General features: G+C 43.2%; 1 protein-coding gene and 1 long non-coding RNA gene across 3 annotated transcripts; one reads left to right on the forward strand and one right to left on the reverse strand.

Moving 5' to 3' along the window:
• Positions 1-821: 821 nt before the first annotated feature.
• On the reverse strand, positions 822-38,942 carry LOC145342932 (uncharacterized). Its single transcript, XR_013886662.1, has 4 exons — positions 38,872-38,942; positions 3,431-3,463; positions 3,265-3,324; positions 822-1,001 (listed from the first exon to the last, which is right to left on the reverse strand). It is a non-coding gene; the product is annotated as an uncharacterized LOC145342932 (long non-coding RNA).
• Positions 38,943-39,002: 60 nt separating this feature from the next.
• Positions 39,003-101,324, forward strand: psip1a (PC4 and SFRS1 interacting protein 1a). Of its 2 annotated transcripts, none has more exons than XM_080188558.1 (15): positions 39,003-39,260; positions 43,785-43,861; positions 47,017-47,155; positions 53,086-53,220; positions 60,002-60,073; positions 60,760-60,826; positions 71,523-71,601; positions 76,043-76,283; positions 77,003-77,124; positions 82,972-83,042; positions 83,133-83,203; positions 88,064-88,165; positions 97,997-98,228; positions 99,348-99,477; positions 101,168-101,324. In XM_080188558.1, exons 1-15 carry the CDS (start codon positions 39,189-39,191, stop codon positions 101,253-101,255), a joined length of 1,698 nt encoding a protein of 565 aa, XP_080044684.1. In that variant the 5' UTR covers positions 39,003-39,188; the 3' UTR covers positions 101,256-101,324. The 2 variants fall into 2 exon arrangements, with proteins under 2 accessions (XP_080044684.1, XP_080044685.1); XM_080188559.1 differs by lacking the exon at positions 39,003-39,260 and adding an exon at positions 39,518-39,643.
• The last annotated feature ends 14,860 nt before the right edge of the window (positions 101,325-116,184 follow it).

A 116,184-nucleotide genomic window follows, 5' to 3' on the forward strand; every position in this document is an offset into this window, starting at 1 on the left:
AGTTGATTTCCAGGAACGTCCTGAGGCTCTGATACTTATTTAAAACAGTCTCCTATAACCCTCCATCCCTATTTCGCTCATGTGTCTATCTAAGTAAACCTTAAACAAGTCCACCGTGCCTGCCTCCACCACCTTACTTGGCAGTGCATTCCATACCCCCACAACCCTCGGTGTGAAAAACCTCCCTCTAGCATCCAGATTATACCTCTCCCCCCTCACCTTAAGCCTGTGGCCCCTCGTGATATTTGTCTCCAATCTAGGAAACCCCTAACAAATGCTCTGAACATTCAGGTAAAAAATCTTAAGGTGAGCATTGTTAACATTTATTTTCCCTTTCCTACTAGTTTTTATTCAGTCCTTATCTGACTCTGGCCTTTGAATTCTCTGCCTATCAGTTTCCTTATTCTCTTTAATGTCTTTTCCTCTTGTTCTTAATTCCCCTCACTCCGAATCCTTGCAAAGTTTCCCATTCTCCAGCCATACTAGTTTAAACTAATATTCAATCTTGTGGCGATGGTTATCTACTACCCAATTTCAAAGATTTAAATGTTTTCTCTTGCATGTTAACTTTTTAGGTCCGAGTAATGATTAAAAACAAACACTATACTCCTGTCATCTTTTTTCTAAACTTGTGATATATCTTTGTATACATTATAGGTAGAAGATTCAATCAATCCCTCGAATTGATAAATAGAAATTCTCAACTACAGAACAAGCCCCTTAGCTCAAATTGTTCTTGTGAGAACTTCATCTTCCCTTTCACTGGGATTTGATGCAAAAGAGAAGCCTACAACTCTTCCAATTCCTTTCTTGTTCATTTATCTTAATTTAAAGTTTCCATATTAGAAGAGTCAATGTTTCAATTGAACGCAATGCTTGTGTTCATAGATTCTCTAATTTAACAAGGCAGATGCTTGTTAGAATCGTAGTTTATGGATCTTCTGCCAGCTTCGCCCGTTTCTTCATTAGCTTCGGCATTAGTTCATCAGTCTCACCTTTACCTGCAAAACATCGATGTCTTCTATTATTAATTTAAAAAACCATCTCTTTTCCTACATTATTCTATTTTGTCCCCATAAGGGTCAGGCACCTTTTGACATATTGCCCAAGTAGTCTGTCTTTATGTGATGAGCCATTCAACTGCAAAAGACAGTACATTTCGTGTCCACATATACACCTTTCCAGTATAGTCACTGAACAGATATCAGGATGCCTGTATATTCAACATGTGTCAGTAAGCTTACACATAAATGTCACAGACATGAGCATAATGGCATATTGTGCCCTGATTTGTTATATATAATCAAAACTTAAAAAGTTACAACACACTGAAGCTCCTTGGGGGGCTATGACCTGGTTTTCTGAAGCTAGGTAAGCAGTCAAGATAACACACTCGGCGGTTCTTGATGAAGAATCCTTTGCATATGAGTTATTATCAATTTGGGTCTCAAATGTACCACATGTAGACAGTTATGTTGTAATTCATTGATTTAACAAATTACAGTATTTTTCCCAGAGCTTAAATTTGTACTAGAAGAAAATGACAATATCCTATAACGTAAGGACTACAGGATAAAATAAAATATCCTATACATGCAGTGCAGCAACTCACCAAGCAACACTACCACCTATAAGATCAAGGGCATCAGATGCATGAGAGCACCATCACCTGGAACTAAATTATTGTTCCTTCACCATTACTAACAATCCAGGAACACCCTTCAAACAACACTAAGGCTGCACTTACACTACAGACTGCAATGGTTCACGAATGGGGCTCACCAATATTTTCGCATTGGCAATTAGGCATTAATCGGGCATTAAAAATGCTGGCATAGCCAGTGACACTCTCATCCCATGAAAGAATAAACAAAAAACAAAGAATCATGTTTAGATCAGTCAGTTAAGTAAAAATAAGGAATCCAAATGTGTGGATGAGGGTAGTGCAGTTGATGTAATTAACATGGATTTCAGCAAAGTCTTTGACAAAGTCCCACATGGGAAACTTATTAAGAAGGCAAATGCATATGGGGTACAGAGTGATCTGATAAGGTGGATTCATAATTGGCTTAGTGGTAGGAGAAAGAGGGATGACTGCTTTAGTGACTGGAGGCCAGTGGCTAGTGGATACCTTAGAGATCTGTGCTGAGACTCCTATTGCTCATCATTTATATAAATGACATAGGTAACTATGTCAAGGGTAGGATTAATAAGTTTTCCAATGACACAAAGATTGGCTGGATGGTTAACAGTGAGGTTGAGTGTCTTGGATTACAGAAAGATATAGACAAGATGGTTAAATGGGCGGATAAAAGGCAGATGGAATTTAACCCTGATAAGTATGAGGCGATACACTTTGGAAGGAGTAATTTGACAAGGAAGTATACTATGAATGGTTTGATGTTAGAAAGTTCTAAAGAACAAAGGGACCTTGGCATGTTGGACCATAGATCTCTGAAGATGGAAAGGCAGGTAAATAGAGTGGTGAAAAAGGCATATGTATCACTTGCCTTTATCAATCAAGATATAGATTTCAAAAGCAGAGAAGTCATGATGGAGTTGTATAGAACTTTGGTGAGCATTGTGTGCAGTTCCAGTCGACACATTTTCGGAAGGATATGAATGCAGTGGAGGGGATTCAGAGGAGATTCACTGTGATGTTGCCTGGGATGGAACAATTATGTTATAAAGAGAGGTTGGGTAGGCTTGGGTTGTTTTCTTTGGAGCAGAGAAGACTGAGCAGTGACCGGATTGAGGTCTCTACTGCAAAACATTACCAAGAAGGGAAGCCATGTATATTATGACTGGCACTGATACATTTATTGACATGTTCAGTGACACAGTTGAAATAGTGGGACTGCAGAATTTAACAACATAGAAGTACTTAATCCATGTCTGTGCTGGTTCTTTGATACAGCAGCTTAAAACTCATTCCACTGTTTATCCTCTATTTATAGCTGCTTCAGTTATCTAGCCATATTTCCTTATAAGATGCGATGAGCTCTGCTTCAATCATTTCTTGTGGGGAAATAACTCTAAGGACATCACCGCACTCCTCTCATGCCAATTTTAAATTGGCAATCTCTCTTGAAAGACTAGAGGAAAATTGCCTTTCCCAATTCATCCAAAAAACTCTCTCTTAGTTTTTCTGTCGGAAATTGTTATTATTTTTTGTATGCCTCGGATACAGGAGAAATCTACTGAATCGTGACAAAACAATTTACAAACAAAACTAAGAAATTAAATGAAAACTTGCAAGGATACCTGCAATAAAGCACTGAGGCAATCTTGGTTTTGGAGGGCTACGGCTGGGAGGCCTGTCACCTGAATTAAACCAAAGAACAAATTACATTCAGTTTTCAAACTATATCCGTTAATCCCACAAAATTTGTAAATATATTCAGAGACAGAGATAGTTTTCCCTGCTCACCCGCTATGTTGAACTGGTTGGCTTTTAAAAGAACTGAAACAGATAAGGAAAAGTCTATTATAATCCAGTAAGCAGCATTCACTGAACTCTGAGCAATTGTATTACAGGTCGCACTGATCAAATGTATGACATTTACACAATAACATCCATTACACCCCTCCTGTACATGCATAGTCCTCCCCTCCCAGCCCCCACTCAGATCCCACCCCTTGGCACTGCCCTAGCCATTGGGGTGCCCGGTGGCCACTGCCAGTATGTCCAGTGGGTACTGCCAGGGTGTCTGGTGAGCACTGCCAGGGTGACACTGCCCATTGGGCACCCATCCAGCTGGCCATGCGCCCGATCACCCAGGGGCTTCAATGGCTTCCAAGCACCCTCCTCGCCTCCCTGACATTGCCATCGCATCAGGTCTCCGCTAATGGAGACCAGTAGTGATTCTCGTCGTTCTTGCACTTCACCCAAAGGGCGGAGAATTCCATCTGCTGGGAGCTGAATAGGTTTTGCATTTTTAAATGCTATTTTACATATGCTAATCAGCCTCATGGCCTCCAGTTTGCACCATTAGAAAGGGACTGGGAGAATTGCAAATTGTTTGGTGCTGGATGCGAAATCAATTTTTAGGTCAATACTCTATTCTCCAGACTAGGCGTGATCTGTGCCAGGCAGACCACATGTCTATTTTTTGAAAAGGCACAGAGATAAAATTGTTAATTTGATAAGCAAACTGATTGCATAATTCACCAGCAAAGGCCCCTCAAGTTATATCCTGCTGACCTCTATAAGGCACGATGTTTATGAACAAAGGGACTTTGTTTCATTATCTAAAAAAAACACTCACCAGGTGCAAAAATAATTGGATTACCTCAGACCCCCTCAGTTGTGGAAGCACGTGAAGATATAACCAATGACTGACAGCGTAGTCATCGGTTATATCCAACATTAAAGAAGTGTTTTATAATTTGCTATTACGTTGTTAACATTGAAATAAAGGATTTTTGTAAACAAAACAACACACAAAAATAATGTAATTCTAAAGAAAAAAGACAGAACTATACCACAGCATCTACATTTATAATTCATGTAACTTGGTTCAGACTCTCGATTTGCTGGACCTCTGCTGCTCCTCTCTGCTACAAAAGTAAAACAGATGTTATCAAACACTGAATATGTTACAGTAGTAAAGGTGTCAATCTGTCATTTGCTACTACAGATCTTGAATATTGCAGAAGAGAGAGACATGTTGCTGAAGATTTCCATCCTGCAGTGATTAGGACAAATCCAAAAATGCCAAATTTTAAATGATCATGACAAATTATAATACTGGATGTTGATTGGTTGCAAACACTCTTTCCTCCTGTGATGTAAATTATTGTAAGAAGTCTCACAAAGCCAGGTTAAAGTCCAACAGGTTTATTTGTAATCTCGAGCTTTCACAGCACTGCTCCTTCATCAGATGTGTCACTCAAGAGCAATGTTCTGAAAGCTTGTGATTCCAAATAAACCTGTTGGACTTTAACCTGGTGTTGTGAGACTTCTCACTGTGCCCACCCCAGAGAAACGCCAGCATTGTTAGATCATAAATTATTCTGATTGTTTGAAATTTGGCCTTGATAACTGCAAGAGGCACTGCTGTCTCACAGCACCAAGGACTGGGTTCAATTCCGGCCTCGGGTCACTGTGTTGAACTTGCACATTCTCCCCTGTCTGCATGGGTTTCCTCTGGTGCTCCAGTTTTGTCCCACAATCCAAAGATGGGCAGGTTAGGTGTAATGGCCATGCTAAATTCTTCCTCGGTATACCTGAACAGGTGCCGGAGTGTGATGACTGGGAGATTTTCACAGTAACTTCATTGTAGTGTTAATGTAAGTCTACGTGTGTCTACTAAATTAACTTTAATCTTAAGATGAAAAACTTTGGCAACATTTCAACAAACTTACTCTATCACAAACATTTCTTTTTTAGTTCCAAATTCATTAGACCTAAAATCAATGCATGAGTTTGAACAAAAATACTTGTTTCTGTGCATGACCAAGACTGCAAACATTAGCTGATTCAAACTCTCCTTTGACTCCGATCCTTTATCCATCCTCTACAACGAAACCTCATCCCCAGCCCGCATCATATCTTGCACCCTACCAGTAAAGGTATGTTAGATGAACCTTACCACATCCCACTCTAGATACAATCTACAAAAATACCAAAAGGCAATACCGGACCAAGCTAGAGTCTTTGGCTAGCCACGCCTAACCCCACCGACTATGGCAAGATCTGTAACACATATCAGGCTACAAGATAAATGCATGTAAAATTGCCAGCTCCAACCCCTCCCTGATGAGCTCAATGCATTCCACCCCCGTTTGAGCAAGAGGTCAGTGAGAGCATGTCCTCCACTTTGGAAGTCCTGGATGAACCTGTACCTGCAGTGGGTCACCATTGCACATGTCAGAGCAGCTTTCTTGAAGGTCAACCCACAGAAAGCAACTGGCCCGGATGCAGTACCCCGATGTGCATTCAGATCCTGTGCGGATTTGCTGGCGGAGATATTCTCAGGACATTGTCAACCTCTCTACACAACAATCTGAGGTCTCTATCTGCTTCAAAAAAACATCATCGCGGTACCTAAGAAAAACCAAGCAGCATGCCTTAATAGAACATAGAACATAGAACATAGAACATTACAGCGCAGAACAGGCCCTTCGGCCCACGATGTTGCGCCGACCAGTTACAAAAACAATGACCCACTAGCCTATACCAATCCCTTTTCGTCCATAAACCTATCCAGAGATCTCTTAAACGCCCCCAAACTAGACGCATTTACAACTGCAGCAGGCAGGGCATTCCAATCCCTCACCACCCGCTGGGTAAAGAACCTACCCCTGACATCCGTCCTGTAGCTACCCCCCCTTAATTTAAAGCCATGCCCCCTCGTGCTAGCTTTCTCCATCCGAGGAAAAAGGCTATCACTATCCACCCTATCTAAACCTCTAATCATCTTATATGTTTCAATAAGATCCCCTCTTAGCCGCCTTCTTTCCAACGAAAACAACCCTAAATCCCTCAGTCTCTCCTCATAGGACCTCCCCACCATACCAGGCAACATCCTAGTAAACCTCCTCTGCACCCTCTCCAACGCCTCCACATCCTTCTTGTAATGCGGGGACCAGAACTGCACACAGTACTCCAAGTGCGGCCGCACCAGAGTTGTGTACAGTTGCAACATGATGCCGCGACTCCTAAATTCAATCCCCCTACCAATAAACGCCAAGACACCGTATGCCTTCTTAACAACCCGATCTACTTGATTCCCAACTTTCAGGGATCTATGTACACATACACCTAGATCCCTCTGTTCATCCACACTATTCAGAGTCCTCCCGTTAGCCCTATACTCAACACATCTGTTATTCCTACCAAAGTGAATTACCTCACACTTCTCCGCATTAAACTCCATCCGCCACCTCTCGGCCCAGCTCTGCAACCTGTCCAAGTCTTCCTGCAAACTATGACACCCTTCCTCACAATCTACCACACTTCCGACTTTGCTGTCATCAGCAAATTTACTAATCCATCCAACTATACCCTCATCCAGATCATTTATAAAAATTACAAACAGCAGTGGCCCCAAAACAGATCCCTGAGGCACACCACTCGTAACCGAACTCCATGACGAATATTTACCATCAACCACCACCCTCTGTCTCCTATCTGCTAGCCAATTCCTGATCCAATTTCCTAAATTACCCTCAATCCCATACATCTGCATTTTCTGCAGAAGCCTACCATGGTGAACCTTATCAAACGCCTGACTAAAATCCATATATACCACGTCAACTGCCTTACCCCCATCCACCTCTTTGGTCACTTTCTCAAAAAACTCAATAAGGTTAGTAAGGCACGACCTACCCGCTACAAAACCATGCTGACTATCTCCAATCAATTCATTACTCTCCAAATAACTATAAATCCTATCCCTAATAATTTTTTCTAAAACCTTGCCCACAACAGAAGTGAGACTCACCGGTCTATAATTCCCGGGGAAGTCTCTGTTCCCCTTCTTAAACAATGGGACAACATTTGCTATCCTCCAATCTTCCGGTACTATACCAGAGGCCAACGACGACCTGAAGATCAGAGCCAGAGGCTCTGCAATCACTTCTCTTGCCTCCCAGAGAATCCTAGGGTAAATCCCATCCGGACCAGGGGACTTATCTATTTTCAATCCCTCAAGAATATCCAGCACATCCTCCTTATCAACTGTAATACTGTCTATTCTACTCCCCTGCAACCCAGTGTCCTCCTCAGCTATATTCTTGTCCCCCTGCGTGAACACCGAAGAGAAATATTGGTTCAATGCCTCTCCAATCTCTTCCAGTTCCACACATAACTTCCCTCTGCTGTCTATAACTGGCCCTAATCTTGCCCTAACCAACCTTCTGTTCTTGACATACCTATAGAATGCCTTAGGATTCTCCTTAATCCTATCAGCCAAAGTCTTCTCATGTCCTCTTTTAGCCCTTCTTAACTCACTCTTCAACTCCCTCCCAGCCAATCTAAAGTTTTCTAGTGCACTACCTGAGCCCTCAAGTCTCATCCGAACATAAGCCTTCTTTTTCTTTTTAACCAATGAATCAACTTTTTTAGTGCACCACGGTTCCCTAGCCCTACCAATTCCTCCTTGCCTGACAGGGACATACCTATCACGGACTCGCAGTAGCTGCTCCTTGAAAAAACTCCACATTTCGGACGTTCCCAGTCCCTGTAATCTCCTAGTCCAACCTATGCTTCCTAATTCTCTCCTAATGGCCTCATAATTACCCTTCCCCCAGCTAAAACTACTGACCCGAGGTTCATGCCTATCCCTTTCCATCACTAAGGTGAACGTAACCGAATTGTGGTCACTATCACCAAAAGCCTTAATGACTATTGGCTGGTGTTCTGGCATCCATCATTATGAAATGCTTTGAAAGGTTAGTCATGGCACAAGTCATTTCCAGCCTCCCGGACTACCTGGATTCACTACAGTTTGCCTACTGACACAACAGGTCCACAGCAGGTGCCATTTCCCTGTCCCTGTATTCAACATGGCAACACTTAGATAACAAGGGTACCTATGTCAGAATCCTATTTATTGACTACAGCTCAGCCTTCAACACTACCACTCCCATGAAACTCATCTCCAAACTTGGTGGCCTGGGCCTCGGCATCTCTCTCTGCAACTGGATCCTAGACTTCCTAATTCACAGACCACAATCAGTAAGGATAGTCAACAACACTTCCTCCACAATCGTCCTCATCACCGGTGCCTCACAAGGTTAGGCTCTCAACCCCCTATTATACACCTATGACTGTGAGGCCAAATTCCCCTCCAATTTGATTTTCAGGTTTGCTGATGACACCACAGTATTGGATCGGATCTCAAACAATGACAAGACAGAGTACAGGAATGGGATAAGAATCTGGTGAACTGGTGCGGCAACAATAATCCTTCCCTCAATGTCAACAAAACGAAGGAGATTGTCGTTGACTTCGGGAAGTGTAAAGGAAAACATGCCCCTGTCTACATCAATGGGGACAAAGTAAAAAGGGTCAAGAGCTTCAAGTTTTTAGGTGTCCAGATCACCAGTAGCCTGTCCTGCTCCCCCCATGCTGACACTAGAGTTAAGAAACTGCCTCTGAGGAAATTTGACATGAAGGCTACAACTCTCACCAACTTTTACAGATGCACCATAGAAAGCATTCAGCTTGGTATGGCTCCTGCTCTGCCCAAGACTGCGAGGAACTACAAAAGGTCATGAATGTAGCCCAATCCAGTATGCAAACCAGCCTCCCTTCCACTGACTCTGTCTACACTTTCCACTGCCTTGTCAAAGCAGCCAGCATAATTAAGGACCCCATGCAACCCAGACATACTCTCTTCCACCTTCTGCTTTCGGGAAAAAGATACAAAAGTCTGAGGTTATGTACCAGCCAACTCAAGAAAAACTTCTTCCCTGCTGCTATCAGACTTATGAATGGACTTACCTTGCATTAAGTTGATCTTTCTCTGCACCCTAGCTATGACTGTAACACTACATTCTGCACTCTCTCCTTTCCTTCTCTATGAACAGCACATTTTGTCTGTATAGCGTGCAAGAAACAATACTTTTCCTTGTATGTTAATACATGCGACAATAATAAATCAAATCAAAATCCAGTTGGCTGAACATAAAAATTAAACCTGGGATTTAACTTGTTTTCATAGTGAATTATGATTTAAGAAATAGGAGGAGTAGGCCATCTAGCCCTTCGAGCCTGCCCTGCCATTCAATAAGATCATGGCTGATCTGTCGTGGCTCAGTTCCACATTCCCGCCCTCTCCAGGGACCTGGGTTTGATTCCCGGCTTGGGTCACTGTCAGTGTGGAATTTGCAAATTCTCCTCGTGTCTGCGTGGGTTTCCTCTGGGTGCTCCGGTTTCCTCCCATGATCCAAAGATGTGTGGGTTTGGTTAATTGGCCATGCTAAAATTGCCCCTTAAGTGTCCTGAGATGTACAGGTTAGAGGGATTAGCGAGTAAATGTGTTGGATATGGGGGTAGGGCCTGGGTGGGACTGTGGTCAGTGCAGACTCGATTGGCCAAATAGCCTCTTTCTGCACTGTAGGGTTTCTATGATTTCTATGATATTTAAGAGGCCCTACTTTCTCCCTTGTTACTCTTTTGGCCTTTATGTATTTGTACAAGCTCTTGGATTCTTCTTTGCCTTGTCTGTCGAAACAATCTCGAGTCCCCTTTTTGCCCTCCTGATGTCTCTCTTACCTCTATGCCTACACCCCCTATACTCTTCAACGGATTCACTTGATCCCAGCTGCCTATGCATGGCTGTGCCTCCTTCTTCTCCTTGACCAGGGTCTCAATAACTCTAGTCATCCCAGGTTCCCTACTTCTATCAACCCTGCCCTTCACTCTAAGAGGAATGTGCTTACCCTGAACCCTGGTTAACACACTTTTGAAAGCCTCCCACTTGCCAGACGTCCCTTTGCCTTCTCACAGGCTCCCCAAGAAGGGCCAAAAGGCCTGTTTCTATGCTGTAGTGTACTATGGTTCTAACTTTTGAAATGGCCTGATACCATCAAAATTGGCCTTGCCAGAAGTTAGAATTTTAACTTTTGGGCCAGAACTATCATTCTCCATAGCTATCTTAAAACTAACAGAATAATGGTCACTGGTCTCAAAGTGATCTCTCACTAATACTTCTGTCACCTGCGCTTGCTTATTTCCCAACAGGAGGTCAAGTTTTGCCCCCTCTTTAGTCAGGCCATCCACATAATGAATGAGAAATTCCTCCTGAATACAGGCAACAACCTTCTCTCCATCCAACCCTCTGATTCTATAACGGTCCCAGGCAATGTTGGGAAAGTTAAAATTCCCTGCTATTACCACCCTATTTTTCTTGGAGCTATCTGTAATCTCCTTTCACATTTGCTCTTCAATTTCCCGCTAACTATTTGGGGGCCTATTGTACAACCATATTAAAGTGATTTTCCCCTTCTTATTTCTCAGTTCTACCCATATAGACTCATAGAACATAGAACATAGAACATTACAGCGCAGAACAGGCCCTTCGGCCCACGATGTTGCGCCGACCAGTTACAAAAACAATGACCCACTAGCCTATACCAATCCCTTTTCGTCCATAAACCTATCCAGAGATCTCTTAAACGCCCCCAAACTAGACGCATCTACAACTGCAGCAGGCAGGGCATTCCAATCCCTCACCACCCGCTGGGTAAAGAACCTACCCCTGACATCCGTCCTGTAGCTACCCCCCCTTAATTTAAAGTCATGCCCCCTCGTGCTAGCTTTCTCCATCCGAGGAAAAAGGCTATCACTATCCACCCTATCTAAACCCCTAATCATCTTATATGTTTCAATAAGATCCCCTCTTAGCCGCCTTCTTCCCAACGAAAACAACCCTAGATCCCTCAGTCTCTCCTCATAGGACCTCCCCACCATACCAGGCAACATCCTAGTAAACCTCCTCTGCACCCTCTCCAACGCCTCCACATCCTTCTTGTAATGCGGGGACCAGAACTGCACACAGTACTCCAAGTGCGGCCGCACTAGAGTAGTGTACAGTTGCAACATTACACTGCGACTCCTAAATTCAATCCCCCTACCAATAAGCGCCAAGACACCGTACGCCTTCTTGACAACCTTATCTACTTGATTCCCAACTTTCAGGGATCTATGTACACACACACCTAGATCCCTCTGTTCATCCACACTATTCAAAGTCCTCCCGTTAGCCCTATACTCGACACATCTGTTGCTCCTACCAAAGTGAATTACCTCACACTTCTCCGCATTAAATTCCATCCGCCACCTCTCGGCCCAGCTCTGCAACCTATCTAAGTCTCCCTGCAGACTATGACACCCTTCCTCACAATCTACCACACCTCCAACTTTGGTGTCATCAGCAAATTTACTAATCCACCCAACTATACCCTCATCCAGATCATTAATAAAAATTACAAACAACAGTGGCCCCAAAACAGATCCCTGAGGCACACCACTCGTAACTGCACTCCATGATGAATATTTACCATCCACCACCACCCTCTGTCTCCTATCTGATAGCCAATTCCTGATCCAACTTCCTAGATTACCCACAATCCCATACATCTGCATTTTCTGCAGAAGCCTACCATGGTGAACCTTATCAGTGGCTGGATCATCAGGTATATCCCCTCCAAGTACTGTTGTGATATTTTTCCCAATCAAAACTGCAACTCCCCCGCCTCTCTTACCTCCTGTTTTATCTTTCCTAAAGCATCTAGAACATAGAACATAGAAAAACTACAGCACAAACAGGCCTTTCGGCCCACAAGTTGCACTGAACATGTCCCTACCTACTAGGTTTACCTATAACCCTCTTTCTTACTAAGTTCCACGTACTTATCCAAAAGTCTGTTAAAAGACCCTATTGAATCCACCTCCACCATCATTGCTGACAGCCGATTCCACACACCCACCACCCTCTAAGTGAGAAACTTACCCCTGACATCTCTGTACCTACTCCCCAGCACCCTAAACTTATGTCCACTTGTGGCAGCCCCTTCAGCCCTGGGAAAAAGCCTCTGAGAATCCACTTGATCAATACCTCTCAACATCTTACACACCTCTATCAGGTCATCTCTCATCCTTCGTCTCTCTAAGGAGAAAAGACCAAGCTCTCTCAACCTATCCTCACAAGGCATGTCACCCAATCTAGGCAACATCCTTATAAATCTCCTCTACACCCGTTCAATGGCTTCCACATCCTTCCTGTAATGAGGCGACCAGAACTGAGTACAGTACTCCAAGTGGGGTCTGACCAGGGTCTTATACAGTTGCAGCATTATCTCCCGACTCATAAACTCAATTCCTCGATTGATGAAGGCCAGTACACCATACGCCTTCTTAACCACATCCTCTACCTGCAAAGCTGATTTCAGCGTCCTGTGAACCCGGACCCCAAGATCCTTCTGATCTTCCACCCTGCCAAGAGTCTTACCATTAACATTATATTCCTTCACCCTATTTCACCTGCCAAAATGAATCACCACACACTTATCTGGGTTGAAGTCCATCTGCCACTTCTCCGCCCAGTCTTGCATCCTATCTATGTCTCGTTGCAATTTCTGACATCCGTCCACACTATCCACAACATCTCCAACCTTTGTGTCATCGGCAAACTTACTAACCCATCCCTCCACTCCCTCATCCAGGTCATTTATAAAAATCACAAAGAGTAAGGGTCCAGAACAGATCCCTGGGGCACTCCACTGGTGACCAACGTCCATGCAGAATATGACCCATCTATAACCACTCTTTGCCTTCTGTGGGCAAGCCAGTTCTGGATCCACAAAGCAATGTCTCCTTGGGTCCAATGCCCCCTCACTTTCTCAATAAGCCTTGCATGGGGCACCTTATCGCAATGTGTTTAGTCACATCTTCAAAAAATTCAACCACACTCGTAAGACATGATCTGCCATTGACAAAGCCATGCTGACTATTTTTGATCATATTATACTTCTTCAAATGTTCATAAATACTGCCTCTCAGGATCTTCTCCAGCAACTTAACAACCACTGAGGTTAGACTCACTGGTCGATAATTTCCTGGGCTATCTTTTCTCCCTTTCTTGAATATAAGAACCACATCTGCAATCCTCCAAACCTCCGGAACCTCTCCTGTCTCCATTGATGATGCAAAGGTCATTGCCAGAGGCTCTGCAATCTCTTCCCTTGCCTCCCACAGTAACCTGGAGTACATCCCATCCGGCCCCGGCGACTTATCTAACTTGATGCTTTTCAAAAGCTCCAACACATCCTCTTTCTTAATGTCAACATACTCAAGCTTTTCAGTCCACTGCAAGCCTGCACTACCAGCACCAAGATCCTTTTCCACTGTGAATACTGAAGTAAAGTATTCATTGAGCATCTCTCTATTTCTACCGGTTCTATACAAACTTTCCCACCGTCACGCTTGATAGGTCCTATTCCTTCACATCTCATCGTTTTGCTCTTCACATACTTGTAGAATGCCTTGGGGTTTTCCTTAATCTTATCTGTCAAGGCCTTCTCATGGCCCCTTCTGGCTCTCCTAATTTCATAAGAACATAATAAATAGGAGCAGGAGTAGGCCATCTCGCCCTTTGAGCCTGCTCCGCCATTCAATAAAATCATGGCTGATCTGAAGTGAATCAGTTCCACTTTCCCGCTTTCTCCCCATAACCCTTAATTCCCTTGTCTATCAGAAACCTATCTACCCGTGACTTAAATATATTCAACGAGGTAGCCTCCACCACTTCAATGGGCAGAGAATTCCAGAGATTCACCATCCTTTGAGTGAAGAAGTTCCTCCTCAACTCCGTTCTAAACTGACCCCCCCCCCACTTATTTTGAGACTGTGCCCTCTAGTTCTGCTATCCTTTCTAAGTGGGAAGAATCTCTACCTCTACCCTTTCTAGCCCCTTCATTATCTTGTGAGTCTCTATCAGATCCCCCCTCAGCCTTCTAAACTCTACTGAGTACAGACCTAGTCTATTCAATCTCTCTTCATAAGCTAACCCCCTCATCTCTGGTATCAGCCTAGTGAACCTTCTCTGTACTCCCTCCAAGGCTAATATATCCTTTCGCAAATACAGGGGCCAAAACTGCACACTGTATTCCAGTTGCAGCCTCACCAGTGCCCTGTACAGTTGCAGCAAGACCTCCCTGCTTTTATATTCTATCCCCCATTGCTATAAAGGCCAACATTCCATTTGCCTTCTTGATCACCTGCAGACTGGGTTTTTGCGATTCGTGCACAAGGACCCCTAGGTCCCTCTGCAATGTAGCATGCTGCAGCTTTTCACCCTTTAAATAATAATCCCTCCTACTATTATTTCTACCAAAGTGGATAACCTCACATTTGCTAATGTTATACTCCAACATTACATTTCCTTCTCAAGTTCCTTCTTATCGTCGTATACGCCTCTAGATCCCTAACATTACCTAGCTCCCTGAACCTTTTGTAAGCTTTTCTTTTCTTCTTGACTAAATTCATTACAGCTTTCGTGCACCACGGTTCCTGTAACCTACCAAATCTTCCCTGTCTCATCGGAACGTTGCCGTGCAGAACTCCAGACAAATACTCCTTGAAAATCCACATTACTTCTGTACGTTTCCCCGAGAAAACACCCTTCCAATTTATGCCTCTAATTTCCTGTCGGATGGCTTCATAATCCTCCTTATTCCAAATAAACACTTTCCTAGCTTGTCTGATCCTACCTCTCCCCAGTGCAAGTGTAAAGGAGATAAGAGTTTTGATCACTATCCCCAAAATGCTCTCCCACTGAGAGATCTGACACCTGTCCAGGTTCATTACCCAATGCCAAATCACGTAAGCCTTTCCTCTTGTAGGCTTATCCACATACTGTGTCAGGAAACCCTCCTGAACACACCTAACAATCTCCTCTCCATCTAAACCCTTACCCTAGAGAGATTCCAATCGATATTTGGGAAATTAAAGTCTCCCATCACGACAATTCTGTTATTATTACATCTCTCCAGGATCTGTTTCCCAATCTGCTCCTCAACATCCCTATTACTATTGGGCGGCCTATAGGAAACACCCAGTAAAGTTACTGACCCTTTCCTGTTCCGAACCTCCCCCCACAGAAACTCCGTAGACAATCCCTCCATGGCATCCACCTTTTCTACAGCCGTGACACTATCTCTGATCAACAGTGCCACGCCCCCGCCTCTTCTGTCTCCCTCCCTGTCCCTCCTGAAACATCTGAAACCCGGCACCTGAAGTCCTGTCCCTGAGTCATCCAAGTCTCTGTAATGGCCACCACATCACATTTCCAAGTAGCGATCCACGCTCTAAGCTCATCCACTTCGTTAACAACACTCCTTGCGTTAAAACAGACGTATCTCAAACCTTTGGCCTCCCCTTCTCCATCAACTACCTTTCCTCCCTCTCACACTGTTGACAAGCTCTCTCTATTTGCGAGCTAACCTCCTCTCTCCTAGTCACTTCATTTTGATTCCCATCCCCCCAACCATTCTAGTTTAAACTCTCCCCAGTAGCCTTAGCAAACCTCCCAGCCAGGATATTAGTCCCCCTGGGATTCAAGTGCAACCCGTCCCTTTTGTACAGGTCACACCTGCCCTAAAGAGGTCCCAATGATCCAGGAACCTGAATCCCTACCCCCCTGCTCCAATCCCTCAGCCACGCATTTGTCCTCCACCTCATTCCATTCCTACTCTCACTGTCTCGTGGCACAGGCAGCAATCCCGAGATGATTACCTTTGCAGTCCTCCTTCTCAACTCTCTATCTAACCCCTTATATTCTTTTTTCATGACCCTTTCCCTTCCTATGTCAGTGGTACCAATATGTACCACGACCTCTGGCTCCTCTCCCTCCCACTTCAGGATTTCTTGGATGCGATCAGAAACATCCCGGATCCCAGCACCAGGGAGGCAAACTACCATCCGAGTTGCTCATCTGCCTCCACAAAATCGTCTGTCCGACCCCCTCACTGTAGAGTCCCCTATCACGACTGCCTTCCTCTTCCTTTCCTTACTCTTCTGAGTTACAGGGCCGGACTCTGCGCCGGAGGCACGGCCATTGCTGCTTCCACCAGTTAGGCTGTCCGCTCCCCCCCCCCGCGACAGTACTCAAACAGGAGTACTTATTTTTAAGGGGCACATCCACTGGAGTGCTCTCTAGCACCTGACCTTTCCCCTTCCTAACCATGACACACTTACCTGCCTCCCGAGGCCCCGGTGTGACCACCTGCCTGTAACTCCTACCTATCACCTCCTTGTTCTCCTGACCAGACGAAGGTCCCTTAGGAGCCGCAGTTCGACACACCTGGTGCAAATATGGATGTCCGGGAAGCCAGGAGACTCCAGGACCTCCGACATCTGACACTGAGAACAACAAACTGCCTCACACTCATAGCACATAGAACATAGAACATTACAGCGCAGAACAGGCCCTTCGGCCCACGATGTTGCACCGACCAGTTAAAAAACAATGACCCTCTAACCTAAACCAATCCCTTTTCATCCATAAACCTATCCACAGATCTCTTAAACGCCCCCAAACTAGGCGCATTTACAGCAGGCAGGGCATTCCAATCCCTCACCACCCTCTGGGTAAAGAACCTACCCCTGACATCTGTCCTATAACTACCCCCCCTTAATTTAAAGCCATGCCCCCTCGTGCTAGCTTTCTCCATCCGAGGAAAAAGGCTATCACTATCCACCCTATCTAAACCTCTAATCATCTTATATGTTTCAATAAGATCCCCTCTTAGCCGCCTTCTTTCTAGCGAAAACAACCCCAAATCCCTCAGTCTCTCCTCATAGGACCTCCCCTCCATACCAGGCAACATCCTGGTAAACCTCCTCTGCACCCTCTCCAAAGCCTCCACATCCTTCCTATAATGTGGGGACCAGAACTGCACACAATACTCCAAGTGCGGCCGCACCAGAGTTGTGTACAGTTGCAACATGACGCTGCGACTCCTAAATTCAATCCCCCTACCAATAAACGCCAAGACACCGTATGCCTTCTTAACAACCTTATCTACTTGATTCCCAACTTTCAGGGATCTATGTACACATACACCTAGATCCCTCTGTTCATCCACACTATTCAGAGTCCTCCCGTTAGCCCTATACTCGACACATCTGTTATTCCTACCAAAGTGAATTACCTCACACTTCTCCGCATTAAACTCCATCCGCCACCTCTCGGCCCAGCTCTGCAACCTGTCCAAGTCTCCCTGCAAACTATGACACCCTTCCTCACAATCTACCACACCTCCGACTTTGGTGTCATCAGCAAATTTACTAATCCACCCAACTATACCCTCATCCAGATCATTTATAAAAATTACAAACAGCAGTGGCCCCAAAACAGATCCCTGAGGCACACCACTCGTAACTAAACTCCATGACAAATATTTACCATCAACCACCACCCTCTGTCTCCTATCTGCTAGCCAATTCCTGATCCAATTTCCTAGATTACCCTCAATCCCATACGTCTGCATTTTCTGCAGAAGCCTACCATGGTGAACCTTATCAAATGCCTGACTAAAATCCATATATACCACGTCAACTGCCTTACCCCCATCCACCTCTTTGGTCACTTTCTCAAAAAACTCAATAAGGTTAGTAAGGCACGACCTACCTGCTACAAAACCATGCTGACTATCTCCAATCAATTCATTACTCTCCAAATAACTATAAATCCTATCCCTAATAATTTTTTCTAAAACCTTGCCCACAACGGAAGTAAGACTCACCGGTCTATAATTCCCAGGGAAGTCTCTGTTCCCCTTCTTAAACAATGGGACAACATTCGCTATCCTCCAATCTTCCGGTACTATACCTGAGACCAACGACGACCTGAAGATCAGAGCCAGAGGCTCTGCAATCACCTCTCTTGCCTCCCAGAGAATCCTAGGGTAAATCCCGTCCGGACCAGGGGATTTATTTATTTTCAAACCCTCAAGAATATCCAGCACATCCCCCTTATCAACTGCAATACTGTCTAGTTTACACCCCTGCAACCCAGTGTTCTCCTCAGCTACATTCATGTCCCCCTGCGTGAACACCGAAGAGAAATATTGGTTCAATGCCTCTCCAATCTCTTCCGGTTCCACACACAACTTCCCTCTGCTGTCTATAACTGGCCCTAATCTTGCCCTAACCAACCTTCTGTTCTTAACATACCTATAGAACGCCTTAGGATTCTCCTTGATCCTATCAGCCAAAGTCTTCTCATGTCCTCTTTTAGCCCTTCTTAACTCACTCTTCAACTCCCTCCTAGCCAATCTAAAGCTTTCTAGTGCACTACCTGAGCCCTCAAGTCTCATCCGAACATAAGCCTCCTTTTTCTTTTTAACCAACGAATCAACTTTTTTAGTGCACCACGGTTCCCTAGCTCTACCAATTCCTCCTTGCCGGACAGGGACATACCTATCAAGGACTCGCAGTAGCTGCTCCTTGAAAAAACTCCACATTTCGGTCGTTCCCAGTCCCTGTAGTCTCCTAGTCCAACCTATGCTTCCTAATTCTCTCCTAATAGCCTCATAATTACCTTTCCCCCAGCTAAAACTACTGACCCGAGGTTCCTCTTATCTTCAAATTTCACAGAAAAAGAAACTAAGAATTAAACCTACCTTGCCTCACCCGTTTCTGCCTAAGCCCATTGAGCCAAAGCTCTCACTCTGCTATCTGCTCACCCCACTGCCCGCTACTGACGCTGCCCGCTGGTTAGTACGGCCTGCTTTTCAAAGCTCACGTGATAACAAACCCTTCCCAGGTCACCCCGCAGCCTACTTCCGCTTTACTGTTAAAGAAACTTGTTAAAAAAGAGAAACCTGCAAAAAACTAAAAAATAGACAATCGTTTACCTTCACACTCCTGCCACAAATCACTCCTCCTCTCTGCTTGCTCCGACATACCCTGGAACATTGAGCTGCCAGTTCTGTCCCTCCCTTAGTCCTGCACTTTAGCCTTCTGCCTAACTCTCTATATTCACTCTTCAGAACCTCATCCCTGTTCCTATCTTTGTCATTGGTACCAAAATCTGCAACGAGTTCTGATTCCTAAGGGGGGAGGGTGAGCAATGTCCTGCTCAAAGATGTCCTTGGCATCAGGAAGGCAACACACTATTCTGGAGTCTTGATTGCAGCCACAGAAACATCTGTCTGTGCCTCTAACTAGCAGGTCCCCTTTTACTACTGCTCACTTGCTCCTTGCCCGACCCTGCTCAACAGCAGAACCAGATGTGATGCCACAGGCCTGGCTGCTGCTGGTATCCTCCACTGACAGGCTATCCTCCTCAACAGTATCTAAAACAGTATACCTGTTTGAAAGGGGAATAAATACAGGAGACTCCTGCACTACCTGCCTGCCTCTCCTGGCAGTCACCCATCTACTTGACTGACCTGTGGTGTAACAACTTCCCTGTAACTAGTGTCTATCACAATCTCTGCCTCCTGTATGCTCCACAGTGTGTCCATCTGCTGTTCCAACTGAATAATGCGGTCTGTGAGGAGTTGCAGCTGGACACACTCCTTGCAGACAAAGTTATCAGGGAGATCAGATTGCTCCCTAATTTCCCATATCAGACAGGAGGAGCATACCATTGCCCAGACTGCCATACTGCCCTTGTACAGGTAAAAGGATAAAATATTCTTGTCACCATTCCTTTGCCTGTGGTCCTCCGTGACTTTGGTGAGTCACCTGATGAAGGAGCAGCACTCTGAAAGCTCATTATTCCAAATAAACCTGTTGGACTTTAATCTGGTGTTGTGAGACTTCTTACTGGGGTCATTCCAGAATGGCTTGGATATAATCTTATGATTGTGCTTCTACATTCTAGATTCAACCATCAGAGGAAATAGCTCCATAGTAAAGACCCAGTTAAATTCTCTCATCATCTTAAGCATCTCAATCGGATCACGTCTCAACCTTCTAACCAAAAACAAGCTAAGTTTATGAAACCTGCCTATAAAAATTAAACTTTTAAACCTCAGCATCACTCAGATGTATCAATTCCACACACTCTGGCATTGTGGTCAATACATCATCATACACCTGTGGATCGGGCTTCTCCACCAAAGAATTCTGTGACTCTGGTCCCACAGCAGCAGTTGCCTGACGCTCTTTTTTTTGTTTGGCCACCTCTCCCTGTCGGAGCATCTGCCCTTGTAGCAGTGACAAGTTACTGGGAACCGCCAGCTCGTAAAATCGTACAAAGAGAACCTTATAAATCAGATTATTAACATAACAGACTAAACAGCTGGCTTTTGTGCTATAAACTTCATTGGTTCTACTAAATCTCACATTAAGTATTGTCTGTTTAATGAGGATGAAGAATTATTCTGTACTCATTCCTCAAATTAGAGCTTAAAAATCTCACAGGAGTGATCTTACGAAAAAATTTGTGAAAAAGGGAGTTTCATGTCCTTTTTTTTCGGTGAGGCCATAAGTCAAATCTCATGCAGTCTGTGTAGTAAAAAAAACATCTTTCAATCCGTTTCTCGCCAGTAGTGAGGGTGGGCCTAAATCACCTTGATAGTTCGGCTCAGAGGGCCCAAATATGCATGCACACAGAAAAGACCAAAACGGCACCTCTCCAGCAGCTAGCATCCTCTCCCCCCACCATTGCAGACACTGGGGGTGACCTTCTAAGTAAACGGTGAATGTGAAAATGTATCAATTTCTGAGCAGGTACAAATCTGCCACCTTATCCACTTAACACTAAAAAACCCTCAAAAACAGTTTCCCGCCTATAGGGGAAGGATTGGGACTTAAGCTGCCCAAACGCTGGCTGAGAGCACAATCCCTTTGCACTTCCAATTTTGAATTCTCTCCCCATTTAAGAAATAGTCCATGCCTCTATTTTTCTTACCAAAGTGCATAATCTGTTATATTCCATCTGCCACTTCTTTGCCCACTCTCCTAACCTGCCCAAAAGTGCTTCTGCAGCCTTCCTGCCTCCTCAATGCTATCTGTCCCTCTAATCTCTGCCTTCTATCAGTTAGCCAATCTTTTATCCATACTAGTACCTTGCCTCTAACACCATGGGTTCTCATCTTACTCAGCAACCCCCTGTACGGCGCCTTGTCAAAGGTCTTCTTGAAATCGAAGTAGATAATATTCATGGCTCTCCTTTGTCTAACCTCCTTGTTATCTCCTCAAGGAATTCTAACATATTTGTCAGGCATGACTTTCCCTTGTTGAAACCAAGCTGCCTTCACCCTATTTTATATGCATTTCCAAGTATTCCGAAATCTCATTCTTAATAATGGACTCTAAAATCTTATCAATGACCGAGGTCAGGCTAACTGGCCTGTAATTTTCCACCTTTTGCCTCCTTCCCTTCTTAAACAGGAGTGTTACATTAGTGATTTTCCAGTCTTCTGGGACCCTTCCTGACTCCAGTGATTCCTGAAAGATCACCACCAATGCCTCCACTATCTCTTCAGATACCTCCTTTAGAATTCTGTGGGGTAGTTCATCTGGTTCAAGCGATTTATCCACCTTCAGACCTTATAGCTTCCCTAGCACCTTCTCCTTAGTGATGGCCACTACATTCACCTCCGCCCCTTGACTCTCTTGAAGTCTGGGCATGTTACTAGTGTCTTCCACCATGAAGACTGGCACAAACTACCTATTCAGTTGCTCCACCATTTCTTTGTTTTCCACTACTACTTCTCCAGCATAATCTTCCACTGGTCCAATATCCACTCTTACTCTTTACATATCTGAAGAAATTCTTGCAATCTTTTATATGACTGGCTAGCTTACCTCATATTTCATCATCTTCCCCATTATTTCCTTTTTAGTTGTCCTCTGTTGGTCTTTAAAGGCTTCCCACTAATCTTTGCCACATAGTATGCATTTTCTTTTGCTTTCTGCTGTCCCTGACTTGCCGCATCAGCCATGGTTGCCTCATCCTCCCCTTCGTGTCCTTCTCTTTGCTTGGGATGAAATTTTGCTGTGTCTCCCGAATTACTCCCAGAAACCCCTTCCATCGTTGTTCCACCGTCTTTCCGACTAGTCTCCTCTCCCAATCTGGCCATCATGCCTCTGAAGTTGACTTTACTCAATTGTAATACCATTACATCAGTTCCAGTTTCTCCTCCTCGAACTGCACGGTGAATTTTATCATATTATGGTCACTGCCTCCTTAAGTTCCCTTATCAAGTCTGCCTCATTACACATTACCAAATCTCCAATAGCTGATGAGTTTTCATCTTTTTGTCTGCAAGCTATGAAAATGTAACTTGTTACTATATTAGCTAACTAAATTGACAATTGACTAATTAAATAAATAAGCTTAACCAGACATCGCAAGAATGGTGATGTGCCATGACTGCAATATGTGGGAATCTGTGGAATGCACTGTTGTCATGGACAACCATATTCACCATATGTGCAGCTTGAGCAACTTCAGCTCAGAGTTGCTGAGCTGGAATCTGTGCTTCAGACATTATGAGACATCAAAGTGGAAGAGAGTTGCAAGGACACTTTGTTCCAGGAGGCAGTGGGTATGGTTTTACGATCTTATCGTGCACGTCATTTGGTGAGTTAAGGTTGTAAAATAAGGAGTTAGCCAAATAGACAGAATGGTGCCTGCTTCCATGTCCATTCCCATCATACCAGCAAACAAAAAAATGGGCGTGATTGCGGGCTTACCCAAAACGGGTGAGACGTCAATTTGCATTTTTTGCTTTCATCTAATCTCATTAACCAGCTTCACTCACAATCATCCCACCTCACGTGACTTAATGACCTCGTTCGTAGCAGCTATAACCAGCAACTAAAATAACTGCTTCAAACACAGCAGTATCAAAGATGAGTGACGAGGTAGGGCTCCGTGCTGGAGAGAGAGGGGGGGGGCTTGAGTAGGGGAAGCGGGGGGCTTGAGTAGGGGAAGGGGGGGGCTTGAGTCAGGGGAGGGGCTTGAGTCGGGGGAGGGGGCTTGAGTCGGGGGAGGGGGCTTGAGTCGGGGGAGGGGGCTTGAGTCGGGGGAGGGGGCTTGAGTCAGGGGAGGGGGCTTGAGTCAGAGAGTGGGGGGGGTGAGTCGGGGAGTGGGGGGTTGAGTTGGGGAGTGGGGGGAGTCACACGGTCAGACCTCAGGGTTTCAGTGCTGACCCAGGTCTGAGCGCTGGCAGCAGCAAGCAATGTTGGTGATGGGGGAAATAGGTGAAAGCCTCATAACCGGCAGCGCTGCATCCTCGGGCCTTGTAAAACAGCGCTGGCTTGGGCCTGTACACACACTGTGTGTGTGTGAACATATATGTCAGTCTAGTCTGGGGGGTTGGGATGGGGGGGTTGGGATGGGGAATTTGGGATGGGGGATGGGCAGAGTTTTGCTACCCTCCCGATCCCCTCCCCCACCTCCCATGTGATGGTGTATATCATGTAACCTGTTGATCTTGCTGATGGAGGAGGCGGAAGAATTGCAGGCACAGCAGGGCTAGCCCATATCACTGGCTACTGCAGGAGAGGAAGGTGCCCACTGGAGGCAGGAAGTGGCTGATAATCATTTGGGAGTTGGGAGATGCACACTCCCTGGCGCGGTCTCGCGCCCCCCTCCGGCGCTCACGCTGTCCCTCGCTCCCTCCCCACGAGCGCGCGCGCTCAGCCTCGCCCTCACGCTCCCCTCGCTCGCCCTCGCACTCGCCAGCGCGCTCCTCCCCACGCACGCACTTGCCCACCCCACGCCCGCCCTCTCCCTCGTGTGCTCGCATGCGCTCACCCTCGCACTCCCCCTCACCGTCCCTCACCATCCCCCACGAGCGCACTCGCCCTTGCTGTCCCCCGCCCTCACCTGCGCATGCCCTCGTCCGCCCGCGCGCGTGCTCGCCCTCCCCCGTGCTCTCGCCCTCCCTCCACTCGCCATCCCCCATCCCCGCCCTCTCCCACACTCACTCTCGCCCTCCCCTGCACGCGCACTCGCCCTTGCCCTCCCGCCTGCACCCTCGCCTCTGCGCCACCGCCCGCTTGCCCACCCGCGTGCACGCCCTCGCCCGCTCACCCTCCCCTGCGCGCGCACTCGCCCTCGCGCTCCCCCTCGCATGTGCCAATGCACCATGTGATGCATCAGGGCACTATGTGATGCTGCCCTGGTGCAATCAAGTCTGACTACTACTTGAGCTCTGCATGCATGCTGGCATCTGGGCCCACATCTGAGTGGTGGTAAGGGAGCAGTAAACACCAATGCAGGGTCTTGGTGTGGGCGGGGAGGGGTGAATTTCTCCTTCATTCTGGCGTTGCCATGGTAGATGTTGTAACTCAGTGCCTCTTTTCATGCCACCTGCTGTACCCAGTGAATGATTTGAGGGCCTTGATTTCCACAGTAGCGATGTGCTAAGGACCTTTCCCCATGGACATCAATGTGCAGAGCCCCTCTGATGAAGTTTGGGGTACTGTCATCCCTGTTGGAGGCTAATCAGAGACAATTTACTCACAGCTGTGGAGTGCAATAACATTTATTGATGTCAATAACTGTGTCATCAAACTAAGTGCTCATATATAATAATTGGAAGGGAAACTTAACGGTGCTTAACTGCTCAATCTAACTGGTCTGCTTCTTCACCCATGCCATCTTGGTGATGCTACAACTTCTTAACTCTACACGGCCTAGCGTTGCATTTCAGTATCTCCCAGATGTACATCAGAGGTGAAGGTGGCCAGCTGCCTACCATGCCCCTTGGCCTGCAATTACCTTGGCGATCATCCTCTGGAGGGCCTAGATCTTGAGGGACCTGGCTGGCTTTCAGGTGTCACAGACTTACTGATGCCACCCTGTTTATCCTGCTGCCACTCAGATGTCCTGGTATCAGGATGGGGGGAATAAGAAAGGTGTAGCCATAGCTGCAGTCTCCTGGGTGGAAGGCCCCAGGATGGTTCTTGTCGGCTCCTGAGTCACTCCATGGGACAGTGGTGCTTGTGTACTGAGATTCAGAAGTCCTGGAGGCCCACCAGTGTTCAGCCCATGGTGTGCGAGCCCTCAGCTACGGCCCCCCGAGTCTGGGGCCATCTGTCAATGGCAGCAGCAAGTTCCCACTGAAACTGGGCAACACTCTGCAGCCTCTCAGCCATGACTCTCTGATTGGCCACGTTCTCAAGTGCTGCTGCCATAGCCCATTGAGTCTTGGCGTTGTCAGGCTGGTTCTCCTGCAAGATCTCGAGCCTCTGAATCATGGGCCGCAGAATCTCAATAAGCTTGTGAGGCCTTCAGCTGTGGCCTGCTGTGATGCAGCTGTGGCCCTCTGGACTCTGCCATGGCCTATTGCGACTCGGCCATCACTTGGACCCTGCCACTCATGGTGATAATTTCCTGACACCGAATTAAAGTCAAATAAGTTTATTTGGTAGCACAAGCCAGAAGCTTTTGGAGCACCGCCCCTTCATCAGGTGAGTGGGATTTCAATTCACAAACAGGGTATCTTGCCTGGGAGGAAAGAGTGTTCTCTTCCTATTGGGGAACAGTTCAGCAGTCACAGGCATTCGGCCTCTGATCTTTGGTAAGTATTCTCCAAGGCGGCCTTCACGACACACGACAACGCAGAGTTGCTGAGCAGAGGCTGATAGCCAAGTTCCGCACATGAGGACGGCCTCAACCAGGATCTTGGGTTCATGTCATACTATCTGTAACCCCCACAACTTTCTTGCGCTTGCAAAATCTCACTAACTGTCCTGGCTGATAACAAGACACATCTCTTTAATCTGTGCTTAACGCTCTCTCCACTCACATTGTCTGTACCTTTAAGACTTGATTACCTGTAAAGACTCATATTCCAACCATTATTTTGTAAATTGAGTTTGTGTCTTTATATGCCCTGTTTGTGAACTGAAATCCCACTCACCTGATGAAGGGGCAGCGCTCTGAAAACTAGTGGCTTTTGCTACCAAATAAACCTATTGGACTTTAACTTGGCGTTGTGAGGCTTTTTAATGTGTTTATCCCAGCCCAATGCTGTCATCTCCACATGACAATTTCCTGCCCCAGGCTTTCCACCTTGGACCCCAACCTTTTGCAATGTTGGCTTAGGAATCACGCAAGACTGGTGATAGCTGCTCCACCTGAAAGCTTTGGAACTCCTCCCAACAGCTTCACAGTTGGTCCAGACTTACTGACAGCCCCTCCAGCAGTCCCCAGCTCTGTAGCTGCATCTCCAGCAGCTGAGGGAGAACTGTTCGCAGAGGTCCAGCATGTAGCCTGGGGCCAGCTGAGTCCTTGCCTCTGGCAGGCCTCCATCTGCCAGAGGCCTCTAACGTTCCCTCCTCCACCCGATGTACATTGTGTGGTGCACATCAGAGAGTGTCCCAGTTGCCTCGCCACTAACCTGACCCACCGATGTGATCGTCTCTAGGATAGTGAACTGCGAGATGGAAGGTTATGTGACTGGTGCCAGCTTCAGAGGTCTCATTATCACTTTCCTCCAAATAGTCTTCTGAGCTATCATTGGGAGGATGTTTGTGTACGTGGGGGGCAGGGGGGAGGGGGGGGGGAGCAGCTGCAAAGGCAGAGGGGCTGGGTGCATCTGGGTGCTTTCCTGCAACACAGGGCAGATTGAGTGCTAGGGAGGGACAAGAACGAGGGCTGCACGCAACTCACTTGAGATATCTCCAACGAGTGGAGGATTGGTAGGTGCTCATTTCTGTGCTCTAGCTGCCCATGCTGTCACTGATTGTGCGGGCTCCCTCTTCTCCCGCAGGCTCCAGGCCCCTTTCCTCAAATTGGGTGAGGACACAGATTTTGGGCACACCAGCCCCTGTCTTAGGCCAAGGGTTGTTAGCTGCTTGGCGGCGGGTGGGGGGGGAAGGAAGGGAGGGAGGGAGGAACGAATGTAGGGAGGTGCTGGGGGGGGTCAGGGTGCTGGAAGCATGCAGGATTCTGGGGATGAGGAGACTTGGGGGTCATGTGGGGAAGATGCTAGGTCAGGTTTAACACTCATCTTTGCTGCCTGAATTAGATTGTTGAGTTTTTTCTGGCGCTGGTTTCCAGTTCGCCTTACCAGTGCCCTTGCACCGACAGTCACTATCACCATCTCCCAGACTGGTCTGCCATCCCTTCCCCTGGGGCAGCATCCCTCCGGGGGGGAATAGGGTGTCCCTCTTCTCCACCTCATCCAGCAATCTGCCTAGCTCCACATCAGTGAAACGGGGTTCCTTGCAGCCATCTTCCTGCACTGCCTGCCTGTCTGTCCATCCTTGGGGCTTTTATGGAGCTCTCCCTTGTTAAGACAGATCGGCTGCAGGCAGTTTGAATGCATCACACACCTGTCGGAGCATTCCAGTGAGGTTAATTCATCAGTAACGTGGAGGTGGGTCCCCGATGTCCATGGGGGGTAGGCTGTATCCTCACCTAGTGGTGGTGGGGGGGGGAGTGGATAGTCTGTCAGGAGAGCTGGCAGTTTAGTTCTTTTTTTCAAATTTTTATTCTAATTCAATCAAATCAAGTCCAATTCAGTCTCAACAAGTTGAGACATTCCCGATCCAAGCTGACAAGACAGGGCTCTCACCTCCTGTCTTGGGCTTGGTCTACATGATCCAAGCTGATTGGAATAGGTTTAGCTACTCCTCCAAGGCTTGATCTCATTTGCATCTTAGTCAAAAGGCCGAGATGCCACTTTTAAAAATTGTTTCAAATGAAGCTGAAATGTCACCTAATGACTTCAACCAAACACAGCATGTCGATACTACTGCTTTGATCTGAGCTACATACTTGCTGGCAAGTTAAACTCCACCCACTCCATCTAGTTGCTCACAACAGTCTAGCCCAATTTTTACTTGTCTAAGTGCATAAAATTCTGATTTTAGATTCAACCAAAAAACCAGATCTGAAACTCTCCCATTTTCACTCGCTTGACACTGAGAATTTTTCTCCTAAAATTCTGCCATCACTGTATGTTAGACAGAACTCAATAAGAAGTCTCACAACACCAGGTTAAAATCCAACAGGTTTATTTGGTAGCAAAAGCCACTAGCTTTCGGAGCGCTGCCCGTTCGGCAGGTGAGCCACTTACCTGACGAATGGCAGCATTCCGAAAGCTAGTGACTTTTGCTACGAAATAAACCTGTTGGATTTTAACCTGGTGCTGTGAAACTTCTCCAGTCCAATGCCGGCACCTCCACATCAGACAGAACTGCAGGTATGGAGAACTAGCATGTGGTGATGGAAGAATCTCAGCTCTTGACTTTAACCAACAAGTACAAGGTACCTTTTACCTGTGTTGTTGAGAACAAGATGGACGAGCAAACCAACCATGGCACCATAGGGTCAGCAAGCTGGGGGAGGGGAGTAAGGAATGTTGTTGTGATAGGAGACAGTATATTCAGATCCTGTTCTCTACAGCTAAGACCAAGAACTCTGTAGGTTGTATTGCCAGCTAGATGCCAGAGTTATGGACATCTCCTCATGGTTGGTGACAGACTTGGAGTGGGAGAGGGAGGACATAGTTCACATAGGGACCAATGGTGTAGGTAGAACTAGGAATGATATTCTACTGAGATAGTTTGAGCAGTTAAAGTTCAAATTAAAATATAGAACCTCAAAGGTAATTAACTGTCTCTGGATTATTACCTGAGCCATGCAGCAGTTGGCATAATGTCAAAAAGATTCGAAAATTAAACAAATGGCTCAAGAAGTGATGTGCGAAGAAAGGGTTTCAATTAATAAGGCACTGGCACCTATACTCGGAAAAAAGTTCTGTGGGAATAGGCTCCACTTAAAATGGGTTGGGGCCAGTGGCCAGGTGAATTGTATAACTGCGGCAGTCGATGTGGCTTTAAACTAACAGAATGGAGGGAGAATTTGGATGAAGAAAGATTTAGAAATCCAAAGAGCAAAGTCATGGCAATTGAGTCATACAACAATGTGGGAAAAGACAAGCGGAGTGTGGCAGGAAGGGTCAGAGATGTGAATGTGCGTCAATGAGTAAGGTTTATGCTGAGAATAATATTGTAATGGGGGATTCTTTGATGCTGGCCTGATTTCTTAAAAACTTAAAAATTACTTAAAAATAAACTTGCAAAGATAAGGTCTCTGTCAAGACATAACTAAAATTTCTTTAAAACATAAAAAACATACAAGACAAACAAAACATTAATCTACAGCTGTCAGATCATTGAACATCTCTGGCTCAGCGCTACAAGAGCCCTCCAAAGATCTAAGGCACTGAGCCAAAATACAGTATAGTTATGCCTTCTGCTATCTTAGATACTCCTTCTAATTAGCTTACCTTCAATTTCATTTCATGTTGACATGTCAGTCCAAAACATGAACGATTACCTCAGCTAATTGTGATGCACTACTAGATATAACAATATTCTATTTGTCCTTATTAATACCGGATTTTTTCCCTTTGGCAAGGCTCATTTCCTTGTTGTTATGTTGCTAAAGATGCTTCTATCCTAAATCCATTCCCATAGGCATATTGCCAAAACAATCTGATAGTGTCTCTTCTGGGACTATGAAAAAGACTCTTTTCACATCTGCACAATAGACACATTATTTGACACATTATGGGCCTGATTTTACCATCGTGTTGTGCCCGTTTTCAGGTGCGAAAACTTTGTAAAGTTGGGTGTGACGTGCTTAGCATGATCCATGCCCGCCTCTGTGCTGGTTCCCCTTTTACCAAGGCCAAGAATGTCCGCAATCGGGACCGCACCTGAAACAGGCCTACAGCCATTTAAATACATCCGCTCATGTTTAAGTTGACTTAATGGGCTGCACGGCCAACTTTACCGGCGCTTTCCCCCCTTACCACCGCATTCACCCATCTGGAATCAGCTCGAAACAAACATGCTCCATATGAGTCCAATTGAGGTGCTCCATCAGTGAGGGTTAATGAGGAGATAAGTGCTGAGTCTCTGATGGCTTTCTGCTTGAGTTTGGGTGGGGGGGGGGCGGGTCCGACAGCCCTCTGCTTGAGATTGGTGGGGTGGGGGGCGGTGTGGGGGCAGTGGTGGGAGGGAGGTGGGTCCATTTCCACTCTGCTTGAGATCAATGTGGGGGGGGAGCAGGAGATTCACTGCCACTCTGCCTGTCATCAGCTGGGGGGTGGGGTCCGATGTCTCTCTGTTTGTGATCAGTTGGGAGGATGGGGAGAGAGGCCCACGATCAGTCTGGGTGACAGGGGGATAAGGCGGTCAGTAACGTGGGGGTAGGGCAATGTCTATGGAAGCCAGGGGCACCATTATCTGGCCCAGGAAGGATGTGGCAAGACAGCACCATTCTATCATTATCTTTTTCTGTGCATGCACAGTCAGAGCTGCAAATTTCAGGTGCATTAAGCCCCACCCACATGTTTGGAATCACTGATATTTTCTTCTCTGAGGTACTGGCAACTGGAAAAATTCCATCTATCTGGAGGGAGTCTAAAATAACAATCTTCCTGAAGGAGGGAAAGAAGACTTGAAGCCCCCAGCCCCATCTCCGTACTTTACACCTGTTATAAAGAGTTTGAGAGTATTCAATAGACTGATCCCAAATCATTGAGCCAACCATCGTTAAGGGGCAACTAGACTTCCATAGCACCCATAATGACAGCAAACAAATGCATCAAATGCAGGGTTTCAGCACCAAGTCAGGATCACTGTGGCACTCAAGGATTTGTCACAGTATGAAAATATGGACTGTTTTTCAAACTCTCCACCATTCTACCTTACAGAACAATGATCCATCTTCTCAACTCCATTCTTAGCAACTGGATCATCTGTATGTAAACCAGAACTGAGAACAGGAAAAAAAGGGCACCAACCAATGGTATGCCATAGGATTCTGTTCTGACATTCTTAACTGCTATTTAACATTTACACCACCTGTTTTGTTCCATTCTCCTACCCAATGTTGGCCTGAACCAAACTAGTCATAACCTCTAATCCTAATTAGCTCTGGGGGGGGGGCTAATTAGACTAATAAACATATAACCATAGATTTAGGAACACTAACACGATACTAACTTTAGAATGAATGATCTTGGACTATGGGAATGTAAGCCAATCAGGGTTGTTGCCACAGAAGACAGCTCTGTATAGTTAATAAATATTTCTCATTTAAAACATGTATTTTGAATTTACAAGATGAATGCATTTGGCTTTTGGTTACATTTTGTGAAACTTCAGTTAGTGACAAATTACAGCGAGAGGGAAGAAACAATAGATTCACTGAAAGCAGTAATGCTATCAGCAGTGGTCGGGAACAAGATGGCTACCAACGTTAACCTTATGAATAGGATCATACAACTCCGAGAGATAATGCAGGTGGCAAGCAGACATAAAGAATTTCTCAGGGTCGGATGAAATTCACGTGGGTTCAATTTGGTGGGAATTTTTATCCCATTTCACTGTCCAGCATCCCATATTGCTGGGCAACAGAAGGGAGGCAACATCCATAATTTAATAACAAATTAAATCCCATTAGGTCATGATGTGTGTTGTTATTGGCTGGAGTTAATGGCAGAATAATTATTGACTGATTTCTATTAATGTTTACTGGATAATGCCCTCCGGAAAGTAAGCAATATGATTTTGGGAATGTATAATTGCCTTAATAGGGGCAGTGTTCTTTAGATAGATATCAGGCTGCTCGCATTCTGTATCTTGAGTGCAGGGTTTCAAAGAACAAAGAAAATTACAGCACAGGAATAGGCCTTTTGGCCCTTCGGCCCTCCAAGCCTGCACTGACCATGCTGCCCGACTGAACTAAAACACCCTACCCTTCTGGGGACCATTTCCCTTTATTCCCATCCTATGTATGTATTTGTCAATATGCCCCTTAAAAGTTGCTACTGTATTCCTACCTCCCCTGACAATGAGTTCCAGGCACCCACAACTCTCTATGTAAAAAATCTGCAGTAAGAAGTCTCTCAACACCAGGTTGTGAGACTTCTTACTGTGTTTACCCTAGTCCAACGCTGGCATCTCTACATCATAAAAATTCTGCCTCATACATCTTCTATAAACCTTGCCTCTAGCACCTTATACTGGTGCCCCCTAGTAATTGACTCTTCCACCTGGGAGAAAGCTTCTGACTATCCACTCTGTCCATGCCTCTCATGATCTTGTAGACTTCCATCAGGTCGTCCCTCAATCTTCGTCATTCCAGTGAGAACAAACCAAGTTTCTCCAATTTGTCCTCATAGCTAATGCCCTCTATACCAGGCAACATCCTGGTAAATCTTTTCTGTACCCTCTCCAAAGCCCCCACATCCTAGAAGTTGCTGAGGGATTTCACTGGTGCATTCTGGGAGAAGTCAGACCAGCAACATTTATCATGAAGTAGGAAGGAAAAGATCTGGTGTCAAGAAGTGGTAAGCCCAAAACATTACATTAGTGTTTTCCTCCCTCACCCTCTAACCAAACAAAAGGTCAGGGATGAGGGCATCGCCAAAGCCAGGCAGAAACTGGGCTTGTGGGAGCAACACTCCCTCTCCATGACAGGGAAAAACCTGGTGATCCAGTGTGAGGTGCTGTCCGTGTTGTTGTACGTGGCGCAGGTGTGGCCTATCCCCAAATCCTGCGCTGCAGCAGTGACGCAGGCCATCTTCAAGTTTATCTGGAGATCAAAGATGGATCGCGTCCAGAGGGAAGCGATGCACAAATTTCCAGAGAACGGAGGGAAAAACGTTCCCAACGCCGCCCTCATCCTGATGGCTACCTTTGTGCGCGGCTGCATCAAGCTGTGCGTAGATCCTCGGTACACTAACAGCAAGTGTCACTACTTTTTGAGGTTCTACCTGTCCCGCGTGTTGCAAAGGATGGGTCTGGCTACACTGCCACGGAACGCTCCGAGTAGTTGGACCGTACCGCAGCACCTGTCCTTCGTGGAGAAATTTTTCCGCAAACACACCTTTGACCACATGGCGATTAAGCAGTGGTCAGCGCATATCGTCCTTGGAGCCCTGAGAGAAAAGGAGACGGCGGATCCTGTCAGATGGTTCCCTGAGCAGACTGTCAGTATCATCTGGCAGAACGCCTCATCACCAGAACTGACAAACAAGCACCAAGATCTGGCTTGGCTGGTGGTGAAAAGGGCACTCCCCGTCAGATCCTTCATGCACGCTCGAGGTCTCAACATTACCGCACGCTGCCCTCGAAGTGGCTGCGGGGCTGATGAGACGGTCGCACACCTCCTTCTGGAATGTGCCTTTGCAAAGAAGGTCTGGAGTGAGATGCAGTGGTATTTGTCGAGGTTCGTCCTGAGCAGCTCGGTGACGCAGGACTCTGTGCTCTATGGGCTGTTTCTGGGGACGCACACCGAGACAAATATCAACTGCTGCTGGAAGGTCATCAACTCGGTGAAGGACGCACCTGAAACTTGCTGATCTTCCAGTTGAAAGAACTGTCCTCGACTGAGTGTTGCAGACTGGCACATTCCAAGGTCCAGGACTACGTGCTGAGGGACGCGCTGAAGCTTGAGGCAGCCGCCGCAAAGGCACAATGGGGAAAGGCCACACCATAAGGCCTTTTAACAGAGGCAGACCGAGGGCCCGGGAACTGCAGAATACCCTCGATCTGCGTAACTGTGTGCCAATCTGAGCAATAACGGCACACAGTAATTTATTGAGGCATGAATATAGTTTTAAGTATTGAAATGTAATGAGTGTAATTTGTATAAATCTGTGAAAATGTTTTGATTCTGCATTGTTTGCAATTGAAAGCCATGTAGATTTGCAATAGTTTATTTGAGATTTTTATGAATGAAGTATATTTTTGGAATAAAAAAAACTGTGCTTTAGTATGGAAATGTAATGACTGTAATTTGTATAAAAGTGTAAAAATGTTTTGATTCTGCATTGTTTGCAATTCAAAGCCATGTAGATTTGCAACAGTTTGAGATTTTTATGAATAAAATATATTTTTGGAAAAAAAAAGGTCACTTATGAGAAGGTAAAAGTGAAGGTAAGAATTTTATAAATTTTCTCAAATAATTTAATTGGTGCTCAAAATGTTGGTCAGTGGGATTAAGTGTTGCACTTACGAGATGTGAGAGACCCATGATGCTTCCAGCGTTTCAGACGACTATGTCTGTAGGAATGCAACCAATTGCAGCTCCTTACAGAATGCATGGATAGGTTGGAGCAGCAGTTGAATGCACTTAGGAGCATGAAGGAGGCAGAAAGCGTCATAGCATTAGAGACATGGTCACACCCAAGGTGCAGGCAGATGGATGGGTGACCACCAGAAGGGGCAGGTAGCCAGTGCAGGAATCCCCTATGATCATCCCCCTGTCCGACAAGTATACTGTTTTGGTTACTACTGAGCGACATGGACTATCTTGGGATAACAGCAGCAGCAGCAGCAGCAGCCAGAGCAGTGGCACCATGGCTGGCTCTGTTAAACAGGGAGGGACAAAGAGGACTAGAGCAATAATTATAGGGGACTCTATAGTTAGGGGTGCAGGTAGGTGTTCCTGTGGATGTGAAAGAGACTCCAGGATGGTATGTTGCCAGGGACCAGGATGTCTCTGAACAGACAGAAAGCATTCTGAAGGGAGAAGGTGAACAGCCAGAGGTCATGGTATACCTTGGTACTAACGACATAGGTAGGAGGAGTGATGAGGTTCTGTGTCAGCAGTTTAGGGGGTTAGATAGAAAGTTAAAAAGCAGGACGTCTAGAGTTGTAATCTCAGGATTACTTCCTGTGCCATGTGCTAGTGAGGCTAGGAATAGGAAGCTAATGCAGCTCAACACGTGGCTAAACAGCTGGTGTAGGAAGGAGGGTTTCAGATACCTGGACCATTGGGATCTCTTCTGGGGCAGATGGGACCTGGAAAGAAGGAAAGGCTGCATCTAAACTGGAAGGGCATACATATTCTGGCTGGGAGGTTTGCTAGTGTCACATGGGAGAATTTAAATTAATTTGACAGGGGGGTGGGAACCAAAGCAAAGGTGGATTAGCTGAAGGGAAACCAGAGAGCAGAGCCTGTAAGACACAGAGAAACAGCAGACAGGGTGAGATTGCTAATCAAAGAGGGTCTGGTGGACTGAAGTGCACCTGTCTCAATGCGAGAAGTGTAACAGGTAAGGTAGATTAACTTAGAGCTTGGATTAGTACTAGGAATTACGATGTTGTTGCCATTACGGAGACTTCATTATGGGAAGAACAGGATTGGCAGCTTAACATTCCAGGATACAGATGTTTCAGGCAGGATAGAGGAAAATGTAAAAGGGATAGGGGAGTTGTACTATTGGTTAAGGAAAAATCACAGCTGTATTCAGGGAGGACACCTCGGAGGGCTTTTACAGAGAGGCAATATGGATAGAGCTCAGGAATAGGAAAGATGTAGTCACATTGTTGGAGGTTTATTATTGGCCGCCTAACTGCCAGCGGGAGATAGAGGAACAGATTTGTAGGCTACAAGGGAGGTCATGATGTGGAGATGCCAGCGTTGGACTGGGGTAAACACAATAAGGAGTCTCACAACACCAGGTTAAAGTCCAACAGGATTATTTGGTAGCAAATGCCACTGGCTTTCATTGGCCCGAAAGCTAGTGGCATTTGGTACCATATAAACCTGTTGGGCTTTAACCTGGTGTTGTGAGGCTTCTTACAAGGGAGGTCCCAGAGGGCTGGAGAATAGCCAATGTTGTTCCTTTGTTTAAGAAGGGTAGCAAGAATAATCTAGATTATTACAGGCCGGTGAGCCTTACATCAGTGGTAGCAAAATTATTGGAGGGGATTCTTTGAGACAGGATTTATTCCCACTTGGAAATAAGTGGACATATTATTGAGAGACAACATGGTTTTGTGAAGGGGACGTCATGTCTCACGAACTTGATTGAGTTTTTCGAGGAAGCGATGAAGATAATTGATGAGGATAGAGCAGAGGCTGGACTTCAGTAAGGTCTTTGACAAGGTCCCTTATGGCAGACTGGTACAGAAGGTGAAATCGCATGGGATCAGAGGTGAGCTGGCAAAGTGGATACAAAACTGGTTCAGTCAAGGAAGACAGAGGGTAGGAGTGGAAAGGTGCTTTTCTGAATACAGGGCTGTGACAAGTGGCGTTCCTTGGGGATCAGTGCTGGGACCTTTGCTGTTTATAATATACGTATATATATAAATGATTTGGAGGAAAATGTAACTGGTTTGATTAGGAAGCTTGCGGACAACACAAAGGTTGGTGGATTTGCGGGTAGCAATGAGGACCATCAGAGAGGATACTGCAGGGTATAGATCAGTTGAAGACATCGGCGGAGAGATGGCAGATGGAGCTTAATCCAGACAAATGTGACGTAATGCATTTTGGAAGGTCTAATACAGATAGGAAATGTACCATAAATGGCAGAACCCTTAGAGCATTGATAGGCAGAGGAATCTGGGTGTATAGGTACACAGGTCACTGAAAGTGGCAATGTAGGTGGAGAAGGTAGTCAAGAAGGCATGCTGCATGCTTGCCTTCATTAGCTGGGACATTGAGCTTAAAAATTAGCAAGTCATGTTACAGCTTTATAGAACCTTAGTTAGGCCTCAATTGGAATATAGTATTTCCTGACATCATTCTCCCATTCGTTCATTTGGTTAAATAAAGTCACATCTTCAACATCAGTACACTGCATTTTTAGTCTTTGTAATCGCTTTAATAGTTATACATAGCTTCGAGAGAAGCCCCCATATACACTAACCTTAACTCTGAATTTCAGAGTTGGAATTCAGACTCCATATCCTTGCCATCAGAAAAAACACTCATTTCCACGTCACCCATCTGGGTTCCTATTTCAGTCCAACTCCTGCTCAAATCCTATCTGTGTTTTTATATCGAGCTGGCCAGCCTGCCATTTTACACCTTCTAAAAATAAGTTTATCCAAAACTCTGCTCAACGTATCCTACACACATCATGTTCCATTCATCCATCACCTAGTATTTGCAGATCTATCTTGACTCCTGTTTAATAAATGATTCAATCTTAAAATTCCCATTATTATATCCAAATTCCTTTATAGCTTAAGCCACCCCCCATATTTCTGTAATCTCCAATCCTGAAGACCTCTGAATTCCTTTAACTTTGGTCTTTTGTGCATCCCCTTTCCCTTAGCCCACTATTGACAGTCATGCCTTCAACTGTTTAGGTCCTAAGATCTGGAATTCTGTTCCCAAAACCTCTTCACCTTTTTTCTTTAAGGCAATACTTAAAAACTGTCTCCTTTACCAACCTTAAAGACAATTTTATATTGTGCTTTTCACAAATTTAGAGCATCCCAATTAAGTATTACAGAAGTGCAGTCAATGTTGTATTGTAAAAAATTCAGTCAATTACCTCAAAGCAAGGTCTTACAAACATCACTTTGATAGTGGCCAGATATTTTGTTTGTGGTGTTGGTTTATGGATAAATACTTCTTTCCAGTATTGCTAAGGGATTTTGTTTTTTACCTAGAGGGCAGGCTGAACATTGACTTAACATCTCTGAAGTGTCAGCAAGATTTATTCACCCTCAATATTTATTTTGACTCAATTTTAACTTTTCTCTTATTACATTCCAAAAAAAAGCACCTGGACATTTCACTATGTTGAAGATTCTATATAAATTGTTGCAGATTGTTGTTGTTTCCAACTTGCAAAGAATTTTATAAAGGTTGCAAGTCAATAAATGTTATATAAAATGTAAATCCAGAATGTTATTTTAAGCTGAAGACAGAAGATAAAAATAGTTAAAGGTAATAAGATTAATGTCAGTATTTTTTCTTGAAGTGGAAGGTGAACATAACTTAGAATGTACTTTTCAAATTAGTATTGGGATTGGGACATAACTTTCCTGCAATTAGATGAAAAATAAATGCTGCAAAAGAGTCTTAATATGGGCCAAATTATTTTCATAATTGGTCATTATCTTGAGAAACTTAGACCATTAATGCAAAATTCCAAACCAGGGGCACCTGTAATGGACGCAAAAACAAAGGCGGCATGGTGGCACAATAGATAGCACTACTGCCTCATAGCGCCAGAGACCAGGATTTGATTGCCAGCTTGGGTAACTGTGTGGAGCTTGCACATTCTCCCCGTGTCTGTATGGGTTTGCTCCGGTTTCCTCCCATACGCCAAAGATGTGCGGGTTAGGTGGATTGGCTATGCTAAATTGTCCCTTAGTGTCAGGAGGACTAACTAGAATGAATGTATGGGGATAGGGCCTGGGTGAGATTGTGGTCAGTGTAGACTCGATGGGCCAAATGGCCTCCTTCTGCACTGTAGGATCTTACGAATCTGTGCATACTTTAAAATTTTATATGATGGGAACACTATGTCAGGATAGGGTGAGAGGCAGATGTTTTTTTAAAAAATCGTCATGGTACAAAATCTTTCCTCAGCTCTTGACACTTTTTTTTAAAAAATATGCACATTCTTAACCCTATTTGATAATGTCTTTCCTCAGAGAAGTCCACTAACCTGCAATGATGCGTGGCCACTAAGTATTACCCCCTGTTTTGCGTGGTGCAGTCGCCATGAGGACAGCGCGGGAGAAAGAGCGAGAGCCGCAGCTACGTGCGCGCACTCCGGTTCGCAGGCTGGTTGGAACGTTCCCCGGGCAGAGCGCGCGCGAGAATAGAACGTTCCCCGGGCAGAGCGCGCGCGCTTTATTCTCTCCTGCAGCCGCGAGCAAAAAGCAAAGGCGGCAGCAGTGCTAAGAAGTGAGTGAGGCCTCTCGCTGAATTTGTGAAGGTTGGCGGCGCGTCTCCATTCTCTTGTCCCGTCTCAAAGAGGCCATGACTCGCGAATATAAAGCCGGGGAGTTGATTTTCGCCAAGATGAAGGGTTACCCTCACTGGCCAGCTAGGGTGAGTGATGCATGCGGTGGAGGGAAGACAAGAAAGCCAAATGCAACTCCAGGCTGGCGGCCTCTGTCATTGTGGTGTTGCACCGTTCAAAAACATTTTTGCTGAATTGCTGGGTTTCTAAATAGTCTTTTATTCGAGCCTCAAAATGCATGCTGAGAAAACCCTTCTAAAAAAAAACGAGTTTTTATTTGTGGGAGTTACTGACTTTTTAAAGGCAGTTTTACAATGCATGTTCACGCTTACAGAATGTCACGGTGTCGTTGAAGAAGGAGGCGGGGTGCTGAAATAAATGGATACCTCGATTTGCACGTGGAGTCTTGTTAACTTGCTATACTACGGATTAAAATTGACTTTTGTAGCTGCTGTTCGCATTTTACAGAATGGTCAGTTGTGTATTTCGGGTAGGAACCATACTGCCAAAGCAATCTTTCTTATTAATATAATATATCCTTCTTTGCTTAGCGTTCCTTTTGTATGCTTCCTGTAGCTTGTGTTGTAAAGCATCGAGGCCCTCTGTCATTTGATCCACCTATTCTTATCTCAGTAGCGTCCAATTAATCGAAACTCTACCTGTCGTATTAACACTTATTGTACCACAACTGATGTGCAATACTAAGAAATGTTGGTTTGATTCCATATTTAAATATTTGAAAACCTTTGGAAGTTAGCATCTCAAACAACACTGACAAACGGTCCTATTGAAGGACATTTGCTGGATCAGTGAATACTGATCAGTAGGTACATCCCAGTAAAACAGTTGAGGATTGAAAGGACAATGAAAAATCAAATATTATGGATTGAACTTGTTTTGTGATGTGGATTAAAGAGTGAGTAAGTAACCTACACTCGAGGCTAATTCTCTTCCAGTGGGGCAGGTCTGAGAATTCCCTGTTTAGCTGCCTAACCTCCAAAACAACAGGTCTCCATTCTCACAAAGCATTTATTTTACTTTGTACTATCTACTGTGTAATCTTACTGTCCCAAAGTTTTTTCGACCAGGGCCGGTTTGATCTTTTCTAGAGTTTTTATGTAAGGACTCAATGTACTAAACTTGGAACAAAACCATGCTGGTGTTTATGCTCCACTTGAGCCCACCCATCTTTTCTTATCTAAACATTACCTTCATAACCATACCACCCCCCCATTCACGCTTGTCTGGATTACATGGTTTAGGTACACCTGTACAATTCACTTCAATCACTCACTGTGGTGTTGCTTTTGACGTTCTTATAGCAATGTTTGGATAAAGAAGTTTCCCCTGAATTGCATATCGTATTTCTTAGTCACTATCTTATATTGATGGCCTCAAGTTATGCTCTTTTCCAGAAGAGTGAAGCAGTCTCTCTGCATCCACTCTATTGTTAAAGACCTCTCTATAAGATCACTGCTCAACCTCCTTTTTCAAGAGACCCACACATTTAAGACATTATATTTGTAAATCTTCTTTGCAGTGTATCCAGTACCCTATATCCTTCTATAACATGCTGACCAGACATGCATAAGGTTCAATACACAATTAGTATAACTTCCTTATTTTGTAAAATCCCCATAGCTTAGTGCTTGGTTTTCAACAAAAAAAAGTCCTTACTAACTGATGCAACTTTCAGCCATTAATGCACCTGTATTCTCAGGTTCCTCTGTTCTCCAACCCTACCCAGACTTGTACCCTGCAAGTAATAAGTGACTTCCCAATATACCACCTCACACTGACCAGTGTAGAACATTACCTGCTAATTAATTGCACGTTCTACAAAGCTCCCTCTTTCTTGCTCTAGTATCACCAATTTATAAATCCAGCAGCTGTTCTGAATGAGATTGAGGTTTATTGCTAAATTTGGAGGCATTTTCTATTATATGTCTACAAAAGAATTAAACTGCAATTTCTCAAATTCATCTCTCATTATGCCCCTTGCAGCCAATAGAAGAAATGTTCATTGTTATTCTGGATTGGATTCGGAGCTTGGTCTCAAGAGGTGTAGTATCTAACCTATGGGAGAACTCATTTTGACAGCTCCTCCTAAAGCTGTGATATCCACCAACCTCTAAGTTGCACATCATCCTGACTTTGACATGCATCACCAGTCCTTTTTTTATTCATTTATGATGTAGATGCTGCTGGTTAAACCAGCATTTACTGCTCACCTAGTTGCCTTTCAGAATCATAGAACCCTAGGCCAGTCAAGCCTGTGCCGGCAACAGTCCTACCCTAGCCCTATTCCCATAACCGCATGTATTTACCCTACTGGTCCCCCTTGACTCTAAGAGGCCAGTCAGCATAACCCGCACATCTTTGAGGAGGCCGGTAAGTAGAGCTGGGTCCATGAAAAGATCAGCCATGATCTTACTGAATGGCAGAGCAGGCTCAAGGGGCTAAATGGCTCCTGCTACTCCTAATTCTTATGTTCCCATTAAACCCACACAGACGCGTCCATATGGATAGTAACCTGTCTGTTTTATCCGAAAAAAACGTGGGTCCCTGGCGCTGTGAGGCAGCAATGCTAACCACTACCTGTGGTGGTGAGCCACTGTGGTGGTGAACTACCTTCTTGAACTGCTGCAGTCTATGTGATGTAGCTACACCCACCGTGCTGTTCAGGAGGATGTTCCAGGATCTTGACCCAGCAGCACTGAAGAATCAGAAATATGTTTCCAAGTCAGGATGGTGGGTGGCTTAGTGGGGAACTTCCAGATAGTGACATTCCCAGGTATCTCGCTGTTGGCCTTCTATATGGTAATGGTCATGGATTTGGAAGCTGCTACTTAAGGAACCTTAGTGGATCTTGTAGATAGTATACAAGGCTACCACTTTGTTAGTGATGAAGGAATTGAATGTGGAAGGGTGCTTTGTCCTGGATTGTGTCGAGCTTATTGAGTGTTGTTGGAGCTGCACTCACCCAGGCAAGTGGAGAATATTCCACCACACTACTGACTTGTGTCTTGTAGATGATGGACAGACCTTGAGGAGACAGGAGATGAGTTACTCGCTTCAGGATTCCTAACCTTTGATCTGCTCTGGTAGTGGCTGGTCCGGTTAAGTTACCCCAATGGTAACCCCCAGGATGTTGATAGTGGGAGGGATTCGGTGATGGTAATGCCATTGAATGTCGGGGCAATGGTTAGATTCTCCCTTGTTGGAGGTGGTCATTCCCTGGTGCAAATGTTAGTTCTCACGTCAGCCTAAGCCTGGAGACTGTTCAGATTTTGCTGCATTTGGATGTGGACTGCTTTAGTATCTAAGGAGTCGTGAATGGTACTGAACACTATAGTCATCAGCAACAACCCCATTTCTGACCTTATGGTGGAAGGAAGGTCATTGAAGCAGCTGAAGATGGTTGGACCTCAGACAGTACTCTGACGAACTCTTACAGTGATGTCCTGGAGCTGAGATGATTGACCTCAAGCCATCACAACCATCTTTTTTGCCAGGTATGATTCCAACCAGTGGTGGACCTTGATTCCCATTGACTCCAGTTTGCTAGGGCTCCTTGATGATACACTCAATCAAATGCTGCCTGATGTCAAGGGCAATCATGCTCACATCATCTTTATGGTTATTAAGTAAAAATCTTAATTCTATTCAACAGGAGAGAGGGGTGATGGCCTAGTGGTATTATCGCCAGACCATTAATCCAGAAACTCAGCTAAAGTTCTGGGGATATGAGTTTGAATCCTGCCACTGTAGCTTGAATTTGAATTCAATAAAAAAAATCTGGAATTAAGATTCTACTGATGACCATGAAAACATTGTTGGAAAAACCCATCTGGTTTACTAATGTCCTTTAGGGAAGGAAATCTGCCATCCTTAGCCAGTCTGGCTTACATGAGACTCCAGACCTACAACAATGTGGTTGACTGCCAACTGCTCTCGGGCAACTAGGGATGGGCAATAAATGTTGGCCAGCCAGTGACATCCATGTCCTATGAATGAATTTTAAAAAAAATTATGAGCGCAGCTCCCCGAGGATTGTACCAGTTCAAGAATTATGCCCCATCAACACCAGAATTGCAGCTAGGATTGACAGTAAATGTTGATCTAGTTGGTGATGTCTATACCCCAGAAATGATTCTTTTTAAGTTCATAAAATGTTTTAATATTTCCACATACATTCTTCTGTCTGCTGGGTTGTACCACCTGTTCTGGATATAGAGTTGACAAAGGAATTTCCTCTGGGTGCAGTCGAAGACTGGAAATCTAAAGTTAACCTTTTGTTCTACCTTGTTTCAGGAACAGGAAATCAATTCCTTGTAGACTGAACAGAGTTGTGCTGGAAAGCTTTGAGAATTAATAATGGCAAAGGTCAACTCCATACTATATTCAGTTAGAATCAGGTCTAAACAGAGCTAATGTTTTGAATCCATTAGAAGTACAGATCTGCCAGATCTGTTGAGTTTTTCCAGAATTCTCTCTTCGTGTTAGATAAGTTACATCAATCTTTCAAGCAATGCTTTGTAACAAAGTACTGTTATCACTGGTGTTTTACAGCTTGTGACCTGATGACTAAAGGAAATGTCTTTTTGTTTCAGATTGATGATTTTGCTGATGGAGCAGTAAAATCTTCGACAAATAAATACCCCATTTTCTTCTTTGGAACTCATGAGACGTAAGTAGTGACTTCTGGCACTCCATTACAGAAATGGTTTTGAGATCTTAACTGTCTGTCAGGCCAGAATTCACATTTGTCTACAAGATTATGAAAGGCATGGACAGAGTGGATAGTCAGAAGCTTTTTCCCAGGGTGGAAGAGTCAATTACTCGGGAGTACAGATGTGAGGTGCGAGGGACAAGGTCTAATGGAGATGTACGAAGCAGATATTTTATACAGAGAGTGATGGGTGCCTGGAACTTGTTGCTGGGGGAGGTAGTGGAAGCGGATACGGTAGTGACTTTTAAGGGGCATCTTGACAAATACATGATTAGGGTGGGAATAGAGGGATATTGTCCCTGGAAGGGCAGGAGGTTTTAGTTAAGTCGGGCAGCATGGTCAGTGCAGTCTTGGAGGGCCGAAGGGCTTGTTCCTGTGCTATAATTTTCTTTATTCTTTGTGTATCCATTTTAAAGGAAAATAACTAATATCACACCTGGATTGTTAGGCTGCTGACTTCCATAAAACTAAATGCTTTATATGTCAGCTGTCACTCTGATAACATTCTGGCCTTTGAGTCAGAAGGTTGTGGATTCAAGTCCCAAACCAGAGATTTGAGTACACAATCAAGGCTGATGCTTTGCACCTGTTGATGCTGCCTTTCAGATGAAGCATCAAACTGAGGGCCCTCGAGTGAAACTCTTCTCACAAAAGACACTATATTAATGAAGGTCCTCTTTCATAGAATCCCTACAATACAGAAGGATGCCATTCAGCCCATCGAGCCTGCACAAACCCACCCAGGCCCTATCTCCATAATCCCATGTATTTACCGTGCTAATCTTGCTGCCAGTAAGGGGCAATTTAGCATGGCCAATCAACCTAACCCGCACATGTTTGAACTGTGGGAGGAAACCGGAGCACTTGGAGGAAACCCACGCAGACACAGGGAGAATGTGTAAGCCGGGAATTGAACTTGGGTTCCTGGTGCTGTGAGGCAGCAGTGCTTACCACTGTGACACCCATTCTGTGCCTTTCTTCCAAAATGGATTAAAAATTCTTTACGCACCCCTGAGTAGGGTTAGTTGTTTAGTTTGTTATTGCCTTGGTGCAGTAAAGTTAGTATGAATCACATGCTAAATCACATTTTGGCAGCTTGCTTTAGAAGCATTTAATAAATGGTAGCCACTGCTCTGAAATGAAGAGATTTGCAGAGTTCCAATGAGCTGGTAAATAAATACATTTCATTAATATAGTGTCTTTCAGGATACTCAATGCTTTACAGTCAATGAAGTATTGTTAAAGTGTAGTTACTGTTGTAATATTGGGAAAAGTGGCAGTAATTCAATAATGATTAGCTCATTGTTGGTTGAAAGGGTAGAACAAAGAAAATTACAGTATAGGAACAGGTCCTTTGCCCCTCCAAGCCTGCATCAACCATGCTGCCCAACTTAACTAAAATCCCCCACCCTTCTGGGAGACCATATCCCTTTATTCCCATCCCATTCATGCACTTGTCAAGATGCCCCTTGAAAGTCATTATCATATCTGCTTCCACTACCACCTGCAGCAACGAGTTCCAGGCACACACCACTGTCTGTGTAAAAAAAAAATCTGCCTCATACATCTCCTTTAAACCTTGCCCCTTGCACCTTAAACCTGTGCTCCCTAGTAATTGACTCTTCCACTGTGGGAAGAAGCTTCTGAATATCCATTCTGTCCATGCCCCTCATAATCTTGTAAACTTCTGTCAGATGTCCCCTCAACCTCCGTCGCTCCATTGAGAACAAACCAAGTTTCTCCAACCTCTCCTCATAGCTAATGCCCTCCATACCAGGCAACATCCTGGTAAATCTTTTCTGTACCCTCTCCAAAGCCTCCACATCCTTCTGGTACTGTGGCGACCAGAATTGAACACTATACTCCAAGTGCGGTCTAACTAAGGTTCTGTAAAGCTGCAACATGACTTGCCAATTTTTAAATTCAGTACCCTGGCCAATGAAGGCAAGCATGCCAAATGCCTTCTTGACTAACTTCTCCACCATCATTGCACTATTAGTGACCTGTGTACCTGTACACCCAGATTTCTTTGCCTATCAATTCCCTTAAGGGTTCTGCCATTTACTGTCTATTTCCTATCTGTATTAGACCTACAAAATGCATTACCTCACATTTGTCCAAATTAAGCTCCATTTGCCATCTCTCCACCCAAGTCTCCAACTGATCTATATCCTGCTGTATCCTCTGATGGTCCTCATCGTTATCCGCAAATCCACCAACCTTTGTGTTGTCTGCAAACCTATTAATCAATTCATTACATTTTAATTACAAACAGTGAAGATCCCAGCATTGATTCTTGAGGAACACCACTTGTCACGGCCCTCCATTCAGAAACACACCCTTCCATTGCTGCCCTCTGTCTTCTTTGAGCCAGTTTTGTACCCACCTTGCCAGCTCACTTCTGGTCCCATGCAACTTCACCTTTTGCGCCAGTCTGCCATGAGGGACCTTATCAAAGGCCTAACTGAAGTCCATGTAGACAATGTCCACTGCCCTACCTTCATCAATTATCTTCATCACTTCCTCGAAAAACTCAATCAAGTTCTTAAAACGCAACCTCCCCTTCACAAAACCATGTTGCCTCTCAGTAATACGTCCACTTATTTCCAAATGGGAATAAACCCTGTCTCAAAGAATCCTCTCCAATGATTTCCCTACCACTGATGTAAGGCTTACCGGGTGTGCTCTTTAAATAGCACTATTTGATCTTATGCCCACTTGAGAGGGCAGATCCAACCTAAAGTTAATGTCCTGTCTGAAAGACCATAGCTTTGATAGGTATGAAATGTCAGCCAGTTTCTCGTGTGATAAAGGCTGGAGTGGGTTACTACCTTCTGACCCCAAGGTAAATGTGCTACTGATGAGCCATAGCTGACATCTTGTATTTTTTAAATAAAATTAGAAAAAAGATGTGTGAGTGGAAATGTAATAGTTATCTGCAGTTGCCTTCCTATTTACGAATTCTGTGTTGTACCATTTTCTGTAACATAGGCTAGTTGTGCCAGTTACATAAGTGCTTGAACCCTCTCCCTTGAAATTTGTACTGAAAGATATAGCTGTGACCTAGGAAATATCAAAACTGAGCGTATTTTAATTTTTCATTAACTTTGCAGTGCCTATTTGGGTCCACGAGACATTTATCCATATGAAGAAAACAAAGAGAAATATGGGAAACCCAACAAACGAAAGGGTTTCAACGAAGGACTGTGGGAAGTTGAAAATAATCCTACTGTCAAATTTCTAGGACAGCAGGTGAGTTCAGCAACTAATTGGTGCAAAACATAAAAGCAAGTAACAGAAAGTAGGCGTGAGGCTCGCTGTATTCAAAATACACCATTGAGTTGCTGCATAAGAAAATGGAGTGGGATTTGTCCTCCATTTCCAAATGTAATAAGGTTGGCTGAGCATTAATTATAGTGGTGTAACTGATGAGGCAAAACAAAATTCTTGTCGGTTTTACAAATGACTTTAAAATTTCAGCTCTTAAAATTTTAAATTTAAAATCTTAAAATTTCATCCTTTTTATAGAGATCTACAGCACTAGCTTATAGGAGCATAGAATGGTTACATCACAGGAAGAAGCTATTGGGCTCACCGATTCCCTTACCCCTGCAAATATTTACTTTTAGGTGTTTATGTTCTCTCTTGAAAGCCGCGAATGGAGTGCACAGCTTTTACCATACACACAGGCACAGTTTTCTAAATCCTAGTTGCCCCCTTATGTCTTTCGTTATTTTTTTCAATCAAATCCATGTCCTTTCTTGACATTTTGGAAACAGTTTATCTTTGTTTAGACACCTCAAGGTTTTGAACACCTCTATCTAATCTGCTTTCGGCCTTCTGTAAGGAGAACAACCTCAGTTCTCCAGACTCCACGTAACTGAAGTCCCATATCTGTGAAATCATTCATGTAGTTCTTCAATGCATCTTTTCTAAAGCCTCTGCATCCTTTTAAGGTTTCCAGAATTGCACAAAACGCCAGCTAAACCAGTATATTTCACGGGTTTATCATAACTTCCTTTGATGCCTCTGTTTGTAAAGTACAGGATTTCATATGTCTTTTTAACCATTTGAACTGCTGTCTTCAAAGGTTAATGTGCGCATGCCTCATGTGCTCTGTTCCTGCACCCTCTTCAGAATTCTTCCCTTCAGTTTATTTTGCCTCATTCTTCATTTATGTTCTCTGCATTAACTTTCATCTGCCCCGTGTCCACTCATTCCACAAGCCTATTTGTGTTCTCTTGAAATCGTTAGTAAAGGTGCATGTAAAGTACTCATTTAGCATTTTCTCCATGGGTGGATCTGCTTGGTTACACATTTGTTCCATCCCTCTCTTATTGCCCTTTTACAATTTATTTATCCATAGAAGACTTTTGGGTTCTCTTTGTTCACTGCTATACTTTTTCCTTGCCACTCTCATTTCCTTTTTCATTTCTCCTTTGAATGTTTTGTGTTCAGCTTGATCTTCACTTGTACAGTCAACCTGACATCTGTCACCTGTAGTCTTTTCTCAACTTCATCTTGTCCTCTACTTTTCATCATCAAGAGAGCTTCAGCTTTACTTGATGTGTCTTTCCACCTTGTAAGAATGTACCTTGGACTGTATCCAGACCAACTCCTCTTTCAAAGCCCGTTGTTCTGTCAAAGGGTTTCTAGACAATTAGGATGGTATTTTACCAATTTTTGTCTTAAGTGCTGGCAGACTTGAAACTAGGAGAGTTTCAGATCATTCTTCTTGAGTGTGTTTTTAGGCCCACTCATATGCACTCTGCCTGCAAAATTTTGAGCAAGTCTGTTGTTTGCTGCAGAAGCCTGTGGGTGGGGCTTAACACTCCCAGAAGCCTGCAGAGGGGAGTGGCCTGTGAAGTTGCACATGCGCATTAGTGGTAGCAGGGGCGGCACAGTGGTTAGCATTGCTGTCTCATAGCGCCAGCGACCTGGGTTTGATTCCTGGCTTGGGTGATGGTCTGCGTGGAATTTGCACGTTCTCCCTGGGTCTGCGTGGGTTTCCTCTGGGTGTTTCGGTTTCCTTCCATAATCTGAAAGACATGCAGGTTGGGGTATTGACCCTCAAGTGCTGGAGTGTGGTGACTAGAGGAATTTCCAAGCAAATTCATTGCAGTGTTGATGTAAGCTTTATTTGTTACTAATAAATAAACTTTAAACTTTTTTATTTAGGGACAAACAAAGAGAGAGTTGTGAGGCTACTGCAGGCAGCCTGAAGCAGCTCCCCCACCTTCCCCTCCTGCAATGGTGGAGGCCCATGGCTGGAGTGCAGTCCCTGCTGACTCCTCACTGCCCAGACCGACTGCTGCAGAGTGGCAGCAGGCCCCTGTCCCACATAAACCCAGCCCCTACTAGCCCCTGTTCCCCCCCCCTCCCCCATTAGCCCCACCTCCTGGCGTTATTCAGGTGCCAGGTTGGCACAGCCAGTGCAAGATAAAGACATGGGGAGCATGTCTTTATCTTGTCAGCGAGAACCTTTCCCAGCAACATCATAAACAGGGAGCGAGCCCAGATAACTGAGTGCCGGGCTTGCTAAGCAAATGTTAAACAGCATTTAAATAAATTTCAGTAGATTAAACTGCCTCTCGCCCATTTCCGACGAGAGGCTGCGCTGGAAATCGGCGCTCGTAAAATGACACCGTTCGTGAAAACAGGCACTAATCGCTTTACACCCCACTTCACGACTGTCATGCAATGATTAAAGCACCCCCTTGATTACAGTTTATTCAAGACAAGTCATTCTCAGTCTGTGAAATTGACTGGCCTACAATTAAGAACTCTGGATTGTTTCTAGTCCTTTTCCATAGTCAACCTCAAATTTATAATCGTTCCCCAAATGCCCCTCTACCGGAACCAGCAATGCCTCCTTCCTCTTTGGGCTGAAAATGTACTTGTCATGAATCTTTTTCTTAACATGCTTCAGAACCCCCTCTCCCTTGCTTCCTTTTGCACTAATTATGCTAACATAGACTGGCATAATTGGAATCCCCACTATCACTACACTTCAGTCTTTGCATCTGCAATGGACAGGAGGTGCTTTAATTTAAACACTGATTTCTTGGTTTACCACCCATTCATAAACAGAAAGATATTTTGATTTTCCCCTTTACCCAGTCCCTCAGTTTTGGCATAAACCAATTTCTATTAATAATCCTATAGCAAACTTGTGATAGGGTGAATTCAGAGTCATAGGGTTAGTTTAATCTCAAACACTCAAAATGCAAGAAGGAATCTTGCTATGTGGCTGCCTGTATATCCAGACAATAAACAAGGGATAGAAAGGAAGATTTACAGGGCAATGACCAGAGTTTCACATGATTCCAGAGCCTAGAATCAAATGGCTGAACTGATGCTGGATAATTCATTTTTCCAGTAGAGTTGATTTTCCCAATGAGACAGGAGCATGCAGATGAATTAGCCTCTCTTCCTTACCCCACCCCCTCCTCCACCTTCCCCATCAGGAGTGTTTCACTTCAGCTCCACTTGAGGGGAGCTGGCAGCCTGACCCCACTGGAATGAAGCGGGGGCCGTCGAGGATCCCTGGAGGGTTCAGGGTGTGGGGGGCGGGGGTGGGGTGGTTGCCTGGTTAGCATTGCCAGCCTGGCTGTCTGGCACTGCCCAAGGGGCAATGAGCAGTGCCCAGGAGGCACATCGGCACTGCCCACTGGGCAGCTGGGGTATCTTGCTGCCACTCGAGTCGGGGGGAGGGAGAGCAGGAGACAGATTGAGGCTGGTCTGGACACGTTGGGGGGAGCAGCGATCAGGGGGCCGGCAGCGCGGAGCTACGTATGTGGGCCGATCTTGCTGCTGACAGATTGGTGCATGCGCAGTGGCCTGCTCAGCGTTATGCTGCGGCCTCTTCAGCAGGAATATGCCCCACCCACAGATTTTTCGCGGGAATCATGCATTCTGCAGTGTGGGAGATTCATTTTGAAACTCCCGCTGAAAAAAACAGCAGAATTTACTCCAGTTTTTAAGCCAATTCAGCATTTAGAATTCTTTTGGAGAATTGCCCCCATAGTTTAGTCATTTTAAAAGGCTCTTGTCCAGTTTTTAAAATATTAGGAATGTAAATTTAAAAATAGTGTGTGAGGTCTTAGACCTGTCACACCTCCCTCCTCTGAATCTCCTGAAAATCTGCTGTATTATCAGCCAAATTAGTGGGAATACACCAGTAATGTACCTCTACTGTTTCTTAAATATTACTAAATATGCTCTGTCAATCACCTTTTCGGACATCTCTCTCCAGCACTAAAATAGTTCTGTCGCACTTTTCCTCTTTCCTGAAAACCTTGTATCCATAAAATGGTTACAGCAGAGACGGAGACTATTTGGCCTGTTGTGTCCATTCAGCTCTCTACAAGAGCAGCTTACCTAGTTGCACTCTCTCACCTTTTCCCCTACCCCAGATAATTATCTAATTCCCATTTTGAAGGTCGTGATTGAATCTGCCTCCCCGTGCTGCCAGGCATTGCACTCCAGATTTTTACTACTTGCTGCACAATGTTTTTCCTCCCATTAGCAATCACCTTAAATTGGTCTTCTCTGATCCTTGATCTTTTTGCCATTGAAAACAGTTTGTCTCTTTCTTCTCTGTAGAGATCCCTCATGATTTTGAACATCTCTAATCTTCTCTTTTCCAAAGAGAATGGTTTCTCCAGTATATTCATGTAACTGCAGTTCACTGTCGTTGGAACTATTCTCGCAAATCTTTTGTGCACCCTCTAATGTCATTATCCCTAAAATGTGGTGTCCAGAACAGGACACAATATTTCAATTGAGGCTAAACCAATGTTTTATACAGTTTAGCATAACTTTATTGCTTTGCTTCTCTGAACCTATTTATTTATAAAACTTGCGATCTCGTATGGTTTATTAACAAACCTGTTGTGTCACCTTAAATGATTTGTGCACATATACCCCAGGTCCCTTTACTCCTGTACTCTATATTGCCTCTTTTCCTTTCTACCAAAATGAATCGCTTCACACTCCTCTGTATGAAATTTCATCTGCCATTGTCTGCATGCGTCCTCTGAATTCTCTTATTATCCTCCATTTACAATCAATTTTGTCATCTTAAAATTGAGAAATTATGCACTGTACTCCCAGGTTTGGTTCATTAATGTATAATCAAGAAAAGCAAGGGTCCCAACACAATGTTGGGAAATGCTAATACATACCTTCGCCCAATTCAAGAAACCAAATTTCAGCAGTTCTCTGTTTCCTGTCACTTGGCCAATTTCGTATCCATGCTGCTACTGTCACTTTTGTTTCATAAAGTTTAAAATTTGTTTAAAGTAGGCTTACGTTAACAATGCAATTGTACTTTTGATGATGGGCCTGTTATCTGGCACTTTATCAAATGCTTTCTGGAAGTCCACATACACTACAACTGCACATCCAGGAATAATTAGAACACAGCCTGTTTGCAACTGCCACACTGCAACCTATTCGCCACACTGTGTGCTTTTCTGTATATGCGCTGTAAACTTTAATTCAGTCTTGCACCACATAATGCATTGTTATTTATGCAAATTGCTGTTCAGATTTATTGAGGCAATGATTCTAACTTGCCTACTGTAGCTGAAATCTGTTTTGTTATTGTGATGGAACAACAGGTGTCTGTCTACTTGTGCATCAATAAAATTAGTTTCTGACTGGTGCAGGAATAGTGGACTTGAAAGTCTGCATTCCTTTGTAGTATGGGAAGTACTGTTTATTCAGACACATTTGATGGATATATTCTGAACAATAGTCTAGTGTTTTGGGCACTAAACCTATGTTTACTTCCATAGGGACATTCTTTATGCAGATTATCAAAATTTGTCTCTTCATTGCATTCCTGCTGTTTCGAGCATGATTTCTCTTGCAAAATGCTAACTGCGTTTTAGTGCCTTCTGTGAAATGGCTGTTATTCATGTGCTCTTGGAAAATGAATGCTGACTGGTTACAGGGATAGTCTCCTGTGCTCCACTACTTTTTTTCTTGCTTCAGTTAACTCGACGGATGGTATTTAAAACTTTTTTGACTTTCCACAACAAGGCCCAGTGGTCACTAACTATCAGAGAAGTTCAACATTGGAACACTACTCCATGATTAGAAATGCATTACATCTGATGGGTTGGTGATTGAATCTGTTCCTGTGATGCGTGTTACAATATTTGGGTACTTTTTAGGGTTCTAATAAACGAGCTCGCAAGTTGTCAACGGACAAAGATGCTGAAGAGGGGAAGGAAACAGGTGGTTCAAATCTGGGAAAAGAGGAATCTGATGCTGCCAGTTCACCAGAGTTCGACAAGCATAGTGATGAAGTAAGTAATATATATCATCAAATGATCATTGTGCATGACACCCTGCACTTAACAAATATAAACTAAAGAACACAGTGTTTGGTGTTTTTACTGTTTTTTGCCTGGTTTATCATCTTTTTTAGCTGTGTTTTAGGTTACTCGTGCAGGTAAGACCTAGCTCATGGTTGTCTGGATGTTTTCACTTGCAATATCCATCAGAATAACTTGATTTATCAAGTGGCAGTAACAAGCCAAATAAGGTTCTTAAAGGTAGGGAAGTGACAACAGGAAAGAGTTAATGGAAGCACTTTCAGTGGACAAGACCAAAATGGCTGAACACTGACAGGAAGAAACATGAAACCATAGAATAATACAGCACAAAAGGAGGACATTGGTCCATCTAGCCTAGGGCGTGCTCTTTGACTGAGCTAACCATTATGAGATGCTCTATCCTCATAGCCCTGAAATTTCTTCCCATTCAACTATGTATTTAGTTTCCCTTTGAAAGTTGTTCAACTAGTCTTACAACAGTGTATTCCAGATCGTAACAACTTGTATGTAATGTGCATGCGTACATACATATATAGAAAACTAACTCCCCTTTTGCCAATAACTGTAGACCGCTGTGCTATTAAAAACGATTTCTCCTTAAGCTTCAGGTACTGGAGGGAACCCCCAGTTTCTTTAAGTTCACCCAATAACTTGCTTGGTGAATCTTTCATATCATTCCAATAAATTTCTGCATTATCTCTGAGCCTTAACACCTTCCTAAACTGTGGTGCCCAGAATTGGACAGAGTCCTCCACACAGAGCAATCAGTCACTTATGAACCTAGAACATTACAGCGCAGTACAGGCCCTTCAGCCCTCGATGTTGCGCTGACCAATGGAACCAATCTATTGACGGTCTAATCTGAACTATTCCAATGTTATCCATATGCCTATCCACTGACCATTTGAACGCCCTTAAAGTTGGCGAGTCCACAACTGCTGCAGGCAGGGCATTCCACGACCTTACTACCCTCTGAGTAAAGAACCTACCTCTGATGTCCGTTCTATAGTTACCACCCCTTAATTTAAAGCTATGTCCCCTTGTGTTAGCCACCACCATCCGAGGTAAAAGGCTCTCACTGTCCACCCTATCCAATCCTCTGATCATCTTGTATGCCTCATTTAGGTCACCTCGTAACCACCTTCTCTCCAATGAAAATAACCTCAAGTCCCTCAGCCTTTCCTCATAAGACCTTCCCACCATACCAGGCAACATAAAAAGCAGTCAAGGATTCTTGGCTTTATAATAGAGGCTTAAGGGTCACAGAAGTTGTACTAAACAAAGGTCTGCTTTTTATAGCCTTCTCAACCTGTCCTTCTCAGCCAAACATTTGTGTCCTTCTCAGCCAAACCTTTACATGTCTGTTCCTGCATTATTCCGTTTATATTGCTGTCCCTCATTTTTCAACCAAAAGGCTATGCCTCAATTTTGTTTCATCTGTGATATATGTGTGTACGTTTCACCAGTTTATGTCCTTTCGTCTGTTGGTATCCACTGTTATTTGCCACATTTCCAAGTTTTATGTTATCTACAGACTTTTAAATTATGCCTTGTATATCCAAGTTTGGATCATCAGTAATATCAAATAGACCAGCAGCTCTAACACTGACCACTGGATATATTTTCCTGCTCTCTGGAAAAGCAACCATTCACCACTACTCACTACTTTCTGATCCTTAACCAATTGCGTATCCACCCTGCTATTGACGCTTTCAATCCATGGGCTTCATTTTTGCTAATGGGTCATTTTATCAAGTGCCTTTTTGAAAATCCAACACACATTTTCAAAAATGTTTCAAGTTAGGCAAACCTAGTTTGCCTTGAACAAATCCATATAATCTGTTAATTATTAACCTGCAGTTTTCCCAAGTAATAGCGTTATCATGGATTCTTGTCTCCGCAAGTTCCCATTTACCAGGCTTTATCCTCTCCCCTTTTTGAATAAGGGTCCAACATTTGCAGTCTTGTAATATGAAAAATATAGCTAGAGCTACTGCTACGTGTTGGAAGCCAGTGAAGTTATGATGGAAGAAGAATTTGAACGTAAGTTGGCATGGAGCTGTGGAATGGTTCCAACAAAGCCAGGACTTTGAATTTAGTGTGAGACCAGGACTCAGAAGAGGCTACAGGTGCAATTTGGTGAAAAAAAAATCTGAAACAGGAAGTGGGCAATGAAAATTTTGACATGTTAGAGTTTGTAAGGGAGGAATTCGGGCTGTTGAGAGAAAGCTGTACGGCAGTTGGGTCTTGAAATAATCTTGATAGTTTATTATGTAATTAACGTGATCTCTGACCATCACACCGGATTAGAATGAAATCCATTGGTCCTATGGTATTATAATCTTTACTGCAAACTAGTGATTTCTCTGGTATATTTTAAAACTGTTACAGATTAACAAACAGTATCCAAGTTCCAGTTGTCTGTCCCCTGAATAATCCAGCAGATAAAGAACAAAGAGAATTACAGCACAGGAACAGGTCTTTTGACCCTTGAAGCCTGCACCAACCATGCTGACCATCTTAACTAAAACCCTCTACCCTTCCAGGGACCATATCTCTCTATTCCCATCCTATTCATGTACTTGTCAAGACGCCCCTTAAAAATCACTACTGTATCTGCTTCCATTATCTCCCCCGGCAACGAGTCCCAGGCACCCAGTACTCTCTGTGTAAAAAATTCTGCCTTGTACATCTTCTTTAAACTTGCCCCTTTCACCTTAAACCTATGCCCTAAGTAATTGACTCTTCCACCCTGGGGGAAAAAGCTTCTGATTATCCACTCTGTCCATGCCTCTCATAATCTCGTAGACTTCTATCAGTTCTCCCCCAACCGCCGTCACTCCATTGAGAACAAATTTCTCCAATCTCTCCTCATAGCTAATGCCCTCCAAACCAGGCAACATCCTGTTAAATCTTTTCTGTACTGTCTCCAGAGCCTCCACATCATTCTGGTAGTGCGGCGACCAGAATTGAACACTAAGTGCAGCCTAACTAAGATTCTATAAAGCTGCAACATGATTTGCCAATTTTTAAACTCAATACCCCGGCCAATGAAGGCAAACATGCCATATGCTGCCTTGACTCCTCTTCCACCTGCATTGCCACTTTCAATGACCTGTGTACCTGTACACCCAGATCCCTTTGCCTATCAATACTCTTAAGGGTTCTGCCATTTACTGTATATTTCTTATCTGTATTTAGGCCTTCCAAAATACATTATCTCTCATTTGTTTGGATTAAACTCCATCTGTCATCTCTTCACCCAAGTTTCCAACTGATCTGTATCCCGCTGTATCTTCTGATGGTCCTCATCATTATCCACAAATCCACCAACCTTTATGTCGTCCGACACTTTGGGAAAGTTTAAATGCAGCTTCCATTGCTGAACTGCGCAGATTTAGACTAAAATATCGTACCTACCAGAGATCTCTTTTAGTTTATTAGTTCATTGGATGTTGGTGTCACAAGCTTGGCTGGCATATATTGTTTAACTTGGTTACCCTGAAAGAGCGATGGTGACTCTTTTTTGAGTTATTTTTTTTTGCAGTTTGATATAACTATGAAAGATGACTTCATAGTAGAACAGAAATTGAGAAGGGAATCATTGCCAGTCTAACTATGCGAGACCCCTTAGGGTCGAGCAGCCATAACATGATAGAACTTTTTTTATCAAAATGGAGAGTGAAGTAGTTGATTCAGAGACTAGGGTGTTGAATCTTAATAAAGGAAACCATGAAGATATGAGGAGTGATTTGGCCTTGATAGATTGGGGAGGGTTACCTCAATGGATGACAGTGGATAGACAATGGCAAACATTCAAGAAATGCACGGGGAAACAGCAGCAATTGTTTATTCCTGTCTGGCGTAAAAGCAAAATGGGTGAGAGGGCCAATCCATGGTTTGCAAAGGAATTTAGTAGGAAGGAGTATCTGATCCAAGGAAGGAGCATGCAGATTATCCAAGAAAGATAATAGGTCTAAGGATTGGGAGCAGTTTAGGATTCAACAAAGAAGAACCAAGGGATTGATTAAGAAGAGGAAAATATAGTACAAATGTAAGCTTGCAAGGACCATAAAGACCGATGTTGAGTTTCTATAGATATGTAAAGAGAAAGAGATTGAAAACAAGTGTAGGTCTCTTACAGACAAAAATGGCGGAATATATAATAGGGGACAAAGAAATAGTGAGCAACGGAGTACATATTTTGGTTCTGTCTTCACAAAAGAGGACACAAATCAGATACCAGAAATGCTGGAGAATGCAAGATTTAGTGAGAGGGAAGAATTTAGGGAGATGAGTAGAGAAATGGCGCTGGGAAAATTGATGGGATTGAAGGCAGATAAATCCCCAGGGCCTGATAATCTACATCTCAAAGTATTTAAGGAAGTGGCTCTAGAAATACTGGGATGCATTGATGGTCATTTTCCAGGATTTTGTAGACTCTGGAACAGTCCCTGCAGATAGGTAGCTAATGTCACTCCAATATTCAAAAGGGAGGTAGAGAGAAAACGGAATTATAGACCAGTAAGCCTAACATTGGTAATGGGGGAAATTCTCAAATCCGTTATCAAGGACTTTATAGCGGAGCATTTAGCAAGAGTGGCAAGATCAGACAGCATGGATTTGTGAAGGGGAAATCGTGCTTGACCGTGATTAAAGCGCATGGGATTGGAGGAAGTGTATTGAGATGGATAGAAAACTGGTTGGCAGAGAAGAAATAGAGTAGGAATTAATGGGTGCTTTTCAAATTGGTAGGCAGTAACTAGTGGGATGCCACAGGGATTGGTGCTGGGACCCCAGCTATTCACGATATATATTAATGATTTGGATGAGGGAACAAAATGTAACATCTCAACATTTGCAGGTGACACCAAGTTAGGTGGGACAAGGATACAGAGATCCTTCAGCATGATCTGGACAAGTTGGGTGAATGGGCAAATCAGTAGCAGATGCAGCATTTGGATAAATGTGAGGTTATTCACTTTGGAGGTAAAAACAAAAAGGCAGATTACCACCTGAACAACTAAATTGGGAGAGGGAAGTGAGCAGCATCACCTGGGTGTCCTTGTGCACCAGTTGCTGAAATTAAGCATGCAGGTGCAGCAGGAGGTAAAGAAGGCAAATGGTATGTTGGCCTTCATTGCAAGAAGTTTTGAGTACCGGAATATGAAGTGTTTTTGTAATTATACAGGGCCTTCATGAGGCCACATCTAGAGTATTGTGTGCAGTTTTGATTTCCTTTTCTAAGGATGTTGTTGCTCTTGTTGGAGTGCAGCGAAAGTTTACCAGGCTGATTCCGGGGATGATGGGATTGATGTACGAGGAGAGATTGACTAGGTTATGATAGTTTTTGCTGAAGTTCAGGTGATTGACAGGGGGGGACCTCATAGAAACTTACAAAACTCTTAACAGGACTAAACGGGACAGATGCAGAAAGGATGTTCCCGATGGTTCCAGGCACCGCTACCAGAGGTCACAGTTAGGACAGAGATGGGGAGATGTTTCTTTACCCAATAGTGAGCCTGTGGAATTCATTATTGCAGGAAGGAGTTAATGCCAAAACATTGAACATATTCAAGAGGTGACTAGATGTAGCACTTGGGGCGAATGGAATCAAAGGATATGGGGAGAAAGCAGAATTAGGCTATTGAGTTGGACAATCAGCCATAATCGTGCTGAATGGTGGAGCAGGCTTGAAGGGCCAAATGGCCTCTTCCTGCTCGTATCTTCTATGTTTCTATGTACACATCATCCAGATTGGTTAAGAGCAGCAGGTCTTTTTAAAAGACATGAATGAGTTCGCTGCATTTTTATGATAATCCAACTGTTTAAAGGTCAAAATATCAGAAATTTATTTCTAGGTTTTTGAACTAAATTCAAATTCTAAGATTGCCACAGTAGGATGTAAATCTGCATTCTCTCAATTTATTCACCAAGATCTCTGGATTACCAACACTATGATATGGAGATGCTGACGTTGGACTAGGGTAAACATGGTAAGAAGCCTCACAGCACTAGGTTAAAGTCCAACAGGTTTATTTGGTAGCAAAAGCCACCTTTGAAAGCTAGTGGCTTTTGCTACCAAATAAACTTGTTGGACTTTAACCTGGTGTTGTGGGACTTCTTACCATGTTTACCAACACTATAACATTGCTCTGTTTTTTCATATGATAGTCTCCAGTGATTATGTTTCATTCCTGTGTAACTTTAATGTCTTGGTAGTTCCATAGGAAATAGATTAATATGCCAAACTAACCTCTGATTTGTTCACTCAGTTACAAAATAAAGTTGGGCCTCTGTGTCCCTGCAGTGAGGCTTGTAGCATTTAAGTGAGCCATCCCTGGTTACCTTCCTAAGTGGCCTTGAGCCTAATCATTGAGACTAGGATTCTGCTGCATAATATTTCTCAGTGCTAATTCAGGTCTCGTGCGTAACCCTTCTCTTATTTCTCAGGTTGTGACTCTTCCCCATTTATACACACCACAAACCTGCTGATTGCCAATCTATTGCATTTGAACAGGCTTAATCCTCTGCTGGGGACCTTCAATTTATATCTGATTTGTAGAATTTAAAGTGGGTTATGTGATGCCACACCATAATCTTTTTTTGAAGTAATTACCTTGTTCTTCCCTTGGTCTAGGTTTATTTTTACCCCCAACAAAATGCACTTAAACCTTGTTCTATATTTAAATTGCGTCATATATAAGCTTATGGTTAGTTGGTCCATTTTGATGCCTTATTGTTTTAATAGGAAACAGCTGCGAAGAAAGCTGCGATAGTACAAGCTCCAAAGAAAGGTGCCAAGAGGGGAAGAAAGAGAAAGGTAGAGAACATCTTGTTGGTTTGTACAAATGCTTAAAGAAATTTGCAAGTTTCTGTGCTATTTTTGGGTCTTAATCTGTTAACAGTGAACATTAATCTGGTTCTGATGCACCTAAGCACCTAAATCTAAACTTGTTAAATTAAATCCATGTGAGTGGGTTAAAATACATATACATACCTAATGTAACAATTTCTTTTGAAATATTGCATTATTGTTATACACAGAATTGATTAGATGTTGTTGTTTTGCTGTCTGTTGAGATTGAACTGAATTGTTTCTAGGCCCAGCATGAAATCTGCTTCCAGTTTAGTTTGTCACTAGCCCAGTCGATTTCATAGAATTCACACTGGCCATCAGTTACCCTCCTCTGATGACACGTGTAACCCTTTTTTTTTGCTTCTCAAGAGAGATTTAGCCTCTGCCCTGCACTTACCATGGAGTTCTGAAATTCAAAGAACATGGGTTCTTATTTAGTCCCAATTTTCTGTGAAATAACATGCATAGCTTATCTGTGCGTGATTGCAATCTGTATTGGGCATGCAATGAGAGATCATCTTCCTATAGATATCTGAATGTACAGCATAAAGGAAAATTAAAATACAGTTCCATCACGTATCCTGTTCCTAGGTTTATTCAAGACTGAGTTCACTTTTGATCTGAAATGTATGAACTCTTTTTAAATTTAGATTGAACAAGTAGAGGTTGGTTCAGAATCTGAACCTGAAAAGCAGAGCGCCAAGCGGAAGAAACAAGGTGCGTGTAATCTCTTCCAAACCTTCAGTAGAATTTGGTTGAATTAAGGCAAATTGGTTGAGTGTATCAAACTTACTGATCAAAGAAGAAATGTAATTGACAAGGCAAAATATTGCAGAAATCTTAAATATAAACAAAAAATGTTGGAAATAGGCTTCAAAGTGCTGTGGAGAAAGAAAACGATGAACATTTTAGATTTGATGGACGGAATTCTCCCCAAAACAATTCTAAGTGTCAAATTTGCAGGAAAACTGGAGTAATTCAGCAAGCTTTAAGGTACTGATGGATAAAGATAAATGTAGTCCTCAAGTTAAGGAGGTAAACTGGGGAAAGACTAATTACAACCATGTTAGGCAGGAACTGAAGAATGTAGTTTGGGGGCAGATGTTTGAGGGCAAATCAACAGTTGGCATGTGAGAGGCTTTCAAGTGCAAGTTGATAGAGATTCAGGACTGGCACAGTCCTGTAAGGATGAAGGATAAGTCTGGCAAGTTTTGGGAATCGTGGATAATGAGAGATATCGTAAGCCTAGTCAAAGAGAAAAGGGAAGCATTTGTCAAAGCTAGGAGGCTGGGAACACGCAAAGCAAGTGTGGAATACAAGGAAAGTAGAAAGAAACGTAATCAAGGAGTAAGAAGGGCTAAAAGGGATCATGAAAAAGCATTGGCCAGCAGGATTAAGAAAAATCCCAAGGCTTTTTGTACAGATATAAAGAGCAAGAGGGTAGCCAGGGAGAGGGTTGGCCCACTCAAGGACAAGGGAGAGAATCTGTGCGTGGAGCCAGAGGAAATGGGTGAAGTATTAACTGAGTACTTTGCGTCAACATTCACCAAAGAGAAGGACTTGATAGATGATGAGTTTGGAAAAGGATGTGTAGATAGTTTGAGTCATGTTGAGATCAAAAAGGAGGAGGTATTGGGGTTCTTGAGAAACATTAAGGTAGACAAGTCCCCAGGGCCTGATGGGATATACCCCTGAATACTGAGAGAGGCAAGGGAGGAAATTGCTGGGCCCTTGAGAAAAATCTTTTGTATCCTCACTGGCTACAGGGGAGGTCCCAGAGGATTGGAGAATAGCCAATGTTGTTCCTTTGTTTAAGAAGGATAGCAAAAATAAGCCAGGTAATGATAGGCCGGTGAGCCTTACATCAGTGGTAGGAAATTATTGGAGAGGACTCTTCAAGACAGAATTTATTTCCACTTGGAAATAAGTGAACGCATTAGTGAGAGGCTTCATGGTTTTGTGAAGGGGAGATCGTGTCTCACGAACTTGATTGAGCTTTTTGAGGAAGTAACAAAGATGATTGATGAGGGTGTGACAGTGGATGTCATCTACATGGATGTCAGTAAGGCCTGTGCCAGGGTCCCTCATGGCAGACCAGTGCAGACAGTGAAGTTGCATGGGATCAGAGGTGAGCTGGCAAGGTAGATATAAAACTGCCTCCGTCAAAGAAGACGGAAGGTAGCAGCTGAAGGGTGCATTTCTGAATGGAGAGCTGTGATAAGTGGTGTTCCTCAGGGATCAGTGCTGGGACCTTGGCTGTTTGTAATATATATAAATGATTTGGAGGAAAATGTAACTGAATTGATTAGTAAGTTTGCAGACGACACAAAGGTTGGTGGATTTGCGGATAGAGATCAGGACCATCAGAGGATACAGCAGGCTATAGACCGGTTGGAGACATGGGTGGAGAGATGGCAGATGGAGTTTAATTTGGACAAATGTGAGGTAATGCATTTTGGAAGGTCTAATATAGATAGAAAACATACAGTAAATGACAGAACCCTTAAGAGTATTGATAGGCAAAGGGACCTGGGTGTACAGGTACACGGGTCACTGAAAGTGCCAGTACAGGTGGAGAAGGTAGTCAAGAAGGCATACAGCATGCTTGCCTTCATTGGCCGGGGCATTGAGTTTAAAAATTGGCAAATCATGTTGCAGTTTTATAGAACTTTAGTTCGGCCTCACTTTTAATATAGTGTTCAATCCTGTCCGCCATATCACCAGAAGGATGTGAAGGCTTTGGAGAGGGTACAGAAAAGATTGACCAGAATGTTGCCTGGTATAGAGGGCATTAGCTACGAAGAGAGGTTGGAGAAAATTAGTTTGTTCTCACTGGAACGACGGAGGTTGAGGGGCAATTTGATAGAAGTCTACAAGATTATGAGAGGCATGGACAGAGTGGATGGACAGAAGCTTTTTCCCATGGTGGAAGAGTCAGTTACTAGGGGATACAGGTTTAAGATGCGAGGGACAAGGTTGAAAGGAGATGTACGAGGCAACACCTTCACACAAAGATTAGTGAGTGTCTAGAACTCGTTGCTGGGGGAGGTAGTGGAAGCGGATACGGTAGTGACTTTTAAGAGGCTCCTCGACAATCAGATGAATAGGATGGGAATAGAGGGTAGGGGGTTTTAGTTAAGTTGGGCAGTATGATTGGTGCAGGCTTGAAGGGCCGAAGGGCTTGTTCCTGTGCTGTGATTTTCTTTGTTCTAATTCGCGCTGGTTTTTTCAGTATGAGTTCAGACTAGAATTTCCCACACTCTCCAGTGCAGAGGCCACCAGCATGAATATCATTAGATTTCAGGGGACGGGGCCTATTCTCACCCAGGAGGCTGAAAGCAGCAGACCTCTGCGCATGCGGAGTGGCTCCATGCTGTCAACCTCCCTCTTTTCTGCCCAGCTTGGGACGCCCACAATGCTTTTCCTCTTCCCTTCAAGGCCCGATTATGACCACCCCCTCCCCCCCCATCCCAGAGTGCCACCTCCTGCCGGACCCACCCCCGATCTTTGGCTTGCCTCCGTCAATCTCAGTGGCAGCACGAACCCCACTGCCCTGTCCTCTTGGCACTGCCTGATGGGCAGTGCCAAGGTGTCCCCTGGGCATTGGCATTTTGTCCCTTGGGCAGTGGTGGGGGCACAGGTTGGCACTGCCGGGGCACCAAACCTCAAGCCTGATCCCCTGGGGGGCCAGATTCCTCCCCCTTTCGCTCCATCAGGGTCGCCCCAATAGTTGCCCGAAAGTGGGGGCTACTATAAACCCCGTTAGGGTGAAATGCTCTGGGGTGGGAGAGGCTAGCGGGCCCGGAGAACATAGTCTCAGGCCCATTGATTACATTTAAATAAAGATTCAAATAACTAACATCTTCCTGCCAGCTTCCAGCGCAGATCTGATAGCACCAGAAATCTGGTGTTGGGATATGCCCGACCGTGAGATTCTCTTACCCTGCTGTGCTAGAAAATTAGTGCACCAGGGTGGAAGAATGGCCCCCAATATCTTTGGGATGACTAGAAAATATTACAAATGTAATAGATTTTAAGGACGTATAGTTCCTGGGAAAGTGGGATTGGGGAGAGAGGCATGCACACGGTGGGTCATGCGTGGGCTGCTCTTGAAAGTTTGAGAGTAGCCTAGTACTTGGCGTCGTTTGTGTATGCTTAAAACTGGACCAGCAGGTGGGCACCACGACAGCTCAGTGACTATCACTGTTTGCTGTGCAGATACATGGATTTGAGCCTGTGTCTGTGGGAGTTTGCGCATTCTCCCTGTGGTTGCGTGGGTTTCCTCCAGGTGCACCGGTTTCCTCCCACACCCCAAAGATGTGCTCTTAGGCTGATTGGTGTAACAAATTGTCCCTAAATTATTCTCCCCTTAATCTGGTTTCCATTGGGGGTACCATAAGCATAGACATGGGTCAAGGGTGGAGGACGAAAAACACATTGTTAATATGGCGGTGCGGGCTCGTTGAGCCAAAGGGCCTGTTTCCAGTGCTGTGTTGTTCTTTGTTCTTTGTCCTTTGAAAGAATAGAAAGAAACTGAATGCTAGAGTGGAAGGCAGGCTTGATTTAATGAACAAAATCCATACAACACCTTCTGTCAAGGGTAAAATGGTTTTCAGTGGTATGAAAATGATGAACTCCATGTTGCGTCTGGATGGCTATGAAGTGTCTAATATAGCTTTTTTTGAACTTAATTGGGATGGTTAAAGTAGCTGAGTGAGACTGTGAATTAAATTGGCAAGTGATCAAAAGCATGGTCATACTTGTGGCCTGAAGAGAGGGGTTTGGCAGAAAGATCACTTGGTCTCCCTGATTTAAAGAGGACTGCATCGTGAGCAACAGATACAACACCGAGGTGTTCACCTCGGAGTATTTAGTACTTAGAACGGTGGGAACAGAAGTTAAAAGGGCAGATAGTTGACAGAACTCTAAGCCATGTGCTCTACTTCTAAAGAGGATGTGTTGTAGGAGGTAATGGAAATGGATGAATTGTTGCAAAGGGAATGTTTCTTTAAGATTGGTGAAAGGAAGCAGTGGATGAGGGGGAAACATGTTGGGTGAAGGCATCACACTAGAGATGGTAGATGATAATCCATTGAATGTGCAGTTGGTGATATAGAAAGTGAGTTTAAGGAGAATCATATCATGACTCTGGAAAGGCGGAACCAAGAGAAATGAGAGTGGCAAGTGCAGCACGTGGCTTAGGATTCTGTCAACTACCATGAATAGGAATTCTTAATTGAAGAATCAAAATTTTGCAGCATAGAAGGAGGCTATTTGGCCCATTGTGTCTTCACCAGCTCCTGAAAGAGCTACCCAGCTGGTCCCATTCTCCAGTCCTATCTTGGTAACTCTTTAAAATGATCACTTTCAAATATCTATCCATCTCTCTTTTAAAACCTATGGACTTGACCACTCTCCCTGGCAGCTCATTCCAAATCCAAAACATCTGAATAAAGCAGTTTCTCCCCATTTCATTCCTAGCTCTCTTGCTGATTGTCTTGCAATTGTGACCCCGAGTCAGTCACATACCAACTAGTGATAATAGAATATCCGTCTTTATCCTGTCAAAATTGTTATAATGTTGAAAACCTGAATAAGGTTACCTTTTCATCTTCTTTCCTCCAAGGAGAAGAAATCCAGTTTCTCTAATCTTTCCTTGTATCTAAAATTCCTCTTTCTGGTATCATTCTAGTAAACTTTCTTTGCACTTTCTCCAGGATTTTAACATCTTTCCTTAAAAAAGGTGCGCAGAATTGAACACACTACTCCAGATGTGGCCTGACCAATGATTTGTAAAGGTGTAACATCACTTCCTTGTTTTTACACCCTATGCCTGTAGAAACCCAAGGATCGTATAAACATCCTTAACAATTTCAACTTGCCTGACCACCTTCAGAGAATTATGCACATGAACCCTGAGGTCACTCTGCTCCTGTACTCTCCTCAAAAGTTGTACTATTGAGAATGTACTGTCTCTCCACATTTCTGCTGCATTGAAATTCATTTGCCAGATTTCTGCCCATTTGGTCAATTTCTTAAGTCGCTCAGCACCATCCTCACAATTCACTATTCTCCCAAGCTTTTTCTGATTGATATAAACTACTTAGAAATAGGTGTTGAGGGCAAAATCTCAAGCTTGTTATCATCTGCAAATTTAGAGATTTTGCCCTCAACACCTATTTCTAAGTAGTTTATATCAATCAGAAAAAGCAAGGGTCTCAACACTGATCTCTGGGGAACATTTTCAATCTGACTCCAATCTGAGAAATACCCATTTATCTCTACCCTCTATTTCCTATCTTCTGGCTAACTTCTAATGCATACTGCTAAGGACTCAACAATCCAAACATTGCTAATTTGCTAACGAACCTGCATGTGGCACCATATCAAATGCTGTCTGAAAGCCCAAATATACAACATCCACAGCACCACCCTCATCCGCTACCTGTGTTACCTCGTGAAAGAACTCAAATCAAGTTTGTCAGACATGACCTGCCTTTGACAAAGCCATGTGTCAAGAAAAATGTGTCAGCGCATATCTGATGCGTTGCTGTGGACAGTGGCATTGTGAGAACAGATGTGATGAGATAGAAAACCTAGAAATATGGAATGGAGTCACGCTTCCCTTCTGTGGGAGTCAAGAAGCTCAGAGAGAGCATTGGTTTGACAGCCTATCCCTAAAAATGAAGATGAAGAAATTAAGGAAGGGTTAAATCAGTGGTTATTGGAGGTCAATTATCTCGGATAATTGATATCTCAGGATATTGTTGCAGGAGTTCCTCAGGTTTGGACCAACCATCTTCAGCCATTTTGTCAATGATCTTCCTTTTATCAGAAGGCCAGAAGCAGAAATATTTGCCGGTGAATTACTGTATGATTGATTGTACCAATCTTCTGATACTCCATCTACAGCAAGATCAGGACAACATTCAGGCTTGGGCTGAAAAGTGGCAAGTTATGTTCATGTCATGTAAGTGCCAGGCCATTACCTTCCCCAACAAGAGAGAACCTAACCACTTTCTTTTGATTTTCAGAGGCTTCATAATTACTGAATTCCCCACTGCCAAAATTTTAGGAGTTACCATTGATTAGAATGTGAAGTGGCGGCCCAGCCATATAAATACTATGGCTACGTTGCAGGTCATAAGTTAGGAATTCTGCAGGTACTAACATGACTCCTGACTCCCCAAAGTCTGTCTGCCATCTACAAGGCAGGTGTGTGATGGAATGCTTTACTTGCCTGGATGAACTAACAGTGCAGAAGAGATCTTTTGGCCCATCACATATGCACAGACATGCCGACACACCTCACATCTCAACTGATTCCATTTATCAGCACTTAGCTTTGAATGTTGTGATATGCCAAATCCTAATGCAGCTCCAACAACACTCAGGAAGCCTAACATCATCCAGGATAAAGTAATGCACTTGATTCAAAACCCATTCACCACCTTGAATATTCACTCTCTCCACCACTAATGCACACTGGCAGCAGTGTGTGACATCTACAGGATGCATTGTAGCAACTCTTCAAATCACTGCCAACAGAAACTCTCAACTCTATCCACCTTAAAGGACAAGGGCAGAAGACACACAACATCCTGACTTGAACTATGTTGAACTTCATGTCATTGGATCAAAATTCTTGAAGACCTTAGCAGATCTGTAGGTATACCCCACATGGACTGCAGTGGTTCAGGAAGGAAACCTAATCATCTTCACAAGAGCAATTAAGGATGTGCAACAAATGCTGGTCTAGCCAGTGAAGCTGGCATGCTGTGAATGAATTAAAAACACAATTTCAGCCTGCAGTTCAGAAGGAACTAACATTTTAGGTTTGTTTATAAATCTATTTATCTGAAGTTAAATATCTCAAGATTATTTTTCCAGTCGCATTCAGAATTTTCTTTGAGTGAAGAAAGGCAAATATCATGGGAGAGACAACTGAGTGAAAGGGAGCCCTTGACCGAGACTGAGCTGAAGTCCAAAGCCCTCTTAACATCCAATTATCTAAACAATAAACTTTGGAACATTGTAAATGTTATATGGAGAAAGACCATAGCTCATCTATTTCATTCATTCTACAACAGACCTGGAGATGAAGGAAAGCCCTATGGTGTAGAGCATGTGGCAATTCCATGAAATAGGCACCCTGTAGTGACTGTGGTTCAGTACTGATTCATTCAAGCGTAAACTAAATTGAATTCATTCTGAAAATAATATTTTGTGAGATAGTATATGAGCGATTTGAGATATGACATATAAGTGCAGTGGAGAGCTTTAGGAATCATCGATCCAAATTCACTTGTTCTTTTGAAATGCGCTGTATTTGCTAGACAGATAATTAATATCTCAAAGCCTGCTCCTCATGCACCGTACACAGAACCCATGATCACAATCAAAGGGCAGAAACTACAGGCAGTGGACCAGTATACTTACCTTGGCAGCACCCTCTCCCAAGCAGTGACTATTGATACAGAAGGTAATTGCAGAATAGCAACAGCAAGTTCTGTTTTTGATAGACTGCGCTCCACTGTATGGGAAAGTCAAGGAATCAGCCTAGCAACAAAACTGAAGGTCTACAGTGTTGTGGTACTCACTACCCTCCTGTATGCCTGTGAATTGTGCATGTGTATCAAAGGCATGCAAGACAGCTCAATCATTTCCACATGACTTGTCTTCGCAGAATATTATGCATGAAATGACAAGACAAAAAGTACCAGACATTAACGGTCTCTCTAGAGCAAATCTGACGTCAGTCCACACGCTGCTGATGAGAGCACAGAACCAGTGGGCAGGTCATGTCATCCGTATGCTGGCCGAGCGCATACCCAAGCAGCTCCTTTTTGGGGAACTCTCTGCTGGAAGACGCTCGCATGGAGGGCAGAAGAAACAAGTCAAAGACACACTCAAGGCCTCTCTGAAGTTGATTGACATAAACACGACCACCTGGGAAACGCTGGTACAAAACCGCCCACCTGGCGCTGCTTCATCCACAAAGGCTGTCTAGCATGTGAAGCAAGGTGCAATGCTGAAGTGCAACTTGAGTGCAAGCTGCGCAAGTCCAGAGCCACCAGCGCAACTACAGTGCCTACAGAAGCCTGTCCAATATGTGACAAGACATTCCGTGCCCGAATTGGCCTGATCAGTCATCTTCGGGCACACCGCATCCAGCCTCAAAATGACTAATGAAGTCGAGGTTGTCATCAATGATGATGGATGAAAAACAACAAAATCTCAAATTGCTCATATTTGGTATCCCAAAATGTTATTTTCTGAATTAAATCATTTTCATTTGTGCATGACTGAATCAACATTACTTAATTCTACCTTCACTCTAGGGAACCTGACATGTAAATGAACTGCTTTAATTTATGTTTAGGCAGATTAGTTTTGAATTTTACCCGCTTCAAAAAGCCATGTTTTTCTACCCTGTTGTCCTGAAATAGATGAATGAGCTTGTCATAGCCTGAATTTCCTAATCTCATTTTAGAACAATTGTATCACCGCTCAACCTTCTAGTTTTCCAGTGAGAATGTACCAATTTGCATAATCGGTCTTCTAATTTAGTTTCTCAATTCATTCTGCTTAGCCTCTGCTATATTCCTTCTGTAGCTGCAGTACACTTGTTTACTATGGCAATCAGAACTGATGGCACACAATTTATAGAGAGGCAGGATTACCTCACTATTTGATTTTATAATATATCCAACATCTAGTTTGCTTTACTTCCTGCCATCCAGCAAAGAGCTTCAATTTATTGTCAGTTGGCCCACATCTTTTTAATAAAATTTTAAGTAATAGTCCCAACTAGAGTTTTTTCTCCCATCTGATCCGTCAATTATCTTGTCCATTTCCCAAGCTTATTAAAATACCTGTTTGTCATCTTTGCTTTTACAATCTAACATTTTCATCAGTTTAGTATCTGTAGAGTTAATTACTGCTTGTGATGCTAGCATCAGTTATGAAGTGGGTCGTCATTAATAACATTCTGCCAGCCTACATAGGAGGAGCATCAATTCTTGATATCATTGTTCCATGATTGTATCTTTAATAACTTAATTTTGCCCACAATGGACATTTGAATTTACGAGTCTAGTTTCCTGGGCCACTTTTGCTATCATTTATTTAAAAAAAAAACTTTCTGCAGTCCCAAAAAACATCTCCAATGTTCAATAATTTATTGTAGATTTGTGCCAAAGATCCTTCAATTTCCTCCCTTGGTTTCTTGGAGATTTTCAGATACACCTTATCTGATCTAGATTTATTTGCCATGCATTTGGATAGCAATTTGGCAGTCACCGGAAGAGTATGAATAGTGTCACAAATTGCTGATACCCCTTCATTAGGTAAAGATATAAAAAGGTAGGATAAGTGGAACTGAATGGTCTAACTCTATGTAGCTAGCTCACTGCAATACCTGTTAGTTTCCTATCAGATTGCCTCCTTTGTAAAACTAAACCAAAAAAATTGTTACCTTTGAGGCCATATAGCATCTTCTAGGTCTTGTTTGCTTGAGGGGTAACAATTAGATAAAGGCCTTGCTTATATCCAGAAGATCAGATTTTTTTTGGAGCAATTTATCAGGTTACTGGCTAATTTGGGGCATTAGTGAAGGCTGGTTCAGTATTATGCCTGAGATTAGCTTGAAGAATTTGCTTCAAGTAGTTTGGCTCTCTTCGTTTTGAGTCGAGTTTTTTGCCAGCAATTTCTGAATGAACTTAAAACCTAAAATGTGGAAACAAATGGCTATTATGAAATTGCATGCAGTCTTTGGTCATAAGTCAGTTGTGTTGTGTTTTGGAAGCACTAGCAATTGTTTGTACTTATTAAAAAAAACTTTGTTTGCCAAGTTTAGAATAAGGTTACAACTATAGTGGTGTGGTATCCTCAGTAGGACTCAGAAATGCTTCGAGAAGATGGAGAAAGAGCAGTCTGGTGGATTCCTATAGTTCATTTTGGGTAAACAATTCTCAAGTATTAGTAAGATTCATAATAGTATGATGTTCAACTTGCATATTTTTGTGTAGGTGTTTGAGGTGTCTTAAAATTTTCAATTTACGTTAGCAAAAGAGAAATGTAAATTTTAAGTTGGTCTGAAACTGAAGGCTGTGGCATTACTTTGGAAAACTCGAGATCTGTTTGATAGATTTAACTTGGCTGTACTCAAGGTGTCACTTAGTGACCAACATTACAACAAAGTAAATTGATGTTTTTAAAAAAATTCATGTGCTCTTCTCCCTTCATTCCCTTCCGCCAACCCCAACAAAAGCATTGCGTCTAATTTCAGGTCCTTGAGCCTGCTTTTGCAATTCTGAATAATGCACTTTTAAGTATTTGCTGTGACAGTGTTTGAGTATTGCATTTCTTGAGGCTTTTAGTTTAAGGATCTCGCTATGCTTTATGCATACAGCCGTTGAAGTGAAGACACCAAAGCCCCGAGGAAGACGGCCCAAAGTCATGGTGATACCTGCACGTTCAGATGATGAAAGGTGAGTGGATAGTTCAGCTGCAAATAATTCACCAATCAAGACTTTAAAGGTTGGAACATAGAACATTACAGCGCAGTACAGGCCCTTCGGCCCTCGGTGTTGCGCTGACCAGTGGAACCAATCTAATGACCCTCTAACCTAAACTATTCCAATGTTATCCATATGCCTATCCACTGACTATTTGAACGCCCTTAAAGTTGGCGAGTCCACAACTGCTGCAGGCAGGGCATTCCACGCCCTTACTACCCTCTGAGTAAAGAACCTACCTCTGACATCTGTCCTATAGTTACCACCCCTTAATTTAAAGCTATGTCCCCTTGTGTTAGCTGTCACCATCCGAGGAAAAGGGCTCTCACTGTCCACCCTATCTAACCCTCTGATCATCTTGTATGCCTCAATTAGGTCACTTCGTAACCTTCTCTCTAATGAAAATAACCTCAAGTCCCTCAGTCTTTCCTCATAAGACCTTCCCACCATACCAGGCAACATCCTGGTAAACCTCCTCTGCACCCTTTCCAATGCCTCCACATCTTTCTTATAATGCGGCGACCAGAACTGTACGCAATACTCCAAGTGCGGCTGCACCAGAGTTTTGTACAGTTGCAACGTGACCTCACGGCTCTGAAATTCAATCCCTCTACCAATAAAAGCTAACACACCGTATGCCTTTTTAACAACCTTATCAACCTGGGTGCCAACTTTCAGGGAGCTATGCGCATGTACACGGAGATCTCTCTGCTCGTCAACACTCCTAAGAGTCCTTCCATTAGCCCTGTATTCTGTATTCCTGTTCTTCACTCTCCACTATGCCACCAATCCTGGTGTCATCTGCAAACTTACTGACCATGCCTCCTATATTCTTATCCAAATCATTAGTATCAATGACAAATAACAGTGGACCTAGCACCGATCCCTGAGGCACACCGCTGGTCACAGGTCTCCAGTTTGAAAAACAACCTCTACAACCACCCTCTGGTTTCTGTCATCATTGTGAGACTGCTTACTATGTTTACCCCAGTCCAACGCCGGCATCTCTACGTCATCTGTCATGAGGCCAATTTTGTATCTATTTAGCTATCCCACCCAGGATCCCGTGAAATTTAATCTTATGCAACAACCTGTTACATGGTATCTTGTCAAAGGCCTTGCTAACGTCAGTGTAGATAACACCACCTGTACTGTTCTCATCTATCTTCGTTACCCCTTCAAAAAACTCAGTCAAATTTGTGGGACATGATTTTTCACCCACAAAGCCATGCTGACTGTTGCTAATGAGTCCTTGGATCTCTAAATGCCTGTAGATCCTGTCTCTCAAAATACCTTACAACAACTTACCCACCACAGATATGAGGCTCACCAGTCTCCAGTTCCCAGGCTTTTCCCTGCAGCCCTTTTTAAACAAAGGCAGAACATTTGCCACCCTCCAATCTTCAGGCACCTCACTTGTGGCTGTCAGTTATTCAAATATCTCTGCTAGGGGACCCGCAATTTCCTTCTTAACCTCCCATAATGTCCTGGGGTACACTTCTTCAGGTTCCAGGGATTTATCTACCTTGATGTGTTTTAAGGCTTCCAGCATCACCACCTCTGTAATATGTCAAACCATCACTATTTATTTTCCTGAGTTCCCTAACATCCATGCTTTTCTCAACAGTAAATACTGATGAGAAATACTCATTTAGGATCTTACCCATCTCTTGTGGATCCACACATAGGTGACCATTGTCAATCCATAAGAGGCTCTACCCACTCCCTAGTTACTCTTTTGGCCTTTATGTATTTGTAAAAGTTCTTTGGATTCTCTTTTGCCTTATCTGCCAGAACAATCTTGTATCCAGTTTCTGTCCTCCTGATTTCTCTCTTAACTCTACTCCTACACCTCCTATATTCTTCATTTGATCTCAGCTGCCTATGCATGTCATGTGCCTCCTCCTTCTTGACCAGGGCCTCAATATCTCGAGTCATCCAGGGTTTCCTATTTTTACCAGTCTTGCCCTTCACTCTAAGAATAATGTGCTTACCCTGAACCCTGGTTAACACACTTTTGAAAGCTTCACACATAACAGACATCCCTTTGCCTTCCCACAGACTCCCCCAATTAACTTTTGTAAGTTCCTGAATGATACCATCAAAGTTGGCCTTGCCCCAATTTAGAATTTTAACTTTTGGGCCAGATCTATCATTCTCCACAGCTATCTTAAAACTAATAGAATTATGGTCACTGGTCTCAAAGTGATCCCTCACTAACACTTCTGTCACCTGCCCTCCCTTACTTCCCAAGAGGAGGTCAAGTTTTGCTCCCTCTTTAGTTGGGCCATCCACATACTGAATGAGAAATTCCTCCTGAATACACTCAACATCTCTCCATCCAACCCTCTAATACTATGAGTGTCCCAGTCAATGTTGGGAAGTTAAAATCCTGTACTATCCCTTACCACCCTATTTTTCTTCTTACATATTTGCTCTTCAGTTTCCCGCTGACTGTTTGGAGGCCTAAAGGCCCCCCCCTCCTTTCTCAGTTCTTCCGATATAGACTCTGTGGCCAAACCCTCGGATATATCCCTTCTCGATATTACTGTGATGTTTTCCCTAATCAAAAGTGCAACTACCCCTCTCTTACCTCCTGTCCTATCTTTCCTATAGCATCTGTACCCTAGAACATTGAGCTGCAAGTCCTGTCCCTCCCTTAGCCATGTTTCAGCAATTGCTGTAATATCCCAGTCCCGCATACCCATCCATGCCCTGAACTTATCTGTCTTGCCCGACAGGCCTCTTGCATTGAAATAAATGCAGTTTAATCTGGACTTCCCTTGCTCTCTGCTCTGCTTTTATATGATCTGTCTGGTACTAGGAATACTGACACTGCCTTTACTATTTAATGTGCTCTCTTTAACTTCTGTGCTGTCCTCAACCTTCTGTTCTGTCTCCGTACTGCTTTGGGTCCCACCCCTCTGCCAAACTAATTTGAACCCTCCGGAGCAGCTCAAGCAAATCTCCTAGCCAGGATATTAGTCCCCCTCCAGTTCAGGTGTAACCTGTCCCTCTTGGACAGGTCACTCATTTATCCAGAAGAGATCTTAATGATCCAAAAATATAAATTTTTGCCCCCTGCACCAGCTCTCAAGCCACACATTCATCTGCCTGATGTGTTTATCATAAGATCCAGCAAACAGCAGTGTGATCAGTAATTTACTGACATTGGTTGATAGACAATCTGCTTCATATTGTACAAATAAGTTCATTGTTGTTGAAAGGTTGGTGGTAGTAGGGGTGTAATTATAATACCCATTCTGCCATCAAACAAATGAACAATAAACAAGATTTTTTTAATGATGTTGGTTGAGGAATAGTTTTCCTTGCAAAGTAGCGCTGTGGGATTTGTTTCCTGTGCACTTGAGAGGTCATTTAGGGCTTTGGTTTAACATCTCATCTGAAAGATAAAGAAACCCTATGTTGTAGAATAGAGGAATTAGTTGTTTCAAGGCCTTATCAATTCCCTTAATCTTGTGAATGATGTTTTGAGAGGCGAATGCTGGAAACGTAAAACAGAAGTGGAACAAAGCAGTTCCTTGTGTTGTTCTGCCATTTAATTAGTTTATAGTTGATCTATTCCTCAACTTCATTTACCCATCTGACCTCTAAATCCCTGATACCCTTACCTAGAAAAGCCTTATCATCACTGCTTTTAAAATTTTACTTGACCCAACATTCACAGCCTTTAGGAGGAACAAAGCATTTCCAATGGCTGACTAATTTCCTTCATGAATGGCTAACTAATTCTTCTATTATACAACTTAAGTTTTCATTAGTACGTCTTGGAATATTAGTACACTTTCGTACATCTTTAGTATCTAGATGAGATCATAGAATCATGGAATCATAGAACCCTACAGTGCAGAAAGAGGCCCTTCGGCCCATCGAGTCTGCACTGAACACAATCCCACCCAGGCCCATATATTGTACCCACTAATCCCTTTAACCTATGCATCCCTGGACACTAAAGTGCAATTTCTTAGCATGGCCAATCAACCTAACCCGCACATCTTTGGACTGTGGGAAGAAATAGTAGAACCCGGAGGAAACCCACGCAGACACGAGGAGAATGTGCAAACTCCACACAGACAGTTACCCGAGCCGGGAATCAAACCCAGGACCCTGGAGCTGTGAAGCAGCAGTGCTAACCACTGTGCCGTCCCGTTAGATGTTGAAACAAAGCCCAAATGACCACGTAAGTGGACAGGAAATTTGCGATGGGAAGCTATTCCTCAACCAATTCAATTTCCATTTTAAATCGTGTGGAGAAAGTGATAGGAAATACACTTCAGACTAGAAATCTGAATAAATGCCTTTTTTGTCTACTAAAACCTCTTGTTTTAAGTTCTGCTGATATTTAATTTCTAGTTTGAATATTATGTAACTGCTGTGTTGTTTGTACTGCCAGTGAGAATGATGTTATGAACAAAGCTGAGGAAAAGAAGGCAGTCACAGAGGAAAAACGAAAGAAGCAACAAGAGCACAAGAAAGTAAAAGAGGAGGAAGAGAAGAAAGAGGAAAAAAAGAGTGACAAACCAAAAAAAGTTGTTAAAAAGGAAGGAAAAAAGGACCTTGCAGAACCCAAGCGAAGGAGGAATACCAAGACTAAGTCAATGTCAGAGTCAGAAGAGGAGGAACCAGAAGATGAAGTATGTACAGTCTATCTAAAAGCATGGATTTGAGCTTTATTTAACCTGATTCATGTTTGTTCATCTTCCTCTGGTCAAACTACTGACAGTGTCTATATATCTTTAATGGTCTGCCAGAAGCAGGTTTGAAAATCAGTAATTTGATTTGACTCTTCCTGACAAGTAAAATATTGGATTAGAAATGCATTCTTGATGTGTGTTTTGGGAGTTGACTCTTGTACTAATTCTACATTTTTGAGTGACTACCAAATGCATGTGGTTAAATTCCATGTTCTGTGGTTGCCCTTGAAAGACATGATGCCTGACTTATTGTCGGAATGAGCAGTTTTCTTCACACGCCATAACCCCCCTCCCCCATTTCCAAGTTTTCCAGGATCGTTCTAATTATTATTGAATTGTCCACTAGCTTTCATTGTACAATCAAGATCTGCTATTACTACTGAATGTGATTGTTTATCTTTGTGGGGTTATTCAGTTTGGTTATTCAGTGGGAAAAATTGTGGCATTTTCTGAGATAATGGAATCCTGCAACATGTCTCTCACACTTGCAGGTTAATATCTTGAGACTATGCTCACAGGTCAGCTTGTGCTAAAATGCTTTCAATTATAACCTTCTGTCAAAGAACAGATCTGTTTATTTCACGACTAAACCTTTATCTAGTGTTCTCTTTACCTTTTGTCATTTACAACACTTTTTCGTTGATTTTTTATATTGCAAGGAAGAGAAAAGCAAGAAAACGAAGTGGGATGCTGCTAATAGACGAAATCTATTGAAAAAGCAAAATGAAAAAGACCAAGAGGAAAAGCTCCGCAAAATGGAGGAGAGCAAAAAGGATGAGCTGTAAGTACCAGTTTATGTTGATATTATTGTGTACTGAACTAGAGAAAATGTTGATTATTTAAATATTTTGCATCAAAGGTCAGTACTTGCTGCCCTAATGATGGGTCACAGCTGGGCCATGATTATTCCAGGATACTTTCTTTATGTGGAGCTAGAAGATTGTTGCACAGAAGGAAACTAATTGCCTGTTTCTGTGCCAGTTGGTCAGAAAGAAAATTCAAAACTTTATCCCAGAGTCTTGCTCCTGCCATACCCTTTTATCTACCTCTGATTCACATATTTAGCCACTTTTACCCCTGATCTGCTCCTTGTAGCAAATTATTCTATGTTTCATTTACTTTAGCTACAAGCTGGTCGTTGAGGCCTAATTATTGTTTAGGCAAGCAATTTTGTTTAATGTTCTCTCCCTTTCTTCACTATCCACCTCCCAACTAATAAATTTGGGAATACAGTTACAAAAGCTTGGGGAATCACTGCTTGCTATTGAGAGCTAAAGATGGAAGTATTTGCAGCATACCAGTATTTGTAGGGTTTCTGATGGTCATTGCTTTGGAGTTTGTATGTTCTATCTAAGCTGGCATGAGTTTCCTCCGGGTGCTCAGGTTTCCCCTCTTGGTACAAAAATGTGCAGGGTTAGGTAAGATGACGCTCTTTGGAGAGTTGTTGCAGACTCAATACGCTGAATGGCCTACTATATTTTAGGGATTCGGACTTGTTTGCCTTTTAACTTGGTATCATTTACCTCCTGATCTGATGCAATGATCCTAGATCTAGGTACTGGACCCTCCCTCATAAAGTGATCCACTTCATAGGACTGCTTCATAATGAAGTTCAGAAGCACCAAGTCAGGAGCAGGAATAAAAGGTCAATTCAAGTATTTTTCCTAGTATCAGAAGCATGAACATAAGTATGAAGCAGCCATTATTAAATGAATGGGTGTGGTGTGTCTTTTACTAGCCTCTGCTTTTGCTATGGTTTTTGTGCTATAGGTCTTTCATTGGCTTCGGCCATCTCAGCAATTCTTCTGGGTAATGGATGAAGTTAGGGGATGATGATTGTGACTCTGTCTTGGTATTATCATAGTCATCTTCAGTTTGCTCTAAATCTTGTGGGTTTTGATTTGTTATACTGGCCAATATTTTATCATCTGGCATTGTCTTGTTGGTAGCTTCTTGGACATGATACTCAGTGCAAGTTTTAATATTTATGGTATCTAATTTAGCTTCAGGTACTGACCCGACATTGTTTAGATTGTGGGCATTGAATCCATCATAGTTCACAACTCTTCTGGCTTTCAAGCATCTTTTCTTCAGTGAAAGCTTCTTGTAGATTCTCTCTTTCATATTGGTCTCTTCAGATTAGTTGTCCTGTCATCCTTATTGCCCATCATTTTCTTGATCAGTTCTCTACTGCCATTAATGTTGAGGAAACAGCAATGATGTCAGAGACCCAGACTAATGCTCTTACTCAGATCGCACCAGAGCAGTTGGTGGAATTTGAATTCCATTAATAAATCTGGAATATAATTAGCTTGATTAATGTGACATAACACAAGCATCTTTTGTCATGAAAATCCATCTGGTTCACTAATATCCTTAACCAGGTGACTCCTAACGCAGCTATCTACCAAAAGTAGTGATATGGTAGTCATGGTAGTGATTTTAGGCATATATGATAATAGCAGTGTCCTTTGGCAAATCCGATGATAATGAGTGGCATGCGCAGACCAGTTTTGTTGCAACAAATGAGAACTGTCAGCTTTGTTGTTATCTATTTAAATGCGGTTGTTTTGTTAGTGTTATTTCTTCTCCCATTATTTTTTTGAAGCGCAAAACTGTCCCGTCATGTTTGTAGACTTGGTTTATCCTTTGGTAAGGCTATCTTTTAACTCGGCAGGAAATTGTGTTGTGACTACCTCCTCTGCAGGCCATTGTTTTCTTATATTAATTTGCAAAATGCTGCTCTGGCTCCAAACTCATTTATTGGTAAAACTTCTTAGCCTGAGCTTGAAGGTCTGGATATGGGTTCATCCTTGGCTCTCTTGCTGTCTTGTCAAGAAGTATATTGTCGATATTTCGGGCTTTCCCTCTTGATTGACAACCTTCATCCATCTCTGTTGGTACTCATTGCAACGTCTCTTGATCTTTAAGCCATCTGTAAACCATTCTTTGCAAATTGGATGTTTGCACAGTATCTTCTTTGATTTGGGCAATGATTTTCAGTTTTATGATTCAGTATGCAATTTTGCACTGATCATTTTCGGTCTTAGTACAAGGTTTACCAGTATTTATACAGAGAAAACTGGCATCTTAATTAGTCATGGGGTTATCAGATGTTGGCTGGTTCAAGTCATTTGTAAAGCATTTATAGTTCCACAGCGTGCCAGAATGATAAACTTGCTTGAAACTTTTGTATTCCATGTCCTATTACGTGCAAAGTTCTGAGCTTTATACAAACAGTAAATCAACATCCGATTTGGGAGTCTTTCAAATGATAGTTAATCGGAATTCAGGACCGGCATGTACCAGTGAGAATGAAGGATAAGTGTGGCAAGTATCAGGAACCCTGGATAATAAGAGATATTATGAGCCTTGCCAAAAAGAAAAAGGAAGCATTCCGTAACTTCTAAAAGGCTTAGGACAAATGAAGCTCTTGAAGAATATAAAGAATGTAGGAAGGAACTTAAGGCAGGAGTTTGGAGGGTTAAAAGGGGTCATGAAAAGCCCTTGGAGAACAGAATTAGGAAAATCCTACGGCATTTTATAAGTATGTAAACAGTAAGAGGTTAGCCAGGGAAAGGGTTGGTCCACTCAAGGATAGTGGAGGGAATCTATGTGTGGAACCAGAAGAAATGGGTGAAATACTAAATGAACACTTTGCTTTAGTGTTTGCCAAAGAAAGGGACTTGATGGATGAGGAGCCTTGGGTGTGTAGATAATCTGGATTGTGTCAATATCGAAAAGGAGGAGGTATTGGGCATCTTAAAAAGCATTAAGGTAGATAAGTCCCCAGGGCCTGATGGGCTGTACCCTCAGAATACTGAGGGAGGCGAGAGAGGGAATTGCTGGGGCCTTGACAGAAATCTTTGTATTCCCATTGGCTACAGTTGAAGCTCCAGAGGACTGGAAGATAGCCAATATTGTTCCATTGTTTAAGGGCAGCAGGGATAATCCAGGAGATTATAGACCGCTGAGTCTTATATCAGTGGTAGGGAAATTATTAAAAAAGATTCTTAGGGACAGAATTTACTCACATTTGGAAACAGATGGACTTATTAGCGATAGACAGCATGGTTTTGTGAAGGGGAGGTCATGCCTCACTAACTTAATTGAGTTTTTCGTGGAAGTGACAAAAATGCTAGATGAGGGAAAGGCATGGACTTCAGTAAAGCCTTTGGCAAGGCACTGCATGATAGACTGGTACGAAAGATGAAGTCACACGGGATCAGAGGAAAGTTGGTAAGATGAGTACAGAACTGGCTTGGCCATAGAAGACAGAGGTGTTTTTCTGAATGGAGGGCTGTGACTCGCGGTGTTCCACAGGGATCAATTCTGGGACCTTTGTTTTTTATAGTGTATATATAAATGATTTGGAAGAAAATGTAGCTCGTCTGTTTAGTAAGTTTGCAGATGACACAAAAATTGGTGGAGTTGTGGATAGCGAAGAGGATTGTCAGAAGATACAGCAAGGCATAGACCGGTTGGAGACTTGGGCGTAGAAATGGCAAATGGAGTTTAAGCCAGACAAGTGTAAGATGATGCATTTTGGAAGGTCCAATGCGTGTAGGAATTATACAGTAAATGGTAGAACCCTTAGGAGTATTGATGGGCAGAGAGATCTGGGCATTCATGTCTACCGATTGCTGAAAGCGGCATCGCAGGTGGATAAGGTAGACAAAAAAAAGCATACGGCAATCTTGCCTTCGTTGGTCGGGTCATTGAGTATAAAAATTGGCACATCATACTGCAGCTGTACAGAACCTTAGGCCTCATTTGGAATATTGTGTACAATTCTGATTGCCACACAACCAGAAGGATATGGATGCTTTGGAGAGGGTATAAAAGAGGTTTATCAGGATGTTGCCTGGTCTGGATGGTATTAGCTATGAGGAGAGGTTGGATAAACTTGGTTTGTTCTCTCTGGAACGACAGAGGTTGAAGTCCACAAGATTAAGTGGCATTGGGCAGAGTGGATAGTCGGATGCTCTTTCCTAGGGTAGAAAAATCAAGTACTAGGGGACATAGGGTTATGGTGTGTGGAGAAAAGTTTAGAGGAGATGTGCGAGGCAAGTTTTTTACACAGAGGGTGGCGAATGTCTGGAACGCATTGCCTGGGGACATGGTGGTAGTAGGTACGGTAGCAGCATTTAAGGGGCAAGTAGATGAATACATGAATATGATGGGGAATGGAAAGATACGGACTGCATGGGGCCAATTTTACCACTTTCATTCTAAGTGCTGAATCTGGACACAATTCACATCCAACTTCAAAATCTGCTTTCAGGCGCTCCCATTACCACTTAGCCAGAAAAAAAATTTGAGTCTGAATTGCACTGTGGGCGGGGCTGAAACAGTCAGAGCTCTGAACTGCGCGTGCGCAGTTAGAAAATAATTTGAAAAACATACTGCTGTCACGTTGCTCCTGGGCTGTTAAAAGCCAATAAAGCGGCTTGGGAGCAAAAAGCAGGGGCGATGGCCCCCACAGACATCACCTCACCCTCGCAACATAACTGTCCCCTTTTTCCATCCCCCCCCCCCCCAAAACAATCCCCGCTGCCCAGACCGATCTTGACCCCTTGCCCCCTTCCTCCACACCAATCGTCTGCAGAGTGGCAGTGGTCCCCCGTGCCCCTGTCCGTCCCCCTCACCCAGAGATCCACCTGGCCTCCCTTCAACCCCAACCATTGACCAATTGGGCCTCACCCCTCCCCCCACCAGAGATATATTAACCCACCTCCCTCATGTCTCTTTCCTCCCCCACCCCTCCTCCTGAAACCAGAGAACAATCATGCCTGTCTTCCCCCTACCCCAAGAATGATCATCCCCCCCCCCCGCCCAGACAACGATCTGTCTGCTTCCTCCCCCTCCCCCTAACCAGATACATCTGATCAGCCTCCCTCCTCACCCCCATCAGAGAATGATCTGCAACCCCCAACCAGACAACAATCTAGCCTCTCTCAACCTCCTGTCTTCCCCCCCATCCCCACGAGAGGTACATCTGACCTGCCTCTTCCTCGCCCTCCCACCCCAACCAGAAAATGATCGGGCCTCCCTTCTCACGCCTCACCGCCGCCGCCTCCTCCTCCTTCCCCCGCCCACTCCACTCCACTCCCGAGAATGATCTGATTTTTACCCCCCTACCACTACCACCACCACCACTGAGCTGAGTCAGAAAGCTGTTGGAAGCTCTGAACTTACCTCTTCAGAAGCTGGAGCGCCCGAACACGATGGTAAAGGGGGAAATGATGGTAACTTTGGGCAGACAGCCTATTAATTCAATTTAAATACATGCAAATACAATTAAATCCCCATTGCGCCCGTTTTGGGTACAAATCGAATCAGGGCCATTTTCGGGCCTTGCTAAAATAGGCATCTGACTGGGCGCAGATTGCCTCACGCCCAACTTTACCAAGTTTTTGCGCCCGCACAATGGTAAAATCGGGCCCCATGAGTGCATACTGTTTTAGTTTAGGCAGGCGTCACAATCGGCGCAGGCTTGGAGGGCCAAACGTTCTGCTCCTGTGTTGTACTTTGTTTTTGTTGCAGAGCTTGTTATTCTTTATTCAGGGGTGAGAGATCGCATAGATGCAGTTCAGCTGTTAAAATTCAGATTTATCCTTCCATTTAGGCAAACCAAAGAGGAAAAAGAAGGAAAAAAGGAAGAAAAACTCAATTTCAAGAAAATTGAGAAAAAAAGAGGTATGAATCTACCTGTTGGATGCACTATAATCAGAAAGATTAACTAGATTATACTTAATAAAATCTGACTTTCTTTCCCTTGGTTCACAGAAATGTCAATGGAATTGAGACTTCAAAAATTACACAGTGAAATTAAATTATCACTGAAGATTGACAAACCTGTGAGTACTCAGTAGTTTGAATGCTAAATTGAGTCAGTTCCTAACTCAAGATTATTTATGATGAAGAGAACAATCTGTAAGTTCCATTACAGAGTAATAGAACTGTGCCAATTGATTATATTACAACCCTATGAATTAGGAACACTTGGCCCCTCGTTCTGCCATTCCATAAGATCATGATTGATCTGATTGGAATTTCAACCGCTGCCTAAACTTTCACCCTTTTGTTAATCAAGAATCTATCTAGTTAAAAATATTCAAAGATTCTGCATCTACTGCCTTTTGAGGAAGAGAGTTCCAGAAACTCAAGACCCAGTGAGAGGGAATATTTGGTTTCAACTCAGTCTTAAATGAGCGGCCGCATATTTTTAAACAACAACACCTAGATCTAGATTCTCTGACAAGAGGAAACATCCTCTCTATATCCAGCCTGTTAATACCTCTCGTGACTTTAAAGATTTTGATCAAATTGCCTGAAATAATAAACTTGTCCTTTGGCAAATCCAATGATGATGAGTGATGTGTGCAGACCAGTTTTACCTTCTGAACTCCAGTGGGTGCAAACCTAACCTGTCATAAAACAAATCCATCCATTCCAGGTATTAGTCTAATAAATCTGTTTCTTATGTACTTTTATATTTCCTTAAAAAAGGAAACTAATACTGTACACAATCGTCCAAATGTGGTCTCAGGAGTGCTCTGCACTCCTGAAATATAACCTTCCTACTTTTGTGATTAATTCCCTTCAAATTATAAACATTCACATATAATTGTTACATATACATATAATTATTAACTTTCCTGATTACTTGCTGTACATGTATTTTAGCCTTTTGTGATTCATGCTCTAGGACAGTCAGATTCCTTTGCACCTGAGCACTGTACTCTCTCACCATTTAGATAATAAGCCTCTTTTTTTAATCCTTGCTCCAAAATAGTCAATTTCACATTTTTCCACAGTATACTTGATTTGCCAGATTTTTGCTCACTCACTTAACCTCTTTGTGTCCTCTTCACACTTTACGTACCCATCTATCTTTGTGCCGCCAGTAAATTTAGCAATCTTCCCTTAATCTCTTTATCCAAATCATTTATATAAATTGTAAATAGTGAAGCCCCAGCACTGATCACTATTGCTCATCACATCCTGCCAACCAGTAAAAGACCCATTCATGTCAACTCTGCTTCCTGTTAGCGAACCAATCTTTAGTCCGTGCCAACATTTGTGTTGCCGGGGGAGGTAGTGGAAGCGGATATGGTAGTGACTTTTAAGGGGCGCCTTGACAAGTACATGAATAGGATGGGAATAGAGGGATATGGTCCCCAGAAGGATAGGTGGCATTAGCTAAGTCGGGCAGCTTGATCAGTGCAGGCTTTGGAGGGCTGAAGGGCCTGTTCCTGTGCTGTAATTTTCTTTGTTCTTTGTTAAATTATTCCCTACAGCATGAACTTTTGTTTAACACAGTAATCTTTGATGTGGCACCTTATCAAATGCCTTCTGGAAATCTAAGTGCAGTATATCCGCCGATTTCCCTTTACCCACAGTACACGTGATTCCTTCAGCATACTTTCTTCAAAGAATTTGACAACAGTTTCAAGTAAATATTGAGTTCTGCAACTTACCAGGGTTGTCATCTCTTTGTGCAAAGAATGCATGACTGTCATGAAAGCCAGTGGAATCTTTTTTAACTTCTTGACTGGTGGGCATCAATGGAAATGACTTAGAATCCCTACAATACAGAAAGAGGCCATTCGGCCCATCAAGTCTGCGCTGACCACAATCCCACCCAGGCCCTACCCCCATACCCCTCTAACCTACGCATCTCAGGACACTAAGGGCAATTTTAGCATGGCCAATCAACATAACCCGCACATTTTTGGACTGCGGGAGGAAACCGGAGCACCCGGAGGAAACCCACACAGACAAGAGGAGAATGTGCAAACTCCACACAGACATTGACCCAAGCTGGGAATCGAACCCTGGTCCCTGGAGCTGTGAAGCAGCAGTGCTACCGTGCTGCCCAAAAGGCTGCCACTCAATTCTATTGGCCCTGAGAAGGTCGTCATTGACATAACTGAGTGATTAACAGGGCAGTTAAGGGTTTAATATTTTACTGTGTGACTAGAATAACTTCAAAAATTTTAAGGATGGAGAGTGAAAAGTAAATGGGTTTTGGGGGAGCCCAATGTGTGTGTTTTCTTTTCAGTTCTCCTGCAGACAATACAAAGGAATTTCTGGTATTAATCTGGACGGTTGATGCGAATTTTGAAGGATTGATGCAATTTAGAAAGTAAGCATTTAAATTGTGCATAAAACAGTGAGGATGATGCCAATTGATTGCAAATGAACGTCGGGGGGATAGCAGATAGAATTTAATATGGAGACGTGTGAGGTGCTGCTTTTTGGCAAAGGAATAGAGGGATGAAATATGGACTTAAAGGCGCATTTGGAAAGTGAGTGCAAAGCACAGAGGAATTTAAAAGTTTATAGATAGAGTTGTAGAGGTTTACAGCAGGAAACAGGCTCTTCGGCCCAACTTGTCCACGTCACCCTTATTTATTTAAAAACCCCAAGCTAATCCCAATTGCCTGCATTTGGCCCGTATCCCTCTATACCCATCGTACCCATGTAACTATCTAAATGCTTTTTAAAGGATAAAATTGTATCTGCCTCTTCTACTACCTCTGGCAGCTTGTTCCAGACACTCACCACCTCTGTGTGAAAAAATTGCCCCTCTGGACACTTTTGTATCTCTCCGTTCTCACCTTAAACCTATGCCTCCTAGTTTTAGACTCTCCTACCTTTGGGGAAAGATATTGATTATCTACCTTATCTATGCCCCTCATTATTTTATAGACCTCTATAGGGTCACCCCTCAGTCTCCAGAGAAAAATGTCTCAGTCTATTCACCCTCTCCTTATAACTCAATCCATCAGTCCCATCAAAATAGGTCTTTGAAGGTGGCAGGGCATATTGAGAGAGTGGTAAACGATATCAGATCTTGGACTTTTTAAGTAAGAGCCATTTTGTCCAAAAGCAGGGAAGTTATACAAAATCTTCATAAAGCTCTGGTTAGACTACAACTAAAGTATGGATCCAGTGGTCACCTTTAGGAAGGATGTAAAGGTTCTTGAGAGAGTGCGGAAGAGATTTACCCAACTGGTTCCAGGAATGAGGGATTTTAGATAAGAAATTGGATTCAAAAAACTAGGATTGTTCTCTTTTGATTAAGGGAGATTGAGGGAGGTTTTAGAGTTGTACAGGTTTAGATAAAGTAGATGAAGAATAGCTGATGGTACAAATACTGGGGGCCAAAGACCAGGGCACGCATATTTCAGGTTTTGGGCAAGAGAAGTGTGTTGATACGAGGAAGAACTTTTTTACACTGCAGGTGGTTACAAACTGGAATGTGATGCTTGCAAGTATGATGGAAACAGATAATTGATGATTTCAAAAGGAAATTGGATGGGCACTTAAGAAAAGTAAACCTGCAGAACCTTGGTGTCAGTACGGAGGAATGTTACTGACTGGATTGTTCTAAAAAGCTTGTGTAGATCTCAGTGGGTGAATGGTCTGTGCTGCAATGGCCCTATGTATAGTATAAATCATATTGGATTTGTTAAATCCCATTAACTACCCACCGGGGCGGCACAATGGTTAGCATTGCTGCCTCTCAACTCCAGGGACTGGTGGCTGGTTTTAAGTCGGTCTGCCTTGTGTCCAACGAGGGGCATACACGCGATGGGTCGTACTTGGGCTGCTCTTGGTTGTTCGAGATTGGCCTAGTGCTTCATGTCGTTAGTGTGTGCTTAAACTGGACCAGATACTGGGCAGCACGACAACTCAGTGACTATCACTGATTGCTGTGCAGACACATGGATTTGGGCCAGTGTCTGTGGGAGTTTGCGCATTCTCCCCGTGCTTGCGTGGGTTTTCTCCGGGTGCTCCGGTTTCCTCCCACACCCCAAAGATGTGCTGTTAGGCTGATTGGCAGTAATAAATTGTCCCTAAATTAGTTTCCCTCAATCTGGATGGCCATAAAACAATAGATAAGGGTCATGGGTGGAGGGGAGGGGACTGGTAGTGTTAAAATGGTGGCGTGGGCTCGTTGGGCCAAAGGGCCTGTTTCCCGGGCTGTTTTGTTCTTTGGACCCAGGTTCCATTCCGGCCTTGGGTGACTCTGTGTGGAGTTTGCATATTTACCCTGTGTCCGTGTGGGTTTCCTCTCGGTGCTCCGGTTTCATCCCACAGTCCAGAGATGTGTGGATTAGGTTGCTTGGCCATGCTGAGTTGACCCCTAGTGTCAGGTGAATTTGTGGGGTTATGGGGATAGCACTTGGGTGGGATTATTATCCATGCAGATGGGCTGAATGGTCTCTTTCTGCGCTGTAGGGATTCTATGAATATCAATTCTTGCTAGTAAAGCACGTGTTAATGCTTTGATCTCCACGGGAATTGAGAATGCAAATTATGGCAGTGTGATCAATTGATGTTTCAACATTATATGTTCTGCCTTCAAAAATATGAAGTACTTTAAAGTAAACGATTTTGCTCCAGTTCATTGTATTTCACTTTATGCGGTTTCATAAACGTGACATGATGTTGGCAACTAAAGTTGTGAAACTGCACTGCAGATGGTACAACAACACATTGCTACTGACATGCTGGCATAAAAGGATTAGGATTTCATCTAATTACAATGTCATTCCAATATTACAAATTGTACTGTTCAACTTTTTAAAGATTTCATGTTTAAACCAAATGACATATCTAACTTTTGTTTTTAAATGTTGCATTTAGGAATTCTGTATTGTATTTTCTGCAATTAAAAGAAATGATACAATGCTTTGTTCCTTTAGGATGTGAAGAAATGTATTGAGGCCTTAGATGAACTTGCTGCGCTTCAGGTTACTCCACAGCACCTGCAGAAGCACAGTGAACTGATTGCTACACTTAAGAAGGTTGGATGTGTTTAGAAATTGGAGTGTTTGTTATTCATGGACTCTATTTTACTCTGCTCTTGTGCCTGTCTTTTCCCATTTGCTCCTCTTCTGAGAAGGTGGACACTGAATGTTAATGGATTAGTTGACTCTGGAATACTTACCAGATATCTGCTTGTGCACTTTTCAGTAGTACACTGAAGTCCATTAATAGTTTTCTCTAGAGCCTCACAATTTCTCTCCCTGAGTTCCATAACTACCTCCTCATTTTCATGAATGAAGACAGATGTGAAATATTTATTTAACACCCTGCCAATCTATCTATCCAAGCGTAGATTTCACCCATAGTCTTCAATGGGCCCTATTTTCCCCTGGTTATCCTCTTCCCATTGATACAACTCTAGAATATCTTCAGATTTTCCCCACTTTTACCAGCTAGAGCTTTCTCTTTGCTCTCCTAATTGATTTCTTAAGCTCCATCCTGCACTTTCTGTACTCCACTAATGCCTCCACAGACTTACTCCCCTTATACTTGTTAAAAGTCCCTTTTCCTTCTCATTGTGTCCTGAATGTTAGGTTTGTTACACCTTCCTATTACCCTAGAGGGAACATGTTGGGCCTGTACCCTCTCCATTTCATCATTGAACCCCCCCCCTTTCCCAAGTAACTCATCCTGGTCTACCTTGGCCAGAGCCTGCCTGCCTTTGTTAAAATCTACTCTTCCCCAGTCTAAAATCTTTTTCTGCAACTCGTCAATATGTCTTTTTTCAATTCTCCATTTGTAGATCTAATATGAATCATCTCTTGGACTTTTTACACATTGTTGCAATTTAAGATCATTAATAAAGTAGTATCAATATATCCATTTAACATTGCCAGTTTCACTTCAATATTGTTTGCTACAGATTTCCTTCTCTATGGCCTGCCAGCTCACATGACCTTTCCCACAGTACATCCACCCACGTCCCAAGGCCCCTCACTCCCAGCCGTTTCTCCTGATGTTGCTTCTTTCTGGCCTTGCCTCATAGAATCCCTACAGTGCAGAAGGAGGCCATTCAGACCATTAAGTCTGACAGAGCATCATGCTCTATCCCCATAACCACATGTATTTACCCTGCTAATCCCCTAACCTACATATCTTGTGACACTAAGGGGCAATTTAGCATGGCCAGTTCACCTAACCTGCGCACCTTTTGACTGTGGAAGGAAAACGGAGCACCCAGAGGAATCCCACTCAGAAAGGTGGAGAATGTGCAAACTCCACACAGTCACTCAAAGCTGGAATCAGACCAGGGTTCTTGGTACTGTGAGACAGAGTGCTAACCACTGAGGCTCCCACCCTTTGTTCTTACCTTAATTTCCAGAGTTTGTTTTCAGTTGCTCATTTTCTGGCTCTTGGCTGATGGTTCCTCCTCTGAACTTAAAGCTGAAGGGTTCAATCTTAATATTGTATTGTGTATCCTTCCTATTTTGTGATTGTATTTTAGTTTACAAGTTATTTCAACTAGAAATGCAAAGTGCTGTATGTTTAGAGTACAGTATTTTAACTTGTACATTGTGTTTTCTGGGTGAGAAATGTCCAGAGGGATCCAACTCTGGCTTTAACAATGTTTCCTATGGCTGTCTATAATTTTCAGGAACACAACCCAAATGAAAACTCCCTGTACTGAGTTAGAAAGAAGTCTTTTTACAGTTTGTAGGAACAGGTACAATGAACAAAGTGACTCCCTCTGATTCCATTCAAGTATAGTAAGAAGTCTCACAACACCAGGTTAAAGTCCAACAGGTTTATTTGGTAGCAAAAGCCACTAGCTTTTGGAGCACTGCTCTTTCGTCAGGTAAGTGGGAGTTCTGTTCACAGAAGGGGCATATAAAGACACAAACTCAATTTACAAAATAATGAGTTGAAATGTGAGTCTTTACGGGTAATCAAGTCTTAAAGGTACGGACAGTGTGAGTGGAGAGAGGGTTAAGTACAGGTTAAAGAGATGTGTATTCTCTCCAGCCAGAAAGTTCGTGAGATTTTGCAAACCCAGGCAAGTCATGGGGGTTACAGATAGTGTGACATGCACCCAAGATCTCAGTTGAGGCCATCTGCATGTGTGTGGAACTTGGCTATTAGTCTCTGCTCAGTGACTCTGCGCTGTCATATGTTGTGAAGGACGTCTTGGGGAACACTTACCCGAAGATCAGAGGCCAAATGCCCATGTCCGCTGAAGTGTTCCCCAACAGGAAGAGAACACTTTTGCCAGATGATTGTCAAGCAGTGTTCATTCGTCCTTTGTCGTAGCATCTGTGTGGTCTCCCCAATGCAGGAAGTTTCACAACACCACGTTAAAGTCCAACCAGTTTATTTGATAGTAAACACACAAGCTTTTGGAAATGCTGTTCCTTCGTCAGGTGTGTGAAAAGTTCTGATCAGAGAAGGGCATACAAAGACACACACAGTTTACAGAATACTGATTGATTAGAATGCGAGTCATTACAGCTAACCAGCTAGTCAAGTCTTAAAGGTGCAGACAATGTGAGTGGAGATAGCATTAAGCATAGGTTAAAGAGATATGTATTGTCTCCAGACAGGACAGTAAGTGAGATGTTGCAAGTTCGAGCAAGTCATTGGGGTAACAGATAGTCTAACATAAACCCAAGATCCCGGTTGAGCCCGTCCTCATGTGCAGAATTTGGCTGTCAGTTTCTGCTCAGCGACTCTGCGCTGTCGTGTGTCATGAAGGCCGCCTTGGAGAATGTTTACCCAAAGATCAGAGGCTGAAAGCCCATGACTACTGAAGTGTTCGCCAAGAGGAAGGGAACAGTCTTGCCTGGTGATTGTCGAGTGGTGTTCATTCATCCGTTGTTGTAGCGTCTTCATGGCCTCCGCAATGTACCATGCTTCGGGACATCTTTTCTTGCAGCGTATTAGGTAGACAACATTGGCCGAGTTGCAAAAGTGTGTGCCGTGTACCTGGTGGATGGTGTTCTCACGTGAGATGATGGCATCCGTGTTGATGATGTCTTGCAGAGGTTGCTGAGGCAGGATGTGTGGTGTCGTGGTCACTGTTCTCCTGAAGGCTGGGTAGCTTGCTGTGGACAGTGATCTGTTTGATGTTGTGCGGTTGTTTGAAGGCAAGAAGTGGGGGTATGGGGTTGGCCTTGGTGAGATGTTCATCTTCATCAATGACATGCTGAAGGCTTCAGAAAAAGTGTTGTATCTTTTCTGCTCTGGGGAAGTACTGAACAAAGAATGTTCTATGTCCACCGTGTCCCGTGTGTGTCTTCTGAGGGGGTCAGTGTTATTGTTCATTGTGGCACGTTGAAACTGTCGATTGATGAGTCGAGCGCCGTATCCTGTTCTTATGGGGACATCTTTCAGCGTCTGGAGGTGTCTGATCTTCCTCATCTGAGCAGATCCTGTGTATACAGAGGGCTTGTCCGTAGGGGATGGCTTCTTTAACGTGTTTAGGGTGGAAGCTGGAGAAGTGGAGCATCATGAGGTTAACTGTGGGCTTGCGGTACAGTGAGATGCTGAGGTGACCGTCCTTAATGCAGATGCATGTGTCCAAGAATGTGACCAATTCCAGAGAGTATTCTATGGTGAGTCTGATGGTGGATGGAACTTATTAATGTCATCATATAGTTGTTTCAGTGATTGTTCACCATGAGTCCAAAGCAGGAAAATGTTATTGATGCTATACACTAGATACATTGGGTGAAGGTCCTGTGTGGTGAAGAGGTCTTGTTCTAACCTGTGAATGAAGCGGACATATTGAGGTGCGAATTTGGTCCCCATGGATGTTCCGTGCATTTGGATGAAGAACTGGTTGTTGAAGGTGAAGACATTGTGGTCCAGGGTGAAGCGGATGAGTTGTAAAATTGCAACTGGAGATTGACAGTTTGCAGCAATGCCATCGTTGTGGGGGATGCTGATGTAGAGTACTGAGACATTCATTGGGACGAGGAGTGCGTCTGGTTCAACTGCTCCATGCGTGCTGAGTTTCTGTAGGAAGTCCGTAATGTCGCAACAAAAGCTGGGGGTTCTTTGTACAGTGGGTTTCAGGATGCCCTCGGTGTAGCCACAGAGGTTCTTGCACAGTGTCCCATTGTCCGAAACGATTGGACGGCGGTCGCGGGCATTTGGCCTCTGATCTTCAGGTAAGCGTTCTCCGAGGCAGCCTTCATGACACACGACAGCGCAATCACTGAGCAGAGATTGATAGCCAAGTTCAGCACACATGAGGGTGGCCTCAACCAAGATCTTGGATTCATGTCACACTATCTAACCCCCACGATTTGCCTGGGCTTGCAGAATCTCACTAACTGTCCTGGCTGGAGACAATACACATCTCTAACCTATGCTTAACCATCCCTCCACTCGCATTGTCTGTACCTTTAAGACTTGATTATCATCAAGCATTCCAACCATTATTTTTTAAATTGAGTTTGTGTCTTTGTATGCCCTATTTATGAATTGAAATCCCACTCACCTGATGAAGGAGCAGTGCTTCAAAAGCTTGTGGCTTTTGCTTCCAGATAAATCTGTTGGACTTTAACCTGATGTTGTGAGACTTCTTACTTTTAAAAAAAAACTTGCCTCATACATTTCCTTTAAACTTTACTCCCTCCACACTTTAAGCCTATGCCCCCTAGTAATTGACACTTCCACCCTGGCTGTCTTTTGACTACAGTAAGAAGTCTCACAACACTAGGTTAAAGTCCAACACGTTTATTTGGTAGCAAACGCCTCTAGCTTTCGGAGTGCTGCTCCTTCGTCAGTTGAGTGGGAGTTACAAAACTCAGTTTACAGGATAATGATTGGAACGCAAGGCTAATCAAATCTTAAAGGTACAGACGATGTGAGTGGAGAGAGTTGTGAGACTTCTTACTGTGTTTATCCCAGTCCAACGCCGACATCTCCACTCTGTCCATGCCCCTCATAATCTTGTAGACTCCTATCAGCTCGCCCCTCAACATCCATCGTTCCAGTGAGGACAAACCAAGAAATTGTCTGGAGTAAGGGGAAATGTAATGACATTAGGCAAACAATGGGACGAGTAAACTGGAAGGAGGTGTTCTTGGGGAAAAGTACTGAAGGAAAGTGGCAGATTTTCAAGGAATGTTTGACTGGAGCTCTGCACGACAACGTTCTGATGAAACAAGGAGGCTTTGGCAGGTCGCGGGAGCCGTGGTGCATGAAGGTTGTAGTGAACCTGGTCAGGAAGAAAAGAAAGGCGTATAAAAGGTTCAGAGAGCTAAGAGATGTTAAGGACCTAGAGGAGTATAAGGCTTGTAGAAAGGAGCTTAAAAAGAAAATTAGGAGAGCCAGAAAGGGACATGAGAAGGCCTTGGCGGGTAAGATTAAGGAGAATCCCAAGGCGTTCTACAAATATGTGAAGAGTAAAAGGATGAGGAGAAGAGATAGGACCTAATAAAAGGTGAAGGGGGAAAAGTCTGTGTGGAACCAGAAGAAATGGCAGAGGTGCTTAATGAGTACTTTGCCTCAGTATTCGCGGTGGAAAGTGATCTGGGAGGTTGTACTACAAGTTTGCGGCAGACTGAAAAATTGAGTATGTGGATGTTAAGAAAGAGAATGTGTTGGAACTTCTAAATTCTATCAAGATAGATAAGATGCCATGACCGTATGGGATGTACCCCAGGTTACTGTGGGAGGTGAGGGAAGTGATTGCAGAGCCCCTGGCGATGATCTTTGCATCGATGGAGACGGAAGAGGTTCTGGAGGATTGTGGGTGTGGCTCCTATTTTCAAGAAAGGGAACAGGGATAGCCCGGGAAAGTACCAACTGGTGAGTCTGACCTCAGTGGTTGGTAAGTTGATGGAGAGGATTCTGAGGGACAAGATTTATGAGCGTTTAGAGAAGTTTAGAATGATCAGAAATAGTCAGCACGGCTTTGTCAAGGGCAGGTCATGCCTTACGAGCCTAGTTGAGTTCTTTGACAATGTGACTGAACACATTGACGGAGTAAGAGCGGTGGACGTGGTTTACATGGACTTCAGCAAGGCGTTTGATAAGGTCCCCCATGCAAGACTTCTTGAGAAGGTGAGAGGACATGGGATCCAAGGGGCTTTGGCCTTGTGGATCCAGAACTGGCTTGCCTGCAGAAGGCAGAGAGTGGTTGTGGATGGGTCTTTTTCTGCATGGAGGTCAGTCACCAGTGGAGTGCCCCAGGGATCTGTTCTAGGACCCTTGCTGTTTGTCATTTTCATAAATGACCTGGATGAGGAAGTGGAAGGATGGTGGTGTTGTGGATAGTCTGGAGGGATGTCAGAAGTTGCAGCGTGACATAGATAGGATGCAAGACTGGGTGGGGAAGTGGCAGATGGACTTCAACGCGGATAATTGTGTAGTGGCCCATTTTGGCAGGACCGACAGGATGCAGGAGTACAATATCAAGGGTAGAAGTCTTAGCTGGGTTGAAGAGCAGAAGGATCTTGGGGTCTGGGTCCATAGGACTCTTAAATCGGCCTCGCAGGTGGAGGATGTGGTCAAGAAGGCGTATGGTGTACTGGCCTTCATTAATCGAGGGATTGAGTTTCGGGGTCAAGAGGTAATGCTGCAACTTTATAGGACCCTTGTCAGACCCCACTTGCAGTACTGTGCGCAGTTCTGGTTGCCTCACTACATGAAGGATGTGGAAGCTATTGAGAGGGTGCAGAGGAGATTTACAAGGATGTTGCCTGGATTGGGAGGCATGTCTTATGAAGATAGGTTGAGGGAGCTAGGTCTCTTCTCCCTGGAGAGACGAAGGTTGAGAGGCGACCTGATAGAGGTTTATAGAATGTTGAGAGGAATAGAAAGGGTGGATTTTCGGAGGCTATTTCCCAGGGCTGAAATGGTTGCTACGAGAGGACACAGGTTTAAGGTGCTGGGAAGCAAGTACAGAGGAGATGTTGGGGTAAGTTTTTCACTCAGAGGGTGGTGAGTGAGTAGAATCGGCTGCCGTTGGTGGTGGTAGAGGCGAACTCGCTGGGGTCTTTTAAAAGACTTCTGGATGAGTATATGGGATCTAATGGCATTGGGAGTTACAGATAGTTCTATGGCTTGGTAGGTATAGATGTGATCGGCGCAACTTGTGGGCCAAAGGGCCTGTTTGTGCTGTAGTGTTCTATGTTCTATAAATTTCTCCAACCTCTCATAGCAAATGTCCTCCTTGCCAGGCAACATCCTGATAAATCTTTTCTGTACTCTCTCCAAAGCCTCCATATTCTTCTGATAGTGTGGCGACCAAAATTGAACACTATATTGCAGGTGTGGCCTAACTTAGTTTCTATGAAGCTAAATGGCAGAACCCTTAGGAGTATTGATAGGCAAAGGGATTTAGGAGTACAGGTACACAGGTCGCTGAAAGTGGCAATGCAGATGGAGAAGGTAGTCAAGAAGGCAAACGGCATGCTTGCTTTCATCGGGCGGGGTATTGAGTGTAAAAATTGGCAAGTCATGTTGCCACTTCATAGAACCTTAGTTAGGCTGCACTTGAAATATAGTGTTCAATTCTGCTCACCACACTACCAGAAGGATGTGGAGGCTTTGGAGAGGGTACAGAAAAGATTTACCAGGATATTGCCTGGTACGGAGGGCATAAGCTATGATGAGAGGTTGGAGAAACTTGATTTGTTCTCATTGGAGCAACAGAGGTTGAGGGGTGGATAGTCAGAAGCTTTTTCCCAGAGTGGAAGTGTCAATTATTAGGGGGCACAGGTTTAACATGCAAGGGGCAAGGTTTAAAGGAGATGTACAGGGCAGATGTTTTACACAAAGTGGTGGGTGCCTGGAACTCGTTGCCGGGGGAGGTAGTGGAAGCAGATATGGTAGTACATGAATAGAATGGGAATAGAGGGATCTGGTCCCTGGAAGTTAAGGCGGGCAGTATGGTCAGTGCAGACTTGGAGGGCCGAAGGGCCCGTTCGTGTGCTGTAATGTTCTTTGTTCTAAACTCCATCTGCCAACTCTCTGCTCAAGTCTCCAACCAATTTATATTCTGCTGTATCTTCTGACGGTCTTCATCACTATGTGCAAATCCACCATCCTTTGTGTTGTCCACAAACTTACTAATCAAACCTGTTACATGTTCCTGTAAATCATTTATATATATCTAAATATATAATTTATTATTACAAACAGCAAAGGTCCCAGCACTAACCCCTGAGGAACGCCACTGTCACAGCCCTCCATTCAAAAATGCACCCTTCCACTGCCACCCTCTGTCTTCTATTAACAATGCTACCAAATAAACACGGCACAGTAGCACAGTGGTTGGGGCGGCACAGTAGTTAGCACTGCTGCTTCACAGCTCCAGGAACCTGGGTTCGATTCCCGGCTTGGGTCACTCTCTGTCTGTGTGGAGTTTGCACATTCTCCTCGTGTCTGTGTGGGTTTCCTCCAGGTGTTCCTGTTTCCTCAAAGATGTGCGGGTTAGGTTGATTGGCCATGATAAAATTGACCGTTAGTGCCCCGAGATGCATAGGTTAGAGGGATTAGTGGTAAAATATGTAGATATGGGCGTAGGACCTGGGTGGGATTGTGGTCGGTGCAGACTCGATGGGACGAATGGCCTCTCTCTGTATTGTAGGGTTTCTAAGATTTCTAAACCTGTTGGACTTTAACCTGGTGTTGTGAGACTTCTTAGTGTATTCTATCACAGAGTCAATTCTGTATCCAACTTGCCAGCTCACCCCTGATCCCGTGCAACTTCACCTTCTGTATCAGTCTGCCTTGAGCGACCTTGTCAAAGTCAAAGGCCTTGCCGAAGTCCATGTAGACAACATCCACTGCCCTACTCTCATCAATCATCTTTGTCACCTCCTCGAAAAACTCAATCAAGTTAGTGAGACATGACCCTTCTTCACGAAACTAGGCTGCCTCCACTAAAACATCCATTTATTTCCGAGTGGGAGTAAATCCTGTCCTAACGAATCCTCTCCAATAATTTCCGTACCACTGACAGTAAGACTTACTGGCCTGTAATTACCTGGATTATCTTAAACAAAGAAACAACATTGGCTATTCTCCAATCTTCTGGGATCTCCTCTTTATGTGGAGATGCTGGCGTTGGACTGGGGTAAGCACAGTAAGAAGTCTCACAGCACCAGGTTAAAGTCCAACAGGTTTATTTGGCAGCACAAGCTTTCAGAGTCTCGCTCCTTCACCAGGTGAGTGAGGACTTGTGTTTACAAACTCACTTTACAAGATAATAACATTATCTTGATGACATTACAAGATAATTACATCGAGTTTGTCTGTTTATGCACTTTTTGTGAACACAAGTCCTCACTCACCTGATGAAGGGGCAAGATTCCGAAAGCTTGTGCTGCCAAATAAAACTTGGTCTTTAACCTGGTATTCTGAGACTTACTGTACCTCCCCTGTAGCCAGTGTGTCATAGCAGCATGTCTCGCATTGGTGCTGGAGTTGTGAATGACATGTTATTTATTGTAAAGAATGAGCTGTGCTATGAAGAAGTTATGCTCATCCAATCCATTGATGTACACGGTTATAATTTTGCTCTCAGGCCTTCCAGAAGCATTCAAACACAGACAGACGCAGGTTTTGTGCAGCAGATGACTTTAAACTAAACAAAAGCACTATTTAGAAGCTTGTAGTGCAGTAGCATTTGGGCTGATTTTACAAAAGTTATACTGGGGTGTTTTGCCACAAGAATTGCCTATCCTTGGCCTTGCAGCTAAAGCAAAGAATACTGGTATTTAATGCTGTATAGTTTCTTGTACTGTAGGATTTGTATCTTTAGTGCTGGGAAGACCCAAGTCTTAATTAGATGGTTCAACATTAATTTTCTACCAGTAATATGGGATTATGTTCTTATTGGTTTTCCCTTATGACAGATGCGAAACTACAAAGCCAGTCAAGATATCATGTTCAAGGCAGATATGATCTACAACAAATTCAAATCCATGTTCTTGGTTGGTGAAGGTGATTCTGTGATTGCGCAAGTACTGAATAAATCACTCGCTGACCAGCGGCAGCATGAGGAAGCAATCAAGGCACGAGAGCAAGAGAAGAAGAGTGATCAACTGGAAACTAGCAAAGTTGAAAACACAGAGGAGCAATTGACTGGTAAAGTTCATCCCCCTGCTTCCAGTTCTTGCCGCTTTTGAATTAACTGAACGCATTGGATTCTGTTCAGTTCCCTATTCTTGAATATGGTGGGTGAAAATTAGTCTCCTGTGATTTGTGATTTGAGACAACATATTTTTTTCAACTGCTGTTTGTTCAGAGCAAGATATTTGACTCTGATCGGAGTATCCTGTCACCTTTTGATCTACAGATCACGTTGATGTCTTTTCTGAGTATCAGAAGATATTTTTGCATGGACAGGTAGTTTGCCTGATGCACCCCATCAGGAGAACCAGTGGGCTGGCCTTAAGTGTCCCCTACCATTTCAACTTGTCCAGATTGGGTCGCCCAGTCAGGTTGGGTAGCCTAACCAGGATTATCCAATGCCATAGGAGCTTTGCTGCCTATCAAAAGACTGTCCCTGAGGAAAAACCTTCAAGGATTCTTAATGTTTAAGAACAGTAAGCTTTGTCCACCTTCCAATATATTCACATCTCATTATTATGTTTGTTTAGCTGGTAGGGGAGAGGAGACTGGAGGGAGTAAAGCTTTGAACTCAAAACATGGTATATCTATTTCAAGCCTCCAGAGTGTTTTCTAATACTTAATGTTGGAGAAATTTTTGACCTGTTTATAGAAGCCAGCAGCTTCTCCTGGATTCTTAACTACAAAATGCAGATGCAGAAGCTTGCAGTTTCATGTGTCCTGATGCTAAACGTGCTAAAGCTAGCCTAGTAGGTGGCATGGTGATCAGGCAAGGCTCTTTTTCCTGGTTAGTATCCAGAGACTGATTTTTATGTGGACATTTGAGTGTAGAACAAGTTGAGGTCCAGTTGTGAAGTATCCTGCAGTTAGACAATTGACACTTGATGCCTTTATTCACATATACCAAATGAAAAGAGACTCCCTCCAGGAAAGAATAGAAAATTGGTGCAGATTTCTTTTGTACCGCTGTAGTTTATTGCAATATGCAATTTGAGTGAAATTTTCAATGTTTTCTCCTGTGCTAAGATCTTTGGAACTGCTAGTGATGTATCATGTGTCATACTCAGCTCTTGCTAAGGAATACATGCAGCTTCTGTAATCTAGTTAATTGATCTCTTTCTTACTTGCTGTTAGCTACTAAAACAGTGAATGGCGAAGTTATATCACAGGATGCAGAGAAAAGCCAATCCTTGAAACGAACAGAGAACAAATCTGGAGATGAAAAGAAGAATAAATCGGATACTGTGCAGCTGCCACAAAACAGGTTGGTGCATTGAAGTGAAGCCTAAAGCTTTGTGGACAATACAGTCCATTATGAGGATCTGGATCTGAAGTGATCTCTAATTATTTTGATGTGTTAGTTGCTTTTGTAGGTAAGCTGGCAGACAGGTAGGATGGTAGAGCAAAGTCCAAAAGATGCCATTAATTGGTTAGGCTGTAATGGAGAGATTATGCTAAGATGCAGTCAGCGGCATTTTGGTGCTGAGCAGCGTTAGGTACAGCTCAAGGGTCCTGACACTCCTTAGTTTCATACCAACAGAATTACCTTCAGGCAAAGAATTACCAGGAGATATACAAGAGGGCTTTCATCATGAAGTTCTTATTCAACACAGACATCACATTAGCTAGCACAAAGTACACAATTTCAGTATTGACAATGGGGGCTTGCTGTTAAATAAATTTCCCAATTCTGATGCTCATATTTCAACTACTGCTGCTCCTCCAAAGGAGCTGAGCCCTCCCCCTTCTCCTGTTGGTTGTGTGTTCCTTGTGGCTTCTGGTGGATGGCTGTGGATTAACTAACTGCCTGTGCCAGCTCTGTTTGTTTCAATCTAATACTGTATTTATACAGTAACTTTAATGTAGCATATTGACAACAAGCCAAAGCAGGATTGAGGAAAAGCTTGGTCAAAGTGGTAGATTTTAACAAATGTTTCAAAGGAAGAGAGGGTTAAGGAGTTTGTAAGTAAAGCGATTATATCTAAACTTGTGTTATTTTTAATAAAATCAGAATAATGGTATTACTGTGATTTTTCCTAATCTATAAAAACATTTTGACTCTTTAGTAACATGCCAGAGAAATTGCATAGACAATCTTATCAATCTGGATTTTGAACCTAAATCCCATGGATAACTTTGCTTTCTTATTGACCTTTAACATCTAATGAGGTATAGTTGATGAAAAATAGAAGTAGAGTTTATTTTTATGAAGAATATTATGCCTTTGTAATCTGCAGCTTGTTAAATTCTCAAAGTTAACTCTATCTAATTTATACTTAGTGGCATGCAGCAACATGGCTGTTCTTTGTGGCTTCATGCAACTTCTTAAGTCTTAAGCATTGAATTATATTTGGCCTCTTTGTTGAATGCGTAAGAACTAGTTTACTCCCTGGAAATGCATCCTGAGCGTTCTTTATGGTAGATAATTACAAATATTTTCACTTTTATGCTTTTGCACTACACTGCTTCCCCCAGTACCTTATCTTGTCTCCAGAAAACTATAATATGATTCAGTGCTGTTTCCCAGAACCCCAGTCAAATTGGTTATTTTCCTTCTCATTCTCCTTCTGAGACTCAGAGGATTGGCTGTTGTAATCTGCTGCAATTCACTGGACTAAACTGAGTCACTTCAAAATATAAGGAACGTAACCTCCGGGCCAGATCCTATCACTGCTTGAAATTTGCGCATCAATGATGGGAGAAAGTCATTATTGTACAGCAGTAGAGAATGGGAACTCACTTTCTTCTGTAACCCAGGAATGTTGTTGAGTTAGGGTGATTCAGCACAGAGGATCCAAGCTGTCCTTTGTGTTCAGTGCCGTTTTAATTGATGTCTTCACTAATTTAGTTAATGGAGGTGAGGAAAATAATAATCATGCCTTGGGTCTGCAATGAATTGTATTTTAATCAAATAAAATGCAACCATGTAAATCAGTACTTTCTGTTGATTTCAGTGAATCCGATGCATCCCAGTTGGCGAAACAACCATCAGCCAATACCGAGACTGGTCAGATGGAGAAAGGATTGGCTGCTGAAAGCTGAACAGCTCCAACCTGCATATTATCACCAAATTTAAAATGTAGCTCCTAGCACAAGTGTTGTCGGGGGGTGGGGGGTGTGGGGAGAGGGGGGGTTTAGTGCTTTTGTTTCCCTATTTTGTAACTTCTGATTTGTAGACAACTTGCTACTTGACATTGGATATCATAAAACCTCCCAGAAAAACAGCGTAGTAACAAATAAGCACATAATAGTGTTTCACCACATAGAACTGCCAAAGCCTAGGTGTACATTTTTCATTTGGTTTCTTTTTCTCCCTTTGTTCAAAATGGTTTATAAAATGACTGGAGGGTGATGGGTTTTCCCTTGTTTTTGGATGTGTATAGTAATTCAGTGGCGTTTTTATGTTGATATGGTGTACCATTTTATTTTGTATTAACCTGTTATGAGGCCAAATCTGCTTTAACGCCAAATAATGAAAACTAGTTTTTGTCCCTGCACGTTCAATTGCAGGTAGGATCATTAAGAAACCTCCATGTATTTGTTTTTATTCAGTCTTTTTTACACTATGCTTTGTTCTAGTAAATTTCATTAAGTTTTTGCATAACAGCATTTTTGCTCTTTTTTATAGCATCCTGTAACTGTTCTACATGAAGATGTTATTGAATGGTTATCGTAAACTAAGAGCTCCAAATTGCTGCTTATTTTTTTATACTAATGTCTTTGTAATAGTGAATGCTTCCACTTCAGATAAGCTACAGAAGCATTTCTGACGTGTTGCATTTTGCTTTGTCTGTCGTGAAAGGGCTTAGGCCTTAACTTTGCTGTAAACTTGCACCAAAATAAATGTTGGTTTGTTAACACTGTGATCGATACTTTTATTTTGCATTTAAAAAAAAATTACGACGAAAATAATTGAGGGAAGGGCTGTGAATGTAGTTTATATGGGCTTTAGTAAGGCATCTTGCAAGTTCCTATGTAGCAGACAGGTACAAAAATTAAAATCAAGGGGGATTTGGGATGGGCTGGCTAGATGAATAGTGCCAAGGATTGTCAGAGGATACACAGGACATAGATAGATTGGAGACTTGGACATAGAAATGGCAGATGGAGTTTAATCTGGACAATCAAATTTAGATGTGAACCTAAACATATAGAGGGATCTGGACAGGCAGGTTACAATTCCTTAAAAGGACAATACAGGTGGCCAAGGTGATTTAAGAAGGCATATGGCATGCTTGCCTTCATTGGCCAGAGCATTGAGTATAGGAGTTGGGAAATTGTGTTGAAGCTATATAAAGCCTTGGTTAGACCGCATTTGGAATATTGTGTGCAGTTCTGGTCACCACATTACCAGAAGGACATGGAAGCTTTGAAGAGAGTGCAAAGAAGGTACTTAGGATGATGCCTGGTCTCAAGGGTGTTGACTATGAAGTTATAGCTGGGGGAAAGGTAATTTTGAGGCTATTAGGCGAGATTTAGGATACATAGGGTGGAGTAGGAAACTGCAGGGGCTGGGAACAACTGAAATGTGGAGCTTATTCAAGGAGCAGCTACTGCAAGTCTTTGATAAATATGTACCTGTCAGGCAAGGAGGAAGTGGTCAAGCGAGGGAACCGTGGTGTACTAAGGAAGTTGAATCCCTGGTGAAGAGGAAGAAGGAGGCTAATGTAAAGATGAGACATGAAGGCTCAGGGCACTGGGAGAGTTACAAATTAGCCAGGAAGGAGCTAAAGAGAGTGTTAAGAGCTAGAAGAGGACATGAGAAGACTTCGGCAGATAGGATCAAGGAGAACCCTAAAGCTTTCTATAGGTATGTCAAGAATAAAAGATTGGTTAGGGCCAGTCAGAGACAGTAGTGAGAAGTTGTGCGTGGAGCCTGAAGAGATAGGAGAGGCACTAAATGATTATTTTTTTGACTTTTTCCTGCGTGAATATTGACAATGTAGTCGAGAATACTGAGATACAGGCTTTTAGACTAGACGGGATTGAGGTACATAAGGAGGAGGTGTTAGCAATTCTTGAGAGTATGAAAATAGATAAGTCCCCTCGGCCGGGTGGGATTTACCCTAGGATTCTCTGGGAGGCTAGGGAGGAGATTGCAGTGCCTTTGGCTTTGATCTTCTTGTCATTGGCTACAGGTATAGTGCCGTAAGACTGGAGGATAGCAAATGTTGTCCCCTTGCTCAAGAAGAGGAGCAGGGACCATCCTGGGAATTATAGACCGGTGAGCCTTACTTATAGAACATAGAACAGTACAGCACAAACAGGCCCTTCGGCCCACGAGTTGTGCCGAACACATCAACACCTACCAATCTATAGACCTATCTATAACCCCCAATCCCAACTGCGCACAGTACTCCAAATGAGGCCTGACAAGGGTCTTATAAAGTTGTGGGCAAAGTTTTGGAAAGAATTATAAGGGATAGGATTTATAATCATCTAGAGAGAAATAAATTGATTAGAGATAGTCAACACGGTTTTGTGAAGGGTAGGTCGTGCCTCAAACATTATCGAGTTTTTTGAAAAGGTAACATTATCGAGTTTTTTGAAGTGCAGAAGGATCTTGGGGTCCGGGTCCACAGGACTCTTAAATCGGCCTCGCAGGTGGAGGATGTGGTCAAGAAGGCGTATGGTGTACTGGCCGTCATTAATCGAGGGATTGAGTTTAGGAATCGGGAGGTAATGCTGCAACTTTATAAGACCCTTGTCAGGCCTCATTTGGAGTACTGTGCGCAGTTCTGGTCGCCTCACTATAGGAAGGATGTAGAAGCTATTGAAAGGGTACAGAGGAGATTTACAAGGATGTTGCCTGGACTGGGAGGTATGCCTTATGAAGTTAGGTTGAGGGAGCTGGACTCTTTTCCCTGGAGAGACGAAGGTTGAGAGGCGACCTGATAGAAGTTTATAAAATGTTGAGTGGAATAGATAGGGTGAATTCTCAGAGGCTATTTCCCCAGGTTGAAATGGTCGCTACGAGAGGACACAGATTGAAGGTGCGGGGAGGCAAGTACAGAAGTGATGTTAGGGGTAAGTTTTTCACTCAGAAGGTGGTGAGTGAATGGAATCGGCTGCCGTCAGTGGTGGTGGAGGCGAACTCACTGGGGTCTTTTAAAAGACTTCTGGATGAGTATATGGAATTTAATGGGATTGGGGGTTATAGATAGGTCTATAGATTGGTAGGTGTTGATGTGATCGGCGCAACTCGTGGGCCGAAGGGCCTGTTTGTGCTGTAGTGTTCTATGTTCTATGTAACCAAAGAGGTGGATAAGGGTGAGGCAGTTGATGTGGCGTATTTGGATTTTAGCAAAGCATTTGATAAGGTTCTCTGTGTCGGCTACTGCAGAAAATGCAGATGCATGGGATTGAGGGTGATTTAGTGGTTTGGATCAGGAATTGGCTAGCTGATAGAAGACAGAGGGTGGTGGTTGATGGGAAATATTCAACCTGGAATTCAGTTACTGGTGGTGTACCTCAGGGATCTGTTTTGGGGCCACTGCTGTTTGTCATTTTTATAAATGATGTAGAAGGATGGGTTAGTAAATTTGCTGACGACACCAAAGTTGGATGAGTTGTAGACAGTGAGGATGGTTGTTACAGTTTGCAGAGGGACATAGATAAGCTGCAGAGCTGGGCTGAGAGGTGGCAAATGGAGTTTAATGTGGAAAAGTGTGAGGTGATTCACTTTGGTAAGAGTAACAGGAGTACAGAATATAGGGCTAATGGAAGGACTCTTGGTAGTGTCGATGAGCAGAGAGATCTCGGGGTACATGTGCATAGATCCCTGAAAGTTGGCACCCAGGTTGATAAGGTTGTTAAGAAGGCATATGGTGTGTTAGCTTATATTGATAGAGGGATTGAATTTCAGAGCTGTGAGGTCATGTTGCAACTGTACAAAACTCTGGTGCGGCCGCACTTGGGAGTATTGTGTACAGTTCTGGTCGCTGCATTATAAGAAGGATGTGGAGGCATTGGAAAGGGTGCAGAGGAGGTTTACCAGGATGTTGCCTGGTATGGTGGGAAAGGCTGAGGGACTTGAGGTTATTTTCGTTAGAAGAAGGTTAAGAGGTGACCTAACTGAGGCATACAAGATGATCAGAGGGTTAGATAGGATGGATAGTGAGAGCCTTTTTCCTTGGATGGTGATGGCTACTATGAGGAGACATAGCTTTAAACTAAAGGGTGGTAATTATAGGATGGATGTCAGGTAGGTTCTTTACTCAGAGGGTAGTAAGGACATGGAATGCCCTGCCTGTAGCAGTTGTGGACTTGCCAACTTTAAGGGCATTCAAATGGTCAGTGGATAGGCATATGGATAACATTGGAATAGTTTAGGTTAGAGGATCATTAAATTGAACATAAGAACATAAGAAATAGGAGCAGGATAGGATTGGTTCCACTGGTCGGCACAACATCGAGGGCCGAAGGGCCTGTACTGTGCTGTTATGTTCTATGAGTGGTTGAATAAACTAGGATTATTTTCACCGGAAATCCAGAGGCTGAAGGGGGAATCTGATAGAGGTCTACCAAATTATAAGCGGCATAGACAGGATGCATAGAGGCTTCTTCCTAGATTGGAAGTGTCAATTACAAAATTGCACACAATATTCCAAATGCTGCCTAACCAATGTTCTATATAGCTGCAACATGAATTCCCAACTCTTATACTCAGTGCCCTGGCCAATGAAGGCAAGCATGACGTATGCCTTCTTAATCACCTTGGACCCACAAAGATCTGTATCTGAACTATTTGATTCCTTTCCACTGCATGGTGCAAGTTAATTAATTGTGAATGGAGGTATAGGGGAATGCATTGTGGTAATGTCACTGGACTAATAATCTGGAGGCCCAGGCTAATGTCATGGGGACATGGGTTCAAATCCACCACAGCAGTTGAAACTATTGTCAATTGACATTAAAAAGCCATCTGGATTACTTATATGGTTTAGGGAAGAAAATCTGGCAAGACTGCAGACTCTGCTGACCAACCACTTCAGAAAAGTCAAAACATAATATGTACCTGCACAAGATGGACTGGAACAGTTCAAGAAGATGACTCACCACTGCCAGCTCAAGGACAGACGGGGATGGGTGACAGATTGATCCTGGCCTTGCCAGTAATGATCTCTTCCTTGAGGTACCATGACTTCAGAGGGTGAGGTCACATGAACATCCATTGGATTATGCTTGCGAAGGTATTGCAGTGATTGCAGCAAAACCCACAAAAATAGACATTAGGCCTGAAATCCTGCACCAAGTGCAGTTTTATATTGAGACAGCCCAACCTGTGTCCTGCAAAAGCACTGATTAGTACCTGTACTCTAGCACAAAACAGAACTGGAACAAAGAAAATTACAGCACAAGAACAGGCCTTTTGGCCCTCCAAGCCTGCACTAACCATGCTGCCCAACTTACCTGAAACCTCCTATTCCTCCAGGGACCATATCTCTCTTTTCCTGTCCCATTCATGTACTTGTGAAGACGCTCCTTAAAAGTCACTACCATATCATAGAACATAGAACATTACAGCGCAGAACAGGCCCTTCGGCCCACGATGTTGCGCCGACCAGTTACAAAACAATGACCCACTAACCTAAACCAATCCCTTCTCGTCCATAAACCTATCCACGGATCTCTTAAACGCCCCCAAACTAGGCGCATTTACAACTGCAGCAGGCAGGGCATTCCAATCCCTCACCACCCTCTGGGCAAAGAACCTACCCCTGACATCCGTCCTATAACTACCACTATCTGCTTCCACTACTTCCCCAGGCAACGAGTTCCAGGCACCCACCACTCTGTGTAAAAAATATGCCTCGTACATCACCTTTGAACCTTGTCCCTCACATGTTAAACCTGTGCCCCCTAATAATTGACTCTTCCACCCTGGGGAAAATCTTCTGACTATCCACTCTGTCCATGTCTCTCGTAATCTTGTAGACTTCTATCAGGTCTCCCCTCAACCTCCATCGCTCCATTGAGAACAAACCAAGTTTCTCCAACCTCTCCTCATAGCTAATGCCCTCCATACCAGGCAACATCCTGGTAAATCTTTTCTGTACCCTCTCCAATGCCTCCACATCCTTCTGATAGTGTGGCGAGCAGAATTGAACACTATATTCTAAGTGTGGCCTAACTAAGGTTCTATAAAGCTGCAACGTAAACTAGTTCACAGGAAAACTAGGCTGAGGTTTGTCTTTTAACAAAAAGTCATAAATTACTCAGCCTGCCTACGTTCGTGATCATAGAATATAATAATGGTGCTTAGTTGTTAGCAATTTGATGATATGAAACAAAAATGATGGCAAGTAGGCGAGGGCCATATCCTTGGGGCATTTTGAAATAGAGTTCTATGGGAGCCTGTACTCTTCAGACCAATTAATCGAATGAATTAAACCAAGACAGGATAAATTGATTTTAACCCTGAGCAAAAGTATGTTGGAAATGTCTCTCTGTATCACAGAGCAAATATAGAATATTAGGATAAGACATATTATTGGCAAAATGATGTAGGAGGGAGGATTTTAGATTCCTGGGACATTGGGACTAATTTTTGAGGTAGGAGGGACCAAATTGGGTGGAACAAATAGCATGAGAGTAAAGCATAGTTCAGAAATGATGGATCAAACAGTGCAAATGCAAGACAGTGGAAGTGCGAATACATGTGAGGTAAATGAGACTAGTAAGCTGCACGCACAAGTCACCACATAGGATTGTGATTATCATGGCAATAAAATACCTGGCTTGAAATAGGATTGGGAATTTAATATTCCATGCTGCAAGAAAAGAGGTGGGGTGCTGGTAGTATTGAAACTAAAATAAACTTATTTTGGTATTACAGAAATGAATTGTATTGTTGGAAAGACTATTTATTTGATGGAATTTTGTTATGAATGGCCCATTAGTCATAAAATGACTTTTTTGAGATTAATCACAATCATTCAACACTTCTCTTAACCTGTCTGCAGCTTTTGGCATAGTTGACCACCAATGCTTCTCTGCATCTGGACGGGTCTTCCTTAGCTTGTTTCCATTCTTATCTAGCTAATTGTGGCCAGAGGATTGACTGTAATGGCTTCAATTTGCACTTGGTTATCTCTGGAGATCCTGAAGAAGCTATTCTATGCCCCTTTCTAATTATCCACATACCACTCCTTAGTGAGATCATTGAAAAGTACATCACATTCCACATGTATGCCAGTAACATTTACCTCTAACACATCATCTCCTTTGATCCTGTCAGCTGCCTCCAAATCATATTAGCTGACCTCTCGTACTGGGTGAGCTGAAATTTCCTCCTACCAAATGTAGGGAAGTCTGAAATTTGTCATCTTTGGCTCTAGCACAAAATTCCATGTCCACTTTTCTATCCCTGGTAACTGTCCAAAGCAGAGCAACAAAGTTTGCCACTTTGGTGTGTCTGATTTCAAGGAGAGTTGCTGACCACATATCCGCACCATCATCAAGACTTGTCTATTCCACCTCCAAACAATGAGAACTTCAGCTCTGAATCTCTCATCCATGACTTTGATGCCTCTAAACTAGCCTATTTCTAATTCTTTCCTGACTAGTCTCCCTCTTCTACCCTATATAAACTTGAGTGTATCTGAAACTCTACTGCCCTTTCATCCATTGCCCCTGCGCTTTCTCTCTGTGCCTCAATTTTAAAATCTTCAAACTTATCTTCAAGTCATAAGAGCATTAGAACTAGGATCACGAGTAGGCCATTTAGCCCCTTGAGCCTGCTCCGCCATTCAATAAGACCATGCCTGATCTTTTTGTAGTCTCAACTCCATTTACCCACCCGTTCACCATAACCCTTAATTCCTTTACTGTTCAAAAATGTATCTATCTTTGCTTAAAAAAAATTCAACAAGGTAGCCTCAACTGCTTCACTGGGTAGAGCATTCCAGAGATTCACATTCCTTTGGATGAAGAATTTCCTCTTCAGCTCAGTCCTAAATCAGCTCCCCCTTATTTTGAGGCTATGTTCTGGTTTCATCTGCCAGTGGAAACAACATCCTTGTTTCTATCTCATCTATTCCCTTCATAATTTTATATGTTTCTATAAGATCCCCCCTCATTCTTCTAAATTCCAATGAGTATAACCCCAGCCTACTTGGTATTTCCTCACAAGCCAACCCTCTCAAGTCTGGAATCAATCTAGTGACTCTTCTCTGCACCTCCTCCAATGTCAGTATATCCTTTCTCAAGAAAGGAGGTTATACAATACCCGAGGCCTCACCAGCATCTCATTCATCTGCAACATAACCGCCTTGTTTTTAAACTCCATCCCTCTAGCAATGAAGGGCAAAATTTCATTTGCCTTCTTCATCACCTGCTGCACCTGCAAACCAACTTTTTGTGATTCATGCACAACGACACCCAGGTCCCTCTGCACAGCAACGAGCTGCAATTTTTTTACCATTTAAATAATAGTCCATTTTGCTATTATTGCTACTACCTTGTGCATGAGTCGCAAAAACCCAGCTTGCAGGTGCAGCAGGTGGTCAGGAAGGCGAATGGGATGCTGGCCTTCATAGCAAGGGGGATTGAATATAAAAGTAGGGAGGTCTTGCTGCAGCTGTATAGGGCATTGGTGAGGCCGCAGCTGGAGTACTGTGTGCAGTTTTGGGCGCCGCACCTGCGCAAAGATATTTTGGCCTTGGAGGGAGTGCAGAGGAGGTTTACTAGGATGATACCGGAGTTGAGGGGGTTGAGCTATGAGGAGAGGCTGAATAAACTGGGCTTGTACTCGTTAGAGTTTAGAAGAATGAGGGGAGATCTCATTGAGACGTATAAGATGATGAATGGGATGGATAGGATAGAGGTGGAGAGACTCTTCCCGCTCAAAAAAGACAGTAGGACTAGGGGGCACAGCCTCAAGATAAAAGGGGGGCGGTTTAGAACGGAGTTGAGGAGGAACTTCTTCACTCAAAGGGTGGTGAATCGCTGGAATTCTCTGCCCGTTGAAGTGGTGGAGGCTGCCTCGCTAAATATTTTTAAGACGCGGGTTGATGGGTTTTTGATAAGAGAGGGGATTAAGGGTTATGGGGAGAGGGCGGGAAAGTGGAACTGAGCAGCGACAGATCAGCCATGATCTTATTGAATGGCGGGGCAGGCTCGAAGGGCCAGATGGCCTACTCCTGCTCCTATTTCTTATGTTCTTATGTTCTAAAATGAGTAACCTCACATTTACTAACATTGTATTCCATTTGCCAAATCCTTACCTTAAACTATCCCTTAGCAGATGTTCAGTGCCTTCTACACACTTGGCCCTATCACTCGTTTTAGTGTCATTTGCAAACTTTCACACCACACTTGGTCCCCAACTCCAAATCATCTATGCAAATTGTAAATTGCGGTCCCAACACTGATCCCTGAGGCACACCACTAGTCACTGATTACCAGCCAGGAAAACACCCATTTATCCCCATTCTTTGCTTTGTGTTAGTTAACCTATCCTCTATCCATGCTAATACATTATCCGTAATGCTGTGCACCTTTTTCTTATGCTGCAGCCTTTTGTGTAGCACCTTGTTGAATGCCTTCTGGAAATCCAGATACATCACATCCACTGGTTCCCCGTTGTCCACCGTGCTCATAATGTCCTGAAAGAATTCTACTAAATTAGTTAAACATTACCTGCCTTTCATGAACCCATGCTTTGTCTTCCCCACTGAACAATTTCTATCCAGGTGTCTCGCTATTTCAAGCATTTTCCCCACTACAGAAATTAAGCTGGCCTATAGTTACCCGCCTTTTGTCTATCTTTTCTTTAAAATAGTGGCATCACATTTGCTGTTTTCAAATCTGCTGAAACTGCTCGAGAGTCCAGCAAACTTTAGTAGATTACCACGAGTGTATTTGCTATTTCCCCTGCTATCGCTTATATTACATTGGCCCTTCCAAAGCCTTGCCTTCCCTGTACCTTTAGGCTCCTTCAGTCCTGTAAGTTTTTGAAAAGCCCGTGTCATTCTAGTTCTGGCTTCTTACAGTGTTCCGATTTTAATTTTGCCACAATTGGAAACTGTGCCTTAAGCTGCCTGGGGGAGTTGTGGAATTCCCTCCCCAGACCCCTCTGTCTCTTTTAAGGCTCTCCTTAAATTGTCTTTCATCACACATTTGGTCATCAGCCCCGAATGTTCCTTTCCTTCCATTTTGGTACCAAAAAACATTCTGAAACTTCCCTAAAATACCTCAAAATGAATAAAAATTTTAAATATGCTACAAGTTTTTATTGTTGAATTCAGGAACAAGTTGGAAGAACTACAGAACAGTAATAAAGGATGTCTTGAAAAAGCTACAGATCAGTATTATAGGATGTCATAGTCTCTGTAGGAATCAGTAACATTTATATCTTTTCTGGAAATCTGAGAACCCACATACTTACTAAAAGAATGAAACCACAAGGTCTTCAAATGAAAAAAAGAATTTTACCACACAAACATCAATGACTTAAATACTAATACCCCTGCTCAAAGATGTTAAAAGAACAATGAACACAATTGCTGATGCTCATAAGTGGAACACCTTGATTCAAATTTCCTTCTACATCCTAAATTGGTGTAGAAAATCTGATTTTCTGAGCAGAGAATCAAATACTTAGCAAAAATTATAGGATTAACCACTTGGTCTCACTACTATTTCAAAGACTCATAAGGGTTGAGATTTGTTGGGCCTTTCACTTACTTTGTGTAAGGTCCTTTCAGATCCCCTCCAACTGGCCCATGGTTGTAGACTCCCAATTCATTAGAGGCATCATAGCACCTTGGGCGTAGCCATTTCTATTCAAAACCCTCCTGCTTCTAACGTTCTTTGACTTTCTCTTCTGCTTGGAGTCCTTCAGTTATCAAAGATTTAAAATTCTTAGCCAGCATATAGAATTACAACTGAATTCTGCTTGAAAGAAATGTTTCCTGCTGCCAAATTGTTCTAACTTCTTAGTCTTGTTTAAAAACAGGACCATCCAGAGGAATCTACTCCCCAAGTAATTAACTTTTGTTTAAACTTTAATTTACTGTTATCTTCCAGGCAATTTGATCACATGAATAATTATAGAATGCAAGTTGCTTTTTACAAGAAATCATCCTCCAGAGAAATGTACTTCTGAATAGGATCACTATCCCAATATAAACCCCAGTCTTCTCCCAAAAGTGCAGGGAATATTTTAATAATTTTATAGAAGAATTTTAATAGAAAAATAGCTTAAATCAGATGAAAAAGGATCAATCTGGCTCAGATGGGTTAGATACAAAGTTAACAGACAAGATAGTAATTGAACAATGGGAGGAATTTAAAGTGTATTTCAAAGTGGTTCAGGTACAGAATAGACACATTTTTTTAAGAGAGAAAGGAAGGTTTACAGTTTGTTGGGTGACTAAAGGTATAAAAAGTAAAATTAGGAAAATATGAGACTAATGACAAAGATAAGATCCATAATACAATGAAGAACCTAGATAAACAAGATGGTCGAGAAAGGAATAAGAGAAGTAAGGTGAGAATTGATAGTGGCTAGCATAACAAGGAACTTAAAAGTCTTTCATAAACACATGAATGTGAAAAGGATAGACGAAAGAAGGGTGAGCTGATCAGGGACCAAAAAGGAAGTATTCTTGTGAAGGCAGATAACACAGTTGATGTAATAAATGAATACTTCCTTACTTATGGAAGAGGATGCAGAGTGTAGCAGTAAAGAATAACGGTAGTACAATATCAGATAAGAAATAAGAGCAAAACTATACATGCCTCTGGAGCCTGTTCCTCCACTGAATAGGTTAAAGGCTGATCTACAGCTTCATCTCCACTTTTTTGCCCAATATATTTGATTCTCCTAGTGCCCAAAATCTATCTTTTGCCTTGAATATAATCAATGATTAAGCATTAATAGCTCTCTGGGCTACAGAATATCAAAGATTCACATCCCTCTGAAGAAATTTTCCCCACCACAAATAGCCAACCCCTTATCATGAGATTATTTCCCCCTGTTTTAGACTCCTCAGAAGAAACAGCCTGTCATCTACACTATCAAGCCCAATCAGAAACATATATTTCAATGAGATCATCTCTCATACTTCTGAACTCTGAGTATCAGCCTGTTCTACTCAATTTCTCCTTAAAGGATCCTATCTCAAGAATCAGTTTAATTTGTTGCACTGCCTCTGATGTATGTATATCCTTCCTTAAGTATGAAAACTAAGAATGTAAATAGTATTCCAACGTGGTCTTACCAAAACTTTATACATGTAGATTGTAAATAGCTGAGACCCCAGCACTGAATCTTGTGATATCCCATGGCCAACATGAAAATAACCCTTTTATTCCTACAATATTTGTTGTCTTCCAATCGCTCCACAATCTAGGGATTTCAGAACATCACAATCAATTTGTCCACCATCTCTGCAGTAACCTCTTTTAGAATTGAGGATGAAGGCCATCAAGCTCAGGGAATTTGTCAGTTTATAGTCCCAACAATTTCTAGTAATTTTTCTTTACTAATCATTCTCAATAGGTCCTTATTCCAACTACTTATGATAATCTTTTGTATTTTTTACTGTGAAGACAGGTGCAATTCTTTTTAAAATTTCATTCCTTTCTCAGAGTCACAAAGCCAATGTGCCAAGTGGATAGGACAATCCTTAATCCATCTCCTTACTTGCTCTTAAAATCAACTCAAATTGAATCTAATTCATGGTCTCCACAAAAGAGGCATACAAGATCCAAGCTGACAGGAAGACACCTGATCTTGGGCTTGATCTTAACCAAAAGACCAAATACAGGTACAAAATGTTTGTTTAACATTCTGCCATTTCCTTCAGCACCATTTTATCAGCCTCAAAATGATCCATGCTTATTTGCATCACTCTTCCTTTTTACATACTTATAGAAGCACCAAGAACCCTGATCATTTAATCTCATTTTACTTTCTTTATAATTTTCTTCATCATTCTTTGCTGGATTTTAAAACTCTGCTGATCTTCAGGCTTACTATTCTTTGTTCATCATAGATGGATCACTTTCAATGTATTTGTATTTATTCCTATTGGCTCATGCAGCGTATTAATGTACTGGTCAGAAATGATGTAATAGACCATAGCATAGCGAACAATGAGAAAGACCAGTCATGGAAGAGATCACACACCTTTAATAAACTCTGTTCATTTTTAATCAAAGTCTGACTCACGTATCATGTTTTCAATACACAACAAAAATGGGTGATGAGAACTATTGATGTGCGCTTGCTAGCCACCGGAAAGAAGAAATTAACTGAGGAAAGTTTGGAATGAAAGGAAAAGAACTTTCACATGTGATATAAGAGTAGTGGGCTAGGTGGGTATGAGTAAACGTAAAGAGATGGCTCTGATAAATAAATGGCAGAAGCTCAATTGGGTACCCTGTGTGTAAGAAAATTGGGGGAGCCATTGGAAACACAGGTGGAAAGCCAGCATACGAGAAATCTGCTTCAGTCAAAAAATGGCAGGAGCTTTCAGCATTGCATGACCCTTTAATGAAAATGGGGAGCAGTACAGCTCTTATGCCAAGCGTTTGACCATTTTGTGCAGGCAAACTAAACAGCTGAAGATATTATGGCACCCACTTTCCTGAGCCTGATGCAGGGGAAAATTTTTAATCTCCTCCATAGTTTAATACAACCTGACAAAGCCGGCACTGTAAAGTACAAATAGATTGTGGACATTCGGCAAGCACATTTTTCATTGAAATCCCTGGTGATCGCAGAGTGCTTTAGCTTCCCTAAAAGAAAACAAGATGGGATGTAGTCAACATGATGATCAGGTCTCACAAAAATTTTAAAGACGCATACTGTTGTTTTCGATGGAGAATTAGGAGGCATAAAGGATATTATAGTCAAGCTGAAAATAAAAGACAGGAGCCAATAGAAATGCCTCAAGCAAGATCTGGATCATATGCTATTAGGCCAAATGTGGAAACTGACTTGGAGTGACTGGAGTTCTGGAACCTCTCAGCATGATGAATAGGCCATGCCTATTGTTCCAGTCATCCAGAAGGATGGATCTGTAAGGATTTGTGGAGATTTCAAACATAAGAAACATAAGAAATAGGAGCAGGAGTAGGCCATCTAGCCCCTCGAGCCTGCCCCGCCATTCAATAAGATCATGGCTGATCTGTCGTGGCTCAGTTCCACTTTCCTGCCTTCTCCCCATAACCCTTAATCCCCTTGCCTATCAAAAACCTATCTACCCGCGTCTTAAATATATTTAGCGAGGCAGCCTCCACCACTTCAACGGGCAGAGAAGGTCACTATAATACAGTGTTACGTGCTGAACAATACCCATTAGCTCACATTGAAGATCTATTGGTGGGATTGGCAGAAGCCTAAATTTCAGAAAAATTGACCTGAGCCAGGCCTTCTTGCAGATGAGCGTGGATAAGAAGTCAGGAACCCTGGATGACTCGGGATATTGAGGCCCTGGCCAAGAAGAAGAAAGAGGCACATGATGTGCATAGGCAGCTGGGATCAAGTGAATCTCTCAAAGAGTATAGGGGTGTAGGAGTAGAGTTAAGAGAGAAATCAGCAGGGCAAAAAGGGGACACGAAATTGTTTTGGCAGATAAGGCAAAGGAGAATTATGGTATTAATAATGAATTGTGAAGATATGGTAGGTTACTGGAACCGTGGTGCATGAAAGCTGTAATGAATTTAGTCAAGAAGAAAGGAAAAGCTTATAAAAGGTTCAGGGAGCTAGGTAATGTTAGAGATGTAGAAGAGTATACAGGTTGTAGGAAGGAGCTTAAGAAGGAAATTAAGAGAGCCAGAAGGGGTCATGAGAAGGCCTTGGCAGGCAGGATTAAGGAAAACCCCAAAGCATTCTATGAGTATGTGAAGAACAAGAGGATAAGATGTGAAGGAATAGGACCTATCAAGTGTGATGGTGCGAAAGTTTGTATAGAACCGGCAGAAATAGCAGAGGTACTCAATGAATACTTTACTTCAA

The sequence above is a fragment of the Carcharhinus amblyrhynchos genome, chromosome 5 (genome assembly GCF_965287045.1).
Source record: "Carcharhinus amblyrhynchos chromosome 5, sCarAmb.v2.hapA, whole genome shotgun sequence".
NCBI classification, from domain to species: domain Eukaryota; kingdom Metazoa; phylum Chordata; class Chondrichthyes; order Carcharhiniformes; family Carcharhinidae; genus Carcharhinus; species Carcharhinus amblyrhynchos.

Excerpts from the sequence above, each read along its gene's own strand:
- psip1a (XM_080188558.1), top strand. The coding sequence starts at position 39,189 with ATGACTCGCGAATATAAAGCCGGGGAGTTGATTTTCGCCAAGATGAAG. Across the intron at positions 43,862-47,016 it reads TTCTTTGGAACTCATGAGAC|TGCCTATTTGGGTCCACGAG; the intron begins GTAAGTAGTGAC and ends TTAACTTTGCAG. Across the intron at positions 60,827-71,522 it reads CGCCAAGCGGAAGAAACAAG|CCGTTGAAGTGAAGACACCA; the intron begins GTGCGTGTAATC and ends TTATGCATACAG.